The sequence below is a fragment of the Choloepus didactylus genome, chromosome 21 (genome assembly GCF_015220235.1).
Source record: "Choloepus didactylus isolate mChoDid1 chromosome 21, mChoDid1.pri, whole genome shotgun sequence".
Lineage (NCBI taxonomy): Eukaryota > Metazoa > Chordata > Mammalia > Pilosa > Megalonychidae > Choloepus > Choloepus didactylus.
Window position 1 is genome coordinate 27,193,296 of NC_051327.1, and position 131,092 is coordinate 27,324,387.

The 131,092-nt window shown below is 50.3% G+C and overlaps 8 protein-coding genes and 1 pseudogene across 15 annotated transcripts in view; 5 read left to right on the forward strand and 4 right to left on the reverse strand.

Annotated features, from left to right (window-relative positions):
- The window catches only part of LOC119517412 (interleukin-9 receptor-like), a 27,240-nt gene extending 26,408 nt beyond the window's left edge, over positions 1–832 (reverse strand). For all 3 annotated transcript variants that reach the window (XM_037814070.1, XM_037814069.1, XM_037814068.1), the window contains exon 1: positions 718–832. In XM_037814070.1, coding sequence (XP_037669998.1) covers positions 718–745 — 28 coding nt within the window. In that variant the 5' untranslated portion in view covers positions 746–832. The remainder of the gene's footprint in view (positions 1–717) is intronic.
- A 10,792-nt stretch (positions 833–11,624) lies between these two features.
- On the forward strand, positions 11,625–12,260 carry LOC119518250 (annotated as a pseudogene).
- A 12,832-nt stretch (positions 12,261–25,092) lies between these two features.
- POLR3K (RNA polymerase III subunit K) lies at positions 25,093–29,084 on the reverse strand. The gene is made up of 3 exons (XM_037814551.1): positions 28,895–29,084; positions 26,618–26,705; positions 25,093–25,551 (listed from the first exon to the last, which is right to left on the reverse strand). The coding sequence occupies exons 1-3, from the start codon at positions 29,003–29,005 to the stop codon at positions 25,424–25,426; spliced, it is 327 nt and encodes a 108-aa protein (XP_037670479.1). The 5' UTR covers positions 29,006–29,084; the 3' UTR covers positions 25,093–25,423.
- A 148-nt stretch (positions 29,085–29,232) lies between these two features.
- Positions 29,233–31,624, forward strand: SNRNP25 (small nuclear ribonucleoprotein U11/U12 subunit 25). The gene is made up of 5 exons (XM_037814720.1): positions 29,233–29,432; positions 30,008–30,098; positions 30,288–30,393; positions 30,770–30,844; positions 31,270–31,624. Exons 1-5 carry the CDS (start codon positions 29,391–29,393, stop codon positions 31,325–31,327), a joined length of 372 nt encoding a protein of 123 aa, XP_037670648.1. The 5' UTR covers positions 29,233–29,390; the 3' UTR covers positions 31,328–31,624.
- Positions 31,625–32,120: 496 nt separating this feature from the next.
- Positions 32,121–67,878, reverse strand: RHBDF1 (rhomboid 5 homolog 1). Of its 2 annotated transcripts, XM_037814719.1 has the most exons (18): positions 67,731–67,878; positions 38,427–38,572; positions 38,227–38,357; positions 37,243–37,456; positions 36,810–37,019; positions 36,600–36,722; positions 36,371–36,528; positions 35,647–35,904; positions 35,469–35,580; positions 35,292–35,366; positions 35,049–35,210; positions 34,372–34,472; positions 34,179–34,242; positions 33,719–33,813; positions 33,435–33,510; positions 33,267–33,367; positions 32,984–33,137; positions 32,121–32,805 (listed from the first exon to the last, which is right to left on the reverse strand). In XM_037814719.1, exons 2-18 carry the CDS (start codon positions 38,541–38,543, stop codon positions 32,386–32,388), a joined length of 2,571 nt encoding a protein of 856 aa, XP_037670647.1. In that variant the 5' UTR covers positions 38,544–38,572; positions 67,731–67,878; the 3' UTR covers positions 32,121–32,385. The 2 variants fall into 2 exon arrangements, with proteins under 2 accessions (XP_037670647.1, XP_037670646.1); XM_037814718.1 differs by having other exon boundaries at positions 35,469–35,904.
- Positions 67,879–72,393: 4,515 nt separating this feature from the next.
- MPG (N-methylpurine DNA glycosylase) lies at positions 72,394–89,462 on the forward strand. The gene is made up of 4 exons (XM_037813685.1): positions 72,394–72,620; positions 85,271–85,504; positions 87,848–88,052; positions 89,019–89,462. The coding sequence occupies exons 1-4, from the start codon at positions 72,597–72,599 to the stop codon at positions 89,393–89,395; spliced, it is 840 nt and encodes a 279-aa protein (XP_037669613.1). The 5' UTR covers positions 72,394–72,596; the 3' UTR covers positions 89,396–89,462.
- On the reverse strand, positions 89,404–117,748 carry NPRL3 (NPR3 like, GATOR1 complex subunit). Of its 5 annotated transcripts, none has more exons than XM_037813679.1 (13): positions 117,432–117,739; positions 109,499–109,568; positions 105,810–105,939; positions 104,699–104,773; positions 101,474–101,627; positions 100,455–100,536; positions 95,747–95,884; positions 94,989–95,145; positions 91,760–91,866; positions 91,447–91,576; positions 90,267–90,453; positions 89,832–90,024; positions 89,404–89,756 (listed from the first exon to the last, which is right to left on the reverse strand). In XM_037813679.1, exons 1-13 carry the CDS (start codon positions 117,547–117,549, stop codon positions 89,591–89,593), a joined length of 1,707 nt encoding a protein of 568 aa, XP_037669607.1. In that variant the 5' UTR covers positions 117,550–117,739; the 3' UTR covers positions 89,404–89,590. The 5 variants fall into 5 exon arrangements, with proteins under 5 accessions (XP_037669607.1, XP_037669612.1, XP_037669610.1 ...); XM_037813682.1 differs by lacking the exon at positions 89,404–89,756 and adding an exon at positions 90,573–90,654 and having other exon boundaries at positions 89,846–90,024; positions 117,432–117,745; XM_037813680.1 differs by lacking the exon at positions 89,404–89,756 and adding an exon at positions 90,573–90,654 and having other exon boundaries at positions 89,861–90,070; positions 117,432–117,748.
- A 9,277-nt stretch (positions 117,749–127,025) lies between these two features.
- On the forward strand, positions 127,026–129,059 carry HBZ (hemoglobin subunit zeta). The gene is made up of 3 exons (XM_037815024.1): positions 127,026–127,183; positions 128,568–128,772; positions 128,861–129,059. The coding sequence occupies exons 1-3, from the start codon at positions 127,089–127,091 to the stop codon at positions 128,987–128,989; spliced, it is 429 nt and encodes a 142-aa protein (XP_037670952.1). The 5' UTR covers positions 127,026–127,088; the 3' UTR covers positions 128,990–129,059.
- Positions 129,060–129,598: 539 nt separating this feature from the next.
- On the forward strand, positions 129,599–130,362 carry HBM (hemoglobin subunit mu). The gene is made up of 3 exons (XM_037815021.1): positions 129,599–129,745; positions 129,897–130,101; positions 130,182–130,362. Exons 1-3 carry the CDS (start codon positions 129,654–129,656, stop codon positions 130,308–130,310), a joined length of 426 nt encoding a protein of 141 aa, XP_037670949.1. The 5' UTR covers positions 129,599–129,653; the 3' UTR covers positions 130,311–130,362.
- Positions 130,363–131,092: the final 730 nt, after the last annotated feature.

Here is a 131,092-nt window from a genome sequence, read left to right on the forward strand (position 1 = left end):
GCTTCCTAAATGCATCCCGAACCTCCCCACGCTGACCGGCCTGTAGGTGCTGTTACCGGCCTGTAGGTGCTGTTAGCACTTTGGGCACCTGCTGGGAGGCAGGGGCTCGGGGAGGGACAGAGGGAGGGGCAGGAAGGAGGAGTGGGGCCCCAGCAGAAGCGGCATGCACGTGGGGACAGAGCAGCCCCGACCCAGGAGGAACCCTCTGCCCTCCTGGAATCGAGGGGACTCAGCCCCCAGGCACCTCTCCTTTCCCACACAAAGGCCTGGAGATAGAAGGGGCTTCGCCTGGGGTAGCCTGGGACAGCCCGGGGCAGCCCAGGGCCCTGGACCCCAGCCCAGCCCTAGCTGAGAGCGCCCACAGCCTTGTCCTCACGAAGGTCACCTCAGCCAGCGAGGAGCGGAGCTTCTCCTACAATTAGAAACTGCCTGAGAAAGTCACTGGCACGTCTCTGTCCCCTCGGGCTCGGGCTGACCGGCAGCACCCATGGCCACCTGGCCTTGCAGCGGTTCAGGACGGTTCTTCGGTCAGCACTGCACAGAGACACCCAAAGCGAGGGACCCGACCTCCTCGAGGAAGTAAAGCTGGGGGGCGCCCCTCCCGGCACTTCCCGGCGAGCCCTCGGCTGTCCCCAGGCCACGGGGGACGGGGGTCCATCCCGCTCTGACTCGGGTTCACGCTGCCTCGAGAGGCTGGAGGCACAAACCCAGGCTCACCTTCCCGGATGCGTCTGCTGGGGCCCATCGCCTCCCCGCGGCGCCCCTGAGCCTGCAGACCCCGAGGTCACCGTCACCCGACTGCCCCGGGTGCCACTGACGCGGAGATAAGCACAGCAGCCGCTGACGTGGGCGCTTGGCAGGCGGCGCCGCCCGCAGCTGAAACCACGAGCGCACAGCAGAGAACTGGCCCAGCCCAGAGGGACCCAGAGGGGCCGCCCCTCCCCAGAGGCCGGGGATTGTGAGGGGTCCCGTCAGCTGGGGCCGGGCGGCCGCTGTGTTCCTCACCCCTGAAGTCGCCCCCAGAGCAGGGCAGAGGGGCAGGTTCTCTTTTCGGGGGGTGGGGCGCCACGGGCTCCTTTAAAGGAAAGCAAATCTAGCAGAAGGGGTCAGGCACAAGTCCCTGGAGGCCCTTGCTAAGCTCCTTTGCACAAACGCAAAATTTCAACAGAATCGTACTGTACTAGGGGAGCGCTGTGGCATCGTTCTTCTCTGGCTCTTTTTCAACACTGTCCTAGGTCAGCACATAAAAACCTATCCAGTAGCGGCTGTGATTCAATCATCCTCTGCAATGGATATTGGGTTTGTGGCCCAAATTTGCAATTTTACATAATGCTACTGAGCCATTCCGGCCTCATTTCTTTAATCGACCAGAATGAGTACTTATGTAGAAAACAACTCCTAGAGGTTGAATTGTAGGGTCTAAAGGCTAGGAGTTCTTAAAGCATTGAATGATACTGCCAAGTTACTCTCCAAAAATACTGTACCACATCTAATCCCACCAGCAGTGTAAGAAAGCCTGTGACCCTCCCCAACAGTGCTCATTATCTGTCTTTTTAATCTTTGCCAATCTGACAGGCAAAGATATTTTGATGTTGTTTTAACTGCACTTCCTTGACTATTACTGAAGATAAGCATCTTTTCAAATATTTGTTGGCCATGTGTTTTTTCTGAGTACCAAATAAGGTCATATTTCAGTGTGCTGTGTGTGTTTATATATGGACTTTATATGCATGAGTGCCTTGCGTGTGTGCACGTGTGTGTGCGTGTGTGCACGTGTGTGCGCGCACATGTGTGTGTGCGTGTGTGTGCACGTGTGTGTGCGCGCATGTGTGTGCACGTGTGTGTGTGTGTGTGCTGTGCATCCCATCATCTTGGCCAAGGTTTCAGTACCCCAGAGCCGCAGCTCCCCGAGTCTGAGACCTCCCTCCAGGACCCACAGAGAGAGACGGGATCAAAGGCTCAAGTCCAGGAAACGCCTTAGCAGTAACAAGGAACATAACACGTTTCCTTCTAATCACCACATTTTCATCACTGGGACTACTCACTGGAGCCATCCCTCCTATACTGGTCCAGGCTGCTGTGGCAAATCCGTGCACGGAGCTGGCTTGAACAGCAGGAATCCGTTGTCCCCCGGGCTCGGGCACCGGCAGGCTTCCCCTGGGGTTGCCGGCACTCCTTGGAGCTCCTTGGCCTTGTCGCCGCTTCCTGCCCCCTCCTCTCTTCTGCACTCCTGCTGACTTTTATCTTCTGGCTCCTCCCTGAGGCTTTCTCTGACTCTGTATCTGAATTTCTTCTGCTTCTAAAGGACTCCAGTAATCCGATTAGAACTCGCCTCATTCAGTTGGGCCCCACTTTAATTTATTCAAGATGCCCTATTTACAAAGGGTTCAAACCCACAGGAATGAGGATTAAGATTAAGAATGTCACTCAATCTAACTGACCTAGTATCCTCGCCACAGCAAGTTTCCTTCTGTCTGTCCATCAGGGTCCTTACCATGGAGGAAGGACAGAGAGAAAGAAGCTCCTTGCTGAAGGAGCCAGAGTTTGCTAATTCAGGAATGGCCACATCACCCTCAGCATGGGCCCAGGAGAGGAGACCACAAGGGCTGGAAAGTGAGGGAGGAAATTCTGGGAAAAGCCAGCAAGGAAAGCCTCAATTTCTGCATTGAAATTCTACCCAATTCTCTGGCTGATCTCTGCAACACACATCTGCACACTGACTCCAAGAAGTCCAGATAAGGACAAACCTGAACAAAGACTTTAGCTGTTGCCCACTGTTCTGGTTTGCTAATGCTGCCGGAATGCAAAACACCAGAAATGGATTGGTTTTTATAAAGGGGGTTTATTTGGTTACACAGTTACAGTCTTAAGGGCATAAAGTGTCCAAGGTAACACATCAGCAATTGGGTACCTTCACTGGAGGATGGCCAGTGGTATCCGGAAAACCTGTTAGCTGGGAAGGTACGTGGCTGGCGTCTGTTCCAAAGTTCTGGTTTCAAAATGGCTTTCTCTCAGGACGTTCCTCTCCTGGCCACAGCTCCTCTTCAAAATGTCACTCTCAGTTGCTCTTGGGACATCTGTCCTCTCTTAGCTTCTCCAGAGCAAGAGTCTGCTTTCAATGGCCGTCTTTAAACTGTCTCCCATCTGCAGCTCCTGTGCTTTCCCTCTTGGCTGTAGCAAGCTCGCTCCTTCTGTCTGAGCTTATATTGTGCTCCAGTAAACTAATCAAGGCCCATGCTGAATGGGCAGGGCCACACCTCCATGGAAATTATCCAATTAGAGTCATCACCCACAGTTGCATGGGACGCATCTCCATGGAAACACTCAAAGAATTACAATCTAATCAACACTGATACATCTGCCCACACAAGATTACCTCAAAGATAATGGCACTTTGGGGGACATAATACATTCAAACTGGCACACCCACCTTGGGGACACAGAGCTTGGAGACTGCTAACACACACACACAAAATCAACACTCTCCAGAAGAGCATAACAGAATCCATGGTCTCCACAATGTATGTCATTCACAATTTCTGAGATAAATCCAAAATTATTATACATATGAAGAAACAGAACTATGTGACTTATACTTGAGAAGAGACAACCAATGGAGATTGACTTCCAAGACCCAGTTGTTGGAAATAGTGAAGGTTTTTAAGCAGCCAAGCTCAAAGATATAAAGGAAAAGTTGCTCATAATAAACAGGTAGAAAACGTCAACAGAGAAACAGAAACTAAAAAAGAACCAAAAACAAAGTTTATAAGTGAAAAATTTAATACCGAAAACAAAGGGAAAGCATCACGATAGAGCAGAAAACAAGATGGAGCATTAACCATAAGGAATCCCTGAAAGACAGGAGGCAGTTGAGATTGGACTGGATTGGATGGTCCAGTTGGCAGAGGACTGGTGAGAAAGTGGGCACAGGGCCTTCCCTGAGAACGGGGAGAGAGCTGGCGGGAGTCCTGAAATGATCAGGATGGTTAGTCAGGGTCCTGGGCATGAAACAGCCAAGCATGTCAGCTCGTTCTCTTCACACCTGCACCTCTTGGGCAGTGCTAGCAGAGGAGTCTGCCCACGGGCTGGCACTTAGACAAGGTAGGCCCTGTTGCTTTCCGCGGTGGCTGCGCCATTTAACATTCCCACCAACAGTGCACTTGATTTCCAACTTCTTCACATCCTCTCCTCGTGCAACAATTTTGACTGAAAGTTTATTTTGTCTGATACTAGAGTGGCCACCACAGCTCTCTTTTGGTTACTATCTGCATGGAATATTTCTTCTGTACTTTCACTTTCCATCTATTTGTTCCCTTGGCTTTAAGGTGCTTTTGTAAATACCATGTAGATCACATTTTTTAGCATTTTCTGCCAATCTCTGCTTTTTTAAATACATTGTTATTGTGAAATTTAACATATATACATAACTGTGATAACTTTCAAAGTACAATTCAACAAGTAGTTAGAGAGCAAATTTCAAAGAATGCCATGGGTTACAGTTCCACCTTTTCAGTTAATTCCTTCTAGCTATTCTAATACCCCAGCATCCAAAAAAATATTTATATAAAGATTCAGTATTCACAATCCTTTGTTAAATCCTATCTTGTTTATTGCTACCCCTTCCTCTCGTTTAATCACTTTTTCAATCTTCAGGCCAGACAGAAACCACCCTAACTTGTCATAATAAAAAGGGGTGTTGACATTATGGGGAGGGGTGATGCATCTGATTGTTGTTCTTAAAGAGGCTGTTACCTCCGGGTTTTAGGCCTTGTCTGGTATAGGAACACTCTGGTGGATTTAAGTTTCTGAGAAATAAACTTAGTGAGTGAAACTTTTATAGACTCTCAGGTAGGGACCTAGGTATTTTGGGACTACTATTGGTTAGGGCATGGCATACTGAGGCCATTTGGGATGTCTAGCTGGAGCCTGCATAAGAGAAATCTCCAGGACAGCCTCTTGACTCTATTTGAAATCTCTTAGCCACTGTAACCTTATTCTGTTACCTTTCTTTCCCTTCTTTTGGTCAGGAAGGTATTTTCAATCCCTCGATGCCAGGGACAGGCTCATTCCTGGGAGTCATGTCCCACATCATCAGGGAGATTTGCTCTCCTGGGGGTCATGTCCCACTTAGGGAGAAGGTTAATGAATTTATTTGCCAATTTGGACTTAAAGAAAGGCCACATCTGATTAACAAAAGAGGTTCTCTGGAGGTGACGCCTAGGCATAATTATAGGAGAGTCCAGCCTCCCATGTACAGCCTTAAGTTCTACAAGAGCAAGCTTCAAGATCGAGGGCTTGACCTATTAATTAGGGGGTTCTTAATTTCACATAGCATATGTTCGGCCCAAGATAAATAATCAGTATCTCACATTATCTTCATTTAGTTGTACAATCATCATCGCTCTCAATTTTAAACAATTATCACAACACAAAACATCCCAGAGCTCTTATCAGCCACTAATTATTCATCTCTAGTATTAGTGTAGTGCTGGTAAGATTTTCCTATTAAATATAGTCTATAATATGTAATGGGTAGTTTTTCCATATACCACTCTGTTGTTAACTCTTTGTACCAGTGTCATACCTTAGAAGCATATCATGCAAAAACTTATTTATATTTGCAGTGCTAATCTGTGGGATACATGCCCTTAAACAACACTTCCAATCACGTTTGCCTTCAATGAGGCACTGACACTTATAATCCCATTAACGAACCATCATCACCCATGTCCATTCCCATGCCTCATTATCATGTCTGTACATATTAGATTATCATTCCCTCTTCACTAGCTTCTGTCTATCTCTAGGTCCCTTATATTCCACATTAAAAGACACTGATTGTTCAGGGAGTTCATATTAGTGGTAACATACATATTTCGCCTTTTGTGTCTGGCCTATTTCACTCAGCATTATGTCTTCAAGTTTCATCCATGTTGCCATACGTTTCAGGACCTTGTTCCTTTTTACTGATGCATAGCATTCCATCATATGTACATACCACATCTTGTTTATCCACTCATCTGCTGAAGGATATTTGGATCGTTTCCGTATCTTGGCAATTGTGAACAGTGCTGCTATGAACAGTGGTGTGCAAATGTCTGTTTGTGTCACTGCTTTCAGATCTTCTGAAGTGAAATTGTGGGATCGTAGGGTAACTTGATATCTAGTTTTCTGAGGAACTGCCAAACTGTCTTTCACAGCGGCTGTACCATTATACGTTCCCACCAGCAATGAATGAGAGTTCCAATCTCTCCACATCCTCTCCAGCATTTGTAGTTTCCTGTTTGTTTAATGGCAGCCATTCTTATTGGTGTGAGACGATATCTCACTGTGGTTTTGATTTGTATTTCTCTAATAGCTAGTGAATTTGAACATTTTTCATACATTTTTTAGCCATTTGTATTTCCTCTGGAAAAAAGTCTTTTCATATCTTTCACCCATTTTATAATTGGGCTGTGTGTATTATTGTCAATGAGTTGTAGGATTTCTTTATATGTGCAGAATATCAGTCTCATCAGATATATGTTTCCCAAATATTTTCTCCCATTGAGTTGGCTGCCTCTTCACCCTTTTGACAAATTCCTTTGAGATATAGAGTCTTTTGATTTTGAGGCATTACCATTTATCTATTTTTTCTTTCATTGCTTGTGCTTTGGGTGTAAGAGCTAAGAAGCTACCACACAATTCTAGGTCTTGAATATGTTTCCCTACATTATCTTCTAGGAGTTTTATGGTACTGTCTCATATATTGAGGTCTTTGGTTTGATTAATTTTTGTATGGGGTGTGAGGTAGGGTCACTCTTTCATTCTTTTGGATATGGACATCCAGTTCTCCTAGTCCTATTTGTTAAAGAGACTGTTCTGTCCCAGTTCAGTGGATTTGGGGGCCTTATCAGAAGTCAGTCAACCATCGATCTGGGGGTCTATTTCTGCACCCTCGATTTGATTCCATTGATCAATATGTCTATCTTTGTGCAAATACCATGCTGTTTGGGCCGCTGTGGCTTTATAGTAGGCTTCAAACTCAGGAAATGTAAATCCTCCTACTTTATTCTTCTTTTTTAGGATTTTTGCACAATTTGAGGCCCCTTTCCCTTCCAAATAAATTTGATAACTAGTTTTCCCAAACTGCAAAGTATGTTGTTGGAATTTTACTAGGAATTGCATTGAATCTGTGGATCAGTTTGGGTAAAATTGACATCTTAACGACGTTTAGCCTTCCTGTCCATGAACATGGACTATCTTTCATCTCTTTAGATCCCCTTTTATTTCTTTTAGTAAAGTTATGTAATTCTCTGTGTAGAGGTCTTTTACGTCCTTGGTTAAGATTATTCCTGGGTACTTGGTTTTTTTAGTTGCTGTTGTGAATGGAATTTTTTTCTTGAATGTCTCTTCAGTTAGGTCATTACTAGTGTATAGGAACATTACTGACTTTTGCACATTAATCTTGTATCCCACCACTTTGCTGAATTTGTTTATTAGCTCAAGTAGCTGTGTTGTCAATATCTCACGGTTTTCCAGATTTAAGTTCCTATCCTCTGCAAATAATGACAGTTTTACTTCTTCCTTTCCAGTTTGGATGCCTTTTATTTATTTGTCTTGCCAGATGGCTCTGGTTAGAACTTCTAGCACAATGTTGAATAACAGTGGTGACAGCGGGCATCCTTGTCTCATTCCTGGTATTAGGGGGACGGCTTTCAATCCCTCACCATTGAGTACTATGCTGGCTGTAGGTTTTTCATATATTCCTTTTATTATACTGAGGAAGTTTCCTTCAATTCCCACTTTTGAAGTGATTTTATCAAAAAAGAATGCTGAATTTTGTTAAATGCTCTTGCAGCATCTATTGAGATGATCATTTGATTTTTCCCTTTTGATTTGTTAATGTGTTGTATTACATTGATTTTCTTATGTTGAACCACCCTTGCATGCCTGAGATGAACCCCACTTGGTCGTGGTGTATGATTTTTTTTTAATGTGTCTTTGAATTCAATTTGCAAGTATTTTATTGAGAATTTTTGCATCTATATTCATTAAGGAGATTGGCTTATAATTTTCCTTTTTTGCAGTATCTTTATCAGGCTTGGATATTAGAGTGATGTTAGCTTCACAAAATGAGTTAGGTAGTGTTCCATTTTCTTTAATTTTTTGAAAAAAATTTTCTTTAATGTTTTAAGCAGGAATTGTGTCAAATCTTTTTGGAAAATTTGGTAAAATTCTCCTGTGAAGCCATCTGGCTATGGGCTTTTATTTGTAGGTAGATTTTCGATGACTCATTGGATCTCTTTGCTTGTGATTGGCCTGTTGAGGTCTTCTATTTCTTATTGGGTCAGTCTAGGTTGTTATGTGTTTCCAGGAAATTGTCCACTTTCTCTAAATTGTCTAGCTTGTTGGCATACAGTTGTTCATAATATCCTCTTATGATTTTTTATTTCTTTGGGATCCATACTAATTATCCCCTTCTCACATCTGATTCTGTTTATTTGGGTTTTCTCTATTTTTTATTTTGTCAGTCTAGCTAAGGGTCTGTCAATCTTGTTGATCTTCTCAAAGAACCAACTTTTGGTTTGTTTATTCTTTGTATTGTTTTTTTGTTCTCCAGCTCATTTATTTCTGCTTTAATCTTGGTTATTTCTTTTCTTCTACTTGCTTTAGGGTAAGTTTGCTGATCATTCTCTAGCCTCCTCAGTTGTTCAGTTATGTCTTTGGTTTTAGCACTTTCTTGTTTTTTGATATATGCATTTACAGCTATAAATTTGCACCACCTTTGCTGCATCCCACAGGTTTTGATATATTGTATTCATGTTTTCATTTGTCTCTAGATATTTACTGATTTCTCTTGCAATTTCTTCTTTGACCCACTGGTTGTTTAGAAGTGTGTTGTTTAACCTCCATATATTTGTGAAAGATCTGGTTCCTTGGTGGTTATTGATTTCTAGTTGCATTCCATTATGGTCAGAGAATTGCTTTGAATGAGTTCAATCTTTTTGAATTTATTAAGACTTGTTTTGTGTCCCAGCATATGATCTATCCTGGAGAACAATCCTTGGGTGCTAGACAAGAATGTATGTCCTGGCATTTTGGGATGTAACAATCTATATATGTCTGTTAAGTCTAATTCATTTATCATATTGCTTAGGTTCTCAATATCCTTATTGGTCCTCTGTCTGGTTGTTCTATCTGTAGAATTGAACTCTACCACTATTATTGTAGACATGTCTATTGCTCCCTTCAGTTTAGCCAATGTTTGTCTCATGTATTTTGGAGTTCCTTGATTGGGTGCATAAACATTTATGATTGTTAGTTCTTCTTGGTGAATTGTCCCTTTTATTAATATATAGTGTCCTTCTTTGTCTCTTATGACATCTTTGCATTTAAAGTCTATTTTGTCTGATGTTAGTATAGCTACCCCAGCTTTCTTTTTGTTGCAGTTTACATAGAATATTTTTTCCATCCTTTCACTTTCAGTCCCTTTTTGTCTAAGATGAGTCTCTTGTAAGCAGCATATCGATTGATCATACTTTTTAATCCATTCTATTTTTTAATTGGAGAGTTTAACCCATTCTCAACGTTATTACTAGGAAGGGAGCTCTTGAATCAGCCATCTTATCCTTTAGTTGTTAGATCTATTTCTCTCTCTCTCTATCTCTCCCTCCCTCCCTCCCTCCCTCTCTTTTCCTTAAAGATACCCTTACTAATACTCTTCAGTTCTGTGCCCTTCTCCATGCTTCTCTCTTCTTTCAATTTTTCTCAACTGGTAGAGCTTCCTTTAGTATTTCTTGCTGGGCAGGTCTCTTATTAACAAATTCTCTCAGCAGATTTTGTTAACAAATTCTCTCGGAGCTTTGCTGGATAAAGAATTCTCTTTCAGAATCTTAAATATGTCATACCACTGTTTTCTCACCTCCATGGTGCCTTCTGAGTAGTCATTAGTTAATCTTATGTTGTTTCCCTTGTATGTGGTGAGTTGGTTCTCTCTTGCTGCTTCCAGAAGTGCCTCCTTCTCTTCAGCATTTGGCAATCTAATCAATACATATCTCAGAGTAGGTTTATTTCAATTTATTCTATTTGGGGTTCATTGGACCTCTTTTATTTGCATATTTATGTCATTAGAAGGGTTAGGAAGTTTTCTCCAACTATGTCTTGAAACACTTCCTAGCCCTTTACCCTTCTCTTCTCCTTCTGGGACAGCAAAGATTCTTATAGTTGTTTGCTTCATGTTGTCCGTCATTTCTTTGAGACCCATTTCAAAGTTTTCTATTTTTTCCCCATGTTCTAGTTTGCTAATGCTGCAGAATGCAAAACACCAGAGATGGATTGGTTTTTATAAAAAGGGGGTTCATTTGGCTACACAGTTACAGTCTTAAGGCCATAAAGTGTCCAAGGTAACACATCAGTAATCAGGTACCTTCACTGGAGGATGGCCAATGGCATCTGGAAAATCTCTGTTAGCTGGGAAGGCACATGACTGGCATCTGCTCTAAAGTTCTGGTTTCAAAATGGTTTTCTCCCAGGACATTCCTCTCTAGCAAGCTTGCTCCTCTTCAGAACATCACTCACAGCTGCACTGAGTTCCTTCTCTTTGAGTCAGCTCATTTATATGGCTCCACTGATCAAGGCCCACCCTGAATGGGTGGGGCCACGCCTCCATGGGAATATCTCATCAGAGTCATCACCCACAGCTGGGTGGGGCACATTCCAAGCAAATCTAATCAGCACCAAAACATCTGCCCCACAAGACTACACCAAAGATAATGGCGTTTGGGGGACACAATATATTCAAACTGGCACACCCCATTTCTTCTTTTGTGTGCTCACATTCAATTACTGCGTCCTCAAATTCATTTATCTTTTCTTCTGCCTCTTCAAATCTGCTTTTGTGTGTCTCTAGTAAATTTTAAATTTGATCCACAGTGTCTTTTATTTCCACAAAGTCTGCTGTTTTTTTTCTTTAATTTACTCTTTCAAATTTTTCTTTATGCTCTTGTAGAGTCTTCTTGATTTCCTTTCTGTCTTTAGCCATCTCATCAAAGTTGTTTTGGAGATTTGTTTGTACTTTTAAAATCAATTGCTGAGGTAACCATGACTGGGTGTGCAGCCCTGACGGTGCCACACTCACACATGGGGGACGGGCCTGCAGGGCACCAGCCCAAAGACCTGGTCCCCAGTGGCTCCTAGCAGAGAAATTTGCCAGTTTTTACTGCCCTTTCTCTACAGGCCCCTCACCTCCCAAGAGAAATTTTTCCAAAATTCAAATTCCAGCCCACCCGGAATCCCTCTAGCCACTAGAGCATTTCACATGGCATTGGATTTTGTAACCTGAAAATGCTTATGATGTTTTTCCCAGCTGTACAGTGGGTATGATTTTTTTTCCTCAACCACTTTCAGATGGGTAGTCAGAAATGAAAGAATTTTAGTTATGAAACTCTTTTTCCTTTTGAGTCATTCAGGAAAACTCTGCCTTTATGAGCAACCCAGCGGTGTCACTATTTAAGGGCCTGGCTTTTCATTTGTCAGAGATGGTACAGAATATTTGATTTTACAGCCGGCTCTCACACCCCACTTCTGCTTCCCCCTCTCTTTCTTGGTGCCCTCAGACCACAATTTAAGTTTTGATTCCTGCCATGGCCAAAACACAGTTCTGGTTATTTAAAGTTTGTACCTGTCTAGCAACAGTAGTCTCATTCCTAAAAAGATTAATATGCAGACCTGGCAGAGGACAGAAATTAAGTGGTGACCAAATAACTTTGCCAACTATAGCTGATTATTCCTCAGTTCCTAAGCGGACAGATTTTGAAGAGTGGACTTCATGGGATGAGGATGCACCCACAAGTGCAAAGATCGAAGGAGGGAATGGAAATGTGGCAACACAACAAATGCTTTGGAACAACTGGAACCTGACTATCTTAAGACATGACCCCAGCTATAAAGAAGACTCAGAAAATTGTTATTAAGAAGAGAGAACCATTAAATTTTGGCATCCCAGATGGTAGCACAGGTTTCTCTAGTAGATTAGCAGCTATGCGAGATATGCCTTTTATTCATCACTCTCCTGCATTGGATGACTTAGATACCTGGCAAGAAAATACCAATGCGTGGGAAGAATAAGATGCACTTGGCAAGCAGAAGAAATTCTGAGGCAGCAGAAAATAGCAGACCGAGAAACATGAGCAGCAGAACAACAAAGAAAGAAAATGGAAAAGGAAGCCCAGTGGCTAATGAAGAAGGAACAAAACAAAATTGCTGTGAAACTGTCATAACAAATGATCATCAGATGTCATCGTGCCAGTAGGGGAAATCTGAGCTCCACAATGCAAGCAACATTTGTGTGGATTTATGAGTATTTTCAGAATACAAACATGCTGCTTGATTTTAATGCATTCATCAGGTCATCCAGGACACCATGTTTCTCCCAGAGTACTTTGAACTCTTAATGGTTGAAACTTAAAAAAGCAAAAAAGACTTTTGAGACAATATTTTATTCAACATGTTCCAAATATGAGACAGTTGATTGCTGTAGAGAAATAATTACAAGTGGAATATACCAGTACCTCTTCAAGCTAGTGTTTCCAGCTAAATAAATGGGTGTAAATAATTTTATGGCGGAAAAGAACTCTGCTATTATGCTTTTCTTCAGTGTGCATAATGATAAAATAAATAATTTTAAATATCCTTTTGCTTCCTTGATTACCTGATCTAAATCAGACAAACTGTAGGGCTTTAATTTCCTTATTTTTGTTGTCAGAAGCTGGTGTTTGCACACATTTCCTCAAATTTGAAAAGGTATTGTTTATGTTTGGTACCACATTAAGCAAGTTGATGATTTCGGTTTTTGTTCAAGAAAATGACATTAAATGCAATAATTTTATTATAAACATTTTCTACACCTTTCTTTTCTTTTAGATGGCATTGCAATATTGTTATACATATTTGTAATTTATATTGCATGTATAAAAATATTGCAGATCACTTAAAATGATAGATTTGTTTAACATTATAACATGTGGTTGTTTAAAACTAGTATCTAGTGGTTTTTCCCTTTCATTGTAGATTTTAAGATGTATGGTTTCTTTAAGTACCTTTGTTCTTTCCCTGCCCCACCCAAAGTCATTAGTTTGCAAATACAGAAAGCCATCAGTTATATTTTAAAGCTTTCAGATCATTTCTATATCAATTTTGTATATATGACATAATGTAGGCTACCTGTGTTGTTGGCTAGATAACATTATTGATTCATTAAATTATAAACCAAGGTAAGAATAATAATATTTTTATGTATGGTTATTGACTGGCTCCAAAATAGTATCTTTAAAAATTAAATATATACTGTGTTCATTAGGGAAAAATTTAGACTTGATAGTTGAAAATCCCATTGACAATTTCTCTGCAACTAAAATAAATCTAGTCTGATTTCCTATGGCTGTAGAAATTTTAATTTCTTAAAAGTTATTGCTCAAAATTAACATTTTGTGGATTGTTAAAATATCATATACAATTTATAGGCCAAACTCTGTTAATATATTCAAATTAAAGTATTTCACAGTTACATCATTAGTTGTACAGTAAGAGATTCCTATGTCTTTTGCCTAAGCTTCCAGACACTATATGTGATTGTAGAATCAGTTGAAATTTAAGTTTGGTAAAAAAGACTTTTTGTTACAGTACAAAGCCACATTTTTGATTATCGTGTTTATTAGACATTTCTGCTGATAAACTCCCAATTAAGTAGAAAAAAACTTAATTGCTGAAAATTTTGTGTCTCTTCTGGCTTTTTAGTTTGTTCATTTAGCTTGTCCATATCTTCTAAATTCTTCAAGTGCTTTGTAATTTTCTGTTGGCTTTGGGGCATTTGCTTATCTTAATAAGGTTATTTTGGAAATGCAGGATTATTTAAGCATTTATATATAACTTGGTAAGGCTACAGCTTGCTGGAGTGCCATTTCCCTAACCTACCAGCAGGTGGCACTCCTGAGGCACAGCTTGCTGGAGTGCAGTTTCCCTAAACTACCAGCAGGTGGCACTCTCAGGTAGGTCTTTCCCAGACTTCTGTGCAGTGGGCAGAGTTCAAACCCGGTGAGAAACCAGCCGAGCACCAGATCTGCCCTGGGAAATGCCTGTCCTGTGGCTGCAACGCAGCAGAGCAGGGAGACAGGGAGGCCAATCGAGGACTCTCTGCAGACAGAACGTGGGCCCTGCATGCCAGTTCTCTGCCTGCCATGTGCCCAGGAGTCTCCGGGTGTGGGAGGGGCTCCCGACCACCATATGGTGTCCAAATTAAGGCATCAACGGGAGGATAACCTTCTCTGAAGAAAGGTCGCGGGCATCCGGGACTCCTCTGTCACATGGCTGGCGTCTGCTGGTCCTTCTCTCCCAGGTTTCGCTGTTGCAGCTTCTGGCTTCAGTGGCCTCCTCTCTCAACTCCTCCGAGGGCTTTTTCTCTATATGCTTCTGGGGGTCCTTGCTTGTGTCTCTGGGGCTTTTCTCTAAGCTCTCTCTGAGCTCTCTGCCTTTATCCTCTCATAAAGGGCTCCAGCAGAGGACTAAGACCCACCTTGAGTGGGCTGTGTCACGTCTCAATTGAAATAGCCTAACCAAAAGGTCTGCAGCCACAGGTTAGATTAAAAGGACATGTCTTTTCTGGTGCACATAACAGCTTCAACATTTGGGAATGTCTTCATTTCTCCCTCCTTGAAGGATGGTTTTCTGGATACAGAATTCTTGGTTCACAGTCATTTTTTCTCTTTCAGAACTTTACATATGTCATCTCACTGCCTTCTTGCCTTCCCTCCATGGTTGCTGATGAGAAGCGGGATGTTCATCTTACTGAGTATTCTCTGTGTGTGATGGCTCCATCTCTCCTGTGGCTTGTAAGATTCTCTTTGTCTTGGGCATTCAACACTTTGACTATAATGTGTCTCAGGATGTATCTCTTTGAATTTATCCTACTTGGATTTCATTCATCTTGGATGTGTAATTTGTGTCTTTTATCAAATTTGGGAGGTTTTTGGCCATTATTTTTTTGAATATTCTTTCTGCCCTTTTCTCTTTCTCTTCAGGGATCCCATATGTGTGTGTTGACATGCTTTATGGTGACCCACAGGTTCCCTCAGACTAATTTCAATTGTCCTATCTTCAAGTCTGTTGATTATTCTGCCATCTCAAATCTGCTGCAGAAAATATTTTGGCAGATCCACAGAAAGTTAAGAATAGAATTATTTTATGACCTGGCAATTCCACTCCTAGGTATACACCCTGAAAACATGAAAGCAGGGACTCAAACAGATAATTATACACCAATGTTTATGGAAACATTGTCCACAATAGCCAAAAGATGGAAACAACCCAAGTGTCCATCAACAGATGACTAATGGTAAAACAAAATGTGGTGTACACATATGTTTGGGATTAAATCATGTCCCCCACAAAAGGCATGTTCAGGTCCCAACCCATTTATAAATGCCATTTATAATAAATAGCATCTTTGAAGATGTTATTAGATAGGCTATGCCCAAACTGAACAAAAGTAGACTTTAATCCAATACGGCTAAAGCCCTTATAGCAAAGGAAATTGGACACAGAGAAGAAGCAGCAGAGGCTGTAAGTCAATGGAATCCAGATGAGAAGGGAAAAAACACCTCCATCTGCATTGCCATGTGAAGGAAAAGCCAAGGACCAAGGATTGCCAGCAGGCAGCCCCAGAACACCACCAAGTCTTTAGAGAGAAAGCATCATCTTGCTTATACCTCGATATTCGACTTCTCCTTTCTTCAAAACCATGAGCCAATAAATTTCCATTGTTTAAGCAAATCCATTGTATGGTAAATATTTATTTTAGCAGCTGGAAAACTAAGGCAGTTTTTGGTCTGAAAAATGGGGATCTGCTGGAAGGATGGTTTTCTGGATACAGAATTCTTGGTTAGCAGTCACTTTTTCTCTTTCAGAACTTTAAATATGTCATCTCACTGGTATTTTACAAATATCTAAAAATTGTATACCTTGTGGTAGGTTGGAGCTCTTTGTATCCCAGATAAACATGTTCTTAAACTTAATCCATTGCTGTGGGTGTGAAACCTTTGTAAGTAGGAACTTTTGATGACATTACTTTGGTTAAGGTGTGGTCCAGGATGGGTCTTTTTTTTTTTTTAATTTTATTTTAAAATAAATTCAAAGTTATAGGAACAGTTGCAAAAACAATACAAACCCCATACACAGAGCTCAAGCATACCCTGACCCCCCTCCCCCAATACCCTGATCCACCAACTTTAACATCCTGTCACACCACCATTTCTTTTTTTCCCTCCCTCCCTCCCTATCATACATCTATTGCTCTGTCTTCTGAACATATGAGAGCAAGCTGCACACATTCTTGAACAAACACTATAATTCACATATACAATTCCCATGAACAAGAACATTCTTTTATGCAATCCCAATAAGCGCAGCTAAGAAGTTCAAGAAATTCAACATTGACACAAAGCTTACATTCTATATTTTATTTTTTTTTTTCTTATGTCTCAACTGTGTCCCTTTGAGCCTCTTGTCCTTCATCCTCAGATCCCATCCAGGATCATCCTTGGCATTCAATTGTCATCTATTTAGACTTTTTTTTTTTCAATTGTGGAAACATAAATACAACTTAAATCTTCCCATTCCACCCCCTCCCTAGCATTCCATTAGTGGGATTAATCACATTTAGAATGTTGTAATGCTATCACCTTCCCACCTTCCATTACTAGAAATTTCCCTTCACCTCAAACAGCAACTGTACACTCATTTCTTAACTCCACATTGCCCCTTCCCCCACTTCTCATTACCCATACTCTACTTTCCATCTCTATGGTCATATTCTCTGATAATTTCTTTGTGTTTACTGTAAGGCTTAAATTTAACCTCTTAAATCCATAACAATTTTGTTTTTCTTTGATACCAACTTAACTTCAATAGGACACGTAAACTATGTTCCCATACTCCTTCATTACCCCATCTTTATATAGTTCTTGTCAAAAATTACATATTTTACATTGAGTCCAAAACCACAATTTGTCATTAGAGTTTGTGTATTTTATATCCTGTAGGAAGTAAATAGTGGAGTTACAGTTCAAAAAATTATTGACTTCTATTTGTATTCCATTGTGGTTGGAGAATGTGCTTTGAGTATATTCAATTTTTTTTTTTTTTTTAATTTCTTGAGGCTTGTTTTATGTCCCAGCTTATGGCCCCTTCTGGAGAATGATCTGTGATCACTAGAGAAAAATGAGTGTCCTGGTGATTTGGGATGTAAGGTACTACACATGTCTGTTTAAATACTCTATATCTCTTTCTCCTTTCTTAGTTTCTCTGTTGGTAGGGCTCCCTTTAGATTCTGAAGTAGGGCAAGTCTTTTATTGGCAAAGTCTCTCTGCATTTGTTTGTGAAAAATTTAAGCTCTCCCTCAAATTTGAAGGAGAGTTTTGCTGGATAAAGTATTCTTGGTTGGAAATTTTTCTCTCTAAGAATTTTAAATATGTCATACCACTGCCTTCTCGCCTCCATGGTGGCCGCTGAGTAGTCACTACTTAGTCTTATGTTGTTTCCTTTGTATGTGGTGAATTGCTTTTCTCTTGCTGCTTTCAGAACTTGCTCCTTCTCTTCAGTATTTTAGAGTCTGATCAGAATATGTCTCGGAGTGGGTTTATTTGGATTTATTCTATTTGGAGTTCGCTGGGCATTTATGCTTTGTGTATTTATATTGTGTAGAAGGTTGGGGAAGTTTTCCCCAACAATTTCTTTGAATACTCTTTCTAGACCTTTACCCTTCTCTTCCCTTCTGGGACACCAATGAGTCTTAAGTTTGGACGTTTTATTTTATCTATTGTATCCCTGAGATTCATTTCAATTTTTTCAATTTTTTTCTCCATTCTTTCTTTTGTTCTTTCATTTTCTGTTCTGTGGTCCTCTAGGACACTGAGTCATTGTTCAACTTCCTCTAATCTTGTATTATGAGTATCCAAATTCTTTTTAATTTGGCCAACAGTTTCTTTTATTTCCAGATCTTCTATTTTTTTATTTACTCTTGCAATTTCTTCTTCATGCTCTTCTAGGGTCTTCTTTATATCCTTTAAATCCTGTGCCATGTTCTTCTTCATGTCCTTTATATCCTATGCCATGCTCTCATTCTTTGATTGTAGTCCTTTGATTAATTGCCCAAGTACTGTGTCTCTTCTGATATTTTGATTTGGGTGTTTGGGGTTGGGTTCTCCATATCATCTGGTTTTATCATATGCTTTAAGATTTTCTGTTGTTTTTGGCCTCTTGGCATTTGCTTTGCTTGATAGAGTTCTTTCAAGTTGTAAAAAATACAACTTGTGGGGCATGTGTCTGGGTGGTTAGGGAGGCAGGGCAGCTTTAATAATCAAACCTCCGAGGTGTTCCCAGAGATTCAAGGCTGTTCCAAGAGTCTAAGCCTTCATTTCTGTTTTGCCCCAGATTTTTTCTGCCGCTGACCCACAAGTCGCCGGCATTGACGTAGCGTCCCTGGGTTTTCCAAGTGGGCCCCTTTCTCAGCTGTGATCTTCCAGGACCTCTGCTGAGGGAAGGCTGTGCTACGTCCCAAGTGCATGCTGTCCCTCAAGGGAAGCCCCGGGCCACCGGGCATGCAAGGGTGCTCCCAGCCTGATGCAAAGATGGCTGAATGGGGCGTCTCAACACCCCCCTCCTTTCCGCACAGTTCCGCCTTCCCAGCTCTGGGACAACCAGCTGTGTATGCACCCAAGGCCACTGTCCACGGCCGATAGTGTGGCGTGTGTGCGGTGCTGTGGGATACACTCCCCGTCCCGCTGGGTTTCCCGGCGCGGCTCTGGGCTGTGGATCCGGCCCCAGGCAGGAGTGTCTCCAGCCCACCGGGGAGCGGCTGCAAGCAGCGAGGTTTCTTTCTCCTTCTGGCTCTCCCCTCCGCTCCCCTGGCCCTGAGGGAATCAGCAGTGGTCTATCCTCCATGCCAGACACCGAGAGGTTGGCACAGCCCACTCCTGCCGTGCTTCACTGTGCGGTTCTCACCGTCGTAACTGCAGCCATTCCTGGGTTTTTGTTTTTCTTTAAAAAAAGAACTAGTCCATCTTCAAATGCCAACCCCCAGTTTCCCCACACCGCAGCACGGCCGTGGGACTTTCAGTCGGCTCACTCACTCGTTTCAGAATGCAGACTCCCCGTTTCACCAAGTGCACGGTCCCTGTGGTTTTAGCAGACCTTGTCCAGCTGGTGCATCACTGAAACTGGTGTTCTGGGTCACTTTCTGGTTTTTATCTAGTATTTTTCACAGAGGTGTTTTTTTGCCCTGTCTCACCTAGCCGCCATCTTAGGTTCTCCCCAGGATGGGTCTTAATCCTTTACTGGAGTCCTTTATAAGCAGAATGAAACTCAGATAAAAAAAGTCACAGGAGCAAGAGGTGAAGGTCCACAGAACCCAGAAGAGAAGGGAGAGACCAGGAGAGGCCACCATGTGCATCGCCACGTGACAGAGGAGCCCAGACCAAGGATCACTGGCAGCCAGCCCCAGAACGCATCTTTGCGAAGAAAGTATTGCTTTGATGATGCCTTGATTAGGACTTTCTCTAAGCCTCAAAACTGTAAGCTTTAAAAATTCCCATTGTTTAAGCCAACCCATTGCATGGTATTTGCTTGAGCAGCCAAGCAAACAAAGCAAAATTGGATAACAGATAGAGGCTGGAAGAATTGTGAGGTTCTTTGAAGAGACTGTCAGTAGAAATATGGACACTAAAGGTACTTCTGGTGAGGACTTAGAAGGAAATGATGGACGTGTTATTGGAACCGGAGGAAAGGCCTTCCAGAGAATTTGGCAAAATTGTGTCCTGATGTTTGATGGAAGGCAGAATTTGAAAGTGATGAACTAGGCTATTTAGCTAAGGAGATTTCCAAGCTAAGTATAGATGGTGCAGCCTGGTTTCTCCCTGCAGCTATAATAAAATGTGAGAGGAAAGGGATACACCGAGATAAACTCGTAAGCACAAAAGAACCAGAAACTGATAATCATATTGAAAACTCTCACCCATCCAGTGGCATCCTTTGAGAGACCAGGGACCTCCCTGAGCTTTCAGGACGTGAGTCACCAGAGCACACAGCTCCATGCAAGGGCTTAACCGAACCACCTCTTCAGGGTGTGACTGAACATGGATCCAGTGAGCCATTTCAGAAGTCAGGATTGGGAATGCGGTTACCCAGGGAGGATCCCTGGCACGTTCTGTCATCTGCACGCAAAGCTGACAAGATTTTGGCAAAATCTGTATGAGCAGAACCACTGCCAGCCTGGACTGAAAGGGATGGAGAAGGGATGAATTGAAGGAAGAATGATTTTAAGGACAGAACCATGGAATCAAAGATCTGGACCAAAAAAAATCTCCTGCCAAGAGAACAGGTCCACCCAAGAGTGGAAAGGTGAGGTCTGCCCCTGTGCCCGGAGGGGACAGGCCATCCACCTCAGTGCTTGCGGGGAGAGCGCACCATCCCAGTGTTTGGAGAGTCTGGCTGCCATTCCAATGCTGAGAGAGGGTGGGGCCCACTCCCCAGCGTTTGGGGAGACCGTGGCTGAAGCATAAGCACTGGAAAGGCTGGATTTGCCATCTCAGCAGGACTGGGGGCAAAACATCGATCCACAGATGCTCTCAGACCTTGAAATCCCTACTGGTTTTGGACTTGTTTGGGACCCATGACCTATTTTCCTTCCAAATTCTCCCTTCTGGAATGGGAATGTTTATCCTATGCCATCCCACCATTGTAGGTTGGAAGCAGATAATTTGTTTTCTAGGTTTTACAGGCCCACAGACGGAGAGGAATTTTGCACCAGACAGTCCATACCAATAACTGATTTTGATGAGATTTTGTAATTAGCATTTTTGATGAGATTTTGTAATTAGCATTGTTTCTGATGTGACTTAAGGATTTTGGAATATTGTGATGGAATCAATGTATTTCTCATGTAGGAAGAACATGTCTGGGGGAGGGTCCAGAGGGCTGACTGTTGGGACTGACTCATTTCCCCCAAAAAAGGCACGTTCAGGTCCCAACCCCTGGTCCTTTGTGTTTGAACCCATTTGTAAACCAGATCTTTGAAGGTGTTATTAGCTAAGGTGTGCTCACTCTGGGGGGGGGGGGGGGTTGTTTAATCCAGTATGGCTCAAGTCCTCATAAGCAAAGTAAACTGGACACAGAAGTCCCAGGGAGCAGCCAGAGGCTGAAAGTCAACCCAGAAAAGAAAGAAGACACTGCCATTGCATTGCCATGTAGCAGAAAAACCAAGGACCAAGGATCACAGCAGCCAGCCCCAAATACCAGTCTTTGGGGGAAAGCATTGCCCTTCTGATGCCTCAACTTTGGATTTCTCATAGTTTCAAAACCATGAGCCAATAAACTCCTGTTGTTTAAGCTGACCCACTGCATATATGGTTTTATTGGCCAGAAAACCAAGACAACATACAATGGAATATTATTCTGCCATAATAATATTATATTATTATAATATTATATAGGAAGGTAGATCTTATACGTGCTACGACATGGATGAACCTTGAAGATATCATGGTAAGTGAAACAAGCCAGACACAAAAGGACAAATATTGTATGATTGCACTCAAATGAAGAATGTAGAATAAGGAAATTCATAAGGGCAGAAAGTAGATTACAGTTACCAGGAGCTGGGGGAAAGGGGAATGGGGCGTTACTGCTTAATGAGTTTCCATTTGGGGTTATGAAAAAGTTTTGGTAAAGGATAGTGATGAACATACAACATTGTGAATGTAAACAATAGCACTCAATTGTACACTTACAAATGGTTAAAGTTGGGGGCGGCTGTGTCACAGGTTCGTCTCTTTACACCTCAAAACTGAGATCGCCTTTAGAAAAGGCCTGCGCCTCATCAGGTTGTGATTCGATCGGTTTGGGCTTCAAGTTACCTCCCACTCAGTTAAGAGTCTAGGGACAGACAATGGTTTAAAAGTAAAGAGCACTCAAGAGAGGAATTTACCTTTAACACACTTTTACTAAAGGAGCACTTACAGTAAAAGGAACAAGTTTACAATGTAAAATTACCCAGCCTGGGAGCCCCCCTTCTCCTGATGCAGCTGGACATGAGATCAGAGAGCTCCCCCTTGTCTCAATTACAGAAAATTTGTAACATCTTGATTTAGAGTACCTTTAATTAAGTCATATTCTATTTTTACATTAAACGATGTGTCATCAACACGAGTGACTCAAGAAGCAAAACGTCTTGATCCACGAGGGTTCAAGATCAAAGGAGGGTGTCCACGTTATCAGAGACTTAGCCTCGAACGCCTGTAAGACTCTACTGATAACATTTTTACTAATTAAGCTGTGACTTCTGTAAGAGCAATGTGACATACTTCCAGTTATCTAAAGTTTAAAAATTAGAAAAGAGATCACTAGTACTGGTCCCTAACTTGTCAAGTTTTCTCATTTTATTCTGATTAGTTTATCCATTACATCATATTCATAAACTTACATTTGGTTAGGACTGTATTCAACCTTGCTACATTGTTAACAACTTATTTATGATTAAAGTAACAGCTGCAGCCCATCCTGTTCTCACAGAGGACCAGGTGATTACATGCTACCTACATCTAAGAAGGTTGAGAGGGCCTTTCTGCTTTTTTTTTTTTTTTTAACTGTTTAGCTTCTCCTTCAGTATAATCTTCTAATACAGGACTTGAAGGATTTGAATCATCTGTCCCAGTTATTGTACTGAGGTCTTTACACTTTTTATCATTTGGAAATCATCCTTGACTGTTTTTAAGTAAAGTTCTGTTAACTGTGCTTCTATGTCAGGAGTAACCGGTTCTTCACCATCAGAACCGAAGGCGTCAGGTGGCTGACGAGAGCAGCACACAGAGGAGTCAGTGTCCTCACTGGCAGATTCCTCGGGAGGGAGATTTCCTGTGACAGTTGCAAGGCAAATGATTTGAAATGGTTTTCCTTAACTCTTGATGAGACAACGGATTTTACTGATACTGCTCAGTGGTGGTTGTTTCTTCAAGGAGTCAGGGCCTCAGTGCTGAACTGGACGTGACTGAAGAATCAATCTCTATGCATAATCTGTAGAACAACTAACTACAATTGAGAATATTTTCAAAGAAGTTGGCCAAATGCTAATTTAGTACAACCTGAAATGGTACCATGCGTTACAACTGATGGTGGTAAAAATACATGTGGATTAGGGAAAGACTTAGACAAACTTACAAAGCTGGTAAAAATGTAAGGTATTTAAAACCTAGGATTTTTAATTTTATCACTATTCAGTAAGGACTTTGCAAAAAATATTTGCATTGCTCACGTTAATGAATCAATAGGTCAAAGATGAACTTCATTTGATCTCAACCAGCATTAAAAGATGCACATTTGCAATCGATTTTGCTAGGGAACACTTACTTGGAAGCCCAGTTATGTGAAATGGTGATACCCATTCTTCTTATTAACAGACCTCTATTACAAAAAATATATACTCAAGTATTATAATTACACCTTGGATTTTGGCAATAAAAAGCTTGTTTTCTCAATTTTGCCTCTTGTCCTGAAAAGCCTAACATATTTACTGTCTGACCCTTTGTAGAAAAACTATGCCAGTCCCTGAGGTAGAATATTATTTCCATTTTACTGTCAAGGAAAACAAGGGCAACTTGACCAGGGTCATGTAGCTAAAAAACAGTCAAAAGAGAGCTGCGGTCGCAGTTGACTCGTCTGGGGGGGGGTGGCGGCCGGTTGCTAAATCCTAGGCTCTCAGGACTGCTCGGAGGGTACCGGCGGTGGGGGCTCTTTCCCGGAGGCGAGGGCGAGGCGGGGGACTTGGCCAGGTCCCCGGCGGTGGCGTGCAAGGTGTGGAGGGCGGCGAGAAGAAACAGGCGGGACACGTTTCTTTGAGGGTGAAGAAGCCAAGAGAGAGTTTATTAGGGGAGAGTACAAGCTTATATCGGGCGGTTTAGAGGGCGGGGTAGCTGTAGGGGTTAAAGGCTTGGATTGGTTCTGAGAGGGCGCGGAGGTTGTTTGAAAAGGGGCGGGAGTTGCTCCGGTAACGGGGAGTGGGCGGGCAAGGTAAAGGGGGCGGTTTTTTCCGGCAAGCTTCCCCTGACAGTTGTACTTTGGGGTGAGGAAATGGGGCCTGCATTCGGCTCCACTTTCTCAGGCCCGGGGGGCCGTGGAGGGCGCTACCACCCGTGCCCCACTACCTTTCCTAGGGGCTGATCAGTTCCCCTGGCCCAGGCCCGCCAAGTTGGAACTCAATAACAGTGTCCCGCAGAGAGCTAGCACCCAAGGAAATAAAACTCACCTCATAAGCTGAATTCATGAAAGATAATAACCACATAACAAAATCACATTTCCAAAACTGAACAAACTATTTAGAAAACAAGCCAATAATAGTTAACAGGCCCAAGACCTCGTCAATATATTATAAACAATAGGATATCATGTGAAACGTAAAGATTACAGCTTTTCTAGAAAAGATACCAAGTCTCATATAAGTTAAAACTTGCATCAACAGCAGAGATTTAAGCCCCATGATTTGGTAAGTGGGAGTTCATTAAGAGACTCAACTTTGGGAAAACAAGTGAGGCTGGTGCCCTGAACAAGAAACAACCCGTCAGTGACTTGGAGCCTGTGCCCAGCTGACCTGAGACGTCATCTTTCTTCTCAGAGTGGAAAGATTAACAGACCAAGTAGATGGTGTAAAAACACAGTATCTAATAAATTTGATAAAATTAATACCTAATAAATACCTAAATTTAATAGCTTAACCCTGGAAAGCAAATCAAGGAAGATTTAAAAAGTGAAATAAGGAATAAGCACAGAAATAATAAAGATACTTAAATCCATGTTATTAGCATTTTGTCACCAGTTTGACCTGAGTGGGTGGTAGTCCACTTCAGAAACACTGTGATTTGGAGTACATCGGCTACTTCTTAAGGCATTTAAAACACGGAGAACATAATATTAAACTTCCATTTTAATTAAACATTCAGAATAAATGGTGATTAAATAAGCTTGCAAGTATCATTTAAATATTCAGAGGCACGTACTGTACTAAATCAATACTAAATTAATAAACTTCACTTTACTAGTTGTGTAAACAGCATTAAACATTTAAGAGTGTTGGCTGATGGCAAAGGAATGTCAGTTCCCCAACACAGGTAGTAAGAAACCAGCAGGACCTGACAAGGAGCATGTGTAGTAATGAGTGTCCCCCTACATACAAAAACACGACCAGCAGATGGGCCATGTTTCCAGACACCCTGGCACCCGCCCCATCAGGGTGAGGTGCCACCACAATCAGGCACACAGCACTCAGGATGCGCTTTGTGCTCCCAGCTGGGAACCCATCCCGGCACCCAGTAAACAGGCTGCTACAACTGCCAGCGAGCCAGGCCTAGTCCCTCCAGCGGTGCCCACACTGGGCATTGCAGCACTTGTAGAAGGTGGTCATTGGCTCATCCGCAGAGCGGGTCTGAAGTTGCATGAAGTAGGCTCGAGGATGTTCACATTTGGGACACGGCTCTGACAACAAGAAAAACAAACAAGTGACCCACTTGATACAAAAATGATGCTCAAGACCAATACACCTGTTGGAAGCAGTGTTCCACTGAAGGCCGTGAAAGAGCGGTGAAAGCCCTCCGCTAACCTGGTCTCTCCTGCCAAGGGCACCTCACACCGTGCTGAGAAGTCTGTACGCAGCGGCCTTATTCCCACTCGTCTTCCCGTCCTTGCTCAGAGGACGCGCATCACTCCAACTCGTCCTCAGAGACCTACAGCGCCAGGTGTCCCTCAGCTGCTCCGATCACTGTCACCACACACCCGCTCCCTTTCAAAGTGCCTCAAGGCACACATTTACCTTCAAAATGACTTCACTTTGAGACACTGGTCACGCTCTTGAAAGTAAGTGACCTTTCCACTATTTTCATACTAGAGACGTAGTCCAGGTTTCAGTGACAAATTCTGCCAACACTAAGCTCACAGCCTGGCAGACCTGAAGGTTCCTCCACAGGGAAAGAAGGGAGCACTGCTCAGGAATTAGCTCGTCCCCTCTCAGCACAGGTTGTGTCTCGAGCTCTCCCCTCTCCTTCCCTGCTCACACGTACCTCTCAGAACTGAATACACTTGAAAGAAGAGTGCAGTTTCATGTTCCCTGTTATCAACTTCTAAAAATCGGTATCAGGATAAAAGACCGTAGGTTTCTGACGACTCTGGTTTTTATTACTGCAGTTGTTGTCAATGCCATCAGAGCTAGCACCTGTGAGTGCTTTCTACCTGCCAGACACCCCGTAACTCACTTTATCCTCTCACAACCTGTGAGTGTGGACTGGCCCCAGAGGTCACGAGACTCAACCAATGTCCACGGGAAGAGGTCAGCCTGCGAATCTAACCCAGGTCTGTGTGTGCTCCAAGGCGTGTATCAATAACGCTAGTATAATAAATCAATTTTTAAAGAAGAAAAGCAATAATATACTTTTTACTCTTAGGAGCTCCCACTGGTTACGTACATCATCATAAACCCTGACACAGTGGCACGGTCAGCACCTCACACTCATCACAGCGCATTAACGGAAAAAGTTTCCCTGCTCACCTGCGGTAGAGTCGACATTCTCCCAGGCAGCTGCTCCCCCGAGCACATCATCCACTTCTTTCAGCTTTGGATACTTCCGGCTTGTTACCTAACAAACAAGTTTCAGACTCTTTGAGTAAGTGAGCGGTACAGACCCTGGGCTCCAAACCACAAGTGCCCTCGAGATACAAGTGCCTGTGCTCAGACCAGGCCGTGGCCTCCACTGGAATTCAGAGATCCCATGATCAGGGAGAGAGATTCGGCAGCCAGGGGTGACCTCCGTAAGGTCAGTGGAGGCACAGAGCAGGAAGGGAAACTGCCTTCAGTGTGACCCTCCTCCTCCACCCTCCAGGGTACCAGGAAACTCAAGATGAGAGAAACAAATACAACTGGAACCAAAGCACCACGGAGCTGGGCAGCCCAGTCACTCCGCCCATGCAGAGTTTCCAAAGCAGCCACACTTGGCTTCTCAACGGGTTTTATCAGGCATCCTTGAAACTTCAGGTTTATGTAAGTTTTGGACTCTAAACTCCCACAACACAGCTTACGGTCAAATAGTATGCAAACATTAAGAAGAATGAGGTCGCACCAGTATGCTCTAGTTCTAAAAAGTAAAGGTGTTAAAAACTCAACAATAAGAAAACAAAATGGGCCAATTAAAAAATAGGCGAAAGAGCTAACAGACACCTCCCGAAAATGATAAGACAAATGGCAAATAGCCAAATGAAAGGATGCTCAACATCACGTCATTAGAGAAATATAAATCACAAAACAAGGCACCACTGCACACTTATTAGAATGGCAAAAACTCGAAACATCGACAACAACAAACGCTAATGAGAAGGTGGATCAACAGGGGCTCTCATTCCTTACTGGTAGGATGCAAACTTGGACAGCCGGTTTGGAACAGCCTGGCAGTTTCTTACAAAGTTAAACAGAGGCTTACCACGCAATCAGCAATCATATGCCTAGGTCTTTACCCAAACGATTTAAAAACAGATGTCCATGCAAAAACATGCACATGAATGTTTATAGCCCCTGTCCTCATAATTGCCAAAAATTTGAAATGACCAAGATGTTCTTCACTAGAAGAATGGATAAATAAAACTGTGGCAATGGGGTGTTACTCAGTGATAAAAAGAAATGAGCAATCAAGTCATAAAAAGACAGGGAGGAAGCGTAAATGCACATTGCTAAATGAAAGAAAGCAGTCTGAAAAAAACTACATACTGTATGACTTCAACTATACGACACTGTGGAAAAGGAGAAACTACAGAGAGGAGAAAGACCAGTGGCTGCCAGTAACACGGGACGGGGGGCAGTGGGCGCACACGGCATTTTTAGGACAAACTTCTGGCAGATACCATAGGCGGATTCATGACATTATGCATTTGTCAAAACCTACAAACTATATAACATACAGAGTGAACACTACTTAAACTTATGGGCCTTAGGTAATAACCATGTATTAATAAAGGCTCATCAATTCTAACACATATACTATGCTAACGCAAGATGTTAACAATAGGGGAAACTGAGAAAAACCGGAAAGGGGGTATATGGGATGTCTCTGCACGATCCATGCAAGTTTCCTGTAAACCTAAATCTGTTCTACAAAAAGAAAAGTCTTAAGAAAAAAAGTACGGTGTTCGACATGAATCTCCAGGGGAAACTACAACTATCAACTTAAATGCAACGTGCATCATCCATTCACTGCTCTATGAGTTCAGATTAGATCAGAGGAGGGAACAAAACAGAAAAATCCCTGCTGCCCTGGAATTTACATTCTAGTGTTAACTTTGAAAGGTGCATAAATAAATTATATAGCATATTAGAAAATGAGTCCCAGGGAAAAAAATAAAACAGGGAAGGGGAGTATAATGGGGGAAGGGGCTGCAATTTTAAATGGGGTGACCCAGGCGCTCCCTCAGGGAAGCGTGAGCCGGGCAGAACCAGACGTGCAAAGGCCCTGTGGTAGCAGTGCCCTGTGCGTGCTGGGAGACCCTCCAGGCTGCAAACGAGCCAGGGGAAGAGCACCCGGAGGTGGGGACCAGGGCCGGGGTCAGCCGGCAGGTCCCGCGGGGGCGCCGGAAATCCAGCGAGGCGGAAGGAGCCGGTCAGAGGGTCCCCGCCAAGGCTGCGGCCTGGCCCCGGTGGCGGCCCGGGCTGAGAAGCGGCTGGATTCCGGGCGAGCCCCAGGTCAGGGGAGCGGGCGCGAGAGAAAGAGCGCCGAGGGCCGACGCGCGGGCGCCGGCGACCAGGCTGCTGTCGCCGAAGCGGGCCGCCGGCGGGACTCACCTTGCGGGTGATGTTGTGCACGTAGGGGCAGGTGTTGCAGGCAAAGCGGTGGCAGCGCTGACCCTCCTCCACGATCAGCCCGTTCCCGCAGCCCGGGCAGAAGAGCAACATGCCGGCGGCGCCCGGCAGCCTCTACGACCCCCGCTTCCGTTCAGCTCCCGGGGCCGATGGGCGCCAACGTCCGCCACCTCGAGCTCTCATTGGTCCTTCAGCTCACCAATAGACGGGCCGCTAGCTGTCTCGCTCCTCCCATTGGTCACGATGGCCGCCCGTCCTACAGGTGCACCAATGGCCTGCCTCCCTCGCTCTGCGCGCTGCGGTCCCCGCGCGTGCGCGCTCTGCCGCCCTCGCGCAGACCGCAGGCGAAGGCCGGGAACGCGCCGCCCTGGCCGAGGCGGGGGTCGGGGCGCGGCCCCTGGCGCCGGAGGACGAGGAGGACGAGGAGGAGGCGCTGCCGCACTCGGAGGCGGTGGACGTGTTCCAGGAGGGTCTCGCCATGGTGGTGCAGGACCCGCTGCTCTGCGATCTCCCCATCCAGGTGCGCGGGGCGCGCCAACCGTGATTTGGGCGGAGTAGACGGCGTTTTATCGCCGTGGGTGTGAAAGTCGAAGTTAATGCAGAGAAAACCTTCGCGGTCAACAAATTCTAAAGACGAGCAGCGTTGCTGACTTTCCCATTAACGTTGTGTCGAACTGTCGTTTGTCTCCGGTAATGGGGCCCGGAGTAATGGGGTAAAGGGTGCGCGTTTTGGAGCCCCGTACGCTTTGCGCCCTGGCCCTGGCCCTGGCCACCACGGGCTCGCAGCGTGAACGAAGCGTCAGGCCCGGCGTCCTTGCCCTGCACAGCCCGGGGGCTGTAGGAAGCCCAGGCCTGATCGTCCAGGCGGCTTATTTTTCCTCCCGGTTTCCCGGAGCTTCTGTGCACTCTGGACCTTAAACAGAAAAACGTGGTAGAGCATGAGAAACTGGAGGATCTAACTTCTAGGCAAGACCCCTTTCCCTCCTTGCCCTTCATAAAAGATGGCGACCACTTGTGACCGCTGTCGGCTCTTCTTTGTTGTTCAGGGTGGTGGAGAGAAGCAGGACCCCCGTGCCCACCCTTGCTCTTTTCTAGGTGACTTTGGAAGAGGTCAATTCCCAGATAGCACTAGAATATGGACAGGCAATGACGGTGCGTGTGTGCAAGACGGATGGAGAAGTCATGCGTGAGTGATGCTGCCCCCCTCGGGCTGAGCGGGCTGCACGTCCACAGGGACAAGGTCTCAGCAGGGGCGGGCAGTGAGAAGACCCTCTGCCACGCCCAGTGGGGTGGGGGTGACCACAGACCCATGGCCCGGGGTTCCGAGTGTCAGTCCCCACCAGGGGTCTTGTCATGTTTATGTCCCTGGTGGCAGCGGTGGTCGTGGTGCAGAATGCCACAGTGCTGGACCTGAAGAAGGCCATCCAGAGACATGTGCAGCTCAAGCAGGAGCGGGAAGGCGGCAGTCAGCACATCAGCTGGTGAGTGGGCAGCGGCTCCTCCTCCACAGCTTTCCTGAGGCAGGCATGGGTGCCACGGAAAGCAGCCCAGCTCCGGGTGCTGCCATAGAGGGCACAAAGGGTGAGCAACACGCTCCTGTTCTCCTCCCTCACCTGCGCCGTCCTCATCTGGGCCCCTGGATGAGTCTCAAAATGGCCTCCATGTTACCGGCAGTGCCACTGTCAACAACCCCGTCCCCTCGTTGCCTGGTTCTGCATCCGGGGGGTTTGCCTTTGGAGAACAGCTCTTCCTTGGAGTCACAGGGTGCACTGGTGCAGGAAGAGCCCAGGAGAGGCTGTCTGCCCCAGGCCCCACAGTGCTGAGGCAGCACAGCCTTCACCTGAGTCCCTCCCGCAGGTCCTATGTGTGGAGGACATACCACCTGACGTCTGCAGGGGAGAAGCTCACAGAGGACAGGAAGAAGCTCCGAGAGTAAGTGCAGGCTGGGTCTTCAGCCCCTGGGAGCATCTGGTCCTTGGTTGCCTCTAGGCCCCCTCCCAGACGGAAAGAACTGAGAGCATATCGGTGCTGTTGGCTTCCTGAGGAAGTCCCTGATGGCACTTCTGGGGAGCTGGGTCTCAGCTCTCCCTGTGTGGGGGAAGGCAGGCAGAGGAGCAGGCTCGAGAGCCCTGTGGATCTCACCAGCATGAGAACCTTGTCTTGGGGGACTGTGATGGGCTGGGGGCTGCATGTGTGGAGGAGAAAGCTGCCCCAGCCTGTGCAGCCTGAGGCTGCAGACTATGGCTGCACACCTGCCCTGCCCCCCATCCTGCTTTCCGAGTCTCTCACAGCCTTGGGTGGGGACTCCCTGGGGTACTTCTGCAGGGCAGACACTTCTCTCTTTCCTTGTCTTTCAGTTATGGTATCCGGAACCGGGATGAAGTCTCCTTCATGAAGAAGCTGAGGCAAAAATGAACAGCCAGACAAGGATGGCTCTATTTGCTAGTGGTTGAGTCCTAGAGTCACTGCCCATTTTCATGGAAAGGCAGGTTGAGGTGGCCTCACCCCCAGGTGGGCTCTGTTTCTCCCCTTTCCTCCAGCTGGAACTGTTGGCAGGAGCCCTGGGCCTCCTGGGACTGGCTCGTTCCTCTCCTGCTCAGGTCGGCCTGAGACTGACACCCACCCTGGCCCAAACATCCTGAGCAAGTGGTGGAGCCGAAGGAGCTGTGGGTCTGGCTCTGTTTACAAAATAAATCTGCTTTTCAGTTTGAAGATTCAAAAAAGCCACCACACCCTGGGCAGGAGGGGGCAGGAGGGACCAGGATTGAGGAGGGGTCAGCGAGGGAGTTGGTGCGGAGACCATAAACCCTGTTCCTGTGACCTGTGCAGGCAGGAAGGAATCAAAGCAGAGCGTTGTCCTTCTGTCTGTACGTGCGGGAAGAGTAAGGGCCTGGGTCCTGGCGACCACAGTGGGAGTACAGCCCACACAACCACAACCTTGCCCTCCAGCCCACACCCCATGGCTTTCCCGTGGCTGCGATCTCACCAGGCTCAATGGAGGGGGGTCCCCAGCAGGGATGAGGACATGCCTGGGTGTCCTTGGGTTCTTAGCCCACCCTCACCTGCCAGTCACTAAGGAAGGAGGGGACCAGTGCAGGCACTGGGAGGCGAAGGAGCCTGGCCCAGGAACTGGAGGCCGGAGGCGGGGGCCCTGGGCGTGGAGGGCCTCACTGGCTGTCCAGCCAGAAACCAGAAAGGAAGAGACAGCTTGTGGTACATTAATGGCAGCTAAAACGCTCCCAGTCCATTTATTGGCCACATGAGGTGGTTGTCAGGAGACTAGTTAAAAGGTAGTTGCAAGAACTAGTTATAAACCCCAGCAGCATGAGGGGTTCAACAGATATAAACAAGGCACAGAGGTTGTGTTTGGAGGACACCCCGTCCTGCTCAGAGCAGGTAAAGTCCACAGGCTGCCAGGCTGGGTGGGTTTTGCCTGGCCCTGGCCTGAGCACCGGGCCACCCTGCAGCCTGGCTCAGTGGAGCTGAGCGTCCAGCTCGTACTTTTCGCAGAACTTGTCAGTGAAGGGGATACAGGTGAGGAACTCGCACCACTCGCAACGGACGGGGTAGACGTAGAAAAGGACCACCAGGCCAGCGAGGAGGCCCAGGAAGATGGCCTGGAACACGATGATCTGGCAGCGCTTACGGTACAGGTCGAACTTGCCGAAGCTGATGTAGGGCAGGAAGGCGAAGGAGAGGAAGAGGCCACTGATGAAGCCTGAGATGTGGGCAAAGTTGTCGATCCAAGGCAACAGCCCAAAGGTGAAGAGGGAGAGCACCACGGCCAGCAGCTTGAAGAAGGCGCGCCAGGGCCGTGCCAGGATCTGCCAGCTCTGGAAGAGCTCCACGAAGAGGCAGGCCAGGATGCCGAACTGCGAGCCGGCCGGGCCCACCTGGGGCAGCAGGGTGGCCATGAGCCAGTCGCCGGCACTCTCAGGCCCCTCCCGGCTGAGCAAGCCTCTTGCACCCAGGGCCTCATCTCCTCAAGCCCCACCTCCGTGACCCACGGAGCCTGACGGAGAGGCTCCCAGGCCAAGCTCCGGAGGGTCCTCCCCTGAGGGGGCAGCTCACCTCAGCCCGGTATGGCAGAAAGATGGCACTGGCTAGGTTGCCAGTGATGCCGCTCAGCAGGTAGATAATGGAGATGCGATGCCAGCCTGCCAGCTTCTCCAGGTCCCGCAAGATGGTCATCTGGAAGCAGATGGACACCAGGCAGTGCAGGACCCTGTGGGCGGGAGGGAGGTGCTCAACAGGGAGTCGGCCCTCCATCACCTGGCCCCATCCCAGCCACGCCTCCCACCTGCCCAGCCCTGCCCAGCCCTGCCCAGCCCTGCCCAGCCCCAGCGTCACTTGCCCAGCGTGCAGGAAGAGGGAGAGCCACAGGCGGTAGAACTGGTCTGGCACCTCGGGGTTGAGGAAGGGCAGGAGCCCACACACGTCGTCCATGCAGTGGACCTGCCCAGAGCTTCATCAGTGTCGGGGGCAGGGAGGGTGCGCCCCCATCCACCTGCCTGAGGCCTACCTGAGAGCACAGCGTGGCCTCCTCGTGGAAGTAGCCCCTCATGAAGTCACAGTACTCCCGGGAGGTGATCTCGCACCTGGAAGTCGGGCTGGGTGGGAGGGCGCCACGGTGCAGGGGGGGCCCCAGGGGCAGCTCCAGCCCCACTCGCCAGCCTCTGCCGGCTTCTCCTCACCCAGCTCCCCGCGGAATCTTGCCTGACTTCAGGTTTGGTGAGGGAGAAGGGCACAGCCCCGAGGCAATGCACTGAGCCCCGGGGCCACCTGCACATGCGCGGACCCACGAACCTGCCCTTGGAGCCGATGCAGCAGGGCCGGCCGGTGATGGCGCAGTCCATGTGGGGGTGGTTGGTGTGGTTCCCCGCGCTGCTTTTGGTACAGATCTGGGTCGCAAAAGGCGATGAGCTGGGTCAGTGCCTCCCCCAACCTTGGGGCCCACACCATGCTTGGGGGAAGGGGCAGGCTCTTAGGAGAGTTTTGAGTCCAGGGCTTCAAGCACGTCACTACAACCAAGCCTCAGTTGGCCCATCAGTCAAACTGGAACAATGCCATCTGACCTCCCAAGGGTGCAGAGCTCGCCTGCTCGAGGGGCAGGCACAGGTGGACAGGCTGGGTGATGCCCGGGGCACGGCATTTGGGTCTGTGGGTGGTGCTGAGATTGGGGCCCTCTCTGGAATCACCAATGGGTGAAATGGGACTCCCTTCCCCGTGAGGCAATGGTGACACCCACAACAACCCCCTGGCTCACCGGCCACTTGGTGATGTCATCGGGCCACTCATGGGGATCCTCAGAGGAAGGCTCATCACACACCCTGCACAAGCCCCGTACACGGTCAGACCCTGCTTCCCGCACCCTCATCCAACTTGACAAGGGTGGCACTGAGACCCTCTCCCCAGAGTTGTGGACAAAGGTGGGTGAATGAGGGACTAGTGGGACTGACCTGGGGTCCTGGTGGCAGACGGAGCCAAACTGTCTCTTGTGGCCAGCAAGGTCTGGGGCGCTGGGGTGCACAGGCCACTTCACCCACACGGCCAGCGTGGACTGGGGGGGACACAGGGCTCAGCCCCTGGTTGGGGCCCACCCCTCCCCCAGTGCAGTTAGGGCAGTGTGGAGCTCAGGGGATCAGGGGGCTGAGCAAGCCCACTGAGATCCTCCCCGCAGAGCCGACTGGCCAGCTGACACCCCCAACCCAACTTCCGGGAAATGGGCATGGCTTCGGGAGAGGTTTTCTTAGGAATTCAACAGCATAACTCCTCTTAGGTTAAAATTAGAAACAAACTCTGGGTCCAAAATCAGAGAAGTGGTATAACTGCTCCTCCACTGAAGACAATATAATGAAATGCTCACAACGAAAATTGATTGGTAAGAAAGATAAAGCAATCAGACACTTGCCCACAAACAAAACAACCTGAAAGCCCGCATCCTAATCAAAAGACACATTAAAAGGTGGTCCATAAATTAAAAACAAAAACAAAAAGCGGGGGTCTCTCGGGAGGAACAAGAGACGGATCTGGGGATAAACAGAACGAATGTAAAGAGAGGAGGCTCGTAGGGACCAAAGGCCCGAGGTCCGAAACGGAACCCGCGCGGGGCAGAGGCGGCCGCCAGCGCACGCACCGAGCACTCCTCCTCCGAGGTCTGCACGCAGCCCGAGCGGTCGTTGCGCACGCAGCAGGCCGAGTGCTTCTCGCGCTCCCGCGCCGCGCGGATGAAGCTGTGCACCTGCGGGTCCTGGCGCATGCAGGGCGAGAACTTGGCGCCCAGGTGGATGAGCGCCTCCTGCGGGCGAGGGGGAGGTGGAGCTGCGGCCCGGCCCCGCCCCCGGGCCCGCCCCCAGCCCCGGCCCGGCCCGGTCCTCACCGAGCTGGGCCCGATCCAGAAGTTCTCCTGCTGCACGTACTTGACGTTCTCGTAGACACCGCGGTTCCGCAGCACCTGGGGGCGCGAGGGGCGGGATCAGGCCAAGCCGCCTCCTGCCCTCTCCTTGCCGGGGCGGGAAGGGGTCCAGGGGCCGGGTCCCTCCCGTCTGCTGCTCACCGAGTCCACCGTCTCGTGCTGCGAGAAGCCCACGGGCGCGATGCCGTAGATGCACACGGCCAGGATGGTGACGAGCGAGTGCACGAAGGTGAGCCAGTAGGTGAAGAAGGGCCTGCGGGGCGGAGCGTCAGCGGGGGCCCCAACCCCACCCCGGCCCGCACCTGGAGCCCGCGCGCACCTGTGATCGTCCATGTCCTCGATCTGGCGCTTGACGTAACTGTCGATGCGCTTTCGGTAGGTGCGGTTGGTGAGCCGCCCCACCATGCCCAGCCCGTACGGCCGCTTCTCCCGGGCGAAGAGCTTGCGCACCGGCACCGCGATGCGCTGGCCCCGCCGCGGCCCCGCCGCGCTCACCACCTCCTGCCGCAGCCGCACCTTGGGCTGCGGGGCCGCCGCCGAGCCCTCCTTCTGCTTCCGCCAGCCGCGCTCCAGGGGCCTGGGGAGGGCCGTGGTCACCCTCCACCCGATTCAGCCATCCCTCCCCAGCGGGTTCAGGCTCCCGTCTTTGTCCTGCCCCAGTCCTGGTGGAGACGCTGGGTGCGCTGCACAGCGTTCTGTCCTCATTGCCAGTCAGAACCACCACTGGCATCGAGGCCGGGCACGGCTCCTGGGCAGTTCGCACCTCGGCCAGCGGCAACCACGTCCTGCTTCTCCTCACCCCGCGATCCCGGTGGCCCCACTCCTCAGGCGGGCACGCGAGACTCGTCTGCACCCAGCCTCGGGTGCCCCAGCCACCATGACCCAGCTAGTCAACGAGGTGACCCCTTCCCTCAGCACTCCAGGCCAGGAGTCGCCAGCATGGTACCCCAGAGTCCGGACGCTCCTGACCGAATCCTCCCTCCAGGCCCCCCCACCGCCCTGCACCCCTGAACGGGTCCTCGCCGACCCCTGGCTGCACTCACAGCATCAGGTGGCTCCGCTCCAGCTCGCTGCGGTCCAGGGCCCCGCCCGTGAGTTCCGCCTGCTCCGGGGCCTTCTCCCAGTCCTTGAGCGCCGCCTCCGACGGGGACTCAAACACCTCGTCAGGGTATGTGGACAGCTCCTCGTGGAGGACACCTTCCTGAGCAAACACGCCCGGTCAGGGCCGGGCCGCAGAGGCGCAGGGAACGCGCCAACGCCCCGGGCTCTTACCCGCGCGAAGAAGGACGTGTCCAGCTCGTCGGGGAAGTCCGCGGTGTCCTCCTCCAGGAAGCTGGCAGGAGTGAAGCTTCGGCGCTGCGCCCGGCGCAACGTCCCGTCCCTAACCGAGCGGCCCTGTGGGCGAGGCCGTGAGCCCCGACGCGGCGGCGCGCCCGCCCCCACCCGCCCCAGCTCTGCGCGCACTCGCGCCCCCACGCCCACCTTCACCAGCGCCGCGGCCGCCCGGAAGCTCATCTTGGCCACCGATTCGCGCTTGCGCCTCCGCGGGAGCCGGTGGAAGCCCGAGCGGGAGCTGGAGAAGGAGCAGAGGGAGGCGGCGCCCGGCGTGACGGGCGTGTGCGGGGCGCTCAGGCCGTCGGCGGGGTCATCCGCCACACGGAAGGCCCGACCGCGGGCCAGCGGGTCGACGATCTGCCGAGTGGAGGGGACGCCGGGGTCAGGCGTGCGGGCGGCGCGGCTGCTGGGGAGCGCGGCCCCTGGAGAGCCGCGTGGGCCTTTGCGTGGCTGTTCCCGGGCCTGGGACGCTCTCCCAGCCCGAGGCTGGCTCCAAGGAGTGGGCCCCACACAGACCCTCCCCCTGGTCTCCTACCCAGACACTGGGGGGGGCTGCAAGAGGCATCGCTGGTGGGCTCACCTTCTGCATGCCCAGCTGGCAGGGCCCCACGTAGAGCGGGGGTGGGGTCTCGGCGCTGGTCAGCGACATGTTGTCCTGGCTTGGCAGGTCCAGCTCCCGCATGACCTGGGGCTTCAGCCTCCCGTAGCGTTGGCTACAGTGCCGGAGGCTCTTGCGCTGCCATTTCTGGGTGCTGTCACTGTCCTTGCTCACTCCAAACCAGTCAGCGGTGCCCCTGCCATGGGAGAACCCCAGCGTAGGGCAGCCTGACCCCTTCCCAGTCACTCACAGGCAGGGGACCCAGTGGACAACATGTGACTGAGAGGAGGTGGGGTTTGGGCCTTGGTTACCCCCTATTCGGGCTATTAGCTAACCCGAAAGTCTCCTAGAACTGTGGGCGCTGTGCCCTGCTGAGCACCTCACACAGGCCAGGGGAGGAGAGCCAGAGACCCGGCAGACAGCCCAGCAGCTGTGGGCAGGGACACCATAGAATTCAGGCAGTGGTGCCTGCAGGCCCAGGCAGGCGGCCCACAGCCCTCGGACATGCAAACAACACGCTGCCAGCACCTGTCATTAGGAGGCCCAGGGGCACACCACCGTGCTGGCAGCCACCGGGAAGCCACACGCCGTGCACATGCTGGCACACAGCATGCACCTGCTGGCACTTGCCGGCACACTCACACCCTGCCTGAGATACCTGAGCAGAGACCGAGAGAGAGACCAGCGCTGCGGGACAGCCCTGCTGGCAGCCCGGGGACCCAAGATGGGCAGAGTGTGGACGTGATCAAAGTGCACCTGCCGGCTGCTGAGGGGCCAGAGCAGTTAGGGTGGGGGAAACAGAGAACAAAAGAGCAAGAGCTAAGGGGGGTAGAGGGGTGACAGCAGTGGTGCCTGGAGGAAGAGGAGGATGGGGTGAAGTGGGCAGGACCAAGGACAGCAGGGTCAGTGCCCATTCCCAGCCCCAGTGCCCAAAGGGGACAGCCCCCGCCCCGCCCCCCAGAGTACCTGCGAATAGTCTGCGTGATGGACATCTGGCGCTGCAGCACAGCCCGCCGGTACTCGTGGTGGGGCGAGGGGACACGGGCGGTCTCGGCCGGCATGCTCACACTCCGCAGGAAAACCTGGCGCCTCAGTGGCTGGGCGGCGGGCGTCACAGTGAGGAGGCTGACAGGGCACCCCTACAGCCCCCACTGGCCCAGGCTTACCGGCAGGAAGCTGGGTTCCTCGACCGCTGGGGGAGCCACAGCCGGGATGTCCAGCTTCAGCCAGGGTGGCTTCTTGCGCTGCAGGCTGCTGGCACTGTCTCTGCGGACCTCACTCATGGTTCCAGGTGCAGCTCAGGGCTGCAGGCCTGTGGAGAGAGCAGTGTGCTGTTCAATAGCAAAGCTGAAGGACCTCCAGAGGCTCCTCCGGGCTGCACCTGGGGTGGGGGGCAGTGCAAGGGGCTCCCATTGCTGGAGCCCTACTACGTGCCAGGACCGGTGCCCGTTGACGGCACGCTCTACACCCGCCTCGCTCCTCCCGACAGATGGTGCCGGGCAGGTACCAAGGCCTCAGGCAACATCAATCCATGTGACAAGTCTCTGAGCACCCACCACACACCAGACACCGTTCAAGGTGCCCAGGACACAGCAGTGGAGAAATGAGAAAACAAAAGCACAAAAATCCCTGCTTTCCATTTAGGAAGAAACTCACAACTAAGCTTGTGAGTTCACTGTTGAAAAAACTTACTGTTGAAAAACTCTTTCTCAACAGTAGGAGACTGAAAGCCTTCCCCCTAAGATCAGGAATGAGACAAGGATGCCACTTTCCCCACTGCAATTCAAGATTGTACTGGAACTTCTAGTCAGAGTAATTAGGCAAGAAAAATAAATGTCATCCAGGTTGAAAAGGAAGAAGTAAACCTACCTCTATTCGAAGGTGACATGATCCTATAGATAGTTTTCTATCTATAAAATAGAAATAAATACAAAATCCCAAAGAACCCATAAGAAAGCCATAGAACTAATAAATTCAGCAAAGTGGGAAGGTAGAAGATCAACACCAAAAAAGCAGTTCTCTTCCTATACATCAGCAATGAACAACCTGAAAAAGAAATTAAGGAAACAATTCAAATAGCAGCATTATTTACAATAGCCAAAAGATGGAAACAACCCAAACATCCATTGACAGATGATGGGAAAATAAAATGTGGTCTATCCATAGGATGAAATACTATTCAGCCATAAAAAGGAGCAGAGCGCTGACACAGACTACAACATGGATAAACCTTGAAAACATGCTAAGTGAAATAAGCCAGGCATAAAAGGACAAATATGTATGATTTCACTCATAAAAAATATCCAGAAAAACCAAATTCATAGACAGAAAGTAGATTAGAGGTTGTTAGGGTCAGGGTAGGGGGAATGAGGAGTTATTGATGAATGGGGAAAGAATTTCCATTATAGAGGATGAAAGATTTTGGTAATGCAAGGTGGTGATGGTAGCACAACATTGTAAAAATAATTAATGCCACTGAATTGTACACTTGGAAATGGTTAAAATGGAAATTTTTATGTTATATATGTATGTGTGTGTCATCACAAACATAAATAGAAAAATAAATAAAACAATTCCATTCACAATAGCATCTAAAATGATAAAATACCAAAGTATAAATGTAACCAAGGAGATGAAAGACTAGTACACTGAAAACTTCAAAACATTGTTTAAAGGAGTTAAAGAAGACCTAAATAAATGGAAAGACATATTGATGGATTGGAAAACTTAATATTGTTAAGATGTCAATACTACCCAAAGTAATCCACAAAGTAATCTACAAAATCTTAGAAATGAAAAAGCCAATCCTCAGATTCATATGTAATTGACCCTGAATAGCCAAAATAATAATGAAAAAGAATAAAGTTGTAGGACACACACTTACCAACTTCAAAACTTACCACAAAGTTACAGTCATCAAAACAGTGTGGACTTCTAGTTAACCAAGCTTCAATCACTGCAGCGCACTGGGGATGGGAAACTCTATTTCAAAGTTCAAAGGGAGTACAGCGGGATTTCCAATCCCTGCAAATGGGGGGGGGGGGGGGGTTCCTAATGCCAGGAGCACATGCCCAGGAAAAGGCATAGGGTCAGCTGAGAAAAGAGGATTCCGTTTGCTTTCACTTCAGGCAGATCTCGATGGGCACCAGTCAATGCAGAGCCAATTGGCAGACTGTCAGAGGTGTCTCTTGCATTGGTTTGTTTGTTTTTGGTAGCTACTGGCACTCAAGGAAAGCTCTGTCACACCATTAGCTCAATACAAACTTAGGAAAAGACAGCTCAGAGACTAAATCCCAAAGTTCATACATTTAAACATTAAAATGCACTGTGTGCAAAAAAAGATTACAAGACAAAGAAACAGGAAATGATGGCCCATTCAAAAGAAGATAACAATTCAGAAACTATCAGTGAAGAAGACCAGATTTTGGACATATCAGATACTTTAAAAAATGATATTCAATATGTTCAAGGAGATAACGGAAAACACAAAGAGCTAAAGGATATCAAGGAAACAATGAATGACCAATATGAAAAAAAAATCAATAAAGAGATAAAAATTTCAAAAAGGAACCAAACAGAACTACTAGAATTGAAGACCACAATAAGTAAAATGAAAAATTCCCTAGGTTTCAACAGCAGAACGGTGCTGGCAGAAGAAAAACTGGTGAACTCAAAGATAAGACAATAGAAATGTTTCAGGCTGAGGAGAGAAAGAAAAAGGAGTGAAAAAAAGAGACCCACAGGACACCATCAAGCACACCCACATATGTATTATGGGAGTCTCAAAGGAGAAGAAACAGAGAAAGGGGCAGAGGGATATTTAAAGAAGAAATGGCAGAAAACTTCCCAAATTTAATGCAAGGCATGAATATACACATTCAAGATCCCCAAACAGGATAAATTCAAAGGGAAACATACCCAGACCCATAGTAGTCAAACTGTTTAATGTCAAGGAGTAGGAGAGAGTTCTGGAAGCTGCAGGTGAAAAAAATATGTACAAAGGAGTCCCAATAACATTAAGTGCCGATTTCTCATCAGAAATCATGGAGGCAAGGAGGCAAAGAGACAAAATATCTAATGCACTGGAAAAAACAATTGCCAACCAAGAATTTTATTTCTGGCGTGAATGTCTTTCACAAATGAGGGCAAGATTAAGACATTCCCATATAAACACAAGCTGAAGGAGTTCGTTACCAGTGGATCTGCTCTCCAAGCAAAGCTAAAGGGAGAGCTTCTGACTGAAAGGAAAGGACACTGCACAGTGTATGGAAGGAGCATAAAGACATAAATATCACCAGTAAAGGTAACCATATGGGTAATTATAAACACCAGTGCTATTGTATTTTTTGGTATGTAACTCCACTTATTGCTTCTTACAGATTCTGAAATGCAAATACCTAAAATGTAATGATAAATCTACAGCTTTGGCATACAGTGTATAAAGATATAATTTATAATGGGTACAATTAAAAATGTGGGGGCATGGAGGGATATAGGAACTGTGTTTGTGTATGCTATTGAAGTTAGGTGGTATCAAATCAAACGTAACTGTTAAGTTTGAGCCCCAGGGTAAACACAAAGAAAAATCTGAAAAACATATGGAAGGAAATGAGAAGGAACTTAAATGGTACACTACAAAAATCAAATAAATACGAAGTAGGCATTAACAAAGAATTGAGGGACAAAAAAGGCACAAGACTTACAAAGACCTAACAGCAAAATGGCACAATAAGACCTCAATTATCAATAGTTACTTTAAAGTAAATGGATTAAGTTCTTCAATCAAAAGGCAGAGATTGACAAGATGGATAAAAGAGTATGACCCATCTACATGTTGTTTTTGAGGGACTCACCTTAAATTCAAAGACATGAGTAGTTTTAAAATGAAAGGATGGGGGGAAATATACTAAGCAAATAGCAACCAAAAGAGAGCTGGGGTAGCTCTTTTATCAGATAAATATCAGATAAAATAGACTTACAGTAAAAACTGTTAATGAGGGACAAAGTAGGACACTATATACTGATGAATGGATCAATAAGACATAACAATTATAAATGTATATGCACCTAACAGCAGGGCACCAAAATATATGAAGCAAATACTGACAGGTTTGAAGGGAGACTACATGATAGTCACAGACTTCATTACAACACTTTCAACTATGGATAGAACATCTAGACAGAAGATCAGTAAGGAAATAGAAGACTCAATACTGTAAAACAAATAGAAGTAACACACGTATATGGAACACTTCTCCCAACACCAGCAGAAAACACATTCTTCTCTAGCACACAGGGGTCATTCTCCAGGATAGACCATACATTAGGTCGCAATAAATTTAAAAATACTGAAATCATACAATGTTTCCTCTCCACCCACAATAAAATGAAGCTAGTAACAGAGGGGAAAATGGAACATTCACAAATATGTGGAAATTAAACAACCATTGGGTCAAAGAAGAAATGACAAGGGAAATTAGGAAACATCTTGGTGAATGAAAATGAAAATACAAGTGTGAACAACATATATTGGAACTCTAAGTTCTGCATGATTTTTCTGTAAACCTACAACCAAATCAGAGACTTAACCTCATACTCGGAATATCTAGAAAAGGGAGAGCAAACCCAAGCTGAAGTGAACAGAAGGAAGAAAATAACAAAGATTAGAACAGAGATAAATGAAATAGAAATAAAAATAATAGAAAGATCAACAAAACCAAAAGCTGGTTCTCTGAAAAGAATGATAAAATCAAACTTTTAGCTAGACGAGAGGGAGAGGGAGGAGAGAGAGAGGGATGGCAATGGGGGGAGACAGATGACTAAAATAAAAAATGAAAGGGGGGACATTACTATTGGCCCACAGAAATAAAAAGGGTTATAAGAGGATACTATGAGCAACTGTATGCCAACAAATTAGAAAACCTAGAATGAATGGACAAATTCCTAGAAAAACGCAAAGTACCTCTACTGACTCAAGAAGAAACAGAAGATCTCAACAGACCAAGAGCAAGTAGACATTGACCAGTAATCAAAAACTTCCCTAAGGGATAAGAGCTATGGGGTGTTTTGGGTTATGATAATTGTTTAAAACTGAGAGTGATGATGATTGTACAGCTAAGTGAGGATAATGTGAGACATTGTTTATTTTGAACAGAATATATGCTATATGAAATTCGGAACCTCCTACTTAATAAGTCAAGCCCTCTCATGGAACTCACTGCTATAAAGGAGAGGCTAAGCCTACCTAAAATTAAGCCTTGGAGTCACCTCCAAAGAACCTTTTATTGTCAGATGTGGCCTTTCTCTCTCTAAGCCCAACTCTGCAAATAATTTCACTACCCTCCCCCGCTATGTGGTACATGACTCCCAAGGGAGTGAGTCTCTCTGGCGACATGGGACACAACTTCCAGGAATGAGCCTGGCCCTAGCATTGTGCAATTGAAAATGCCTTCTTGACCAAAAGGGGGAAGAGAAATGTAACAAAATAAGGATTCAGTGACTAAGAGATTTTGAATAGAGTTGAGAGGCTATCCTGGACGTTACTCTTATTCAAGCTTCAGCTGGATATTCCAAATGGCCACAATATGCGAATCCCAAATCACAGTAGACACAAAAACCCTAATGAATACCCAGGTCCCTATCTGAGACTCTATAAAAGTTTCACTCACTACATTTATTTTTCAGAAACTTAAAACCTCCAGAGAGCTCCTATGCCAGTTAAGTCCCAAAACCAAGAGGCAACAGCCTCTTCAAGATCATCAACCAGCTGCATCCCCTGCTGAAGACTGAGACAGTGATCAAATGGGAGGGGGCAGCAGCAACAGACAAGATAGTTTTTAACAAAGGATTATCGCTACTGAATCATTACACAGATTTCTTTTTATTCTCTAGTGTATTAGAACAGGTAGAAGGAAATAACTGGAATAGTGGAACAGGAACCCATAACATACTTTGTAATTTGCTCTATAATTCACAATAAAAGATGTTTAAACAAAACAAAAAAACACTGGATGAGTTGGTCACCCTACCTGGAACCCCAATGGCCAGCTTGGCCTTAACCAATTAAACAAGGAAATTTTTCTTGAAAAACAAAAACAAAAAAGGCCCCAACAAGAAAAGTCCAGGAAAACATGGCTTTACTGGTGAACTTTACTAAATATTCCAAGAATTAACACCAATCCTGCTCAAACTCTTCCAAAAAATTGAAGAGGAAGGACTTTCTAAGAGACCAACATCACCCTAAAAAAGCTAGACAAAGATACCACAACAAAAGAAAATTACAGGGGTGACGTCATCAACACGGCGAAGTAAACAGCTACTGAAAATTTCTCTCCAGAGATTCAACAAAACAAGGACAATTCCGAATTGTTTGAAACTCTGGAGGAGGATATAGACTGGAGAAGGACCCTGCAAATGCCGAATTGAAGAGAAGAATATCAGGTAGGAATCTTCCATCCCTGACCAGCCAGTCCTCTCCTCTCCCCCTCATCAGGCTCAGTGTGGGAAAGGCATAGAGTCAGCAGACGGGACCCTCCCACCACACACACAGACTATAACCTCTCGCAGTGATGAGACAAACCCCCACCATGTGAAGACCAGAGGGACAAAGAGATGGAGAAAACATGGACAGAGACTGTGTTTCCAGCCCTGGGTCTGAAAGCCCTTTCCCCACCCTTGAGGGAAGCAGCAGCCAGTGGCCGTTTTCTAGCCTTGGGGACGGCTGGAGTGCTGGGTCAGATGAGTGGGTACTCTGCCTAGGTGAAGCCTCACATTGAGCCAGATTTTGGCCGGGAAAATTTTGAAGGGGTAGGTTTCCCGCAGTTTCAGTTCACCTGTGCTTGGAGGCAGAGAACCCTTTGAGGATGAGTAAGTTATCAAACAGCGCCATCTTCCAGACAGTCTGGGGGGTGCAAGGAATTAAAAAACTTTAGAAGATGCACCAGACCCTTTCTTAACACGGCAGGAGCTGGTCTACATGCCCTGTATGGAAACCCGGCCCTATTTTGGCTGAGAAATATGGAAGACCCAACTGTCAAAGCAGGGCTCTAAAACAAACCCAGGTCGGAGAGGCGGGGCAAGATGGCAGACTGGTGAGCTGTAAGTTTTAGTTACTCCTCCAGGAAAGTAGGTAAAAAGCCAGGAACTGCATGGACTGGACACCACAGAGCACTCTGTCTTTGGGCATACTTCATACAACACTCATGAAAATGTCGAACTGCTGAGATCAGCGAAATCTGTAAGTTTTTGCGGCCAGGGGACCCGCGCCCCTCCCTGCCAGGTTCAGTCCCGTGGGAGGAGGGGCTGCCAGCTCCGGGAAGGAGAAGGGAGAACTGCAGTGGTACCCCTTCTCGGAAACTCATTCTACTGATCCATACTCCAACCATAGATAGACTGAGACCAGACACCAGAGAATCTGAGAGCTGCCAGCCCAGCAGAGAGGAGACAGGCATAGAAAAAAAAAAAATAACACGAAAAACTCCAAAATAAAAGCAGAGGATTTTTGGAGTTCTGGTGAACACAGAAAGGGGAAGGGCGGAGCTCAGGCCTTGAGGCGCATATGCAAATCCCGAAGAAAAGCTGATCTCTCTGCCCTGTGGACCATTCCTTAATGGCCCTGGTTGCTTTGTCTATTAGCATTTCAATAACCCATTAGATCTCTGAAGAGGGCCCTTTTTTTTTTTTTTTTAAATCCTTTTTTCTTTTTCTAAAACAATTACTCTAAGAAGCCCAATACAGAAAGCTTCAAAGAATTGCAATTTGGGCACGTCAAGTCAAGAGCAGAACTAAGAGAGCTCTGAGACAAAAGGCAATAATCCAGTGGCTGAGAAAATTCACTAAACACCACAACTTCCCAAGAAAAGGGGGGTGTCCGCTCACAGCCACCATCCTGGTGGACAGGAAACACTCCTGCCCATCGCCAGCCCCATACCCCAGAGCTGCCCCAGACAACCCAGTGTGACGGAAGTGCTTCAAATAACAGGCACACACCACAAAACTGGGCGTGGACATTAGCCTTCCCTGCAACCTCAGCTGATTGTCCCAGAGCTGGGAAGGTGGAGCAGTGTGAATTAACAAAGCCCCATTCAGCCATCATTTGAGCAGACTGGGAGCCTCCCTACACAGCCCAGCAGCCCAGAACTGCCCTGGGGGGATGGCACTCACCTGTGACATAGCACAGTCATCCCTCAACAGAGGACCCGGGGTGCACGGCCTGGAAGAGGGGCCCACTTGCAAGTCTCAGGAGCCATACGCCAATACCAAGGACTTGTGGGTCAGTGGCAGAGACAAACTGTGGCAGGACTGAACTGAAGGGTTAGACTATTGCAGCAGCTTTAAAACTCTAGGATCATCAGGGAGATTTTATTGTTAGGGCCACCCCCCCTCCCCGACTGCCCAGAAACACGCCCCACATACAGGGCAGGCAACACCAACTACACACGCAAGCTTGGTACACCAATTGGGCCCCACAAGACTCACTCCCCCACTCACCAAAAAAAAGGCTAAGCAGGGGAGAGCTGGCTTGTGGAGAACAGGTGGCTCGTGGACGCCACCTGCTGGTTAGTTAGAGAAAGTGTACTCCACGAAGCTGTAGATCTGATAAATTAGAGATAAGGACTTCAATAGGTCTACAAACCCTAAAAGAACCCTATCAAGTTCAGCAAATGCCACGAGGCCAAAAACAACAGAAAATTATAAAGCATATGAAAAAACCAGACGATATGGATAACCCAAGCCCAAGAACCCAAATCAAAATACCAGAAGAGACACAGCACCTAGAGCAGCTACTCAAAGAACTAAAGATGAACAATGAGACCATAGTACGGGATATGAAGGAAATCAAGAAGACTCTAGAAGAGCATAAAGAAGACATTGCAAGACTAAATAAAAAAATGGATGATCTTATGGAAATTAAAGAAACTGTTGACCAAATTAAAAACATTCTGGACACTCATAGTACAAGACTAGAGGAAGTTGAACAACGAATCAGTGACCTGGAAGATGACAGAATGGAAAATGAAAGCATAAAAGAAAGAATGGGGAAAAAAATTGAAAAAATCGAAATGGACCTCAGGGATATGATAGATAATATGAAACGTCCAAATATAAGACTCATTGGTGTCCCAGAAGGGGAAGAAAAGGGTAAAGGTCTAGGAAGAGTATTCAAAGAAATTGTTGGGGAAAACTTCCCAAATCTTCAAAACAACATAAATACACAAATCATAAATGCTCAGCGAACTCCAAATAGAATAATTCCAAATAAACCCACTCCGAGACATATACTGATCACACTGTCAAACACAGAAGAGAAGGAGCAAGTTCTGAAAGCAGCAAGAGAAAAGCAATTCACCACATACAAAGGAAACAGCATAAGACTAAGTAGTGACTACTCAGCAGGTACCATGGAGGCAAGAAGGCAGTGGCACGATATATTTAAAATTCTGAGTGAGAAAAATTTCCAGCCAAGAATACTTTATCCAGCAAAGCTCTCCTTCAAATTTGAGGGAGAGCTTAAATTTTTCACAGACAAACAAATGCTGAGAGAATTTGCTAACAAGAGACCTGCCCTACTGGAGATACTCAAGGGAGCCCTACAGACAGAGAAACAAAGAAAGGACAGAGAGACTTGGAGAAAGGTTCAGTACTAAAGAGATTCGGTATGGGTACAATAAAGGATATTAATAGAGAGAGGGAAAAATATGGCAAACATAAACCAAAGGATAAGATGGCCGATTCAAGAAATGCCTTCACGGTTTTAACGTTGAATGTAAATGGATTAAACTCCCCAATTAAAAGATATAGATTTGCAGAATGGATCAAAAAAAATGAACCATCAATATGTTGCATACAAGAGACTCATCTTAGACACAGGGACACAAAGAAACTGAAAGTGAAAGGATGGAAAAAAATATTTCATGCAAGCCACAGCCAAAAGAAAGCAGGTGTAGCAATATTAATCTCAGATAAAATAGACTTCAAATGCAGGGATGTTTTGAGAGACAAAGAAGGCCACTACATACTAATAAAAGGGGCAATTCAGCAAGAAGAAATAACAATCATAAATGTCTATGCACCCAATCAAGGTGCCACAAAATACATGAGAGAAACACTGGCAAAACTAAAGGAAGCAATTGATGTTTCCACAATAATTGTGGGAGACTTCAACACATCACTCTCTCCTATAGATAGATCAACCAGACAGAAGACCAATAAGGAAATTGAAAACCTAAACAATCTGATAAATGAATTAGATTTAACAGACATATACAGGACATTACATCCCAAATCACCAGGATACACATACTTTTCTAGTGCTCATGGAACTTTCTCCAGAATAGATCATATGCTGGGACATAAAACAAGCCTCAATAAATTTAAAAAGATTGAAATTATTCAAAGCACATTCTCTGACCACAATGGAATACAATTAGAAGTCAATAACCATCAGAGAAAATTCACAAATACCTGGAGGTTAAACAACACACTCCTAAACAATCAGTGGGTTAAAGAAGAAATAGCAAGAGAAATTGCTAAATATATAGAGACGAATGAAAATGAGAACACAACATACCAAAACCTATGGGATGCAGCAAAAGCAGTGCTAAGGGGGAAATTTATAGCACTAAACGCATATATTAAAAAGGAAGAAAGAGCCAAAATCAAAGAACTAATGGATCAACTGAAGAAGCTAGAAAATGAACAGCAAACCAATCCTAAACCAAGTACAAGAAAAGAAATCACAAGGATTAAAGCAGAAATAAATGACATAGAGAACAAAAAAACAATAGAGAGGATAAATATCACCAAAAGTTGGTTCTTTGAGAAGATCAACAAGATTGACAAGCCCGTAGCTAGACTGACAAAATCAAAAAGAGAGAAGACCCATATAAACAAAATAATGAATGAAAAAGGTGACATAACTGCAGATCCTGAAGAAATTAAAAAAAATATAAGAGGATATTATGAACAATTGTATGGCAACAAACTGGATAATGTAGAGGAAATGGACAATTTCCTGGAAACATATGAACAACCTAGACTGACCAGAGAAGAAATAGAAGACCTCAACCAACCCATCACAAGCAAAGAGATCCAATCAGTCATCAAAAATCTTCCCACAAATAAATGCCCAGGGCCAGATGGCTTCACAGGGGAATTCTACCAAACTTTCCAGAAAGAACTGACACCAATCTTACTCAAACTCTTTCAAAACATTGAAAAAAATGGAACACTACCTAACTCATTTTATGAAGCTAACATCAATCTAATACCAAAACCAGGCAAAGATGCTACAAAAAAGGAAAACTACCGGCCAATCTCCCTAATGAATATAGATGCAAAAATCCTCAACAAAATACTTGCAAATCGAATCCAAAGACACATTAAAAAAATCATACACCATGACCAAGTGGGGTTCATTCCAGGCATGCAAGGATGGTTCAACATAAGAAAAACAATCAATGTATTACAACACATTAACAAGTCAAAAGGGAAAAATCAATTGATCATCTCAATAGATGCTGAAAAAGCATTTGACAAAATCCAACATCCCTTTTTGATAAAAACACTTCAAAAGGTAGGAATTGAAGGAAACTTCCTCAACATGATAAAGAGCATATATGAAAAACCCACAGCCAGCATAGTACTCAATGGTGAGAGACTGAAAGCCTTCCCTCTAAGATCAGGAACAAGACAAGGATGCCCACTGTCACCACTGTTATTCAACATTGTGCTGGAAGTGCTAGCCAGGGCAATCCGGCAAGACAAAGAAATAAAAGGCATCCAAATTGGAAAAGAAGAAGTAAAACTGTCATTGTTTGCAGATGATATGATCTTATATCTAGAAAACCCTGAGAAATCGACAATACAGCTACTAGAGCTAATAAACAAATTTAGCAAAGTAGCGGGATACAAGGTTAATGCACATAAGTCAGTAATGTTTCTATATGCTAGAAATGAACAAACTGAAGAGACACTCAAGAAAAAGATACCATTTTCAATAGCAACTAAAAAATCAAGTACCTAGGAATCAACTTAACCAAAGATGTAAAAGACCTATACAAAGAAAACTACATAACTCTACTAAAAGAAATAGAAGGGGACCTTAAAAGATGGAAAAGTATTCCATGTTCATGGATAGGAAGGCTAAATGTCATTAAGATGTCAATTCTACCCAAACTCATCTACAGATTCAATGCAATCCCAATCAAAATTCCAACAACCTACTTTGCAGACTTGGAAAAGCTAGTTATCAAATTTATTTGGAAAGGGAAGATGCCTCGAATTGCTAAAGACACTCTAAAAAAGAAAAACGAAGTGGGAGGACTTACACTCCCTGACTTTGAAGCTTATTATAAAGCCACAGTTGCCAAAACAGCATGGTACTGGCACAAAGATAGACATATAGATCAATGGAATCGAATTGAGAATTCAGAGATAGACCCTCAGATCTATGGCCGACTGATCTTTGATAAGGCCCCCAAAGTCACCGAACTGAGCCATAATGGTCTTTTCAACAAATGGGGCTGGGAGAGTTGGATATCCATATCCAAAAGAATGAAAGAGGACCCCTACCTCACCCCCTACACAAAAATTAACTCAAAATGGACCAAAGATCTCAATATAAAAGAAAGTACCATAAAACTCCTAGAAGATAATGTAGGAAAACATCTTCAAGACCTTGTATTAGGCGGCCACTTCCTAGACTTTACACCCAAAGCACAAGCAACAAAAGAGAAAATAGATAAATGGGAACTCCTCAAGCTTAGAAGTTTCTGCACCTCAAAGGAATTTCTCAAAAAGGTAAAGAGGCAGCCAACTCAATGGGAAAAAATTTTTGGAAACCATGTATCTGACAAAAGACTGATATCTTGCATATACAAAGAAATCCTACAACTCAATGACAATAGTACAGACAGCCCAATTATAAAATGGGCAAAAGATATGAAAAGACAGTTCTCTGAAGAGGAAATACAAATGGCCAAGAAACACATGAAAAAATGTTCAGCTTCACTAGCTATTAGAGAGATGCAAATTAAGACCACAATGAGATACCATCTAACGCCGGTTAGAATGGCTGCCATTAAACAAACAGGAAACTACAAATGCTGGAGGGGATGTGGAGAAATTGGAACTCTTATTCATTGTTGGTGGGACTGTATAATGGTTCAGCCACTCTGGAAGTCAGTCTGGCAGTTCCTTAGAAAACTAGATATAGAGTTACCATTCGATCCAGCGATTGCACTTCTCGGTATATACCCGGAAGATCGGAAAGCAGTGACACGAACAGATATCTGCACGCCAATGTTCATAGCAGCATTATTCACAATTGCCAAGAGATGGAAACAACCCAAATGTCCTTCAACAGATGAGTGGATAAATAAAATGTGGTATATACACACGATGGAATACTACGCGGCAGTAAGAAGGAACGATCTGGTGAAACATATGACAACATGGATGAACCTTGAAGACATAATGCTGAGCGAAATAAGCCAGGCACAAAAAGAGAAATATTATATGCTACCACTAATGTGAACTTTGAAAAATGTAAAACAAATGGTTTATAATGTAGAATGTAGGGGAACTAGCAGTAGAGAGCAATTAAGGAAGGGGGAACAATAATCCAAGAAGAACAGATAAGCTATTTAACGTTCTGGGGATGCCCAGAAATGACTATGGTCTGTTAATTTCTGATGGATATAGTAGGAACAAGTTCACAGAAATGTTGCTATATTATGTAACTTTCTTGGGGTAAAGTAGGAACATGTTGGAAGTTAAGCAGTTATCTTAGGTTAGTTGTCTTTCTTACCCCCTTGTTATGGTCTCTTTGAAATGTTCTTTTATTGTATGTTTGTTTTCTTTTTAACTTTTTTTTTTCATACAGTTGATTTAAAAAAGAAGGGAAATTTAAAAAAAAAAAAAAAGAAAAGAAAAACAAGGGGAAAAAAAAAAAGATGTAGTGCCTCCTTGAGGAGCCTGTGGAGAATGCAGGGGTATTCGCCTACCCCACCTCCATGGTTGCTAACATGACCACAGACATAGGGGACTGGTGGTTTGATGGGTTGAGCCCTCTACCATAAGTTTTACCCTTGGGAAGACGGTTGCTGCAAAGGAGAGGCTAGGCCTCCTTATATTTGTGCCTAAGAGTCTCCTCCTGAATGCCTCTTTGTTGCTCAGATGTGGCCCTCTCTCTCTGGCTAAGCCAACTTGAAAGGTGAAATCACTGCCCTCCCCCCTACGTGGGATCAGACACCCAGGGGAGTGAATCTCCCTGGCTACGTGGAATATGACTCCCGGGGAGGAATGTAGACTCGGCATCGTGGGACGGAGAACATCTTCTTGACCAAAAGGGGGATGTGAAAGGAAATGAAATAAGCTTCAGTGGCAGAGAGATTCCAAAACGAGCCGAGAGATCACTCTGGTGGGCACTCTTACGCACACTTTAGACAACCCTTTTTAGGTTCTAAAGAATTGGGGTAGCTGGTGGTGGATACCTGAAACTATCAAACTACAACCCAGAACCCATGAATCTCGAAGACAGTTGTATAAAAATGTAGCTTATGAGGGGTGACAATGGGATTGGGAAAGCCATAAGGACCAAACTCCACTTTGTCTAGTTTATGGATGGATGTGTAGAAAAGTAGGGGAAGGAAACAAACAGACAAAGGTACCCAGTGTTCTTTTTTACTTCAATTGCTCTTTTTCACTCTAATTATTATTCTTGTTATTTTTGTGTGTGTGCTAATGAAGGTGTCAGGGATTGATTTAGGTGATGAATGTACAACTATGTAATGGTACTGTAAACAATCAAAAGTACAATTTGTTTTGTATGACTGCGTGGTATGTGAATATATCTCAATAAAATGATGATTAAAAAAATAATAAAAAATAAAAAAAAATAAAACAAACCCAGGTCTTGCTGGCTGACAGAAAGCAGAGCACCACTGGAAACCAGCAGATTTGTATCAGCACACACAGTGAACTTGCTGGGGTGCCCAGTGCCTGCCTCCCATCCCTGTGGCAGCCACGGTGGACACCTGCTTTTGAGGATAAGAGTGTGGGGGGGGGGGCAGAGACAATCTAACAACTGGCCAGTGAGAGAAACAAAGAAATATAGAGATCAAAAACGACCGACAAGAAAACCTTAGAGAAAGAGAAAACCACCTCCAGAATAAACTAATCAAGAAAATCAGATGCTAGACAGCAAAAAATCACAAGCCACACCAGGAAACACGAAGATATGGTCCAGTCAAAGGAACAAACTAACACCTCAACTGAGATTCAGGAGTTGAAACAACTAATTAAAGATGTTCAAACAAATCTAAATCAAATCAACAAGTTGAAAGAAAATGCAACAAAAGAGATGAAGGATATAAAGAAGACACTGGGTGACCATAAGGAAGAATTTGTAAACTTGAAAAAACAAATGGCAGAACTTATGGGAATGAAAGGCACAATGGAAGAGATGAAAAACACAATGGAGACATACAACAGCAGACTTGGAGAGGCAGGATAAAGGATCAGTGAGCTGGAGGACAGGACATCTGAAATTCTATACACAAAAGAACAGATAGGGAAAAGAATGGAAAACTATGAGCAGGGTTCTCAGGGAACTGAATGACAACATGAAGTACATGAATATACGTATTATAGGTGTTCCAGAAGGAGAAGAGAAGACAAAAGGGACAGAAAGAATAATAGAGGAAATAATCAATGAAAATTTCCCAACTCTTATGAAAGACATAAAATTATAGGTCCAAGAAGCACAGTGTACCCCAAACAGAACTGATCCAAATAGACCTACTCCAAGACATTTAGTAATCAGATTTTCAAATGTCAAAGACAAAGAGAATTCTGAAAGCAGCAAAAGAAAACAATCCATCACATACATGGGAAGCTCAATGAGATTAAGTGTGGCTCTCTCAGCAAAAACAATGGAGGCAAGAAGGCAGTGGTATGATATATTCAAGATACTGAAAGAGAAAAACTGTCAACCAAGAATCCTATATCCGGAAAAACTGTCCTTCAAAAATGAGGGAGAGTTAAAAATATTTACAGATAAACAGACACTGAGAGAGTTCATGAACAGGAGACCTCCTCTACAAGAAATACTAATGGGAGTGATACAGACAGACAAGAAAAGACAGGACAGAGAGGTATGGAGAAGAGTATTTAATGAAGATATCAGGAGACAGAAAGAGGGTAGAGATTAGGCATTTGATGCTGAAGGAGTATAGAATGTTTAAGTGAACTGATTGTATAGATCCAGAAATAGATAAAACACTACTGTGTGACAGTAGCACAACATTTAAGTACACTGAACGTAGATGACTGTGACTATGGTTGAAAGAGGAAGGTTAGAGGTAGTCATGACACCAGAAGGAAAGGTAGAAGATAAAGACTGGAACTGTATAAATTAGTGAAACTTACAGCGGTCAATGATGGTGATTAAATGTAAAAATATAAGAATGTTTTTACATGAGGGAGAACAAATGAATGTCAACTTTGCAAAGTGTTGAAAATGGAATGCTATTGAGGAAAAACTACAATCAATGCAAACCAGAGTCTATAGTTAACAGTAACTTGTAATATGCTTCCATTAATTGTAACAAAGGCATTATACCAAAGCTAAATGTCTGTAAGAGGGGGATGTAAGGGAGATGTATGGGCCTCTTGGTGGTGGTGTCTGAACTTTTTATTATTATTTTATTTTTATTTTTATTTCTTTGTGTGTGTGTGTGTCTTCACTTTTTTTCTTTTTTCTCCTCTTCCTCTTTCTTTATGGAAGAAATGGAAATGCCCCATATAGACTGTGGTGGTGAATGCACAACTATGAGGTTATACCGGGAACATGTAACTTCTGTGTGAGACTAAAAGAAGAGTTGTTTACTTGGTGCAAAATCTATATTTTCTGTAGCACACTATATAATTGAACATGTATGGTCAGTTTATTCAAACAACAATTACATGGAACTTTGACTAGGGAGTGAGATCTGGTAGGTTTGTACAGGTTAGTGTGAAGCCCCGATACATTCCAGAGTAATTTGGGCAGAGAGTAAAAATGTACGTTCACAGCCCCCTTGAGGAACTGAAGGAAAATATGGAAATATTAAATTTCCCCACCTGGGGAATTACCAATATTTTCACAAGCATTAAGGACTACCAATTTAGAAGGCCGAGCCCTCAATCTTGGGGCTTGCCCTTATGAAGCTTGTTACCGCAAAGGAAAGGCAGCTAAGCCTATTTATAATTGTGCCTTAGAGTCACCCCCAGAGAACCTCTTTGTTGCTCAGATGTGGCCTCTCTCTCTAAGCCCACTCAGTTGGTAAACTCGCTGACCTCCCCGCTATGTGGCATATGACTCCCAGGGATGTAAATCTCCCTGGCAATGTGGGACAAGACTCCCGGGGATGAGCCTGAACCCGGCATTGTGGGACTGAGAAAGACTTCTTGACCAAAAGGGGGAAGAGAAATGAAACAAAATAAAGTATTAGTGGCTGAGAGATTTCAAATGAAGTCAAGAGGACATCCTGGAGGTTATTCTTATGTGCTATATAGATATCCCTTTTTAGTTTTTAGTGTATTGGAATAGTTGGAAGGAAATATCTGAAACTGTTGAACAGTAATCCAGTAGACTTGATTCTTGAAGATGACTGTATAACTATATAGCTAACACTGTATGACCGTGTGATTACAAAAACTTTGTGGCTCACACTCCCTTTCTTCAGTATATGGACAGACAAGTAGAAAAATGGGGACAAAAAGTAAATGAATAATAAGGAGGGAAGGGGGGATGAGATAAAAAGAATTTTTATTCTTTTTTTTTGCAGTAATGAAAATGTTCAAATATTAATTGTGATGATGAATGCACAACTATATAATGGTACTTGTGAACAATGGATTGTACACTTGGGATGATTGTATGGTATGTGACTATATCTCAATAAAACTGAATTTAAAAAAAAGAGAATTACAGACCAATATCCCTTATGAAAATAGATGCCAAAAATCCTAACAAAATACTAGTAAACCAGATCTAACAGCACTTTAAAAGAATTATACACATGATCAAGTGGGATTTATCCCTGATATGCAAGGGTGGTTCAACTTAAGAAAATCAGTTAATGGAATACACCATATTAATAGAACAAATAATTAAAAAAAAGATGGTGATCTCAGCTGATGTAGAAAAGGCATTTGACAAAATCCAGCACCCATTCTCAATAAAAACACTTAGAAAATTAAGAACATAAGGAAGATGCCTCAATATGATAAAGGGTACATATGAACAAACCCAGCTAGCATCATACTTCAATGGTGAAAGACTGAAAGCTTTTCCCCTAAAATCAGAACAAGACAAAGATGCCCACTGTCAACACTGCTATTCAATATTATACTAGAAGTTCTAGCTGAGCAATTAGGCAAGAAAAAGAAATAAAATACATGTGTTGGAAAGGAAGAAGGAAAACCTTCCCTATAAGCAGATGACATGATCCTATGTACGGAAAATCCTGAAAAAATGCACAACAAAGCTACTAAAGCTAATAAATAAATTAATCATATTGATAGGGGACAGGATCAGCATGATAAAATCAGTAATTTCTATAAATTAGTAATGACCAATCTGAAGAGGAAATTTTTTTTTAATTCCATTTATAATGACAACTAAAAGAATCAAATATCTAGGAATAAATCTAACCAAGGATGTGAAGGACTTGTACAGAGAAAACAAAACTTTGCTAAAAGGAATCAAAGAAGACTGAACTAACTGGAGGGACTTTCTATGTTTAGAGATTGGAAGACTAAATATTGTCAAGAAGTCAGTTCAACCCTAAGTGATTTACAGACTTAATGCAATCCCAATCCCAACAGTCTTCTTTACAGATATGGAAAAGCCAATCAAATTTACATGGAATGCTAAGGGGCCTCAACTGGCCAAAACCAGCTTGAAAAAGAAGAATAAAATTGGAGGACTCACACTTCCCAATTTTAAAACTTACTACAAAGCCACAGTAATCAAAACAGCATGGTACTGGCACAAGGACAGACATACAGACCAATGGAATAGAACTGAGAGTTCAGAAGCACAAGCAAGAAAAAATAGGTAAACAGGACTTCATCGTAATTTAAAACTTTTGTGCATCAAAGGACTTCATCATGAAAGTAGAGACAATCTACAGAATGGGAGAAAATACGTGGAAACCACAAATCTTATAAAGGTTTACTATCCACAATACATAAAGAAATTCTACAACTTAACAAAAAGACAAACAACCCAAACCAAAAAAACAGGTAAAAGACTTGAATAGATGTTTCTTCAAAGAAGCTATACACAGGGCCAACAAACACATGGAAAGATGCTTATCATTAGTCAATAGGAAAATGCAAGTCAAAACCATATAATGACAGAGGGATACAAATGCTGGAGAAAACCTGGAGAGAGGGATACACCTATTCACTGTTGGTGGGGAAGTAGAATGGTGCAGCCCATCTGGAGGACAGTGTGGTGGTCCCACAGGAAGCCAAGTATGTGGTGCCATAAGGTCCTGCAACCTCATTATTGGGTATATACTTTGAAGATCTGAGAACGGGGACACAAATGGACATCTGCACACTGGTGTTTATGGTGGCAGTATTCATGATTTGCAATGGATGGAGGTGGCCTAAGAGTACATCAACTGATGAATAGAATGGTGAACTGTGATGTATGTATACATTGGAATACTGAGCAGCTGCAAGAAGGAATGAAATCGTGAGACATGCAACGAGGTGAATGGATCTTGAGGACAGCATTTTGAGTGAAGTACTCCAGAAACAAAAAGAAAAGCATTATAAGGCCTCACCAATATGGACTAACTATAATGTGTAAACTCTGAGAACTGAATCTTAGAGCACAGCTTATCAGGGGAACACTTATTGCAAAGGTCCCTAGATTGTAAGCTCTTACAGCAGTCACATCTATTCCTGAGTTGTAATGGTTATCTCCAAATTCTGAGAAGCTGAGTTCTTTGTGTATAACCTGGTTGGTCTCTGGAACTTTGGGTATCTGTGTGACACCTGAGACTCAGAGCTAGAGTTCGGCAGCTAAGAATGTCAGTACTACCTCACATGGCAACTGTTAAAAAAGCTAAAAAACAGTGCAGGCTTCAATTAGAGATATGAATGAAGTGGATCTGGTTAGGACTAAGGCAAATCAGGCCAAGGGGTAAAAGACGATATTGACTATGTTTTAAAACTTCAATTTCTGTGTGAGAACAAGGGAAGAGATGTTTATTTGGTGCAGAACCTATATTTTCTGCAGCACACTAAATAATTTAACTTGTATGGTCAGTTTATTCAAACACCATAATAACATGGAACTTTGAATAGGACATGAGATCTGGTAGGTTTGTACAGGTTAGTGTGAAATCCTGATACATCCTAAAGTAATTTGGGCAGAGAATAAAAATGTATTGCAAAGCCCCCTTGAGGAACTAGGGGAAAATGTGGAAATATTAAACTTCCCCAGCTGGGTTATCGCTGATATTCTCACAAACACTGAGGACTACCAACTTGGTAGGCCAAGCCCTCTTTCTTGGGGCTTGCCCTTATGAAGTTAGTTACTGCAAAGGACAGGCTAAGCCTACTTATAATTGTGCCTAAGAGTCTCCCCCAGAGAACCTCGTTGTTGCTCAGATGTGGCCCCTCTCTCTAAGCCAACTCTGCAGGTGAACTCACTGCCCTCCCCCCAACATGGGACATGAGTCCCAGGGATGTAAATCTCCCTGAAAACACAGGACATGACTCCTGGGGATAAGCCTGGACCTGGCATCATGGGATGGAGAAAATCTTCTTGACCAAAAGGGGGAAGTGAAATGAAACAAAAAAGTTTCAGTGGCTGAGAGATTTCAAATGGAGTCAAGCAGTCACTCTGCAAGGCATTCTTATGTGCTATATATATATATATATATATCTTTTTAGTTTTCAGTGTATTGTTATAGCTAGAAGGAAATACCTGAAACTGTTGAACTGCAGCCCAGTAGCCTTGATTCTGGAAGATGACTGTACAACTATGTAGCTTACACGGTGTGCCTGTGTGATTGTGGAAACCTTGTGGCTCACACTCGCTTTGTCCAGCGTGTGGACAGACAGTAGAAAAATGGGGACAAAAATTAAATGAAAAATAGGTTGGAATGGGGAGATGGAATGTTTTAGGTCTTCTTTTTTACTTTTATTTTTATTGTTATTGTTATTGTTATATATACATATATTTATTTATTTATTTAGGAGTAAGGCAAATGTTCAAAAATTGATTATGCTGATGAACGCGCAAGTATGTGGTGCTACTGTGAACAACTGATTTACACTGTGGATGACTGTATGGTATGTGAATATATCTCAATAAAACTGAATTTTAAAAAAAGTGAATCAGCAAAATGGGTGAATTGTATGACGTGAACTATATCTCAATAAAGCTGTCACACACCCAAAAAAAAGTGAATCAGCATAGATGAGTGAAAAAAAAGAAATTTATAAAATATATACTATCATCTCAGTTAAAAGAAATATGATACATCTAAATAATATATAAACATATTTGTTTTTAAATTAAAAATTTTGAAAAGAAAAGAAAAAGATAATGAGATACCATTTCACACCCACTAGAATGGCTACAAGTTTTTTAAAAAATGGAAAACAGCCACTGTTGGAGAGGATGCGGAGACGGGAACACTCACGCACTGCTGGCGGGAATGTAGAACGGTGCAGCCACCGGGAGGAGTTGGGCAGTTCCTCAGAAAATGAACTAAAGAAACACCATATGACCCGGCAATCCCCCTGCTCAACACAGACGCAGAAGAACTGAAAGCAGGGCCTGGAACAGACACCTGCACACCCGTGTTCACAGCGGCGTTATGCTGGTGTACACACGGGGGAGCATCATTCAGCTACAACAAAGAATGAAGTTCTGATACAGGTGACAACACGGATGAGCCCTGAAGACATCACACTGAGTGAAACAAGTCAGATCCAAAGGGCAAATACTGTATGATCTCAGATACATGGGAGAAGTGAATATGCAAATTCACAGTTGAGACTAGCGCACGGGGCTGCGGTGGGGACCCGGAACGGGAGTCAGTGCCTAACTGCTAGAGTTTCCGTTTGGGGTGGTGGGCCATCTGGGTGTTGGTAATTAAATTAACACCACTGAATTATATATTCAAATGTGGCTAAAATGGGAAATTTTAGGTTTTCTATATGCTACTAGAATTAAAAAAAAATTAACTATAAAGGACTGTACAATACAATGTACCCTGATGTAAACTATGGACTATGTTTAATACTATAATTATAATAATATTGTTTCATCAATTGTAATAAAGGAACCACTAATGCAAAGTGATAATAAAAGGAAAACTATGTATATGGGGTGGGGGAGTTATTTGGGAAGTGTATTTTCTGATGATTTTTCTCTAAACCTACAACTTCTCTAGTTAAAAAAAATTAATCGCAAATAAAACATTTAAGGCGGGTGGAGGACTAGCACTGGCGTATGGATAAACTTATTGACGAATGGAATAGAACTGGGAGTCCAGAAATAAACCCTCAACATCTATAGCCAATTGATTTTCAACAAGCATCCCAGGTCCATTCAAGGGGGTGAAGAATAATCTCTTCAAGAAATGCTTTTGGAAACACTAGATTTCCCCATGTTCTTTCCAAATTGAGTCGTCTCTGCCACCCTGGAATCACACCACACATCAAAATTAACTTAAAATGGATTGAAGACCTAAATGTAAGACCAAAAACTATAAAACCCTTAGAAGGACACATAGGAGAAATCTTCATGACATTGGGTTTGGAAATGAATTCTTAGATATAACATCAAAAGCATGAACAACAACAAGAAATCGATAAACTGGATTTCATCAAAATTTAAAACTTTTGTGCATCAAAGAACATTATCAAGAAAGTGAAAATACAACCTACATATTGCAACTCCTAAATCTGATAAGGGTTTTAAAAACTCCTACAACTCAAAAACAAAGACAAACAACCCAATTTAAAAGTGGGTAAAAGACGTGAATAGATATTTCTCCAAAAAAGATATACAAATGGCCAGAAAGCACATGAAAAGCTGCTCAACATCATTAGTCATTAAGGAAATGCAACCCCAAACCACAATGAGATTCCACTTCCCACCCACTAGGATAGCTATTATCATGAAAATAGAAAATAACAAATGTGGGAGAGGATGTGGAGAAATTGGAAACTTCATGAATTGCTGACAAGAATGTGCACTGATGCAGCAGCTGTTGGGAAGTTTGGCAGTTCCTCAAAAAGTTAAGTATAGAATCACCACATGGCTTAGCAATTCCACTGGTAGGTGTCTGCACGGAAGGACTGAAAGCAGGGACTGGAACAGGTACACGTGCACCAGTGTTCACTGCAGAGCTACTCACAAGAGCCAAAAGCTGGAGCAGTCCACTGACCACCGCTGGGGGAAAGGTGGGCAAACCGCAATCCAGCCGCACAGCCCAGTGCCACTCAGCCACCAAAGGGAAAGACGTTCCCGCGCCTGCTAAGATATGGATGAACCTTGAAAACGTGATGCTGAGTGAAAAAAGCCAACACAAGAGGACAAACATACGTGATTCCACTTCCGTGACATCTGGAATAAGCCACTGCGTAGAGACAACCAGAGGACACAGGAGAGAACGGGGCTACTGCTTTGTGGGGACAGCTTCTTTAGGATGATGAGAAGTTCACAAATTACAACCATTGAGAACGTAATTAATACCACTGAACTACACGCTTCCAAGTGGTTAAAGATGACCACACACACAAAAGCTCCCTGCTCTGCTGGGGCTGGTGCCCTAGGCAAGCAGCAACCCCGTCAACAAGTCCAGTCCGGGGGCGCTGGGCGCGCAGTGGGGGCGCCTCCCTCGCAGGGGGTGTCTGAGCCGAGGATGCAGGAGCACAGCGCGCGGGCGGCCCAGGGGTGCAGGCGGGCTGGGGCCCCCTCGGCCGACTGCGGAGACCTCACCCTCTGCACCGCCGCGACGTCCGTCCCAGAGCCCGAGGGCCCGCGGCGGCGGCACCCGACAGCTGGGGCGATGGGCGCGAGTCGCAGGGCAGGACGTGCTCCCGGAGCCGCGCAGCAGCAGGTGGGGGCTCCGGCGCCCCCAAACACGCGGGTGCAGGCGCCGCCGCCCACCCTGCCCAGGGGGAGCCCGGGCCCAGGGCACAGCCCCCGGACTCCGCAAGGCGCCCTGCGCAGGTGCTCGTCGGCAGCAAGGACCACGACCCCGGACGGAGCGCTCGGCGGGGAAGGGGCATGGCTGGGGTGTGACGAAGCCCACTCGAGGGACAGCGACCCGTGGCTGGTGCCCGGAGGCCCCTGGGTGCTGAGCTACCGGGTCTGTACCCTACCCACCTGCCCCCAGGGAACTGAGGCTGGCCGTCAGCGTCGCAGAGGGGGTCTAGAAAAAGCCCACCCTCCCGTTACACGGTTCAGCTCAGAATGGCCAGGGAAGGTCCAGGCTGGGAGGCGTCCTTCAGGGGCATGGCCCCTGTCCCTTCCTCGCAGGTACAGCCCCTTTTCTGAGCTGACCCTGCTCATCTGATCCCAGCTGGGGACCCCAGGCCCAGAGGTCATTCCATCCCGAAAGCCTCCTGCCCTCTCCCAGCCTGTCCTCAGGGTCTGCAGCCCCTCAGCTGGCCTCTCCGTAGCCCCATGCCCAGTGCTGAACCCAGAGGACGGGCCCAGAGGGCAACGCCCCAGGGGGGGAGGGGGAGGCAGGAGGAAGTTTGGGGATCAGAGGGGTGCTGAGAACTGGGGGAGCAGGGATCAAGCCCTGTGGGAGCTGAGCCAGACCAGTGTGCAGCATTCCGCTCACACCGTGTCCCCGTGCAGGGAAGCTAAGGGCTGGGGGTCCCCGCGGCTGGCTCTTAAGCCCTGGAAAAGAGAATTTCAGGCCAGCCCTGAGGTGGGGGCCTCCTTCCTTGCACCGGGGACAATTTCCAAGCTCCGCAGTGTGAGTGTCCCTCCTGCAGAGGGGGCAGGAGGCCCGCTAGGGCTGGGGGTCCTCTCAGCAATTTGGGGTCTACGCTGAGGGCACAGGCAGGGCTGTGCTGTCCCACCTGACACAATACGCTACCCCCCCCCATCCCTAAAGGGAGCCCCCATCACCACCTCCCTGCCCAGGCCCTCCACCCACCCTGCCTGCAGGGGCCCAGCCTCCCAGCAGGTTCCCCACCTGGGCCTGGGGCACTGCACCGAGGGTACAAGGAGCTGAGCTAAAAGGATGGGGTCACCACACATTCACACCCCCCAGCATCTCCTGGTCCCGCTCACCTTGCCCCTGCTCTCTGGCATCACCAACTCACCCCGCTTCCTGCAGCCCAGCACCCCCTCCCAGGGCCCTGTCCCCTGCACACCACAGCCCTGGGTCCACTCCCTGGGTGCAGTGGCTCAGCCACAAGTGCTGTCACTGGCAGGTCCCTGCAGGGACCTGGGGTGCTTGGTAAACACCGGCCACAGAAGAAGGAATACAGTCAGAGGGCTGGCAAGGGGGCTCCTGAAGGGGAGCCGGGCGTGGGGCAGGGGCTGACCGGTGTGGAGGGCCCAGAGCAGCCGAGCCAGGCAGAGTCACCTCTCTGCAGAGCCCCTGGGCTCTGGGCCGGCCACAGGGACGGTGCCCTCAGCCCACAAGGGAAGCAGCAGCCCTCCTGCTGTGCACCCCACATCTTCTGGGGTCCCCCACCTCCACCAGGCCCCTCCACCGAGCGCTTGGGGGCAGGGGAGCCGGAAGGAGTGGGGGACCCGGGGAGAGGATGCCACCCTGCACCCGGAGCTGGGTGTCCCAGGCTGGCCCCGGCCCTGGGAGCCCCGTTCCTGATGTGGGTGGGATTCGCGAACGGGGGCTCCACAGTGGGCCCAGAGGGCTGCGGGGGAGGAGCAGGCCCGGCCGGACAAAGGGTCTGGGTGGGGAGGGGAGCGGGGCCTGGAGGAGACAGTGGCCCAGTGTCCGCCTCCCCCGCCGCGGCCACACACTGGGCTCTTGTTCCCCAAACAGCTCCTCGTGGGGGTTCCAACGGCATCTGCGCAGCCGCCACAGCCCGGACGGAGGGGTCTCACAGAGGCAGGGGGTCTCACGGAGAGGAGGGGGCCCCGGCGCCCTCCTCTCCTCCTCCGCCCCATCGGGGGACCCCCACCCCCCGCCCCGCCAAGTGGAAGTGAACTGGGGGATGCCGAGGGACCCAGTGAGAACGGTGGGAGCCAAGTCCACAGGGAGCCAAGTGAACCCGCAACTCACTGCGGCTCAAGAGTGGGGGGTGGGGGGCGAGAGATGGGCCGAGCAAGGAGGGCGTGCCCGCGGGGGCCGCTGCTCTGGATCTAGGCAGAAGGGTGGAAGGGCCTCCTGAAGCCCCTTGGCTGCCCTGGGGCCAGGGCCTCCGGGCTGGGGGTCCACGGGGCCACTCGGGCCAGTGTCCTGTGCCGATGCGGGTGGGGACGGGGAGGTGCGGGGACAGCTGGCAAGTGGAGTCCCCACGCCTCCGCCTGCAGCTTGGGCAAGCCCGGCTTCCTCTCCTGAAAACCGAGGCCGGACCGCTGCTGGGACCCACAGCAGAGGGTGGGCTTTCCCGTCTGCCCGGACCCTCCTTGTCGGATCCTAGGGACCCTGTGTCTGCAGGGTGTGGAGGCAGGAGCCAGCAGCGTAGGGAGCCTTGGGGGGCTGGGGAAGGTGTAGCCAGGTGCAGCCGCCAGGCAGGAGGCCGGCCCGGACCACTCTCCTGGGCAAGGCCAGCAGGGGTGGCTGGAGGCAGAGTGGACGGCCTCGGCCCAGCCCACCCAGGGGACCACCGCCGCAAGGTCAGCTGGAGTCACACCTGCAGACGCGTCCTCAGCTCACCCAGCCCTGGTCCCGGGGATGGCCGGCTCCCCCAGCCTCTCCACCGGACCCTGGCCCCTGACCACTAATCTGAGCCCAGTCCCGGCTCCCCCTTGGGGGTCACACATATTAGCAGCAAAGGGAAAGTTGCCTGGCCTCTCTGCCTCGGTTTCCGTGCCTGTAAATGACATCTGCCATGCCCTTTGCACACCACGGGGGGCTCCTCAACTCCTCCCAGTGACCCTGTGACTTCCACACCTCTGAGTTTCTGAGAGAAATCGAGGCCTTGGGGGGCCCAGGAGGACACATCACCAGTAACGGGCCCAGCACAAGCTTTCCCACCACCCCCAGGGACAACACCCAAGCTCTGAGACACTGCGGTCCCAGGATCAGACCCCGGAGGGTGCTGGGTGCTCCAGCAGGAGGGGAGCACCCACCCTGGGGAGGGGTCCTGTCTCCTACTCAGCCCACACACTAAGCCCAGTGGTCCCTGGTAGCCAGGACTGGAACTGCTGAACCAGTGCCCTCCCACCCCAGGGCAAGGGGGCTCAGAGGGGCCACACGTCAGCAGCAGGGTGGGGGCAAGACCGACTGCCGATTCCGGGTGTGTCCTGCCCTCCAAGCTCGAAACTTCTAGTCCCAGTGTAAGCCCCCTCCTCCCATGTCTGCCACCATGCCCAGCCCAGAACTGGACGAGCAGCCCGGAAATGCCCCTGGCTGACCCCACACTCAGGCTCCCTGGAGCCACCCTCTCCCAGGACCCACTGGCAGCCAACAGGATTCAGGGGCCCCGGGAGGGGGAACCAAGTTCCCAAGGTCCATTATCAGGGCAGAAAGGGTAGGGGTCACCAAGTGCCAAGCCTCTACCTGCTTCACCCAGACGACCCTGCTGACAACCCCCGGGAGAGGCCGTCCGCGTCACCTGACAGATGAGGAAACTGAGGCTCACAGAAGCCCAGCCACTGCCTGAGGCCACGGAGCTTTGAATGTGGGGGGGTTGGAGCCTTGGCCTCTTCTGCCCAGGAGCTGGGGGCTAGAATGGACCACACCTTCCCTTCCCTGCTCACCTGGCTGCAACCCTCCAAGGAGGGGCAGACCACAGGGGTTCCTCAGCTTCAGCATTGTGGGGGACCCCCCACACCAGCCACCCCCCACCAGGGGCATCTTGGTTGAGTGAGGAGGGACCTGCCCCCATGCGTGTCCTGCCAGGAAACCGGCCTGACTGGCAGACGCAGAGGTGGGGGTGACTGGAGCCAGCGGGGGCTGGGGGGCCCTCACACTGGAGGAAAGAGCCAAGGTCCCACAGGAGCAGGTGGGGGTGCGAGGGTGCTCCGAGGGGCCCCTTAGAACACACGCGGCCAGGAGGGAGTCGCAGCCGCTGACTCGCTGGCTGATGCAGGGTGGGGGGTTAGGCCACGGCCACGACACCAGACTCCAGCGCTGCGGCCCCGGGCCCCGCCTGCCTGTGCAACGGAAAGGCCGGGAGGCCTGGGACTGCCGCCCAGAGGGGCCCGGAAGGGGCCTGGGGCCACCCTACTCCTGTGCCCCTCACTCGCCCCCCACCGCCCTTCCCAGGAAATGGTACCCACCCACCCAGCGGGACCCAGGTGGAAGGGGGCTCACTGGCTTCCTCTCAACCTGGGGTGGGCGCTGCGGAGCCGGATCGGCTCCCCGGGTTAGAGAACCAGGCCAGGACAGCCCCAACATCCAGCAGGGCCAAACCTGAAAAGCCAGTTTCATCCTGAATCTTCTCCCTCGTCTCTGCCAGGAAGTCCCAGGGTTGGGGGGGGGGGGGCTTTCCCAGCACAGGGCCAGGCCCTGCAGGCCCAGGACCACCCAACAATCCCAACCTGCTCCAGCGAAAGAAGGAACTTCTTGCCGGGACTGTCTGGGCCAGGGAAGTCCTGAGGGGGGTTTCCAGACCCCCAGATCTGCCCCCCCCAGTGCCCCCACTTGGGATGGGGCCTGCCCCTCACGGCTGCCAGGCACAGGCCGGGCTCTCTGGGGGGGCTCCCAGCGCCCTGGAGGGTCCATGTTTACAGGTGGGGGCAGGGGGTGTGAGCGCGAAGGGCGCGTCAGGACACCCCCTCCCCACGGGCTGGTGGTCCCTGCTGTCGCTGCTCATTTATTCGCCTGGCCGGCGAGGCCCGGGTGCGGGTGGGGGGCAGGGGCGCGTCCAAGAAGCCCCTCCTCTCGGAACTGGAGTTTCAACCCGGGACACCGCCCGTCGGGGCCGGAAAGGGAGAGCGTGGAGGGGGTGCTGCTCGGAGAGGCCCGGGGACCAGGGATTCCGGCGCCTCCCCGGACCCTCGGCTGCTGGGCGGGGGCTGGAGCCCCGCTGTCCGGCCGCGCTCATCCGGCCAAGGGCTATTTTTGCGCCGGGCCGGGGAGGGACGCGCGGGCTGGGCCGCCTCCGGGCGCCTCGGGAAACTCGGCAGCAAAGTCCGGGGCGGCGCGGGCGCTCGCACCCGGCCCCGGCCGCGGCCCCCCGCCCGGCCCCGCTCCCAGCGGCCCCGGGACCGCGGAGGGGCCGAGGGCGCGCCGGCGGGGGCCCCGCGGGTCCCGGAACCTGCTCGCCGCCCGGCCGCGCTCACTCACCGCTGCCCGGCGCCTCGGGAGGGGGTCCTGGGGCGTCCTGGGGGGCCGCCGCCGCCGGCCGGGAGGCGCCCGCGCCGAGCCCCGCCCGCGATCCCGTCCGCCCGCCCGCCCGGGAGTGCCATGGAGCGAGGGGCGTGCGCGCCGAGGGGCGGGCCCGGGCGGAGGGGGCGGCCGCGCTGACTCAGGGCTCAGGAATGCGCCGGCCCACCCCTCCCCGCCCCGGCCACCTCCTCCGGGCAGGCCGCCGCCGGGCTCCCCGCGGGGGCTGCGGGCCAGGAAGCGGGGGTCTCGAGGGAGGGGTCGGGTGGCCCGCCTGGACGGAGCCCACCAGAGTGGGCCAGAATCCAAGCTCTGTCTGACCCCAGAGTGAGTCCTGACCTGGTCCAGCCTTGATCTGTGCTCGAGAAGGAGGTACACAGGCCGGCGGGGGCGAGAGTGTGTGCGTGTGTTCCTGGCTCTAGACCACGCTGACCCCACTCTAGCTCCCACGTGACACAGGAACACGCACTGTTGCACATACACTTGCAGACAACACTCACACTCATGCATTCGTTCACTTACGTACGCACATGCGTGTATACCCTCACACCTGCACGCAATAGCTTGTGCACACTTTGCTCACATATTTGTTCACACACACCTGTTCACATACGTTTCCTTGTGTACACACTCACTTGCTTACACTCAGGCACGCATGTGCTGGGCCCTGTGCTCCCTCCCCCACTGCAGCACTGAGGCCAGGCCGGGCCGCTGGGCACCGGCCACGGCGCCATTTTCTGGTGTCCACCCCGTGCCTTGGTCTGAGTTCACCCGCTGCCTGTGATAAGCCACTCGTGGGCTCACCCCTGTGCTCTCTGAGCTGGACACAGATGACCCATCTGCTCTCAGCGGAGGCTGCTGCCGGGATGTGCCAGCATTCCTCTCCCGTGACAAGCAGGAGGCAGAGGCGCCCCCGCCCAAAGAAAGTCCCTGGAACCGGCTGGGGGGTGGGGGGAGAGGGGACAGTGCCAATGGCAGGGAACAGGCGTTCCCATCCACTCTGCACACTCCCAATGGCGAGTGTGTGTGTGAGTGGCTGTGACTGTTCAGGTGTGTGTGTGTGCACAAAAGTGAGTGCATGAGTGTTGCGTGTGTGCATATTGTTGAGGGAGAGTGCACAACAGTGAGTGCGTATGTACGTGGAGTGCGTGTACGTGGAGTGAGCAGAGGGCGAGTGTGGCAGGACCAGGCACGCTGCCCCCAGCGCACACTGCTCGCTCCCCCTCCACCCCATGGCTGCTCCCTCCGGACGCTCCCTGGCATTGTGAGCCCAGCACGAGTGTCCACCCTGCAGGCCGCGATCACCCAGGCTCCGGGGGAGAGCGGAGGGGGACGCTGCTGGGGGGACTGTCTGGCGGACACAGCAGTGGGGTGCAGGCCAGGCTGTCCGGGAGACGGACGTGGTAGGGGGGCTGGGTGTTGCCTCCCTCCCTCAGACCAGAGGGCTGGGGTGAGGGTCCCTAAGGGTATTTCCACAGGGGAGGCGGGGCAGGAGGCCCGGAACCTCGGAGGCTGCCACCGCCCCCACCCTCAACAAGCGGGCCCCAGGGCCTGAGCTCAGCTGTGGCTGCTCGGGAAGGTTCCGAGCTGCATCTCCCTGGCCGGGGCCGCCTCCTCGGCCCTCAGTACAACAGGACAGGTGGAGGCCGCACACAGCAGGCCCTCTACCAACACCGATCTTACTTAGAGTGAGACGGGGAGTGGAGGTCTCCTTCACTGGGGGGGGGCAGCATGAAGCAAGAGGGAGGCAGCCCTAACACGGGTGCTCCAGGCTCTTGGGCCTGCACCCGCCGACCCTCTCGTGCCAGGCTCACAGCCACAGCAGAACAGGCTCCATGCCCAGCATTCCTGACCCCTGCCAGGGATAAACAGGCCACACCCAGCCTGGATGCCCAGACAGATGGCCACACATGGGCTGGCAGGGCTGGGCTTGACTCCCAAGCGAGGAGGTGACAGGGGCACCTCCAGCAGTGGACCCCCAGCTCCCGGTGGAGGTGCTCCCCAGGGGCTGCCTTCGATGGGCTTCCCAAAGTCATGCTCCTCTCCAGGGAGGGCAGCCCGTGCCCATGGACAGGGAAGAAAGCCGCCCCTTGTTGATTCCGGATCCTCTGAAGAGCCCTTGCTGCTTCAGCACCCAGCAAGCTCTGCAGCAGCCTCCACTGCAAACCCTGCTCCCTCGTCCCTCACAGGTGGCTCCCAAGAGCACACCCCGATACAGCACCCCTTGAGGAGGTGAGAGCCTGGCTGGCAGGAGGGTGGGAGTCCCTTGGCTCAGCCTCCAAGCATGTCATCCTTGGGCTTTGGGGGGATCAGAGGAAACCACTCCCTCCTGGGGAGCCAAGCCGCAGGGACAGCCGGGACCAGCCCGAGGCCTGAAGTCACTGGCTATTTCTGGGGCAGCTGCCCCCTCTCTGTGGCTCAGGGAATGGGCGGGGGTCCAGGGAGCACCTGGGGCAGAGGCCTTGGCGGCACAGACCCAGCAGAGGAGAATGCAGTCACACACCTCCCTCCATCTGCCAGACGGCTGCCCTGACTCCCCAGGGCCACCAGACGCAGACAGCCACCCGGCCAGGCAGGAGCTCCCTGTGTGTGAGTGCCCACTGGGCTCTGCCAGCCCCCAGGCGAGCGAGGAGGGGATGCCGGGGCTCTGGGCTCTGTGGCTGGTCAAACCCCAGGCCGCATCTTTCAAAACCCTGCTAGTAAAGGCTCCCGTGGCTGACGGCCACACCCCTCTGGCTGCAGCCAGCCCAGGCCCCAGCACTCTCAGGCCAGGGTAGGTGCACCCCCGCCCTGACCACAAGCTCCACCTTCCACTGACGGCCGCTGCCTCCTCCCAGAGCCTCTCCAGCTGGCAGCTGGGCAAGTGCCTGGCACCGTCCTCACTGGGGACAGAGGTGGACCCCAGGCCCGGACCCCCGCCCTGCCCCCCTTCTCTCGCCCCCAGCCAAGCCACCACTTCTGTCTGCGGTAGGGGCTCCAGACCGCAATCCAGGAAGTGGGGGGCAGGGCCCAGATGTTGCGCAAGCCCCCACAGCTCAGGCTCTAGAACATCTGGAGCAGTGGGTGGCTCTGCAGGCAGTCTGGCCTCCTCCTCCAGGGACAGGGCTGCCCGTGGTCGCGCTGCTCTTTCCTCTTCCGCTACGTGGGGATAACACACCCCTGGGGCGCATCTGGAATCTCCATGATTTCTACAAGGAAGGGGCACCACTTGTAAATTCAAAAAAAATAGTACAAACACCACCACCACACACAATGGCCCCTCTCCCCAACCGGGGCCTCAGTTTCCCTCTCACAGAGGGGGGAACCGGAAGTGGGGGGTCTTTGTTAGGGCGGAATGGCTGCAGGGGTAAGGAGGAAGGAGGGGCCGCATCCAGCCCTGCCTTGGAAGTCGCGGATTTCTGACATGTCCACCTCCCACCCCAGGAAGTCCTGGTGGGGGCCGGCGGGATGGGCGGATGGCGCGGAGTGCTGGAGCCAGGATCCGCCCTGCTGGCCTTGAGCCTTGGAGGGTTCCCACACACAGGCCTGGACGACCCCCTGCCCTTCCCTCTCCTGGGGTCCTCCCAGGGGAGGGGAAGCCGCAGACCCCGATAAACCCCAGAGTGGCAGAGGGGGGTGGCCGCTCTGCTGGGCAGGCTGCACTGGCCTGGGGGGTCTTCCCAGTCACAAGTGCTGGCCCAGTGCCCTGCTACCTGGGTGGTCCCCTCCCACCTCCTTGTCCCCCAGAAACTCCACTGTGGGCGCGTCCCTCCTCTGGGCCCAGCATCGTCCTCCCCAGCTCCGCACCCACCCTAGTGGCTTCCATGCTACTCAGAGGCTACAGAGCACCGCCCTGGAGATGGGGGTGGGCGTCAGAGGTGGGGGGGTGTTGCACCCAGGCGGGGTTCATGGTCCCCCAGCGCCCTGGTCCCAGCCTTAGCCTCTTCCCCAGACCTGAGGTGGGATAACTGAGCAGGGTGGCAATGCTCAGGCAGGCCCACCCCCCAGGACGACAGACGGGCTTCCCGCAGCTTCCCTGGGCGGCGGGAAAAGCCGGAGGCCCCACTGCGGAGACCCAACCCTCCTCACTGCTCCCTCTTTTCCTCCTCGGACTGGCTGTGACGACCGCCCTGGCATGGGGGCTTCCGGACAGGCCTCGTCCGCTTCCTGGACAGGGTCTCCCCGAACCACTGCTCCCCCAACCGGGAATGGCAAGTCCAGGGACCAGGGCGCAGGCCAGCCCTCCCCTCAGCCCCCATAAGCACCCCACCGAGCCTCTGCGGCCGGGCCCCCCAGCCACCCAACGCCCCTCGAGAGCCAAATCAAGATTTCGGAGTCCCGGCGGGGCGCAGCGGGCTCTGAGCCTGGGAGGTGCAGGAGGGGGCGGGTACTGGGAGGGGCGGCGGGCGGCGGGAGGGAAGCGGCCGCGGGGAGGGCGGAGCTTGCGCCCTGCTCCCGCCCCCCGGCCCCGGCCTGCTCCCTGCGCCCTGCGCCCGCCTCCCCGCCCCCGGCCCCGGCCTGCTCCCTGCTCTCTGCGCCCGCCTCCCCGTCCCCGGCCCCGGCCTGCGCCCGCCTCCCCGCCCCCGGCCCCGGCCTGCGCCCTGCTCCCTGCGCCCTGCTCCCGCCCCCCGGCCCCGGCCTGCGCCCGCCTCCCCGCCCCCGGCCCCGGCCTGCCCTGCTCCCTGCGCCCTGCTCCCGCCTCCCAGCCCCGGCCCCGGCCTTCGGGCCTCGCCGCGCAGGCGCCGGCTTCATCCCCGCCCCAGGCGGTGCTTCCGGGGTCGGCTGCGGGGTGGAGTTCGCCGGGCTCCCCGCGCTGGGGACCCCCGCCTGCCCCCCGGAGCCGTTGAGATGCCGGCGCGCAGCGCCGCCCAGGTGAGTGCGCACTCAGGTGAGCGCGCTCCGGGTCGCCCCCGCTCCGTGAGCCGCGAGCCCCAGTCGGACCCGGGTCGTCGGGAGGTGGCGGGCGACCGGGACCGTGCGAGCGCGCCGGCCCCGCCGAGCCCCCGGCCCACGGGCGGGCGCTACCTGCGGGCGCTGCGGGGAAGCGGGACCGGGCCGGGCCGGGCGGGCCGGCGGGCGGGCCGCGAGTTACCTGCCGTCCGCTTGTTTGTTGAAGCCCGTTTGCGCTGAGGCGGGGGACGGCGGTACGGTGGACGCTCCCTGTCCAGGGCCAGGCCGGCGAAGAGACCCCTGCCCCGGCCTCGCTCCGAGAGGGCCCGCGGGAGCTTCATTCGGCGCCTCCCGACGCGCTCCCCGCGCGGGCGGCGGGTGGGGAAGGGGCCACGTTCGGTCGCTTCCCGTCGCTCAGCCGGGGCTCCCGCGCTCCTCGCCAGGACCCAGGTCTGCGGCCCCGGCCCGCGCCGCCCCTGAGGGCTCTCGGGGGACGGACAGGCGGGCGCGCCCCGGGGCGGGCTGCGGGGACGGCCAGTCGGCGCCCACTCCTCGGCCTGGCCTGTGTCCGCTCCCGGCGCCCAGGTTGAAAGTGACGGTGTCTCGCGTGGCGGGAGGCGCGGGGCCTGCCGAGAGCAGCCGTCTGTCCTCCGCCCGCTCCTCCCGGTCCCGCGTCAGCCCCGGAATAGCCGGGGGTACGGTCGGCCCGGGCCGCAGGGGACCCAGCGGCTGGCTGGTCCCAGCAGAGCCTCCTGACACGAACTCTTTTCTTTTGTTGTTGATAAATCAAATAATAAATGTTGCACTGTTGTGACTCATTTACCACATAAAAATCCACATTTTAGCTACTTTCTAGCACACCATAAAGTGTCCATTCACCATCACCAGCGTCCAGGACCAAAACCTTTTCATCAGCGGGAACCGCCCCTGTGACCTCCGGCCTGCTTGGTCGCTGTGAATTTGCTTCTTCTGGGAATTTCCTGTACATGTTTGTCCTTTTCTGTCTGGCTGGTTTCACTCGGCGTGATGTCCTCAGGGCTCATCCGTGTGGTGATGCCAGCACTTCATGCCTCCTCGCTGCTAATAACCTTCCGTTGTGTGCATAGACCACATTTTCTTTATCCCTTCATCCATTGACGGACACTTCGTGCTTCCACCCTTTGCCAATTGTGGATGATGCTGTGACCACCGGAGTGCAGAGATCCGCCTTCAGTCCTCTGGGGTGTGTACCTAGGGGTGGGATTTCGGGGTCGTATGGTAATTCCGTCCTCCACAGCGGCTGCACCGTTCTACGTTCCCACCTGCAGTGCACGAGTGCTCTGTTTTTCTGCATTCTCTCCAACACCTGTGATTTTCCGTTTTTATGACAGTAGCCATCCTAGTGAGTGCCAGTAGTTTCTCGTTGTGGTTTTGATTAGCATTTCCCTGATGGCCAAGGATGTTGAGCATCTTTTCAATTTATAAATCTTCTTTGGAGAGATGTCTCTTCAAGTCTTTTGCCCTTCTTTTTAATTTTTACTTTTACTGATAGCCTGTGTGTGTATGTGGTGGGGGGGCGGGGATTATTCCCACCCAAGGCTATGTCCATCAGAACCTCCTGGGAGGCCGTTTTAAAATGTGGGTCCCCCAGGCCCACCCCCAGCCTTGACCCTGAGAATTCCAGGGGACTCGGCTATAGGCAGTCTTTTTGCCCGTTTTTTAATTGTAATGTAGAAAATTTTCAATTATATTCTAGGTAATAAACCCTTACCAGATGAGTGTTTTCTAAACATTTCCTCCCATATCTGTGTGTTGTCGCTTTACTTTAGCGTTAAGGTCTTTTGATGCAGAAAAGTTTTGTCCCAATTATCTATTTTTTTTCTTTTGTTGCTCATAATTTGGGCATAAAGTCTAAGAAACCATTGCTGAACATAAGGTGCCAAAGATGTTTCCCTGTTTTTTTCTATGAGTTTTATAGTTTTGTATCATATTTAGCTATTTGATCCATTTTGAGTTGATTTTTACACATGTTGTGAAGCAGATGTCCATGTTCATTCATTTGCATGAGGAGATGCACTTTTACCAGCACCATTTGTTGAAGAGACTATTCTTTCCCCATTGAATGGACTTGGCACCCTTCTGGAAAATCAGTTGGCCATAGATGTGAGGGTTTATTTCTGGACTTTGAATTCTATTCCCTTGGTTTTTGTGTCTACTCTAATAGCAATACCACAGTTGTTGTTGATTTTTTTTTAACTTTTTATTTTGAAATACTTAAAAAAAAATATAAACCCTAGGCAGAAAATTCCAAAATCCTGCTATTCCCCCAGATACCCAGATCCACCAATTTTAATATTTTGCCACATTTGCTTTATCATTCTGTCAATCTATCTATTCATCTATTTATCAATCTGTTTTCTGAATACATGAGTGTAGGTTGTATACATCATGCTCCTTGAACTCTTAATACTGCCAAATCTATTTCTTAAGAAGGATATTTACTTATGTATCCAGTTAATAAGTTCAAGAAACTTAACATTGATACAAAGCTTTGAGTCTATATTCCAATTTTTTGACATATCCCAATAATGTCCTTTTAAAAAATATAGATATATATTTTTTAAATTAGGACAGCTGTAGGTTTACAGACACATCATGCAGGAAGTATAAAGTTCTCATTACCTCCCTCTCACATATACAGATTTCCCCACTGTTAACATTTTGTATTAGTGTGGAATCTTTGTTACAATTCATGAAGCAATATTATAATTATGCTACTAACTGTTGCACACTTTTACATTGTGTTTGCAGTTCTGTGGTGTTTATGTATGTGCAACCTAAAAGTTCCCTTTTTTGCCCTTTTAAAATATACAGTTCAGTGGTGTTAGTTACATTCCAGAGTTGTGCCTCCATCCCCATCGGCCACTGCCAACACTTTTCCATCACCTCACCCAGAAGCTCCACACCAATGAAACAGAAACACCCCAGTCCCCAGCCCATGCAGGAGGAAGATGCTTCCCTGCGTTTTCATCTAGAAGTTTGATAGTTTTAACTCTTATATTAAGGATTATATTAATCCATTTTGATGGACTAATTAATGGATCCATTAATCCATTATATTAATTGATTTTTGTGTATGGTGTGAGGTAGGGTTCTTCTTCTTTTTTTTTTTCTTTTTTTCAAATGAAGATCCAGTTTTCCCAGCACCATTTATTGAAGAGGCTATTCTTTCCAAATTGAGTAGTCTCTGCCACCTTATCAAAAATCAATTAGCCATAAATGTGAGGGTTGGTTCCTGAGCTCTCAATTCTATTCACTTGGTCTGTATTTCTGTCCTGAGGCCAGTACCATCCTGTTTTGATTTCTGTGACTTTGTAGTAAGTTTGTTTGTTTTTTTTTTGGGGGGGGGGAGGTCCATAATGATTTATTAATACTTTGAGATTTCACACCTATATATACACACACATTTTCTCTTTTTATACCAAGTTAACATCAGTGGAGTCCTCACCACGTGCCAGGTAGTACCAACAACATGTAAAGAACATATTATGTGTCATACACAGCACTGTTTCACAATAATTAACTATTTATCCTCACAAACCCCTCAAAAGTGGGTATTGAAATTAGCCACATTGTATAGATACAAGAACTGAGATCTCATTCAACTGTGTTTTGATTCATTTAATCCTCACATCAGCCTTGGGATACAAATGGGGGAAATGTAGGCACAGAAAAGTTTAATAGGCCGCACCTGCCAGCCTGGTTAGGCGGTGGTCCTCGGATTCCAGTCGCGTCAACGCCTCAACCTCCTTGCTCTGCGGCTGCGTTTCTCTTGCCTCTGAGAGCAAATGAGCAATTTGTGAGGAATCACTGTTTAGACTGTGAAAATATCCTGCCCCTCAACAGACTTTTCTCTCCAGCTTTATTATTTATTGAGGCCCCTTGCCCAAGCCAGTCTATAAAATGATGGCTACTAACTCTAATTTCTTCCACTGTATTGCTTTTTTTTATTGCATTTTTATTGAGATATATTCACATAACATACAGTCCTTCAAAGTGTACAACCAGTTGTTCATACTTCTGTATTGATCACCACAATCAATCCTTGAATATTTTCGTTACCCCAAAAAATAAAATAAAAATTAGAATAGAAAAGAACATCCAAAACATTCCATTCCCCTCCTCCCCCCATTGTTCATTTTCTTTTTTTCACACTCATTCATTGTTTTTTTAACTTTATCAAAAATTTTAAAAAAGACTAAAAAAAGTTTCAAACAAACCAAAAGAATAAGAAAAAACAAATAACCTAAAATAACTACATTGCTTCCAACATGCTCCTACCCTACTCCAAGAAAATAAACAGACTATAACCTAACAAAGGAGTAAGAAAAACAAATAACCTAAAATAACTGCATTTCTGCAAACTTGTTCCTACAATACCCCCCCCCCAGAAATTAACAAACCATAGTCATTCCTGAGCATTCCCAGAGCACTAAGTTTACCCTCCATGACTTATCAGTTCTTATTAGATTATCGTTCCTCCTTCACTATTTGCTGTCTATTGCTAGGTGCCCTACATTCTACAATATAAACCATTTATTTTACATATATATATTCGGGGCCCCCCTGAGGAGCTGGGGGAAAATGCAGAGGTGTTGGGCTTCCCCACCTGGATTGTTGCTGATGTTCTCACGAACGTTGGGGACTGGTGGTTTGATGTGCCGAGCCCCCTATCACGGAACTTGCCCTTATGAAGCTCATTACTGCAAAGGAGAGGCTAAACCTGCTTGTGGTTGTGCCTAAGAGTCTCCCTGAGTGCCTCTGTGTTGCTCAGATGTGGCCCTCTGTCTCTAGCTAAGCCACTCTGGCGGGTGAACTCACTGCCCTCCCCACTACATAGGACCTGATTCTCAGGGGTGTAACTCTCCCTGGCAACGCAGGATATGACTCCCAGAGATGAATCTGGACCCAACATTGTGGGATTGAGAACATCTTGACCAAAAGGGGGATGCGAAATGAAACAAAATAAAGTTTCAGTGGCTGAGAGATTCCAAATGGAGTCGAGAGGTCACTCTGGTGGACATTCTTATGCATTATATAGATGACCCTTTGTAGGTTTTAATGCATTGGAATAGCTAGAAGTAAATACCTGAAACTATCAAACTGCAACCCAGTAGCCTTGACTCTTGAAGACGATTGTATAATAATGTAGATTACAAGGGGTGACAGTGTGATTGTGAAAACCTTGTGGATCACACTCCCTTTATCCAGTGTATGGATGGATGAGTAAAAGAATGGGGACAAAAAACGAAATGAAAAATAGGGTGGGTGGGGGGAGATGATTTGGGTGTTCTTTTTTACTTTTATTTTTTATTCTTATTTTTACTTTTTCTGGTACAAGAAAAATATTCAAAAAATAGTTTGGGGTGATGAATCCACAACTATATGATGGTACTGTGAACAATTGATTGTACACTTTGGATGATTATATGGTATATTAATATATCTCAATAAAATTGAATTTTTTTAAAAAAAGGTATGATTTAACAAGTAGTTATATAGACAATTTCCAAAGTTGTTATGAGTTATAGTACTATAGTTTCAGTTATTTCCTTATTGTGAAATATATAAAAAAAGGTGATAGCTTTCACATTACAATTTATCTAAGTAGTTATAGAACAAATTTTAAAGGATGCTATGGGTCATAGTGCCACCATTTCAGTTCTTTCCTTCTAACTATTCTAATATCCTAGCAACTAAGAAAAAGAAAATTATATATAAAGATCCAGTATTCACGATCCTTTGTTAAATCCCATCTTGTCTGTTGCTGCCCTTACCTCTAGTTCAATCACTCTCCCGATCTTCAGGGATGTCTGGGCAGTGACCACCCTAACCTGTTCATGTTGAAAAGGGGTGTCAGCTTTCTGAGAAAAGGGGATACATCTGGTTGATGTTCTTGAAGAGTCTGTTGCCTCTGGGTTTTGGGACTCGGCTGGCATAAGAGCACTCTGGGGGATTTATGTTTCTCAAGAATAAACTTAGTGAGTGAAACTTTATATATGGAGTCTCAGATAGGGACCCGGGTACTCATTAAGGTTTTGGGGACTACTGTTGACTTGGGCCTATCATACTGTGCTCATTTGGCATATCTAGGTGAAGCTTGTATAGGAGTAACCTCCAGGACAGCCTCTTGAATCTATTTGAACTCTCTTTACCACTGAAACCTTATTTTGTTGCCTTTTTCCCCCTTTTGGTCAAAAAGGCATTCTCAATCCCTTGATGCCGGGGTCAAGCTCATTCCCGGAATCCGTGTCCCACATTGCCAGGAAGACTTATTCATCTTGGGGGTCCTGTCCCACGCCAGGGGAGGGTGATGGATGTATTTGCAGAGTTGGTCTTAGAGAAAGTCCCCATTTGAGCAACAAAAGAGGGTCTCTGGAGGTGACTCCTAGGCATAATTATAGGTGGACTTAGCCTCCCCTTTACAACCATAAGTCCCACCCAAGCAAGCCTCAACATCAAGGGCTTGACTTATAAAATAGGGTGTTCCTAAGTTCACATAGCATAAGTTATATCCACAATAATCCATGCATATCTCACATGATCCTCACTTAGTTGTATCTCCCCATTTTTGAAAGAACATCTCGCCAAATATAAATTTCTTGGCTGGCAGTTGTTTTCTTTCAGCGCTTTGTTTCACCGCTGCCTTCTTGCCTCCGTGGTTTCTGATGAGAAATTGGCCCCAGTCTCATTGGGACTCGCTTGTACGTAACGTTGATTTTCTCTCTCAGCTGTCAGAACTCTCTCCTTGTCCTTTGAATTCAGTAGTGTGATGAGTATATGATAGGGTGTGCCGGCTTGGATATATTTTTCCAGCCCCCACAAAAAGCCATGATCTTTTAACCCAATCTTGTCGGGTAGAAACTTTTGATTGAGCATCTCCATGGAGAAGTGACCCTCCCAATTATGGGTAAGACCTTTGGTTAGATTATTTCCATGGAAGTGTGATCCTGCCCATTCGGTGTGGCTCTTAATTAAATCACTGGAGTCCTGTAAAAGCTCAGACAGAAGGAGCTCAGTGCTGCAGCTGAGAGAGACTTTTGGAGAGATGGTTGGGAGCTGGCGCTTTGGAGATGCTAGCCCAGAGTTTGCTCCAGAGAAGCTAACAGAGACAAGCCCAGAGGCATTCTGGAGAAAGCCATTTTGAAACCAGAACCCCGGAGCAGATGCCAGCCACATGCCTTCCCAGCTGACGGGTATTCTGGATGCCTGTTCCGGTTTGCTAATGTTGCCAGAATGCAAAATACCAGAAATGGATTGGCTTTCATAAAAGGGGTTTATTTGGTTACAAAGTTACAGTCTTAAGGCCATAAAGTGTCCAAGATACAACAGGGCACCTTCACTCAAGGATGGCTGATGGCATCCGAAAACCTCTGTTAGCTGGGAAGGCACGTGGCTGGCGTCTGCTTGCTCCCAGGCTGTGTTTCAAAATGGCCTTCTCCAAAATGTCAGCGTTACCTTCCAATGGCCATCTTCAAAATGTGTCTCTCAGCTGCAGTTTCTCTCCAAAATGTCACTCTCAGTTGCTCTGAGCTTCTCCTAGGACTCCAGTGATTTAATAAAGACCCACCCATTCAGGATGCTAAAGGGAGTCCTTCAGACTGGAAGGAAAGCATACTACGGAACACCTCCATGGAAATTATCCAATCATAGTCTCGCCCAGTTGACTGAGTCATATCTCCATGGAAGCACTCAATCAGAGATTCCAACCTAATCAACACCAATACATCTGCCCCCACAAAATTGCATCAAAGATAATGGCATTTTGGGGGACATAATATATCCAAAATGGCACAATGCCATTGGCTGTTCTTCAGTGAAGGTATCTCTAGTTGATGCCTTAATTCGGACACTTTTATGGCCTTGGAACTGTAAGTTTGTAACCTAATAAACCCCTTTTATAAAAGCCAATCCATTGCTGGTATTTTGCATAATGGCAGCATTAGCGAACTGGAACATCGGGTGTCTTTTCTTTATGTTTATCCTGTTTGGTGTTCTCTGGATGTGCATGTTCACATCTTTTGCTAACTTTGGGAAGTTTTCTGTCATCCTATCTTTGATATTCCTTCTGCCCCTTCCTCTCTTTCTTCTCCTGGGACTCCCGTAATATGTACATGGGTGCGCTTGATGCTGACCCAGGGGTGTCTTAAACTATTTTCACTTTCAGTAATCCTTTTTTCCTTCTGCTCCCCAGCCTGTCTCATTTCAAGTGTCTTGTCTTCAAGTTCTCAGGTATTTTTCTTCTGCCAGCTCCAGTCTGCTCTTGAAACCCCCGTGTGCGTTTTTCATTTCAGTTATTGCGGTCTTCAACTCCAGTAGTTCTGTTTGGTTCCTTTTAAAATGTCTCTTTACTAAGACTCTCATTGCTCATTCATTGTTTTCCTGATATCCTGTAGTTCTTTTTCTATATTTCCCTTCATCTCCTTGAGCATTTTTAAGATCATTTTTTAAAGGTTTTGTTCAGTATGTCCACATTCTTTTCTTCCTCATTGGTGTTTTCTGTATTTTTTTCTTCTTCCTTTGGATGGGCCATCATTTCCTGTTTCTTTGTCTTGTACTCTTTTATTTCACCCTGTACATTTTAATATTTTAAAATGTTAATGCTGTGATTTATTCCCTGAGATGCCTGTTTCTTGGTTTTGTAACCAGCTGGTGATAAGTCAGATTTTCTTGAGCTTCAGCCCCCTAATCAGGAAGGTCTGCCCATGACAAACGCAGTGCGGAGGGTCTTCCCTGCCTTCTGGGCCTCTGCTGTGGCTTGTTGGTTGTTACAGGAGACTGCTTGTCTCCGAGTTTTCCAGGAGACAGACTCCCTTTCCCTGGTGTCTGGAGCAAGGAGCCTTTGCCCCAGACCGCCCACCTCTGTATTTTCTTATACTCCTTTCATTGTCTCAAGCTGCTTTTGCCTAGAGAGCAAATTCTAGGAAGAGGGGCATGCCAGACAGGACTTCACCAAGTAGGCCTTTCCCGGCCAACACGGCCAGGGACCCACGAAGGGGGCGCAGATCGGCTCCAAAGCGCACTGGAGCGGGGATCGGGAAGTGTGCCGGTTTAACTGTATTATGTCCCCCAGAAAAAGCATGTTCTTTGATGCAATCTTGTGGGGCAGATGTATTAGTGTTGATTAAGTTGGAACGTTTGGATGAGGTTGTTTCCATGGAGATGTGACCCACCCAACTGTGGATGATGACTCTGTTTGGATAATTTCCATGGAGTTGTGGCCCCGCCCATTCAGCATGGGCCTTGATTAGTTTACTGGAGCACAATATAAGCTCAGACAGAAGGAGCGAGCTTGCTACAGCCAAGAGGGAAAGCACAGGAGCTGCAGATGGGAGACAGTTTAAAGACGGCCATTGAAAGCAGACTCTTGCTCTGGAGAAGCTAAGAGAGGACAAACGCCCCAAGAGCAACTAAGAGTGACATTTTTGAGGAACTGCAGCTTAGAGAGGAACGTCCTGGGAGAAAGGCATTTTGAACCCAGAACTCTGGAGCAGATGCCAGCCACGTGCCTTCTCAGCTAACAGAGGTTTTCCGGATGTCATTGGCCATCCTCCAGTGAAGGTACCCGATTGCTGATGTGTTACCTTGGACACTTTATGGCCTTAAGACTGTAGCTCTGTAACCAAATAAACCCCCTTTATAATAGCTGATCCATTCCTGGTGTTTTGCATTCTGGCAGCATTAGCAAACTGGAACAGGAAGGAAGCCAAGAGCTTCTCCATAGCTACCCAAAACCGAGCTCTCCTGGCCTGCCCATCAGATGCAGCCCTTCAGCTCACCGTCTTCTGCAGCCCTGAGCATGGCCTCAACCGGGCCCTCAGCCGTCTGATTTCCCTCATCAAAAGCTGTTCCGGTTTGCTAGTGCTGCTGTTAATGCAAAATACCAGAAATGGATTGGCTTTTATAAAGGGGGTTTATTTGGTTACAAATCTAGAGTCTGAAGGCCATGAAAATGTCCAAATTAAGGCATCAACACAAGTATACCCGCACTGAAGAAAAGCCAGTAGTGTCTGGAAAACCTCTGTTAGCTGGGAAGGCACGTGGCTGGCGTCTGCTGATCACAAGTTGTGTTCCAGCTCCTCTCGCAGCTCCTGCACATTCTTCAAAATGTTGCTTTGGGGGTGTTTGTCCTCTGTTAGCTTCTCCAGAGCAAACTCTGGGCTAGCATCCCCAAAGTTTCAGCAGAAGTCTGCTTTCAACAGCCATTTCCAAAATGTCTCTGTCAGCTGCTCTAGGTCCTTCTGTTTGTGAGCTCTTTTATAGGACTCCGATGATTAAATCGAGACTCAGGCTGAATGGGTGGGGCCACATATCCGTGGAAATAATCTAATCAAAGGTATTTCACTCTCTGTCACCCGCAGTGGTCTGAGGGGATGGACACTGGTAGCCACCACGGGTGTTTACCGAAATTTATGAGCCTCTTCATCCCGCTCTTCTGTGGATGCTACAAATGTTCTTCTGGCCTCCAGAATTTCAAAATAGTTGTTTCAGACAGTTCCTGTTGTTTTGGCGGAAGGACTGGGTGCTGGATATCCCTCCTCTGGCCTCTTCCCACAGTCCTTCCTATATTCTTTTTGCCCCTTTTCCTTCTTCTCCTTTTGGGTCTCCTGTAATCTGTATGTTGGTGTGCTTGATGGTGCCCTACAAGTCTCTTAGGCTCTGCTCACCTTTCTTCATTCTTTTTCTCCTCCCCTTCGTTGAGCTGGATAATTTCAATTCTCCTGTCTTCACATTCACTGATTCTTTCTTTTTCCAGCTCCAATTTGCTGTTAATTTTTTATTTCTGTTATTGTGGTTTTCAGCTTCAGTATTTGGTTCCTTGTTATGATTCCTATCTCTTTATTGAAATTCTCATTTTGTTAATACCTTGTTTTCTTGATTTCATTTAGTTTCTTGTTCATGTTTTCTTTTGACTCTTTGAACATATTTAGTCTTTGTCTGGCATGTCTAACGTCTGGGCTTCCTCACTGATGGTTTTTGATGCTTTATTTTATTCCTTTGAGTGGGCCATAATTTCCTATTTCTTTATTTGCCTTATTTTTTGTTGCACACTAGACATTTTAACATTTAATACAGTAAGTCACTGAAGTATCTGTTCCATAAACATGTATCAGTTAGTGTTATGACAGAAATTTCCTTGTATGCCAGAAACTAACCAAAAGAGGAAAAAAAAATGAAACCATCTTTCCCTTTTTTTTTCATATTGGTTCTGTGAGTGCTCTCCTTCAAGCTTAGTCAGCCTAACCATGAGCCTAAAGAACAGCATGAGGCCAAAGTGCAGGGTCCTCTCTGGTCTTCTCTGAGCATTTGTCTCATCCTGTGCATGCATGCATAGTCATATGAATTCCTCCATTTTAATGGATACTCCAAATGCCCCCTCCCCACCCCACCTCCCAGGAAATTTTCAGTCTTTTCTCCTGGTCCCAGGAACTGCATTGTATGTCACAGAGCTGGTAATCCTTTGTCATAGTCAGTGCTGTGTGATTGTTTTCCTGCACTGTTTTAACAGCCCTGTGAGCCACTTCTATGTCCACAGCAAGTTCTGAGACCACTGAGACAGAGACAATGTCCTGGTTTGTCCTTCAGGCTACCACCATTCACCCCAACATGTGCATGGGGGTGACTCTGCTCCCCGCAGTTCAGGGCCAGCGACCCGCACTGCTCTACACTGAGCCAGGAGGTGGATGGTTGAGGAAGCTCCAGCAAAGGTGTCACGCGGTGTTCCTGCCGTTTCCAAGTTGCCTTTTTCTTGATCTGGTACTTGCCTGGTTACAGCAACCCTTTCTTTTCTGGAACTCTGAGAAGAATGGTTCTGCCCGTTTTTTGTTGATGCTTCAAAATTCTGCTGGGTTCAGAACCCTGGAGTGTGTCACTCCCCCTTGGTGACGTCACCCCTGGCATTAACTTGTGGCAGTGTCCGCACGGCTGCCCCTCCCCAGTGGGCCTCACCTTTTCACCTTTGCCCACTTCTTGTTACTATTCCGATGTCCCAGGTTGGGGACCCCCTGGAGTCATGACCTGATGCCCAGTGCTCGCCCACCTGTGTGTTAGGCTTCTAGGCCTTTCTGGAGCCTGTGGGCTGATGGGGGAGAGGCTCTGACTGGAGCGCACCCCACAGTCCTCCCCGTTGCCGTGCCGGTGTTTTAAATCTGGGGTCTGAGCAGGTGCAGTGGGCACAGTTCTCACAGCACTCCAAGGAAGTCTGCTCAGGGTTCTGTCGAGGAGCGGGAAGTGGGGGTACATTCCTCCTGCCCCAGGCTTGGCACAGCTGCTCCCCATGCCAGGATTTAGGGGCGTGCACACTGTCCCCCACCCAGGCCTGTAGCCCAGGTGCTCATGCTGCGCGCCTTTCGCCGTGCGATCCCCACTGGGCATGTCCCCTGTAATGTCCCCGCGTGCCGCCAGCCGGGCTGTTCTGTGTGCAGGGCAGAGCAGGTGCCCGCTGCCAGCCCCTCTCGCAATCGCTTTCTGCCCTGCTGGGGCCCCCAGGGCCATGGAGTCCGGCTCCTGAGTGCCTGAGCCGGCCGCCCTTTTGGGTGCTGGTCCGTCTTCTCCGCTTCAGACACTTTGCTCTGTTTCCCTTTTCATTCCAGCTTTCCCGCAGGATAGGGCAAAAAAAGCAGCGACTGTCGGAGGCCGAGAGGAGTCAGAGCCTGCCGGGCACAGCCGGGACGCCCTGCCCCAAGGAGCCCCACACGGGTCTGCCAGCGACCCCGGGCCCCCAGCGCAGCGTCTACTTCTCAGGGCCACAGACGCTCCCTGCCCGTCTGGGGCCGGAGTTTTTCGACCAGCCGGCAGTCCCCCTGGCACAGGCGCTCCTGGGACAGGTACCCACAGGGCTTCGTGGCAGCTAATGCATCGGCGAGCCTCACACTGCGGGGCCCACGTCCAGGGTGGGGACGCCACCCCAAGGGGCAGCTGGTGGGTCCATCTCACTGGCCGGGGGCAGGTCCAGGCTCGGCTGGGGGAAGGCCGAGGGGCCCGTCCAGGGTGTAGGAGCACAGAGGCAGCGCACACCGTCTGCAGCCCCAGGGGCCACCCCGACGGCAGGGTCACCCCAGCCCCAGGTCTGAGGGGTCGGCTGTGCCCACTCATCCCCATCAGCCGTGCTGGCGCTTCTCTGCATGTCGGTGGTTTCTGTTTTCACACACGTGAGAACCATGTCTGCAGCTGATGTCGGGCTGTCCAGTTTCAGAGTCGCCTGAAGGGACAGCAGCTCACGGCCACCCTGCAACTTGAATGCAGGTCCAGGAGCCGGGGTCTTCGATCACTCGGCCCCCAGCATGGCCTCCGGTGGGGTCTGTCCCTGGGGGCCACAGTGGGACCCGCTGGCGGCCATCCCTGCAGTGTGCCATCCTTGCCAACTCAGTCCGCGGCACTGTTCGATTGGTGTTAATTGGTTTCATGGTCCTGCTAGAGGTCCCCAGACCACCCTGTGTGTTTTAAGTAACCCCCTTCTAGGTTCAGCTAGCGGAGGGTGTCCGGGCTCTGTGATGCCCGGAGTTGGTACTGGAGGAAAGGGCCTCTGTGGTGTAGGCTTTGGCGAGTGAGAGGGTCAGAGTCAGGCCCCATGAGTGCCCTGCTGCTCCAGAAGACCCTCCTACAGCTCTGCAGACGGTGACAAGTCTGACCTCAGAGAAAAAAAAGCTGGGGAAGGTGATCCCTGGGTCCCAGGTGGAACCACCCTGAGGGTGGCCAGGGGCAAGGGGCAGTGTCTCTCCCCATTTCTCTCCATCTCCATCTCTGTCTCTCTCCATCTCTCCACATCTGTGTCTCTCCTTGTCTTCCTCTGTCTGTCTCCATCTCTCTCCATCTCCCGGTCTCTGTCTTATTGTCTCTTCCCGTCTCTGTCCGTCTCTGTCTCTCCCCATCTCTCCATCTCTCCCATCTCCACCTGGCCACCTCAGCACCAGGCACTCCCCCATAGGCTCCCTACATGTTCAGCTGACCTCAGGAGGGGTCAAGGGGACCCCCAGCCAAGGAGAGGGTGTTTCTCCCATGCTTGTGCCCGGGGAGGTCAGTCTCAGACATGGCTCGGCTCAAATAACAAGCATTTATCATCTGGTGCTGTGGGGCCCTGACGCCACCACCGAGGTGTCCTGTCGGCTGGCCGTGTGCCCGCGGGGTCAGCAGCTGCAGGGTCAGCAGCCCCCCGTCACATGGCCATGTCTTGGGTCTCCTATGTGGTTTTCTCTGATGGTACCCGAATTCTGTCTGCTCACCAGGGGCTCCAGGACCCCAGATGGGGCGCCCCTTAACAGATGCCATGTCTTCCGAGGGCCCCTTGGCAGCATGGCTGGTCCCCGCAGGAGCCCAGGCTGAGGGGCTTCTGGTGTGGACCCCAGACCCTGTAGGTCAGCGCTGGGAGCTGTGCATTGCCATGGCAATGGGAGGTTGGCTCCCCCAGGGCCCCCGCAGGAGGATGTGTGACGAGGGTGGAGGTGGACACACCCCAGTGAAATGCAGAGCAGAGAGCTAGGCAGGGTGGGCACGTGTGAATCATGCTGAAGCCATGCGAGGAGAGCCCCTGGGAAGATGGTAACAGGGCCCCTCTCTCCCAGGGGTTGGTCTCACAGAGCCTGACTTTCCTGCTTTGGATGCAGAAGGTGGTTTCTGAGCTTCCAGCAGAGGCATCTGCTCCCTTCCTCTGCCTCTTGGAGGGGCCACTGCGTCCAGGAAGGCCTCCCTGACCCCTCTCCCCCAGCATCGGTCCCAGGCGCCCTGCTGTGAACTGTGCAGCAGTCCTGGGGCTCCCGGCTTCAGGCACGGCCCCACTGCTCCCAGGGCCCCCACTGCAGCTGGGCCGAGGGTCCAGGCACAGAGAGGGCCTTGGTCTCCGGGACCTGGTGTTCTGCCAGGCTCCCTCCCTGCCGTGGCCTGGGCTGCTTTCCAGGCCCTGCTGGCCTGAGGGCTGCCCCCACCGGGTCCACACTGGCCTCGTCCAGGGCGCTGCTGCTCAGGAAGGCCTGCAGGGCGGGCAGGCGGGGGCTTCCTCAGAACAGGCTGGGACACCCCGGGGCCCGTGCAGGACCAGCCAGGGCGCAGGGGTGGGGGTCGGAGGCGGATCCGGGAGCCTGGGCCGCGTCTCCAGGCTTGAGGGGCGGCTGGGCTGGGGAGGGGCGCCTGCGGGACCCGCCCCGCCCCGAGCAGACACCGACCCGGGCCTGCAGGTCCTGGCCCGGCGGCTCGCCGACGGCACAGAGATCCGCGGCCGCATCGTGGAGACCGAGGCGTACCTGGGCCCGGAGGACGCCGCGGCCCACTCGAGGGGCGGCCGGCAGACCCTGCGCAACCGCGGCATGTTCATGAAGCCGGGGACGCTGTACGTGTTCGTCGTCTACGGCATGCACTTCTGCATGAACGTCTCCAGTCGGGGTGAGCCGGCGCGGGGTCGGGGGGCAGGGGGGCTCGGGCCGGGCTGGCTACGAGGTCTCGCCCAGCGGTTCTCAGCCAGGGGCAACCTCGCGGGAGGCACGGGGTCCCAGCCCCGGGAGAACACCCGCAAGCGCCGGCTCCTTGGTGAGTGCTCCGGGGGTCCGTATGGGGAAGAGGAGGGGGCGTCTGCCGAGCCCCCCACCCCGATGGGTTTTTGCTTGGGGAAGCCCGCAGGAGCCAGGGGACTGCTCCGTGCAGGGCTGCCGTGTTTAGTGACGGCACTGGGGGCCGGGTCACCTGGAGGGACGGCGAGACGGGTGCAGGAGCCTGGCAAGCCCGGCCACCACGCTGTTCTCGGGCTCCAGGTGGAAATGCGGCAGCGGGTGGCAAGTGCCCGGGGACGCACAGTCTTTGGCCCATGGTGCCCCCCCACTGGCAGAGCAGAGAAGGGAGCTGAGGACCCAGGCGTGGGTGGGGACTGGGCAGGACGGTTAGGGTGGGCACATGCCATGGGAGGAAGCAGGCCGGGCCAGCGGGGTTGGCCCCGGGCTGGGAAGCAGGGGCCCCATCTGCAGGTGCCTCTGTAGGGAACGTGATTGGGCCCAGGACCCCACTTCTGCCTGCTGGGGCTGGAGCTTCAGGACTCCACAGGCGTCACTGGCCAAGGGGCGCCTGCAGGCTCCCCGGGTGCATTGGCACCACCAGAGCCGGGAGGAGGCAGGGAATGGCGGGGCCTGAGGTCGAGGGCAACCCCCACCCCCCCACCAGCCCGGGTCAGCGCCTGCTCCAGGCCAACCTCCCCCCACCCAATGAGGATGCCATGGGGGGTGAGGCTGGAAGTGGCCCCAGCTAGAGAGGAATGGCTTCCAGTCAGCTCTGGAAGGATCTAGAAAGGCAGCACTGGGTAGGCACAGAGGGTGGGAGGGGCAGCCCTGGCCACCCTTTGAGACAGACCGTGTCCTGCAGGGGATGGGGCGTGTGTCCTGCTGCGTGCACTGGAGCCCCTGGGGGGTCTGGAGGCCATGCGTCAGCTCCGGGGTACCCGCCGGCGTGGCACGGCTGGCCGAGCCCTCAAGGACCGTGAGCTCTGCAGCGGCCCCTCCAAGCTGTGCCAGGCCCTGGCCATCGACAAGAGCTTCGACCAGCGGGACCTGGCCCAGGACGAGGCTGTGTGGCTGGAGCGGGGCCCCCTGGGTTCTGGTAGGTGGGCCGTGGTGGCTGCTGCCCGGGTAGGCATCGGCTATGCTGGGGAGTGGGCCCAGAAGCCCCTGCGCTTCTACTTCCAGGGCAGCCCCTGGGTCAGCGTGCTGGACAGAACCGCTGAGCAGGACGCAAGAGCCTGAGTGGGGCGCCTGCTCTCATGAGGCTTTTAATTGTTTAAAAACCAAATAAACATTTTGTTCCTAGAAAGTGTCAACCACATCCCACCCAGAGCCTCCGGTGCTCAGGGCAGGCCTGAAGCCAGCTCCTCTCGCAGGCAGAAGGGTGGGGGCCTGTGTGACAGGCACATGGCGGGAGCCAGGCCGCTGCCCCCAGCCTCACTTGAGCTGCGCCTGGAAGACAGCGATGATGGGGTCCTCGTGGGTGGTCACCACCAGCACACTGCGGAACTTGTCGAGGAGCGTAAGCAGCTGTGAGCGGCGAGTGTTCTCGTTGAACATGATCTCCTCCAGGTGGTGGCGGCCCCGGAAGTAGTGCAGGAGCCTGGGGAGGGGAGTGTGGGCAGGGGTCGCCGTGCCGGGGCCTGTGTGGGGACCGCCCCTGCCGGCCGCCTCCTACCTGGCGAACATGCGCAGGTCCTCAGGGTTCTGTGCCGCAGGCACGCCGAGGATGGCCGCCCGCTCGTGCTCGGACAGGCTGGCCAGCAGGCTCTCAGTCATCCTCCTGTTGAGCGGCGAGTCCCCGCTGGGCAGCAGCTCTGCGCTGGAGTTGTCCATGCTAGGGCTGGTGAGGGTCATGTCGTCGCTGCTGGCTGCGGAGGGCGTCGCTCAGGACCGGCCAGTCGGGGGGCACAGGCCCTGGGCACCCAGTCAGTCGCCACTGCCCACAGGCCCTGGGCACCGCAGCGCCCACTGTCCTCGGGTGGTGAGAAGTTGGGCCCTGACCCCAGCTCAGACCCTAGGCGCAGAGACACCCACCCAGGGCCTCCTGCCCGCCCAGGGGGACAGCTGTGTGTGCCCCCACCCTGCCCACTGTCGGGGCCCAGGGTCCTACTTGGGGAGCCGAGGCTGAGGGCATTCGGGGTGCTGAGGCTCCGGCCGCCGACACGGGCGGAGAAGGGGATGTCGCCCTCGCGTGGGGAGGCCTCCTCGTTGGGTGCAGCCATGAGGCAGACGTAGGTGTGCAGCTGGACCAGGACGCGGCGCTGCAGCATCCACACCACCATCTGCACCAGCTGGGTCTGCGGGCACCCGAGCAGGGCCACTCAGCCTCGGGGAGCCCAGAGCCCGTGCCCCAGGGCTGCCCCGTGCCCTCCTCGCCCTCCTGGAAGGTCCCAGCTCAGCCCTGTCTGTAACTGGCCTCTGCGTCGGCAGGGGGCTGGCGTGGAAGTGAGGGCCCAGGCCCATGCACACCTGCTCACAGCGCCGTGGAGAGGCCGCCTCTGGAGGGGACGTGGAGAGTAGGAGCAGGTCCCAGAGCAAACGAAAGCAGTCAATTGCAAAATTAGGAAATAAAGCTCCGGGCCTGACAGGAGGGGGCCCTGCCCTGAGGACCAGACACACCAGGGGGAAAATCCAAGTGTCCAACTGCAAGCCTCATTCCCAGAACATGCAGTGCAGCCCATCCAGTGCTACCCCAACCCCAGCGCTGGGTTTGCCTTAAGGACTTATTTGGCCTAAAGACCTGGCACGTATCAAGCCAAATACTTCACTTCCAAAGACAAAACCTTGACAACAGGAACCACCTGTCTCCAACCCCTGTCCCGTCTGGCCTGCCCTCGTCCTCAAATCCTGTCGGGACCCCTGACGCACTGCAACCTGCAGGGGAAGCCACTGCCCATCCTCCTGCACGCTCCTCGTCTGACCCAGCCACACCTGTCCCCTCTGGTCCCCTGGTAGAGAGCAGGTTCTGGTGAACTCTGGAGGCCACAGGTCCAGGCTCCAGGGAAAACAAAGCTCCTCTGCACCCTCCATGTGCAGGGACGCTCCTGTGCAAGGGGCGGCACATGGTTCTGTCCTGCCAGGCTGCAGGGAACCACTGGGGTGGGATCCGGTGGAGAGGAACCGAGCCAGTGGGGGTCACCAGCCATGCGTCTGCTTGGCCTGGCCAGTGCCTGCTCGCTGCCCAGAAGCAGACCAGGAAAAGGGGGTGCTCAGGGGCCCTCAGGCCAGGCCCCTGCCTTCACCTCACATCTCAATGCTGCCTGGTCTCCCCACGAGCTCTTGCAACTCACCTCCTGTACCGGCGGGGCCAGGGGGGTCCTGAACTCTGACAAGGAGATGGGCAGTGAGAACTTCGCGAGGACTGTTGGCAGGTCATGTGCTGGAAACTGGCGGGAGAACTGCTCAGCCAGCGGGGAGTACCTGGGCCAACAGAGCAGTGGTTACACTGGCTCCAGTGGCCCTTGTTCACTGCTGGGATACCCTCCCCCTGTGAGCCTGGGCCACCCCATGCCACTCATTTCTGGGGACCCTCCCCCCGTGATCCCAGGCCACCCCAGGCCCCCTCGCTGCTGGGATCCCCGCCCAGGCCTCAGTGTGACTCACACACACAGGCTGGCATTGGGGGACAGCATGTAGACGTTGTTCTCGCACAGGGGGTAGATGACGATGGCCTTGCCCCAGTACACGAGGTGGGCTGCGAGCTGGAAAACCTGTGGGCCGAGGGCTAGGCTGGGGCCTCCCTGCCCTGGAGACGAGGCCCCCAGCAGCTGTGCATCCCAGCCCTGCCCCTCCCCGGACGCCCGTGCATCCTGTCCTATTGTCTGCAGCTCAGCAGTTTTCTCCACCAAGGACGGCCCAGACAGGGGACACAGCTGGAGATCCCAGCAGAGCAGCTTCCCCATACCCCCCAGCACCCCAGCACCTGTGTCCTGGCATCCCCCCCTGAAAGTGACAAGCAGACGTGGGTTTTTTTGTGTGTTTTGAAGATCACAGGTCCCGGACCTTCCTGCATGCCCCTCCGGCCTGCCCTGGGCTGCTCGTCTCGGGGGTACCCAGACAGACAGACCTTCCAGGGACCAGCTCTGGGCACCTGCAGTTCACAAGATAGAACAGGTCTGAAAGAAGACACTTCCCCACTTCAGCGGGAAACCCCAAGAGCTTGTGCGCCCTGTTTCTGCACATCACGCCCGCAATGTTGCCAAGGACACGGCTACTTCATCTCACAGCTAGCTCACACATGCTGGAAATTTCACTTCCATCCCTGGCCCCCTCTGGCTTCCCCAAGTGCTGTTGACATCACTCTAAAGCAGAGATCCCACCTCCCCAACCTGGTGGTCTCCACCATGCCACCCCACCCCCCAGCAGCCCCTCCAAGATGCCCCACACCCCATGGGATGGCTTCCCATGTTTCTATAGGAGCCCCCGACCATGCAACACGTCCCCACTCCTTAGTCTGAGAAATTAGGCACCTAAATGGCAGGAAGCAAAGGTCAGGGGCCTCCGTGGCCAGTCCCACGAGCTACCAGGAGTGAGACTGCTCATGCCACCTGGGGCTCAGTGCCTGTGTCCTCTGTCCCTGGCCTCACAACTCTCCAGGGCCCTGCTCTTGGCCAAGCCGAGCGAGCGGAGACGGGACAGAACACACACGGGGGCCCGTCCTCGGCCACCGCCCACTCTGTGGTCCCGTCCCCCCCTAGAGACCAGGACCTGAGGTCCCAGGCCCCACCCTAGGGCTCCTCAGGCCTTCCTTCCCTCCAGCACCCACCTGGTCAGCTGTGGGCCATCCCCCCACCACACAGCAGTGACCCTGTGAGGATGGGTCCCGGCCCACCAGCTTGACAGTTTGCTGCGGAATGAGCCGAGGCGTCCCCTACAAACTGCTCTTGGCACCAAGGTAGCTTCGCTTCTCCTCGGCTTGGGTAACTGGCTCCATTTCCCTCTTCCCACTGGCTGCCAAGCGGCTCGTGGCACCCTGAAGGACACGGGTGTGGCCTGGTGCCTATTCACCTGTTTCCCGATGTCCTCAGTCGCTTTGGTCTTACTGTGTTCTGTATGGAACATACTTTGGTAAGCTGCCCTTTAAGATTATGCCTGGCTATAGACAGGAATGCCCTACAGCCTTTTAAAAAAGGGAGGCGTAGCTGTATTTACTGGCAAAATCTTGTCGGGAAAACCTGCAGGAATACGTACGGTAAGGTGTTGATTTCCTGTGGCCGCTCTCAGGCCATCACAACCTTGGTGGCTTCACCCAGAGTCGCGGAGGCCAGAGGGCCCTCTCCTGGCGGCCGGATCCCTGGGCCTGGGGCCACTCACGTCGCACCCAACTTCTGACTGTATTTGGGGCCCACTGGGGGGGTCTCCATCTCAAGAGCTTAACTCGAGCACACCCGCAAAGTCGCAGTGCGGGGCTGGGCGCGGGCTCTGGGGCCACGTTCAGCTGACCAGAGTGGTGGACATGCAGCCAGAACCCAGCCATTCAAGAATGTGCCAGGACGTCCAGAGGAAACCGAGGGCTCTGTTACCTCTGTACCTCTGGGATTGTGGGACTTTCTCTTATTGTGCATATAATTTGTGTAACATTTGAACTTCCAGTAAAAATATTGTGACCAAAAAATGAAATATTTACTCTCAGATCCTTTTAGGATGCGGGGGTATAAATGACACTTTAAATCCCTGGGTCCCTGCCCTAGTAGGGGGCCCACGTGGGCTCAGGGCTCCACCTGGGCTCAGCCGGGCCACCCCTCCCCACCGGCAGGAAACAGCAGCTTCAGGGCGACGAGATGAGCCCAGGGCTGGCTTCTGTGCAGCCACACAGGCAGCAAACATGGGCTAATTTGCAAAAAGGGGGCGCACAGAGGAGCAAGGCAAGCTGAAGCCAGCACCCAGGGAAGTGAGAGGACATCCCGGACTGCAAAACTTTGTCCTCAGACTGTGACAGCAAAGGGGAGGCAAGACGTCACGTCCAGACACGTGGGCTGGCCGTCGGGCAGCCGCCCTTCAAAGCTTAAAGTGAGCCGCGCACGTTTACTGGGGCCACTGCGCGGCCGGTGCTGCCAAGGAACACGCGGTCGCTGTCCGCCCATCTGGCACGTGTGCGCAGAGCGGCCAGCCCGTTTGACGTCTCGTCTGACAGACATGGCAAAGGTGAGCAGGGATTTAAACAGCAAGGCAGACCCCACACCTGCTCTCACAGGTGGACGGAGGGTGATGCAACATGGAGCAGGGAGAGGCTTATTCTGAAGGAGAGAATTCAAAGAGGTGTCTTTGGAGGAAAAGTGGCTTCATGCATGAGAGGGGACAAACGGGCTGGGCCCCTCCAGGGGTGGTGGCTCGGTGGTGATGGCCAGCGACCCCCAAGACTGCACTTCAGCTGGGTGAGCCAGGGGCGCCCGGAGGGGCGGGGCCTCTGTCGCTGCGGCCTGTTCTCGGCCCCCCAGGTACTTGCCAGCTCTCTGCCTGGCCCCCGGCTCAGTTGCAGCAGCCCCGGCCCACCACCCCAGCCTTCTCGACCGTCATCCTCCTCAGCCCTGGGATGCTCTGGTGACTCCACTGACAAAGCCACACTAGCCAAGGAGCACCATGGTCAGAAAGGCGCTGCCCACACACCTGAGCCAGGAGCGCATGGCTGGGGAAGGGCTCGGGCAGTGCGTGGCCAGGACGCACACAGGCAAGGGGGCCGGCTGGCAGTGGGGTGGTCAGGACCCCAAGCCCAGGGCCAGGTGCCTCTGCACGTGGCCGGAGCTGAGTCTGGGCCCCTGGCCTGACTTGGTGTATGTGCACGGTGGGGCTGGGGGCCGGGAGCTGCTGACAGGACCCCCATGGCCCCGCACACCTGCAGCAGTGCCAGGTCGGCATCCTGAGCCAGCTGCTGCAGGTTCTTCATGGCAGACGCGGTCTTGATCACGCGCACCAGGGCAGGGGAGCAGTCGACAGGGAGCTCGTCCAGCAGGGACTTCTCGTCACTGAGCAGCAGCAGGGCATGGTAGGGGCTGCAGAGGGAGCCTCTGTCAGTGGGGGCAGGCAGGGGCCGGGCACCGAGGTGTGTGCAGGGCGCGGACAAAAAGCTGCAGGAGCCACACGGGAGCAAGGAGGGGCAGCAGCGTGTCCACAGCCTCAACAGACCTGCAGGGTTCCCACCTCCACACCCTCTGCAGAATGCAGAGGCCCCACCATTTGTTGATCAAATAAACAAACGACTGGGTCTCTCCAAAGGAAATAGTCCCAAATATGGGAGAAGCAAAGCCTCAGGCTTGGACTATGAATAGAACGACATAAAAATACGCTCCGGAAGGAAGACCAAGAGGGAGCACGTCCAGCCTGTGGCGCTGACTGGGTGAGGCCAGGACGATGGTCTGTCACCTGCCCAGATTTGTTTTTTAATTAAAAAATATTTAAGGAAACAAGGGACTTGACGGAGAGCCAGAAGACTGGGCTCTGCCCTTGCAGGAAATCAGATTAAGAAATCTCTGGGACAGAGTCCTCACGAGGGCAGGTTTTTCCCAGGGGAGGACGTCACTTCTGCCAGCAGCAGGGCCCTGGCTGCCCCTCGTGAGGCGGGAGGAGAGGGTGAAGAGTCGTGGTGGGCCTCACCGGATGGCCTTCAGGCTGCGCTCCACGGCCTCCGGGGGGATGAGGTTGGCGGCCATGTAGTGGATCTTGTGGGGCAGGCAGAAGCTGACCTCCAGCCAGTTGTTGACGTGCAGCCGCACCACACCCGAGGCGCACAGGCTGCAGAGAGAGCGACCATCACCCAGGGCACCCCAGGGCGGCTCCAAGACCGCAGGTCCCTCCCTGTCCCCCCCAAACTGCAGCGAGACCACAGGGGCGAGAGCCTCTGCGCTCACACAGTGGAGAGAAGGTTCTGCCCCGGGCAGCTGTCGGGAGCAACTTGGAGATGCCCGGAGGCTCCCTCTGCCTGGGGGCAAACCTGTCCCCCAGGACCCTCACTCCAGGCAAACGTCCGGTATCCGGGCGCACTCAAGTGGGCCCATCCAGACCAGGGCCAGGGGCTGGCTCCCAGGGGAGGGCGGCCCGGCTGGAGAGGAGATGCAGGTGGGGCCGGCCCCGCGAGTCAGCCGAGCGAAAGGCTCCAAGCAGGTGCTCACTGGCCGGCCCTCCAGCGTCCCCCGACCAGTAACACAAGGGTGAGCAGCACGGAGAGGGGTCCCCTCCAGAGAGCACAGCACATGTGCTTCCCCAGCAGGGCCTGACTCCTGGGGAGAAGAGTCATCCTCGCTGACTCTCAGAGCCCAGCATGGCTGCTCCGACAGCTGGGGGGAGGCAGCAGGTCCTCAGGCGGAGGACACACAGACCCCGGCTCCTGCCCCAGCCCCGGCCCCGGGCTTCCTCTGCCCACTGCACCCGCTGAGGAGGGCACCACGGCCCCTCACGGCCCCACCTGGGAATGGCCGCCTGCTCTGCTGTCCCAGCCGGCAGGACGGTCAAGATGCCCAGGCCCGGCCATGGGGTATGGCAGTGAGTGCCTGCGCCAGGCCGGAGGGCAGCAAACAGCCCCCGGGGCCTCCCCCTGGGGTCACGAGGACGCCACTGCTAAGACGGCCCTTGAGGCGGCTACGGAGGCTCCCCACGGCCCACTTCCCACGGCCACAGGCCATTGGTGCCTCCAGTGGCAGCTCGCAAGGGCTGGCAGCACCTGTGACCGCTCTCCTGCAGGTCTCTGTCCCAAGGGGAGCTCACGCGTGGCCCTGTCCCCTGCCCAGGGCCCTGCTGACACTGCCGCCCCTCACTGTCCTGCCCGCCGCTCCCTGGGGGACCCCAGATCCCTGGGCCCTGCTTCCCCTGTCCCCACCCCCCTTCCGGGACATTCCTAACCGGCCGCGGCCCACAGGGCTCTGCAGGCAGAAGGCTCATATCGAACTCCAAGGACCGGCCTGGGCTCTTTAGGGATCAAAGTTCACCTTGAGAAATCTGCCCAGGGCCCCAGGGAGGCTGCTCAGCTTGAACCGTGTGATCTCAGCATCTCCAGTGGAGAGAAGAGAGCGGCGGAGAGAGCAGCCCACAAGGCTGACATCACGGGAAACCAGGACCACTAGAGGTGAACAGACCGAGCCAGTGTTTATCAGCCTTCTCCCCAGTTAATTTTATAGTGGCAAGTGACTGTGCAACCAAAAAGAAAGGTCATTCTAGTTCTGAGCTGCCTATTTACAATACGGCTCAGAGCCCAAAGTAAAGAAAACGTGGAGGCTCCAGCCGTTGCTCCTGCAGGCCATCCTCCTGCAAGCGCTTGGCCTCTGCGGCGGCCTAGGCCCCACCATGCGGCCTGTGGAGGTGCAGCAGTGGCCAGAACAGCCCCCACCGGCTCTCGGGGCTCCCCTCACCCAGCACTGGGGAGACAAGCACCACAGGGAGCCATCGTGGAGCTGGGGGGCCTGTCCTCACAGGGCACCAGGGCCCGGCTCTGGGTTGAGGACGATGAGCCAAGTGGTCCGCAGAGCTGGGCCACGGCCCGTCCTCAGACCGCCGCACAGCCAGCCTGTCCCCCTGGTGTCCGTGTGGACTTCATGTCCGGGTTTCCAGAGTCTACTCCCACTAGCTACCTCCTCCTGCAGCCAAGCAGTCTGTACTGAGGTTCCCACCTCTTTCCAAACTCCAGCTGGTCAGCACCCGGGCCGGGAGCACGGGGAGGGCCCCGCCTGCCAGCCCCTCTTGCTCCAGGAGGCCCCCGAGACCCCCGCAGCGCAGGGCAAACGGGAGCCCTACCAGAGGCCTGTCAAGAGGAGGGAAGAAAAGGTTTGTCTTTAAGACAAAACTGTTTAGCACAGAAGGGAATTTTGTCCCAAAACAAGTTTTTGCTAAGTTTTTACTTCTACCTGCAGGACTGGAAGGTTTGGTCTGAAAACACTTTGCAGGAAAAACAGTGTCTGCACCAAGGCTTACCCGGCCCTCAGGCAGCTGTGGCTGCAGCAGGGACAAGCCTTGGCAGCAGCTCTCGCATCTCCTGGGTCACCAGCGAGCGCCTGCGAGCTGCTTCTGTCGCTCACACGCCAGCATCGGAGGGAATCTGAACTCCTGGCCGGCGGCAAACGAGACGTCCTCCGCTGCCCTCTCCCCTTCCAGTCACCCCTGGTCAACCCGAGAACAGAACCTGCAGCGTCTCCCCACACACTCTGCCTCCTCTGGACCCTGCGCCTGGGGTTCAAGGACGGATCCCACCTGCTCTTGGGGCTCCGCCTCACCCAGCACGGCCAGGGCAGAGTCTCACAACGTGGAGTGGGCTTCAAAGGCCCACCCTGAAATCTCAGAGAAGTTTTACACGGAGCTGCAGAGGGGCTGCAGAGGGGCCGAGCTCCCCTCACCTGCGCTCCTGTCCCGCAGCTGCAGGTCGTGTCGGCTCCCCGAACCCCAGAGCCCACGAGCTGCGGGTGGGGACGGCGTGACGGAACACAAAGGGACAGCCCGGCCCACGTGGGAGGTGCGGCTGAGTGGGGGCTGCGGCCTCACAATCGCACAACCGCTGGGAGCCAGGGGAGACGCCGGCACCCCGAGAGCCAGCTGCTTCCCCAAAGAAGCAGCGATTCACTCAGTGCATTCACGCTCAGGTCCTAGGCCACCAGCTTTGCCCTCACAAGGCTCTCAGTTACAGCAGGAAAGCACCCCCAAACCACAACCTCACCAAGGCATCTGGTCCTCTCAAGTGTGCCCAGGAACCGTCCTGCAGGGCCTGGCAGAGCACTGCCATTGCGACAAGGCTGCTCCGTGCGCCGTGCTCCCAGCAGACGCGTGCCTGGGCAGGGAGCCACGGGCACCTCGGGGCACTGGGTGGGGGTCGGGGACAGGCAGGGAGGGGTGAGCACCGTCTGGGAGCCCCCACGGGGCACCCGAGGCTCAAGGAAGTTTCCCTCAGGAGCCATTATGACGAAACCTGGTTTGTGTTCTCACTGAAGCCTCCTGCCGCACGGCGCCGGGCACTCGGGCCACAGCCACCAGGCCAACACCTCGTTTCCCTCTGACTCTCCAACATAACTGCAATGTCAGAAACCACTTTTTTTCTTTCTAGACTATAAAGGCATTGGTTTGCTTTTTATTTTAATTCCAGGTTAACGTGGTTTTTACTGGGAGTCTAACCCTAGCTGGGCACACAGACGCCGCCTCAGAATAAGGCAGCCATTTCCAAGTAAGGAATTTCCAATACAAACCCGCTCGAGACCAGGACACTGGTGTGATGTTGTGAGACACAAAGGCAGCCTCATTCTGGGCTCTCCAGAGCAGAGGGAGGCTGCTGGGTTCCTCTTGCTTGTTTAACAAAGGGGACGGCCACCCAGAGGCCACCAAACAATACCACAAAGACCAGTCTCCTGCCCACAGAGTCGCGTCCGCAACAGTCCAGCAGAAAAGCACCCGGCAAAGAAAGCACAAACGATTCAAACACGAAAAGGTGTGTGAGTGCCTCGCCAGGGGCTGGTGACAGGGGAAACCGAGGCACAGCCCCACAGAGGGAAACGCACCATCATGTGTGTTTTACCCTTTTGGCCCAGCAGTCCCACTTTTAAGAACTTATCTGTGGAAGCACAGGCAAAATCGCACATGCAAAAGGCCGGAGCTGCCCAGATGCCCAGGGAGGCTGCACTCCCTTCAGTACAGCGAGTCCGAGCTGGAGGCGGGCGCCACAGAAACAAAGGGGAAACCACGGGCACCACCCGAGATGGCACTGCCCTGCCACAGGCCCGTGAGCACGAAAGGGACTCACTTGTGATTCTCAAAATCAATGAATATGTGACCGTTTCAGAAGATTAAGTAAAAAAATACACACACACTAAAATGCCAACAGTTATTATCGACAGGTATGGGATTATGAATAACTTTCATTTTCTTTATACTTTTTCATGTTTCCCAAATTGTCTCTAAGGAAGGTGTACTGTTGGTAAAACCAGAAACCGTACACTAAAAGGACACAGCCCCGGGTGTCCCTGGCGACTCCTCGGTGCCCGTGGGCTGCAGTCCCCAGGAGGGGAGCCGGAGAAGGCCGGAGAAGGGGGAGAAGTCAGGGAGCAGCGTGGTGGGGGCTTGTACAGGGGACTGGGCAAAGGGAGGGCAGCAAGGCTGCCTCAGCTGGCCACAGTCACTGTTTACAAAAGGGACTTCTCTGTCCGTGTTTAAAACAGGGTGCTGAGCCACTCGATAAGGGAAATCTGTGAGGGATCCAGGCCCCCAGGGTCCCCAGCAGCTGTCAGCAGCCAGGGCAGCCGCTCCGCACAGGGGATGGACCACAAACCCCCAAAGCTGGACACCAGCTGCACCCCGGGAGGAGAGGGGCTGCACTGCGTGCTCGCAGCCTTACCTGTCGTAGGCATCCTTGAGGTCCCTGGCCAGCTTGCACTTGGGCAGGATGTGGTGGAACGGGGACCGGGGGCCTTCACTGGCTGCAGAATCACCGCAGGGAAGGTCAGGACTCTCCAAGCAGGAGACAGGTCTAGGAGCAGCGGGGCTCACCACTGCTTTTAGTGAGATCTGTATCCAGCTGAACTGAAACAGACTTAGACCCATTTGTTCAGGGGTCTTTCTCTGGAATGTTCCATTTCAACTTCACCACTGGCCACAGGGATTGCAGTGACAAACCGTTTTGCAGGCCACTCCCCGATAGCTGTCCACCGACCGCTGAACCCACATCTTTTTCCACCTTCCTTCCACTTCCCAGGCCTCCCTCCCCAGGAGGTGATGCTAAAGCAACTAACTTTTATGACTGAAAGTCTCTTATCGACCCCTTCTTAGAAATTCCAACAAAATATCTTCTGGATTGTCGTTACAATTAGTATATAATTGGCTAAAACAAAATATTTTCACAAATTTTGACAAGCAATTATCAAACATAAAAAGTAAATTTTTACTGAAAATGCAGCTCTTTGTGTGTTTTCCTGTTTTTAGTTCACGTATCCATGGACAGCTGCCACTGCCTCTTACTGTTAGAACTCACTGGGTCCAACATGGACTTGACTCCTTCTTTCTTTTTGGTTATGGATATAGTGCACAAGAAGATGGGAGTGGAGAGCCTCTTACAGAAGTCCCTCCATGCTTTGAAATCTTTACAATGGCAGGTCAAAAACCACCCGGGGATTGAAATCCTCCCTAACACGCGGTTGGGGGTTACCCAGGCCGCACCGCCGGCTGCTGCACTGGCCACCCACGTCCCCCTGCCAGGCGCTGTCTGTCCAGGCCCTGCACACGCAGCAGGCCCCAGTGTGGAGACCTGCTCAGCCGGTCCACCTGGGAAGCAGCCCTGCCCGGGGCTCTGTGCAGCCCTGTCCAGACCGGGGTCAGCGCAGCCACAGTGTCCGGCGGCTCCCTGGGCCCCGCACTCACCATCGGCCACAGCAGACACCTCGTCCTGCAGGGCCAGGATCAGCTTGGCCTCCCGGGTGAGGTACTGGCAGCGCCGCTCCTCATGCTGCAGCACCACAGCAATGCGCCGCGACAGGTTGTGCAGGCAGCTGATCACCGACGGGTCCGCGTTGGCCTGTGATGAGAGGCCCACGCAGGCATGGGGGCACCTGAGCACATTCACAGTAAGCAGTGCAGCCCCCGGCCCATGCCCACGCAGCCCAAGAGCACACCGTGGGGGGCTCCTCCCCACCCCAGTCCCTCCCCAGAGGCCACTGCTGCCCCTGGTTTCACATCCCCTCCAGAGACCATCTATGGCACAGGAGAGGGGTGCAGAGCAGGTGAGATTCAGACCCCAGACCCCACCACTGTGTGATCAGGGCCCCGACATCCAGCAAATGGCCACATGGCCACCTCCCTCCCTGGCTCCTGAGGGGAACTAAGTCCCCAAAGCACTCAAAACAGAGCCTGTCCAGGACGAATGCCGGGCACAGCTACGTGTTCCCAGGCATGGCCATGGCGCAAGGACTCGGTCGGGACAGGCCTCATCTGACCGGGGTGCAGGGCACACAGGGGGCACTGGTCTCGTTGTCCTGCCAGTAGGGGCGCGTCCTGGCTGGTCCGAGGGGCCGGCAGGCGCCAGGCCCACACCCTGCTCCCCTCACTCACTCCTTGACCCCTGGAACTTATCAGGGGCCACAGGTGGGCCAGGCCAGAGGGTGGAGCACACGGCGGTGGGTCTGTGCGTGCTCCAGGGAGCAGATACCGGGCCCAGCCATGACTCAGGGTTGCCGGGAGAAGGGACAGGGACAGATGGTGCCACAGATTAGAGTCTCTGGGGCACTGCCTCCCCCTCTGTTTATCTGGCAGAGCATCCACAACCAGAACTCTGGGCCAAAACCGAACTAGAGCTCCATAAACAGCTTCCTCACTGGGACCTCGAGGGGCTTCTCGCGCTCCTGGCGGAGCCCATCTTCCTGGACTCAGGATGCAGCAGCCCCCTCCCAAGCATGACCTCACACCCTCCACACCTACAGTGCACACCTAGGGGCCACACAGTCTCCTCCTCAAGGCTCCGGGCCTGCAGGGCCCAACTTGTGGGGTAAATAGTCACCTCAAAGCAAACACACATGAAGAAGGTGTGCAAACACTCACAGCAGCAGACAGGGGGGCTGAGCCCAGACCCCAGGGACCTGGCCCTCTCCGGGGCCCCAGCAGGTAAACCAATACCCCAGCCCACTGCCTGGTCTTCTCAGATGTACCCGGCGGTGCTGCCCCACGTGCGGCTGAGGGGGCTGCAGAGCCCCTGGCGCCTGTGTTGGACTCACTGAGGAAAGCCACTGCCTGGGACGGGCCAGCCCCAAGAGCGGCCTTCACCGGGCACGAAGCATTGCACATCACCAGGAGCTTTTCTTGCCCCCAAACATGAAACGAGCCTTCAGAGCTAACTTCAAGTATTCCTACTGTCTGCACAATGAAACAAATCCACACATGGAACTCTCCGGAGGCCAAAAGGAGTTACGACTGGCAGCGACTGCACAGCCAGCACGGGGTGCACCAGGCCTGCATCCTGGTTCACATCCAGCAGGAAAACTGTTTGGCAGTCAGGGAAATTTCTACATGGACCAGGTTTTAATCGCGAGCAGGTACAATGGTGGGTTTACTCAGGTGTGGAAAGGCATCGCGGCTTGAGAAAAGGTCCATGTTTTAGAGACGCCTTCCAGAGGTGCAGGTGAGCAGACGGGGCTGCAAAGCACAGAAAGAGAAGGAAACAGCAGGAACCAAGCTCCTGATGCCCATGGGATCCTGGAGAGGCTCCGTGAGGGCTCATCAAACCGTCCTCTACCTTGGGGCTTAAAATTTCTCAAAGTGAAAAAGCACACCTTTTTATATGGCTACTGAAAAACAGGAACATGCCAACTGTTTACACTTTCAAAAACTCCCTTTGCTCAGTGGTCCCGGCCAGCCCCGGCCCTGCTGCCTTTGCCTGGCTGGAAGCCGTGGCCGCCTGAGGCTCCGCGCTGTGCGCACCTGTGGACACGGGGCCTTCCCAGGTTAATTATCACCATGGACATCTTTACACAGTGGCCTATTTTCTTGAGAGAGTCCTAAAAGTGGGATCATGAGGTCAAAGGGCGTGTGCCCTGGCCGTATTCCCAGTCCCTGGGGCGCGGCTGTGACACCACTCCAGCCCGGCTCGGGGCTATCGGGCTGGCAGCCGGCAGCATGTGTCCCTGCGGTCTGTTTTTCACTTGATTTATTTCTCTTTGTAGCTGTTTTATGTTAATAAAAGAGTTGCACAAGGAAACTAAAAAATGCAGACGCCACAGAAGTGCATAAGATACAAAGTGATGAGATTGGCAGCTGCCATTGACAAAGCATGTGTTTTACTTTGTCGTTTGTTACTTATTAACAAAGTAAGCCATTCACAAAAACCAAGCTCCATTTTAAAAGGAGCTTTTCTGTATCATTATTTTGATTCTGAGCCACTTACAGTGAGACCCATGGTCTCCACACCAAGTAAGACTCGGTGAGAGAAGACATTGGACCCCCAGCTCGGATCCGTCTGGGACCTGCCTCAGGTCTGCCGGGGAAGGTTTCCGCAGCGCGCGAAACACACACACACACACACACACACACACACACACACACACACACACACACACACACACACACACACACACACCACACACACACACACACACACACACACACACACACACACACACACACACACACACACACACACACACACACACACACACACACACACACACACACACACACACACACACACACACACACACACACACACACACCCCCGTTCTCACCCCGCAGCACTTCCTGCACTGCCGGCATCACGCAGACCACGGGCCCAGCCAGCACGGCTGCGTAGTTCTTTGGGGAAAACTGACACTGGGTTATTTCAGAGGAATTCTGTGACTTCGCAATCACTGCATGCGATTTCTTAAGTATTTCAGGGCCCATTCACAATATATCCCAGTCTTTACCAGGGATGCATTTTCTGTTTATCTGGTTCCCTTACATTTTGGCAGCTTTCCTGGAAAGAGTTTCTGGTAATTAGAGAAACGCGGCCTCAGGCAGAGCTGGCACCTGGGCACACACCTGGCAACGGGCTGCCCCCAACCCCTACATCCCCTCCCTTGAGCTGCCCGGACTTTCCAGCCGTTTGAATGAACAACTCACCCTCAGGGCAAACACCACGTTAAAAAGAATCATGGTGGGCGCCTCTCTCTTTGGGGACGGGTCTGTTTTGGAAACCTGTAAAAGAGACACAATCCTAGTAAGTGGGAGCCACAGTCTTCAGAGCAGCTACTTAAAGTGATTCTACTTGAGCCTCAGGAGGATGTCCCTGAGTGCAGCAGAACCAGAAAAAAAGTGCTGCACTGTTGCTAGAGACAAGTGTCTGCCGTGTGCATGGACATGGATGGCAGAGTCAGGCCTGCGCAGCGAGAGGGGAAGGCCCGGTTTGGACCCCACGGGACAAGCGCTGCCCAGTGAAGCTGACCCTGCCCAGGGGAGACGGGCGGGGGGCCGAAGGGTGGAATGCTGACTTCCTGGCCCCATCCCTGCCGTCTGCTGCTCCACACCCACCTGTGTCACCAGGCGGCCTCTGCCAGGTGACCAGGACCGTTAGAGACAGGCCTCGGTGAGGCAGGGGCCGCCGGCCTCCCGTCACCCACCCCAGCGCTCCCTGAGAGCAAAGCCCATCTCTGCACCCACTGCTCCCAGCACCCACCCGGCTTCCACGAGGTGCTGGCCGGAGGCCCACCTGAGCCCTCCAGCGCCACTCGCAGTGCCGCCACCAGGGGGTGCCGGAGCTCTGGGGACCAGCCCTCCCTCGGGGCTCCCCAGGCCGGGCCATCCCTGCCCACAGCTCCAGGAAGCTGCCCCCAAGCATCACCTGCGGGGGCGGCGATGGGGGCCCAAAGCGCTCCCAGCCCCGGCGAAACAGGACAGCCGCTGTCAGGCACATCCGCGGGGGGTGCCACAAGCAAGACCTCAGAAGCTCATTCCAAGCACTTTTCACTTCAGAGACCCTCACACAACGTGTGCATTGTACAAATGGAGTTAAACACAATGTCACCGTGGAAACCCTTCAGAACCTAAGGATGGCTGCTGCTGATTCTGCTCGGGTACCAAGGGCAGGTTCTGGTGTGCAGACACCTTGGGGAACAGCGGTCTGCACCCATCTTGCTAAGATGAAGCATATAAAGGGTTTCGCACAGTGGTAGGTGCCTGGGGAGAAGGCAGTACCCGCCCAGGGAAATCCACACCTTCCCCTGCTGGGCCCTACCTGCCCCAGAGCATGTTGCAGCAGTGTTGGATGTCCAACAAACCGTACATTATCGATCTTCAGTTCAAATTTTTGGCCACACATTTCAGACTTGGTTGCTAAAATTGTTGCCAGAATAACATCTGAAAACCTTAAAAAAAAAGAGTGGAGTCAAAGTTAATAAGTTACCACAGCACCACATCCTGCTGCCCCCAGAGGGGCAGGGTCTCAGTAAAGAACAGCTTCGTGGAGCTGGATGTCCCCACTGTGGGCCTGGAAGCTTTACCAGACGCCCTGTGGAGCGATGCCTGAGACTGGGGTGTTAAATCACCAGAATCCCACTTTCATGGCAGGCTCCCTGGAATTCAGGAGAGAAACAAGTTGCACTTTGCTTTTGAAGGAGAGTGTGGGGGGGGGGGGGGCATGCAACCAGGTGAGCCAGGGACGGCACCCCCCACCCACTGCCCCCAGGACGGCACCCCCCCACCCACTGCCCCCAGGACGGCAGCCCACCCACTGCCCCCAGGGACGGCACCCCCCACCCACTGCCCCCAGGACGGCAGCCCACCCCCCCTCCCCCTGGGACCGCACCCCCCACCCACTGCCCCCAGGACGGCACCCCCCACCCACTGCCCCCAGGACGGCAGCCCACCCCCCCTCCCCCAGGGACGGCACCCCCCACCCCCTCCCCCAGGACGGCAGCCCACCCCCGCACTCCTTCCCACAGTGCTCCAGGAAGGGCAGAGGATTCCCTCGCTGACGCCTGCAGGATGCTGAACTCCTCACGTTACAACATCCTCCTCTTTCCTGGTCTTTAGTGCTTAAACTTTCACATTTCTATTAGGAAAAAAACTTTTTAAGTGTGCAAAATGTACAGACTCACTATGATTACAACTATTTTAAATGACTGGCCCCATGGATTCATGAAAGTAGCTGTGGCGTGGGGAGGGCTGCTAAAATGACCCAAGGAGGGTATCCAGGACAAGGGGGCGCTGCCGACGGGGAGGACGAGGCTGCAGCTGTGGCTCTGGCTCTTATCTCACAGCTCAGGCCCCTAGGAGGCCCTGCTCCAGAATCAGGGATGCACCACAAGGGCAGGGCGTGAAATTGTGAGCTCATCTGTCCACCCGGCATTCTTATCAGCCCAGTCGGGGGGGCCACACCATCTTGGGGGTGGCATCTCTGGCTAGCAGGCAACACTCGGCCGGGGCAGGGAGGACCCTGCAGCCCCTAGACCGGCCTGGCAGGAACAGCACTTCCTCAAGGCCTCTGCCAGGCGAGCCAGCGCCAGAGCTGGGCCAGGGCTGCAGCGGGGCCTGCACCCGGAGGCTGCCAGACGCCAGCATTTTGGAGATGTGCACTGGGACATGAGTTCACCTGAGAATGGACATTCGGTGGCTGGGATTCCCAGCCCTAACTGTTCCATTCCCTGCAATACTGCTCTCTGGAGAGATCCAAAAATGTAAAGAATATCCCTTAAATGGGAATTACACTTTGCCCCGTAATTCCCATCTGAGGATGGGGCCATGCTGAGGGAGGGTTGAGGGTGTTGGAGTCTTTCCAAACCTTTCTGCCTGCACACTGACCCAGGGCCAAATTTAACATTACTCTAAATAACAAGCTCCTGCACTCAGGGAGCACAGCGATAACGGAGACAAAATGACCTCACCCACTCCAGAAAGCTCAGTCTTTGCTCTGATAGCCAAAGCATGCCACTAAAACGGATGCTGCTATAAAGAGCCATCAGCCTCGTCCAGGGCCCAATTTAGATTGGCCGTCCGATGGGTCCTGGGTTTCCCAGAGGCACACATGGTAACCCAGCTCCCGTCTATAAATATCCAACTCCCAGGCACCCTCCGGAGAGCCCAGTAAAAAGCGCTTCCTCCCGGGGGCCTGGAGAGGAGCGAGGCCGCAGGGTCTGCGGAGAGGAAGCCCCTAGAGCACCTGCCACTGTGGGAAGCAGTTCAGGTGGGCGGCTCTGCTCCTCTGAGCAAGTCTGGCCCTCACAGAAACCCACTCACCCAGCTTGATACTCCACGTTTAGGATGAAAAACCGTGTGCCTTCATACTATGCGTATGGCATAGGGGGACAAAATACGCACAAAGACACTGAGTCTGTGTGGAATTCGGGAAGGAAGCATGATAGTTATAAGCCATGAGCTGAACCACAAACACATGACAACATGTGTTTGCTTGTTTCAAAAATTACAAAAATCTCTTTCCCTTGTTTTCATGGTGAAAGGGCTGGTATATGTATTGCACAACAACAAATAGTTGTTATAAAAATTGAAGATTCCCAAATAACTTGGAAATTCAAGAAAAACAAAGTTAGGAAGATGAAACTACCCCACTGGAAAAAAGCCAGGGTTCTTCTATTCCTGCTAAGACTTCTGCAGCCAGGCTTTGTTTCTAGCTTAGCAAGAAAAGAGGCAGCCTGGGTGGGGAGCTGCCTCCTGGCTGGGGGCGCGGGCCACGCAGAGAGACACAAGGTTGGCAGACAACCCAGGCAGGATGACTCGCGGGTCGGAGGGCCCCTCTCATCCGTGGGATGAGAGAACATTTTTGCCTCCATTGGACACACCTAACACCTGGATTCTTGAGAGAGGACCCATCAAATATCCTCTGAGGGTGGAAGGCGCGGAGCGAGGAGCACGGGTTTTGTAGGGCGGCGGTGTGCTGGGGAAGACCACCTCGGTGCCAGCTTCTGGGTGGGGCTAATGACCTCGAGGCGGCTGAGGAGCCCGGGTGTGCCTGGAGGAGGCCCCGCGGTCTGTGCACAGAGCCCACACACCAGGGCCTGCGGCTGCAGCTCCCGCAGCACTTCCTCTTCGGAAGCCGGAGTCAGAGCACGGCTTATGAGCCTGGGAGAAGAGGGCTGGGAAGCACCGTTCCCCGTCGGGAGGCCGTGCCCTGTCAGATGGACACCAAGGACCCCTCAGACGGCTCCCGACGGCACTGCCAGGGTGGGGACGCACGGCAGTTAGCTGTGGGGCAACCCCAGCCCTGGACACCAGGACTTTTCTGAACTTGACTTAACATCTTGATGACTCGCTCTATAAAACCAGCCCCGTCTCCAAGCCCAACACAGCTTTTCTGCAGTGATGGAAATGTCCCAAATATGCACCTTTCAATTTGGTAACCACCAGTCACATGCAGCTACTGAGCAAACTCCAAGTAAAAAACATAAGAAGACAGAGGAGGCCATTTGTGATGTTTTCCATCCTGATAGCGCTTCCCCAATAGAACAGGAAGTCCAAATCCAGGAAGGAACCGGACCCACTTTTCATTTGGACCCTAAAAGAGCTGCCAGGTTCAGACCACCCCGGGTTTCAGTTCTGCTGCCACTTGGCACCCAAGCCCCTCCACACAGGGGCCAGGCTGTGCTGCACGAGCATCTGTACGTGACCCTTGAGACACCACAAGGAACACTGTCGGATGACAGCATGTGGGTCTGCTTCACTCAGTGACGCTCACACAGTGGGTGTTCTCCCACTGGCTGCTAAGTACCCCACGTGGAGGTGACCTATTCGGTCCTCAGACCTGCTTCACCAACCACACCGGCTGAACAAGAGCGCCCAGAGGCAGCAGCCCCAGCTCTCAGACGCATGAAAGCACCTACCAAGGGGGAGGAAACACCTGGGGCGACAGGAGGCGGGGCCTTTGCCCAGGGCTGGGAAACACGGCCCGCCCCCAACTTCTGGAGCCCTTACCTGGAGTCACCATCCTGGTCGTCGGCGTGCTCCCCCGTGCTGTTCACGGCATATCTGCTATGGGGTTTATCTGAGTGGAAGCAAAGGGGAAAACGACTCAGAAAGCAGGACTCATCCATACACGGGTGGACAGGGGAAATGCTTTTGCTACTATGCTAAATTTTAAAAACGGATTTTATATAAATATACACACACCCTCTCCCAGTATGAACGCAACTAGGTTGGACAAAATATACACAAAAGAATGAATTTTTTTGTGCATACATCAATACTTTCAAATACACAAACAACATTAATTTACAAGAGGACTACTCAAAGTTTTAAAAATTAGGGCTAAATGGATAGAAGTGATGGTAGCACATTATTGTGAGTGTAATTAACAGCACTGAACTATGGGTATGATTGTGGTTGAAAGGGGAAATTTAAGGTCATGTATCTCACTAGAAGGAAAGCTAGAGGATGAAACGTGGGACATGCACTGAACCCTGTAGTGGATAAGGAGTGTGGTAGGAGTACAAATATAAAAATGTTCTTCTATGAACTAGAACAAATACACGTGACTATTACAAGGAGTTGAAAATAGGGTGGTATATGGGAAAAAAGTCAACAAATGCAAATCATGGACTATTTTTTAAAAAAACTAGGGCTAGAAAAACAAAAAAGAGAATCAATGAAACCAAAAATTATTTCTTTGAAAAGATCAATAAAATTAACAATTGTTTGGCTAGACTGACAGAGAAAAAAGGGAGAGAATGTAAATAATTAAAATGATAAATGAAATAGGGGACATTATTACTGATCCCCCAGAAATAAAAAGGATTGTAAGAGGATACTATGAACAACTGTATGCCAACATATTAGACCAACAATTGTACACCAACACTTTGGTAACTAAGATGAAATAGACAAATTCCTAAAAACACATGAACAACTACACTAGACGCTAGAAGAAATAGTATCTCGTGTTAGGCAATGGTTTCTTAGACTTTACACCCAAAGCTCACGTAACAACAACAAAAAGTAAATGGGACCTCATAAAAATTAAAAACTTTTGTGTATCTAAGGACTTTGTCATGAAACTCAAAAGTCAACCTACTCAATAGGAAAAAAGTATTTGAAAACTACATAGCCAATAAGGGTACATATACTATCCAGAATATGTTTAAAGAAATCCTACAACTCAACAATAAAATGACAAACAACCCAATTTAAAAATTGGCAGAAGACTTGAATAGACATTTCTCCAAAGAGGATATATAAATGGCTAAAAAGCACATGAAAAGATGCTCAACATCACTAGCCATTTGGGAAATGCACATCAAAACCACATATGGTAATTCTATCCTTAGCTTCCTGAGGAACCACCACACTGTCCTCCACAGCAGCTGCACCAATTTACATTCCCACCAGCAGTGAGGGAGAGCTCATGTCTCCACATCCCCTCCAACACTTCCAGTTTTCTGTTCTTTTTTAATAGTAACCATTTTAGTAGGTATGAAATGACATTTAGAAGAAAATTTAGGGGACTATCTTCAGGACCTTGTATTAGGTCATGGATTCTCAGATTTTGCATCAAAATCCTGAGCAACAAAAGAAAAAAATAGGTAAATTGGAATTCATCAAAATTAAACACATTTGTGAATCAAACGATATTATCAAGATAGTGAAATGACGACTTTCAGAATGGGAGAAAATATTTGGAAACCATATATCTGATAGGGGTTTAATATCTAGAATATATAAAAGAATGCCTACAAATCAACAACAAAAAGACAATCCAGTTAAAAATAGACAAAAGGACTTGATTAGACATTTCTGCAAAGAAGATATACACATGACCAGTAAGCCCATAAAAAGAGGCTCAACATCATTAGACATAAGGAAAATGCAAATCAAAACCAAAATGTGATACCACTGCATACCTGTTAGAATGGCTATAACAGAAAAGACAGAAAATAACAAGTGTTGGTGAGGATACAGAGAAATAGGACCTGCACACAATATTGGTAGGAATGTAAAACAATATAAGTGCTATGGAAAACAATTTGGCAGTTTCTCAGAAAGTTAAACATAGAATAATGATATGACCCATCAAGGTATATACCCCAAAGAATTGAAAGCAGAACCTTGAACAAGTATTTGTACACCAGTTTTCAAAGCAGCATTATTCACAATGGCCAAAAGGTGGAAACAACCATTTATCAGATGAATGGATAAATAAAATGTGGTATATACCTACAATGGAGTATTATCCAACCACAAAAAAGATGAAGTCCTGACGCCTTATAACATGGATGATCCCTGAAGACATCATGTTGTGTGAAATAAGCCAGACACAAAACAACAAATATTGTATGAGTTCACTCATACGAAATAACTAGAAAATGCAGATTCATAGAAACAGAAAGTAGATTACAGGTTACCAGGAGTAGTTGTGGGTGTAGGGAATGGGGAGTTAATGCTTGCTCAATGGCTACCAAAGTTCTGTTTGGGGTGATGGAAAAGATCTGGTAATGGATGGTGGTGATGAGAGCACAACACTGTGAGTGCGATTAATGCCACTGAATTATATACCTGAATGTACTGAAAATGGAAATTTCTTTTTGCATATGTTACCACAATAAAAATTTAAAAAGAAAATGTAGTAACACCAAAAAAAAAGAAAACATAAAACAAAACCTACTTAAAGTTCATCCAAACTTAAAGAAGAGTGCAAGAAAGGAGAGGCTAGTCCTGCCTATAATTGTGCCTAAAAGCCTCCTCCCGAATGCCTCTTTGTTGCTCAGATGTGGCCCTCTCTCTCTAGCTAAGCCAACTTGGCAGGTGAAATCAATGCCCTCCCCACTAGAGATGTGACACCCAGGGGAGCCAATCTCCCTGCAACGTGGAACATGACTCCTGGGAAGGAATCTAGACCCAGCGTCGTGGGATGGAGAACATCTTCTTGACCAAAAGGGGTATGTGAAAGGAAATGAAATAAGCTTCAGTTGCAGAGAGATTCCAAAAGGAGCCAAGAGGTCACTCTGGTGGGCACACTTATGCACAATATAGACAACCTTTTTAGGTTCTAATGAATTGGGGTAGCTGGCAGTAGATACCTGAAACTATCAAACTACAACCCAGAACCCAAGAACCTTGAAGACAATTGTATAAAAATGTAGTTATGGGGGTGACAATAGGATTGGGAAAGCCATATGGACCATACTCCCCTTTGTCTAGTTTATGGATGGATGAGTAGAAAAATGGGGGAAGGAAAAAAACAAACAAACAAAGGCACCCAGTGTTCTTTTTTACTTTGATTGCTCTTTTTCACTTTAATTATTATTTTTATTTTTGTGTCTGTGGTAATGAAGGTGTCAGGGATTGATTTTGGTGATGAATGTACAACTCTGTAATGGTACTGTGAACAATCAAATGTAGGATTTGTTTTGTATGACTGCATGGTATGTGAATATATCTCAATAAAATGAATTCAAAAAAAAAAAAAGAAGAGTGCAAGAGTCATATGAAGAAAATTTTAAAATGCTAACAAGGGAAACAGAGCCTAGAATAAAAAGAAGACACCGCATCTTCTCAAATAGGAAGACTCGATATACAGATGCCCTTTCTTCCCAATCAACACACTTAGAGCTAACTGCAAAAAAATGCCAGAAGATCCAGAGTGGGGACTGAAGGAGCTGGCTCTAAAGTTCACATGGAAAAATAGGCAAGAACAGCCATGATAATGCTGAAAAAGACAAGCAGTGGCAAGTGACTAACCCTACCTGATGTTAAAACATATTATAAAGTTAAAATCATTAAATCAATGTGGGACTCAAACATAAGTAGACAGATCATTGGATGAGACAAGAAAGGGCAGAAATAGATCCAAATAAACAAGGGAATTAAGTATGTGATAAGGCAGCAGGAACACTCAGTGGGAGAAAGGTGAGCTGGGGCACCTTTCTCTAGTAGCCATAAGGGAAGTAAAATGACACTGGCTTTCCCACCAGCTGCTCCCTGCTGTGAAGCCTTGGGCCTCTCCCGCAGGAGCCATGTGGCCACATCCTCACTGTCAAAGCATCTCCTCCAGACGACAGGGAGGTGACACACTGAACTCTCAGGAAGTGTCCAGAACTACCAGCACTTAGTAGGAACAGCCACCTGACACCAAGATAACACACTTTAAAATGAGAAAATAAACATTCTAAAGGAAAACATGAGAAACTTCTTATGTTAATAACCTTAAAGAGCAGAAGGCCTTTCTACGTATACCAAAATTCAGAAACCAATGTCTGTAATGAATGTGGAAATTGATGGAAGTTCTGTTGAGTTGGGAAAATTGGCATGATGTTTGGACATTAAGAAAATGGATTTTGCAATTAGCTTTGAAACTCTGCCAAGCCTGAGAGATTTCAAATGGAGTTGAGAGGTCACTCTGGTGGACATTCTTATGCACCATATAGATAACACTTTTTAGGTTTTAATGTATTGGAATAGCTAGAAGTAAATACCTGAGACTACCAAACTCCATCCCAGTAGCCTTGACTCTTGAAGACAATTGTATAACAATGTAGATTACAAGGGGTGACAGCGTGATTACAAAAACCTTGTGGATCGCACTCCCTTTATCCAGTGTATGGATGGATGAGTAGATAAATGGGGACAAAAACGAAATGAAAAATAGGGTGGGATGGGGGGGATGATTTGGGTGTTTGTTTTTACTTTTATTTTTTATTCTTATTCTGATTCTTCCTGGTGTAAGGAAAATGTTCAAAAATAAATTGGGGTGATGAATGCACAAGTACATGATGGTACTGTGAACAGCTGATTGTACACCATGGATGACTGTATGGTATGTGAATATATCTCAATAAAACTGAATTAAAAAAAAAAAAACAACTCTGCCAAACAATTAGTTTTCTGGCAAATTAGTTTTAAAGCAGCATACATCCCTTGGGTTAGTCTGTTTTTGACATATGATCCCTTCCTTAAATGCCTTCTGTAGTTAAATATCAGTAGGGAGACTATATAATAATTATGTGGTATCTGTTTAAGAATAAAGTTTTTTAATTTTTATAAATAAGTTGATATTAAAGTTTTATAAATTAAACTTTTGAAATTCAATTTTTTCTTTTCTTCTTAAAGGAAAATGTATCTTAACTTTTTTAGTCTGAAATATACACTAAAAATGTTATTCTTCTCTGTTTATACAAAAATGGAAATTACATTGTTTTCCATATTGGCATGTACCTGCAAATATTAAAGAAGAAAAGGTAATATAATTTTAGGTTTATCGAATATGGTGTATATTCAAATAATACTTGGCCACCTTATCTAAATTGTATATAATATTTGAACCAGCATATGAATTTGATTTTAATTATTATGTTCTCAAGCCTGGTATAATTACATATTTTGCATCTGTAACTAACCATGATCATCATTTCCCTCAATTTCTTGTACTTGTATATTATTTCTTCTTAACAGAGTTTACTTTGGAAAACATAACTTTACTTTGTAGAAATCAGTTTGGTTTAGCTGTTTGCTTGCCTGCTTGACTTTGTAGTTGATTTCAGTTTTGCAAAAGAATGTTGCCATAGGTTGGTATGGTTTTTCATAGTTTAGTATGGTTTTATTTTTCTTTTTATTATCTTTTTATTATTCATTTTTTAAAAAAACTTTTTTTCATAGTAATCAATATGTTCAAGTGCTCACTGTGGTGGTAAGTACCCACTGCTTTTTGCAAATCAGTTTCATGTAACACAGAAAACAATATTTGAATGTCCATGTTAGGACCCATATGTATGCCAAGCCCCAACCAACAGTATTCCTGAAAACCCTAAAGGATACCCTGGGCTCTATCTAAGACTCTATAAATGTTTTACCTATTAAGCTTATTTTTTTCAGAAACTTAAGGCCTCCAGATTCTTCCTATGCCAGATAAGCCCTAAAACCCAGAAGTACCAGTCTCTCCAAGAATATCAACCAGTTTCATTCCTCTATCCCATAAGGTGGACACCCCTTTCCAGTACAAAGAATTTTAAATGGTCATTGCCCAGATATCCATGAAGACTGAGAGAACGATCAACGAAGGAGGAGGAGATGTAACTGAGAAATTAGGATTTAACAAATGATTATGACTACTGATTCATTATATAATTTCTTTTTAGTTTCTAGTCTATTAGAATAGCTAGAAGGAAATACCAGAAATTATTGAACTGTAATCCAGTAGACTTGATCTTTGATAATGAATGTAAAACTATATAGATTTTATTGTGTGGCCACATGATTGTAAAGGAAATGACACTCCCTTTATCTAGTGTATGGGTAGATGAGTAATAAAACAGACATGCTTGAAAAGAAGAAAAAAAAAAAAAAGACCCATATATCTAACCTACTGCATTGTCATTTCAAAAATAAAGTGCATTTTTGGAAAGAGCGAGTTCAAGAAAAGAGTAAAATTAAAATAGTCCCACTTTTAAATTAAGTGATTCATTTCTGAATCTGTAATTCAATAAAGTTTGTTGTTGTGTGTGTGTGTTGGGGGCAAGGGGAGCAAAACTCCCTGTACGGCATGAAACATAAAGAGGCAGACTGGGAAAGTATTTACAGCTTTATCACAGACAAAAGCCTATTTTTATCTTAAATGTATAAAGAGTTCCTCCAAATCTATAAGGAAAAGGAATCAAAACCCAAAAAAGTATTAGGCAAACGCTATGAATAGGTCATTCAATGGAAGGGAAATCCAAAATGGCTTGGAAAAGATATACACACATTAAACCTGCAACTATAAAATATAATTTTTCACCTGTCAGGCAACAAAGATCAGAAAATCTATTAAAAATAAAAATGCTCAATTCCTTAGACCCAACAATTCCACTTCTAGGAACTGATCCTACAAATTTTCTGCAAAATGACATATATATGGACAGGAGAGTCACACTGTTTCTATTAGCAAGACAGGAAACAACTCAAACACCTATCAACGGAGGACTGGATAAACAAACCACAGCAGATTCACATGCCATGGAATTCACTGCAGCCATTAAAAAGGAGGCGGCCACTCTGTACATTCTGATTCTATACTCAAGATGTAGAGTGAAAATGAAAACAGGGCAGAACGGGATGTATAGTGTGTTATTAGTTGTGTTTAGAAACTAAAATGTGTGTATAAGCTGTATTTACACAGAAGCTTTCTAGAAAGATGCACAGGAAAAGAAAAACAGTAGTTGGGCCTACAAGGGGAATTACAGTACTGGGGTCAGTGGTGGGAAACGACTAGCCATAATCTAAACAGCTTGTACCTTTAAAATGTTGAATCATATTAACAAGTTTAAAAGTAATTTTAAAACACATGTTAAATTAACTGAACAATCATAATAGTGAAAAACTACAAGTATCCTAAATGTCCATCCATAGAAGGGTATATGCTTACCGTGCAGCAGTGTGCTGCAACTACGTGAGGTGGAGCGCGAGTCACTAAATTTTTGTAAGGGGATCCAAGGCAGAGTGTTCAATGCAAAAAAAACAAAACGGAGGCTGCAGAGCAATACATTTAATGAGGGAAAAAAATCCCCAAAACAACAGTCTATTTTTTTATGAATACATATTATGTACCTACAATAAGGGCAATTACCAAAATGGTGAGTGGTTGTCTCTGGGCTGCGGGAAAAGGTGCAGAATTGGGGGGAGGTTGCCAAAGAAGACTTCAGGCGTATCTGTAATGTCACATTTTTCCAAGATGAACATATTCTTACATACTTAATTTAAAAAAATCTGTGAGGCTAGAAGACGCTGACGACACGTCAGCAATGGTGGCTGTGGCGTGGTGAGGGTGAACGACTTCTCTCCTGCTTCTTTCACCTCCCAGAGCTCCACAGCCAGGAGGCCCGGACTGCACGACCCGAGGGGAACGCCGGGAGGCGCCGGCCGCGGCCCCGCGCTCACTTACTCGCCTGGGACGCCGGGTGCTCCGGGCTCCGCTGGAAGGGGTACCTGAACAGCAGCTTATTGCCCCGGCTCCCCGAGCTCACCAGAATCACGCTGATGGGGCTGGTGTCGTCCCCCATCCCGCCGGGGCCCTGGGGAGGCCGCAGGGAGGCGGGAGGGCGGGCGCCGACGAGAACGGGCCCGGGGAGGCGACGGGGCGGGCTGAGGCGGACGAGACCGGGGCCGAGGGGCAGCCGGGGGACGAGAGGCGACCCCGACGCGACCCCGGGCGCGGCCGCCGCCCACACGCAGCCTCCCGCCGCGCTCGCGAGACTTCCGCGGCGGGCTCAGGGCGAGGCACCGAGAGCGCCTGCGCGCCGGCTGCGGCACCTGCTCAGGCGCGGGCGGCCGTGTGCGCAGGCGCGGTGACGCCAGGGGGAAGCCGGGCGTTGTCACGGACGCGCCGAGGCGGCGGCGCTCGGAGTTCTAGGCAGCTTGTCTAAATATTGTTTTCTTCGTTATAAAAGTAACACTTGCTTTGGGCAGAAGGTTCATTACATAAAAGTAAAAAAGCACGTCTGCAGATCACAGACATCAGTGTAAGAGCTAGAACTACAAAACTCTAAGAAGAAAACAAAGGGGTAAATCTTCCTGATCTTGGATTAGGTAGTGGTTTCTTGGGTATGACACCAAATGCACCAGCAACTAAAAAAAAATAAATTGGACTATATCAAAATGTAAAACTTGTGCTCAAAGGACACCACCAAAAAAGTGAAAAGGCAACCTACAGCACGGGAGAGAGTATTTGCAAATCATGTATCTGATAAGGATCTAGTATCCAGAAAACATTTAAAACTCTTTCAACTCCACATTAAGACAAATAACCAATGGAAAAACGGGCAAAGGATGTGAATAGACATTTCTCTAAAGAAAATATACCTATGGTCAGAAGCACATGACAAGAAAGTGCTCAAGACATTAGTCATTAGGGAAATGCAAATGAACACCTCAATGTTGGCTGGAGTGGAAAGAGCCAAAACAACTAGTGTTGGCGAGGACAGGAGGAAGTGGGCCCTCATATGTTGTTGGTGGGAATGTACAATGGTACAGCCGCTTTGGAAAATAGTTGGGCAGTTGTCCAAAAGGTTAAAAACAGACTTACCAGATGACCCAGCAGTTCCACTCCTTGGTGTGCAGGAGACTTGAAAACATACACAGGCACGAAAACTTTGTATATGAATATTTGTGACAGCATAGCCAAAAAAGCAGAAACAACCCATATGTCCATCAACTGGGGCATGGCTAAACAAAAGGTGGTCTACAGATATGCTGTGGATTGAGTCACATCCCAACCAAGATGCCCTGTTCCTGGGGGTGTAGACTCATTTGTAAATAAGATCTTCGAAGATCCTATTAAGATGAGGCCAAACTGAGTCAGGGTGGACCTAAATACAACAGGACTGGAGACCTTACAGGAGAGGACATTGAGCAGTAGGAGCAGGAGACAGGTCGCCACGTGACGGAACAGAGAATGAGTTTCGGATCCGCAAGTGACCACAACGGATTTGGAAAAACCATCCCCTGCCAATACCTTCATATCGGACTTCCAGACTCCAAAACTGGGAGATAAGAGATTCCTGTTGTTTTAGCCAACCAATCTGTGATATTTGTTATGGCAGCCCCGGCAGACTAAGACAACATGCAATGGAATATTATCCGGTCATAAAGAAGAATGAAGAATTGATACATGCTACAGCGTGGGTGAATCTTGAAAACATTATGCCACGTGAAAGAAGCCAGACACAAAAGGTCAGATCTGTATGATTCCATACACATGAAATATTCAGAAGAGGCAAAAAACAGAAAGGAGATTAGTGTTTGCTTGGGGAAATGGGGAGTAACTGCTAATGGGTATTTTTTTTGGGGGGGGGGGCTTCTAAATCTAGATTATAGTGATAGTTGCACAACTGTGAATATAAAAAAAACCATAGAATTGTACACTTTAAATGGGTGAACTATATGGTATTTGAATTATATCTCAATAAAGCTATTTAAAAAAAGGAGGGAAGTAAAATATCTTATTCCTTCCCAGTCTTCCTCAGAAGGTGACTGAAGTTAACAGTTTCCTGTGGCTACTTCTGGACCTTCTCAAGCATATTAAATGTATCAGAACATAACCATATGACTAAAGGATTAGCATTTGCATCCCTGAAATAACCATTCTTGCACTAAAGCTATCATGTACGTGTATTTTGCAGGACAGATTCCTGGGCTGGAATCAACAGGGTGAAGGACACATGCATTTGAAACATCAGACGTTATCTGCATGTGGCTGCATAGCATTGATTTTATTCTAAATTTTTCCAAAATTGTTGCAAAGAAAACAGTGTCTTATTCTATGTTGCTTAGAATGGTGTCTTATTCTATATTGTCTTATTCAATATTGCTGAGATGGAGAATTTTATCATTTGATTATTGGCCAGTATCTGCGAATTGCCTTTTTGTTTTCTTTGCTGGGTTTTCTGTGGGTTGTTTGTCCTTTTATGATGATCTGGATGTGTTCTTAGTTTAGGCATTTTTCCCAGCCTTGTATGTTTTGCTTTATGTATAATCAAAATGTCTCTGAGTTACTCATACACTGCCCAGGGGTGTCCCTGGACTGGGCATGAGGGTAGAGAAGCAGGGGGCAAAGCTGGGAGGGGCTGGGGCAGGGGAGTTTGGGGGTGAAGCCGGGAGGGGCTGGGGACGAGGTTGGGGTGAAGCTGGGAGGGGCTGGACGCCTGGGTGGGTGGGACAACACTGATAGTGGAGGCTCCCCAGTGCCAGGACGTGGGGAGCAGGACTCTGGGTGCTGGGGTGCAGGGGTACAGGCGATAAGGAGGGCCTCGCCTTAAGGCTGAGGGTGGGGGCAGGCCTGGCTCGGCCCTCTCCTCCCCAGGCCAGCCTGTAGCCCCAGAACCCGGAGGGGCTCAGCTAGGCCTGTCGGCACTGCCCTGCGCCTGGGCTGTGATAGCCCCCCCTCTGCCGGCCTGGGTGCGGCCGGCCGCTATCGCAGGTGCCCAGGCGCCCACAGCAGGGTCGGGAGTTAGTGCTGCGTTCCCTGGCTCCCTGGGCTCCCACGGCGAGGGGTGGCTACTAGAACCCTCATTCTAGAGCTAAAAACAGTGAAACGGGCTCGAAAGGTCACTTAGCCCTCTGGGATCACCCAGGGCCTGGCATCTGAGGTCCCCCCAGGTCCGAGGAGCAGCCAGCCCCCACCAACCCAGGCCCCCCCACCCTGGGCCAGTTCCCTGCCCCACGAAACCTGGTTTCAAGTTTCATAACCTCAGCAGCCTCCATTTCCTTATTTAAAAAAATGGAAGAATAATAGTAATAGAATAAGGCCCTCCCTATAGAGTGCCTGTGAGGTCAAACACCCAACGTGAAGGAGGTGGGATACCTGGGACGTGGAAGGCACTTGAAAAACGCTGGCGTAAACCAGACAGGCAGGTACCACCTCACAGACACAACCTGCCCAAGTGCACTGCAGCCGAGCGTGAAAGAGCCTGGAACTGGGACACAGCATTTTTAAGCAGAACACAAAAACCACTACACATACTGCATTTCAAACGTCTCTTCAACAAACAGAAGCATTAAGAGAATGTAAAGACAATTTACAGAATGGGAAAAAATAGTTGTGAATCATATATTTGATAGGGATTTAATATCCAGAATATGTAAAGAACTCCTACAACTCAAAGACAAAAAGGCAAACAACCCCATTCGAAAATGGGCAAAGGGCTTGAATAGACATTTCTCCGAAGAAGATACACACATGGCAAATAAGCACATGAAAAGATGCTCAGCATCACTGGTCATCAGGGAAATCGTATCAAAACCACAATGAGATACCACTTCACAATCATGAGGACAGATATTGTCCAAGAAATGGAAAATTACAAGTGTTGGTGAGGACGTGGAGAAACTGTAACTCTTATGCTTTGTTGCTGGGAATGTAAAATGGTATAGAAAACAGTCTGGAGGTTCCTCAAAACCTTGAACATAGAATGACTATATGACCCAGCAATTCCACTTCTAGGTTTATACCCCAAAGAATTGAAAAGAGGGACTCAGATACTTGCACACCAATGTTCAATGCAGCGTTGTTCACAATGGCCAAAAGGTGGGAGCCGCCAAGTGCCCATCAGCAGATGAACAGATACACAAAATGTGGTCTGTCCACACAATGGAGTACTATTCAGCCATGAAAAGGGATGGCACTCTGATATTTGCTACAGCACATAGCAAGGACCTTGAGAACATTATGATGAGTGAAAAGGGACAAATAATGTATGATCCCACTTTTATGAAATATCTGCAAAGACAAATTCATAGAGACAAAAAATAGATTAGAGGCTACTAGGAGCCAAGCAGAGGGCGAGCGGGAAGAGACTGCTTAATGAGTACAGGGTTTCTGCTTGGAGTGAGGAAAAACTTTTGGTAATGGATGGTGGTGATAGTAGCACAATGTTTTGAATATAATTAATACCACTGAATTGTATACTTACAAATGATTAAAATGCGAAGTTATATATTTTATCTATGTTACCACAATAAAATTAGAAAGAGAGCAGAAAGAGACCACAGAATGGGAGGAGATATTTATAATGCATAAAATGGACAAAGAGCTTATACCCAGAATATTTTTTAATTCCTACAAATTAATAAGACAACACACTATACAAATGGACACAACTTAGACACTTCAAAAAAGAGGAAATCCAAATGGCCACTAAACATATTAACAGGTGCTCAACCTCATAGTCATCAGGAAAATGCGAGACCATGGTGAGATCCCACCACACGCCCCCAGGAAGGGGCTGGCCGTGCGGATCGTGGGGAGGTGCAGGGCAGGCAGAACCCTGATCCGCTGCCAGTGGGGGGCACCGGCGATCACTCTGGAGAGCAGTCTGTGGCTTTATCTACTAAAGCGCAGGCTTCAGATCCCCTGTGTCCCAGCAATTCCTCTCCCACAGAACTGCAGTCACATGTGCACCAAGAGGCAGGAAAAGGCCCAAACAACGCAAATATCCACTGGCAGCAAAACAACTTGATCGTGGTACATTCCTACAAAGAAATCACACAGCAACGAAAATGAACACATGCACAACAGAGCCGATAAATCTCACAGACAGGGTGCTGAGCAAAAGACCCCGCAGATGCCCACTGTACTGGCTGTGAGGCCCCGAGGCAGGGAGGGCAGCGATGCTTGGGAAGCACATTTGGGTGGTAAAAGGGTTACTGGAACTAAGAAGGTGAGTCGGAGTAGGGGGTGCCTTAGAGACAGTGCCTGGGGCTCCATAACAGTTCATTAAGCTATAGTTTACGTATGGCACTATATTTCACAACAAAAAAAGGTAAAGAAAAGAAAAACTTATCCACAACCATGCTTTGCAGAAACCAAGTGGCTTCGCGTGGCTGCCCCTCTGGGGGCTGAGACCGCCGCTGCCAGGAGGCAGAGGACCCGGATCCCGCCTGCCCGTCTGGGGTGGGAGTCTGGGCTCCACCACCACCTCCTTGACCAGCCCCAAGTGCCTGGCACTGCAGCCACAGGGTCCCCGAGGCACAGCCCCCAGCCGTCCCTTGCCCTGCTCCTTCCGTTTCTCCCTGCGGCCCGTCCCAGTCCCCTCAGCCACTGGCCCTGCCACAGCAGCGCGCACCCTCACTGTCCCACGTGCCCCAAGGGCCCTGGTGCTGGGCCAGGGGTGCCGGGGAGGGGGCTCCGGCAGTCCAGTCAGAGCAGGAGCCCAGGGGCGAGGGACAGTGCTCCCCCAGGCCACTCGCTGGAGCTCCCGGGGTAGGCAGATGAGGGTGAAGCCTGAGGAGGAGGCAGCGGCTGGGAGAGGGGACCCTGCGCAGGAGGGGGGCTGGGAGGTGGACAGGGCTGGGGTGGGGTGGAGTGGAGAGGGGGTGGGGGTTTGGGGGACAGGCAGGGGCTGGTGGGAGGTGGATAGATGAGGGGACAGGCGGGGACTGGTGGGAGGTTGATGGGGGGGACAGGCGGGGGCTGGTGGGAGGTGGATGGATGGGGGGACAGTCAGGGGCTGGTGGGAGGTGGACGGGGTGGGGGGGACAGGCTGAGGGCCTGCCAGACACCGGGGGCAACCTGCACTCAATACTGCTCATGTTTTTTAATTCAGAAAGCTTGCCTAATCAGCAAATTTTCTCTAAGGTCAATTCAGCAAAATATGTTGATCAAAACCCTTCCTTCAGGAAACCTTGGCCGCCCAGGCCATCAGCTGCCCAGCAGAAGCTAACTCTGGAATTCACAGGGAAAGGCAACAGAGCCAGAGCAACTTCGAGAAGGGGGAGTCAAGCTGGAGGGTCTTGTAAGCAGTTTTTGCAGCAGCTCTGTTGGGATGGGGTTCACCCATTTGCAGTGCACCATTCCAGGGACTTTAGAATATCCAGTCAGTTTTAGAACGTTTCCTCACCTCACAAAGCAGTCATCCCGTCCCCTCCCAGCCCTAGACACTCCCGTCTGCTCTGTCTCCATGGATTTGCCTATTCTGGACATTTCACATAAAAGTGACCTTACAGTATGGCCGTGGGGCCTGGCTTCTCTCACCAGCACGAGGTATCAAGGCTCATCCCTGTTGGAGTGTGGATCAGAACCTGCTCCCTTTTCATGGCTGAGTAACATTCCACAGCATGTGGATCCTAAAACTTGTTTATCGTTCACCCGTTGGACATTTGGGTTGCTTCCCCTTCTCAACTGTTATAAATGTCGCCATGAACACTCATGTACGGGTTTTGTGTGGACATAGGTTTTCATTTCTCCTGAGGATTGCTGGTGATGTGGGAGCTCTAGATTCAGCTTCCTGAGGAACCACCACACTGTTTTGCAGAGCAGCTGCTCAATCCCACTCTCCCACCAGCAGTGCAGACAGTTCCAGCCTCCTCAGCCTTGTCAACACTCGCTACTTTCTGTGCCAACCTTGTGGGTATGAGGTGGTTTTGATTTGCATTTCCCTAATAGCTAATGATGATGACCATCTTTTCTTGTGCGTATCGGCCATTTGTATGTGTTCTTTGGGTAAATGTGTATCCATATCCTTGCCCATTTTTCAACTGTCTTTTTACTGTTGAGTTGTAAGAGTTCTCTATATATTTTGGATACACATCCTTTACCATATACATGATTTGCAAATATTTTCTCCCATTCTGGGGAACAATATGTGGTTTTAAGGTTTACTATAAAGATGCAGCACTCAAGACAGTGTTGTTTGGGGGAAGGAGTGACAGATCAATGGAACGGAACCAAGTCCAGAAACAAACCCCCCATTATGGCAAATTTAATTTTTATGGGAAACCAGCTCATGTTTAATTGTGATATTTTAAAATTGTACAATTGTTCTGACACCCTGCCCACACTATCCCCCACATTTAGTCTCTTAAAATGACAGGAAAAAGCCAAACAATCACAGGCCTAGTGTGTTTAATAAGTTTACCACATCATGTCCTACTCACAGCACCCAATATTCCTTTGCAATACCAGGCAGACATGGCAGTGGCCAACAATACATTTCAGACCTCTCAGAGTTGAAACGTTTAGGGTCTCTGACCATTCTGTATGGCAGTGGTTGACTTTAAATGTACCAGTGAAAACAGCTTTTTCCCCTTCAAGGGGAAGAAAAATCACTCCTCAAAATCCAGCAGATTTGGCCAGGAAGTCTTTCCTCCTGTCCCAAGTCTTCAGGCTTGTGGGTTTTTTTGTTTTTGTTTGTTTGTTTGTTTGTTTTGGCAGTGGAGCAAGAGACCAAAACCTAACCTGAGTTATAAGAAACAAGACAGTGATGACAATAAAGGGAGTAACCGGGAACAGTTCTTTTACCCCCACATCCAAGGTATGTGCTTCACAGAAAAAAAAAAAATCCACAAATTACAACAGCTAGATTTACAAAATCCATTCATCCAAAGGTAGTCGGGGGCAGGAAGGGGAGGCAGGAGGGTAAATTGCACCATTTAATTTTTACAAAAGTGAGAAGGCAACTTAGAAGAAAAGCCTTTTCAACAAGTGGTGTTGGACACCTCAGGCAAACGGTTGAGACTACACCTAAAGCTGTCACCTTAGACAAAAAAAAAGTGTCAAAATAGATAGTAGATCTAAATGTAAACACAAAACTATAAGACTTTCATAAGAAAACATAAGAGAAAATCTTTGCAGCCTGGAATTAGGCGGAAAGTACTTAGGCATGACACTAAAGTTATGATTCATAAAAGAAAAAATTGATAAATTGGATTTCATCAAAATTAAAACTTTCTCTCTGCAACAGACACTCTTGAGAGAATGAAATGACAAGCTGCAAACTAGGAGAAAATATTTGCAAATTGCATATCTGACAAAGGATTGTATCGAAAAATATACAGAGAGAACTCTGAAAACTCAACAGTAAGAAAACAACCAACCAATTTAAAAATGGACAAAAGATTTGAACAGATGTTTCACCAGTGAGGATATGCATGGATTGGCAAAGAAGCAAATGGAAAGATGTTCATCCTTAGCCACGAGGGAAGTAGGAAACAAAAATGAGGTCCCACTAGACACCGTCAGAAAGGCTAAACCGGGAAATGCAGGTGAAGACACGGAGCAGACACGGAGCAACCAGGCACGTGCGGGGGTTGCAAAACGGTGAGGCCCCTCGGGGGCACCGGCCACAGGACCCAGCAACCCTCCTCCTGTGTGCGCCTCCCACGATGTCCACAGACACTGCACGTGGGTACCGATGGCAGCCTTCTCCCTATGGCCCTCACGGACGAGCGGATCAATAGGCTGTGTGGCGTCCACACAGGGGACACCCCAGCAGAGACAGGGGTGAATGGCTGACCCACACGACAGCCTGGACAGGTCTCAGAGGCCTTACACCTGACACAGCCTGACTCCCTTTAGGTCTCAGGAAGACAGTGACAGTGATGGGTCGGGTGGGGGAGTGAGGCTGCAAAGGGCAGCTGTGGGGGCCTGGGGGAGGAGGCCGGAACGTTCTGTGCCCTGACTGTGGTCACTGAGATCTACCTGTGCTGAGAGTCACAGACCTGAATGCTAAAAAACAGCAATTTCATTGTATGTGAAAAATAAAATTAAAAGAAATATGTATCTCATCCTCTTGAAACGACTGAAATGCAGAGCAAAGTCGCAAGCCGGAGACACAGCTGGCAGACGGATTCTGTTTCAGTTTAGCACAACCAGCCCCTCCCCTGGCACTGGGTCCCCTCGGAGGAAGCCGAGGATGAGGACAGGCTGCTGGCCATGGCCCCACCAAGGAACGGCGCAGACCGAGGGCGCCCGCCCGCTCCCCACTTTGTGATTCTGGAACGCGCAGGCAGGCCCGGCCTCAAAGGCAGGACGGCCTCGGGCCGACGGGGCCCCTATCTCCGCGGACACTGTGGCCAGTCTGCAGCCAACGCCTCTGGCAGGTCCAGCGAGGGGCCCAGGGCGACAGCCCCCCACCCCCAGCCACAGGCCCTCGCTGCCCACCATCCTGGGTCTGATAAGAGACCCCACCCGGGGACCCCTCCCCTCCCAGCCAATGGCCACAGCCTGGCCGGGACCCTGCGGATATAAGAGGACCTTGGGCGCTGACAGCCACCCAGGCCAGCCCTGAGCAGCAGCAGCTCCAGCACTGCCACCCCTGCCAGCGCCATGTCCCTGACCAAGTCGGAGAGGACCATCATCCTGTCCATGTGGGGCAAGATCTCCACGCAGGCTGACACCATCGGCACCGAGGCCCTGGAGCGGTGAGGCCCACGGGAGGGCTGGAGGGCTGGGGGGACAGAGAGGGGTCAGAGAGGGGTCAGTAAGGGGGGACAGTGAGGGGTTAGAGAGGGGTCAGTAAGGGGGGACAGTGAGGGGTCAGTGATGGGGTCAGTGAGGGGATCAATGAGGGGACAGTGAGGGACAGTGAGGGATCAGTGAGGGATCAGTGAGGGATCAGTGATGGGGTCAGTGAGGGGATCAATGAGGGGACAGTGAGGGACATTGAGGGATCAGTGAGGCGGTCAGTGAGGGGACAGTGAGGGAGGACAGTGAGGGGTCAGTGAGGGATCAGTGAGGGGGGACAGTGAGGGGTCAGTGAGGGGGTCAATGAGGGGACAGTGAGGGGTCAGTGAGGGGTCAGTGAGGGGGTCAATGAGGGGACAGTGAGGGGTCACTGAGGGGTCAGTGAGGGGGGACAGTGAGGGGTCAGTGAGGGGTCAGTGAGGGAGTCAGTGAGGGGTCACTGAGGGGTCAGTGAGGGGGGACAGTGAGGGGTGAGTGAGGGGGTCAATGAGGGGACAGTGAGGAGTCACTGAGGGGTCAGTGAGGGGTCAGTGAGGGGGTCAGTGAGGGGGGACAGTGAGGGGTCAGTGAGGGGATCAATGAGGGGACAGTGATGGGTCAGTGAGGGGTGAGTGAGGGGGTCAATGAGGGGACAGTGAGGGGTCACTGAGGGGTCAGTGAGGGGGGACAGTGAGGGGGTCAGTGAGGGGACAGTGAAGGGTCAGAGGGGTCAGAGAGGGGTCAGTGAGGGGTCAGTGAGGGGGTCAATGAGGGGACAGTGAAGGGTCAGACGGGTCAGAGAGGGGTCAGTGAGGGGTCAGTGAGGGGGGACAGTGAGGGGTCAGTGAGGGGGTCAATGAGGGGTCAGTGAGGGGTCAGTGAGGGGGGACAGTGAGGGGTCAGTGGGGTCAGTGAGGGGGTCAATGAGGGGACAGTGAGGGGTCAGTGAGGGGGTCAATGAGGGGACAGTGAGGGGTCAGTGAGGGGGTCAATGAGGGGACAGTGAGGAGTCAGGGGTCAGTGAGGGGGCAGTGAGGTTAGGGTTAGGGGTCAGTGAGGGGGCAGTGAGGTTAGGGTTAGGGGTCAGTGAGGGGGCAGTGAGGTTAGGGTTAGGGGTCAGTGAGGGGGCAGTGAGGAGACAGTGAGGATGAGTGGCGGGTGGGGTCGGGGCAGGAAGGCACCACTGTGCCTCCCTCTGGGTCAGTGCCCAGCGCACGGGTCTCCACAAACGCCTGGGGAATAAAGGGAGGAATGAATGCTGAACGCCGAATGGACGGCGGGCGGGAGGGGAAGGCACAGTCGCCCCTCCGCCTCGCTTGGGCGTCTGGAAACCCGCCTCGAGCGCGCCTTCTCCGGCGCCAGGCTCTTCGCCAGTTACCCCCAGACCAAGACCTACTTCCCGCACTTCGACCTGCGCCCCGGCTCGGCGCAGCTGCGCGCGCACGGCTCCAAGGTGCTGGCGGCCGTGGGCGACGCGGTCCAGAGCCTCGAGCAGGTGGCGGGCGCCCTGGCCAGGCTGAGCGAGCTGCACGCCTACATCCTGCGCGTGGACCCCGTCAACTTCAAGGTGGGCGCGGGCGCGGCCCCGGCGGGGCTGGGGTGGGTCAAGGCCCCTGCAGCCCCACACCGCGCTGAGCCGCCCGCGTCGCCCCCAGCTCCTGTCCCACTGCCTGCTGGTGACCATGGCCGCGCGCTTCCCCGCCGACTTCACGGCCGAGGCGCACGCCGCCTGGGACAAGTTCCTGTCCATCGTGTCCTCCGTCCTGACCGAGAAGTACCGCTGAGCCCCGCAGGGTCCCGAGGCCGCGCCCCGCCCCGCCCGGCAGCCCCTTTCCCCGCCCCCGAACCCTCCCCAGAGCGTCCAATAAAGGATGGAGACAGCCGGGTCCTGCGTTCTCAGTTTCCGGGCAGAGGGGTCGGGGAGCTGCCGGATAGGTTGACTCGCTTGGCAAGAACACGGTCGACCCCCGGCCATCCCCAGCCTGGAGGCCACTCCGGGGGTGGCTTTGGGGCGGTCCCTGTCCCTGCGGACCTCAGAGTCGCAGTCCGGGGCGCAGGGGGAGCGTAGCAGCCCCGGGTCCGCGCACAGGTTTGTGCTTCTCCCACTCCACCAACCCGAGTGCCCCGCTGTCGCGTCCCCCAGCGTGTTGGGGGCTGGGGCAGAGGATTTTTCCTCGCGGCCTGAAGTCACAGCCCCCGCGGGCCTGCAGTGCGGGGACCCGGGGTTGCCGTTCCTCCCCCGGGCTCCGCGCTCCTTCCCCAGCTCCCCCCCTGGGCGAGCCCCCTGCAGCCGCCACCGAGGCGCCCACCTTTCCGGCTCCCCGCGCGACCCGAGGGTCCCGCGTCCCTCGCGCGGGACACGTAGACATAAGGGGGGCGGGGCGCTTGGGGCTCTATAAGGAGCCCGGGCGGCGGGTGCGGCCTCAACACCACGGCCACGCCAGCGCCATGCTCAACGCCCGGGAGCGCGCCCTCGTCGCGCAGGTCTGGGACCTGATCACGGGCCACGAGGCGCACTTCGGGGCGGAGCTGCTGCTCAGGTGGACAGGGGCGGGGTCCCCGGGTTCGCGGAGATGGGGGGCGGAGACTGGCCTGCTGAGCACGTGGGCCCGGAGGGATTTACCACAAGCCAGAGGCGAGCAGGGCCACCCCCACGCGGACCGTCCTCCCGCTCACCGACCTACCCCGCAGGCTCTTCACGGTGTACCCCAGCACCAAGACCTACTTCTCGCACCTGGGCACCTGCCCGGACGAGGTGCAGCTGCTGAGCCAGGGACAGCGCATGCTCGCGGCGGTGGGCGTGGCCGTGCAGCACCTGGACCACCTGCGCGCCGTGCTGGGCCCGCTCGCCGACCTGCGCGCGCACGTGTTGCGCGTGGACCCGGTCAACTTCGCGGTGAGCGCGCGCGGCCGGGGTGCGGAGGCACCCGGAGCCCGAGTGGCCCCCGCACTCCCTGACGCGCCCTCCGCCCGCAGAGGCTGATCCAGTGCTTCCAGGTGGTGCTGGCCTCGCACCTGCAGGGCGAGTTCACTGTGGAGATGCATGCGGCCTGGGACAAGTTCCTGACTGGCGTGGCGGTGGTGCTGACCGAAAAGAACCGCTGAGCCCGCGCCCCTCTGGCCTCGGTTTGCGCGCCACAATAAAAAGGCCTCGAACCCGTGGAGCCCTCGTGCGTGTGGTCTTTGGGGTGCGGGCGTGGGTAATGCCCCTGTGGCCGGGCAGAGCGGCTCCGGGCTCGGGCGTGGAACCCCCCGGTACTCCTAATGCCCACCCGGGGTTCGAGCAGAACAACTCTTCCCGGTGGGCCAAGGGTTGGGGTCGGGGGCAAAGGTCAGAGTCTGTTCTCAGGTGGGGGTGGGTGGGCTCCAACTCGCATCCGGTTCCCGCGTGAGGTGCGGAACCGTCCTCACGGCACATGTGCATTCATTCACTCACTCATGCGTTCACTCATTCATTCATTCGTTCATCCTCCCTCCATCCCCACCTCGGAGTGGCAAGCTGCCGGCGCACCTGAGGAGGGCCCCGAGGCCAAGGTCCGATCTCGGGTCCAGTAGAGGTGGGGGCCCCGGGCTCCCGGACCCTTACGCTGTTCCTTTCCGGCTCCCGCCCCGACCCTGAATGCCCCGCCTGCAGCGAACGCCAGGCCCGGGCCAAGTCAGCCCCTTCCTCTGAACCTCGATGTTGGGGGTGGGCGTTCTCGTGGCCACAGGTGGCGACAGAACATGTTTCGAGCCCAGGCCGGCACGGGTGGCAAGTCCTGGAGTCCCTGAGCCTCAGGCCCAGGGGGGAAACACCCCCGATCATGCGCCGGGGGGTATTCGGCCGAGGCCGGCGCTCAGGAAGCCCCCGCAAGCTCTGCGCCGCCCGACTCCGCGGGCTGCCTGGG

Coding starts and splice junctions, on each gene's coding strand:
- POLR3K (XM_037814551.1), bottom strand. CDS start 29,005: ATGTTGCTCTTCTGCCCGGGCTGCGGGAACGGGCTGATCGTGGAGGAG. Junction 26,706..28,894: donor TGCACAACATCACCCGCAAG/GTGAGTCCCGCC, acceptor CTTGTTTGTTAG/GTAACAAGCCGGAAGTATCC. Junction 25,552..26,617: donor GAATGTCGACTCTACCGCAG/GTGAGCAGGGAA, acceptor TCTTGTTGTCAG/AGCCGTGTCCCAAATGTGAA.
- SNRNP25 (XM_037814720.1), top strand. CDS start 29,391: ATGGTGGTGCAGGACCCGCTGCTCTGCGATCTCCCCATCCAG. Junction 29,433..30,007: donor TCTGCGATCTCCCCATCCAG/GTGCGCGGGGCG, acceptor GCTCTTTTCTAG/GTGACTTTGGAAGAGGTCAA. Junction 30,099..30,287: donor GACGGATGGAGAAGTCATGC/GTGAGTGATGCT, acceptor CCCTGGTGGCAG/CGGTGGTCGTGGTGCAGAAT.
- RHBDF1 (XM_037814718.1), bottom strand. CDS start 38,543: ATGAGTGAGGTCCGCAGAGACAGTGCCAGCAGCCTGCAGCGCAAGAAG. Junction 36,529..36,599: donor ACACGTCCTTCTTCGCGCGG/GTAAGAGCCCGG, acceptor GTGTTTGCTCAG/GAAGGTGTCCTCCACGAGGA. Junction 35,211..35,291: donor TCTGGATCGGGCCCAGCTCG/GTGAGGACCGGG, acceptor CCTCGCCCGCAG/GAGGCGCTCATCCACCTGGG.
- MPG (XM_037813685.1), top strand. CDS start 72,597: ATGCCGGCGCGCAGCGCCGCCCAG. Junction 85,505..87,847: donor CACAGGCGCTCCTGGGACAG/GTACCCACAGGG, acceptor CCGGGCCTGCAG/GTCCTGGCCCGGCGGCTCGC. Junction 88,053..89,018: donor CATGAACGTCTCCAGTCGGG/GTGAGCCGGCGC, acceptor CGTGTCCTGCAG/GGGATGGGGCGTGTGTCCTG.
- NPRL3 (XM_037813679.1), bottom strand. CDS start 117,549: ATGGGGGACGACACCAGCCCCATCAGCGTGATTCTGGTGAGCTCGGGG. Junction 104,774..105,809: donor TGCAACATGCTCTGGGGCAG/GTAGGGCCCAGC, acceptor TCTCTTTTACAG/GTTTCCAAAACAGACCCGTC. Junction 91,867..94,988: donor CCGACCTGGCACTGCTGCAG/GTGTGCGGGGCC, acceptor CTCGGCCCACAG/GTTTTCCAGCTCGCAGCCCA.
- HBZ (XM_037815024.1), top strand. CDS start 127,089: ATGTCCCTGACCAAGTCGGAGAGGACCATCATCCTGTCCATGTGGGGC. Junction 127,184..128,567: donor GGCACCGAGGCCCTGGAGCG/GTGAGGCCCACG, acceptor CTCCGGCGCCAG/GCTCTTCGCCAGTTACCCCC. Junction 128,773..128,860: donor TGGACCCCGTCAACTTCAAG/GTGGGCGCGGGC, acceptor CGTCGCCCCCAG/CTCCTGTCCCACTGCCTGCT.
- HBM (XM_037815021.1), top strand. CDS start 129,654: ATGCTCAACGCCCGGGAGCGCGCCCTCGTCGCGCAGGTCTGGGACCTG. Junction 129,746..129,896: donor GGGGCGGAGCTGCTGCTCAG/GTGGACAGGGGC, acceptor CCTACCCCGCAG/GCTCTTCACGGTGTACCCCA. Junction 130,102..130,181: donor TGGACCCGGTCAACTTCGCG/GTGAGCGCGCGC, acceptor CTCCGCCCGCAG/AGGCTGATCCAGTGCTTCCA.